Here is a 144,179-nt window from a genome sequence, read left to right as displayed (position 1 = left end):
TTCCTCACTGGAGGGACTGCTTGGTACAGGGCAGGCATTCAGTATTTGTTTATCAAATGAGGAAATGAATGATTATTTCTGACTCATACTTCTTACTACTAAATGCTAATTCTCTTATTCCAGGAATTTCAAAACAGGCATTTTTGCAAACTTTCTGTTCTCCCTCATCCTCAACAAAAGTATTGAAACATTCTTTACACATTCGGGACAATATCAGAAGGTGCCACTTTATATGCTAGAAAGATATGAGAAACTAGGCACATGCCTGGATTTCTCGGAAGTTATCCAATTTTGGTAAGGTTCTGAATTAGTTTCCTAAAGAGATTTAGCTACTTTCCTTCATGCCGTTAGGAAATAATCAACACTGTTATCTTAGAAAGGTGATGTATAGACTTGGAAATTACAAGAGAGAACTGCAAACATAAGATGGCTTTAACTAAATCTAGAAATAGGTGAGCTGAAAAATTTTTTAAAACTAGTTTTTATTTATATTCCATATGTTTACAAAAAAAAATTGGCACATATTCAACGAAATCATTGGAGAAACTTAAGAGATCAGAAGTCCACTTATTCCTCACTAATGATATAGATCAGCAGAACCAGGTCTATGGTTTGCTTAGTGGAAGCTTGGCAGAGAGTGTGATGGGTTGTCTGGCAAACTTTTGCCCTTGCAATTTGGGAAGGATAAAGTGCAGTCATTTTAAAATATAAGGTAGACTAACTTTCGGTCTAACCTATATGATTTGTATCTGACAAGCTAATTAAGAGTGAATGAATTGGATAATAATATTTTATGAATATAAGTGAGCTTAGGATGTTGTTTGGTTCCTTCTCTGGTCTCTTTTGTCTTCCCAATAGTATTGTCATTCTGGCCAAGACACATTGCTCATGCATGGAACAATCATGACTCATTTCAAACTTCTAATGGCCTTCTGGTATCCATTAAGACAGAAATCTTAGTAGAAGGCAACTGAAGAAATTAGAGAAGCCTTTTATATATCTCCTCTATCCTTATCTTGTATCTTGCCATTCCAGTCTTGTGTACCTACCCTTAGACTCAACTAATAAGTCTTGTATTCACTTTGAATCCAGTCTAATGAATCCAACTCAAAAGGCATTAATTATTTCATTGATCTTTGGCTAGTGATAAATGAAAAGTTCATCAGCTGCTTGTTGGGAAAAAAATCTTCCCAGTCTATTTTCCTGTGGTTGGAATCTTATCAGAATTATTGCCAAGATTTGTTTTCAAATCCTAAAAATGTTAATAATAATGGTCTGTATAAAATAAAATTGAGAAATATGTTGTTTGGAACTAGAACACCAAAGAATATGCATACACCTTGGAAGAGGAATATATATATTGAGACATACCAGATGGCTCTTATCAAGAGGCCAAGTTAAGAAAGACTGAATTTTTGCCACATATGAAAATTAAAAATTCATTCCTCTGAATAAAAATCAATCATCTGAGCCCATCGAAGTTACATTGTTGAGATACAGAGTTTGAATTGGGTCAGATTTGCTCGGTGTTATTTATTGGTAAGCAACAATTAACAAATTTGGCTAATATAGGAAATAAAATTTATTGGAGAGACTGAGTAGTTGAGAAAAGAGTTTGAAAGGACGGAGGATAAGGCTCAGAAATAGAATAGAACTAGGACAAGTACAGGATGGCACTGGCATTTAGTCAAAAGGAAGTGCTCAGACATCTGATATAAATTTTCTTTACTAATGGTCAAAAATGAATGCCTTTTAGCCACTTTACTCCTCCCCAACCTCTTCCATCATCATTGCAATTTGGCTAATAATTGACTACTAGAGAGAAAAAAACTCTGATTGGTCTAGTTTGGACTATATGACTCCCTCTTGTTTAGGGGAAGTCAGGGTGTCTTGCTTTAATTCCCCAACAAGAAGACACAAAATGGAATTGGCATACTATTGGAGGGGTGGTAAATGTTAAGGGACAAAAATACCAATTAATTTTATTAAAGTGTTTGATGGGTTCTTGATTTGGACTTCATTACTGAAATTGTTCAGAAATTTTTGTAAATACTTACACGGATTCAGTTTTCTTCAGTTCCTTAAAAAGGCCCAAGTCATAAAATGGCTAGAGCTACTATAAAGCATTGATTTTGAGAAAGTTTTTTTCTCCAAAATCCAAGTATATTCACAACAAATAATTTCAACACTGGAAATCTTTGCACTTAGTTTTCTATTTTTCTGTATTTTAGAAAATGGCATTTAAAATTGGTCCAACAGAAAAAAAGGAAGCTTCATTTTGTTGGAATTAATGTTTCTTGAGAAACTGATAATTAACTCCTCAGAGTTTCAAAGATAGAGTTTGTCTGGGAAGTCAATCAGGGCTCCTAACCATCCTTTATTTCTTTGTACCTGCTTGCCTAGCAAAGCCCAACCCTGAGTGAATCCAATCTCCTCCCTTCTCTGTGAACCTTCATGGAATAGCTCTCAATGTCTAAAGAACATCCAATTCCATTTATTCATATTTGAAGCTCATTAAAAGACCTTTAGATTTATAATTTAATATTGGGTTTATGAGTCAATTCTTCAATGTCTTGAGACAAACAATTCATGAGAGCCTGATCCCTACTGTCGAAATTATAAAGCCAAGATCTCTAAATTGCAGAGCTGTCGACTAGATCCTAGATCTGAAATGGTTGCCAAGATAACAACACCCTGTAAGTCTTAGCATAATACCATCAACTGGTCAACTGATCTTACCTGCTTTTGTTACCAACATTAAGCAGTGTTTCTGATTATCACTTCTAGGAATGGTTTGACTCAGAACATCAACTCTGACTTTTCAAAAGACAATACATCAAACTCCCTTTTGATTAGTACTGATTACTGCCTTTAAGGAGGGCCCAAATGTTATTTTATTTTATTCCCTTTGCTGTTTCCAGTGAAGGTGATGGATGTCTTCCCTTCAGAGTGTCATTCCAAAGTCAGAAAAAGTAGGTTGGATCAGTGAAAGTTTCAGATTCATACACATTATAGCCTTGCTGACTTGCCTTTCAGGATCTCTCACAGTAAAATCTTATTTCTCAGTTAATGCCTGATTTAAGTTCAGTGTTTCCAAAGCAGCTCTCCCAGACACCCCTAGAGTACTTGGTGCTGTACTTCCAGTAAGCACATCTCAGGAAGTATTGTAATGAATGGTATACTGCTCAGGGAAGGATGGGGACTATACTTAGCTTTCTAAAGCAGCACAATTGTAGATAAACATGTGGTTGTTAAATAAATGAATGGAGTATGATCTGACTCAGCACCGGAGACAAAGGAGTGAACAAAATGAGTTTTTGAAGTCTTTTTTATAATTATTTTAAGATAGAATTATGAATCTAAGGAACATAACTCTGGTTCTGTGTTAGAAATAAATGAAACAGCACTTTTTAAAACAAAAATACCATTAACACATGCCAATTAAAATCAGTTATTCTTTTGCTGTGATTGACATTTAGAGAGAACAGCAAGTTTTCATGTTCGTATATGCGTTTAGCTTTGACCTCTTCATCAAAAAATATAAAATGAGTCACTGAGTCTTCACAAGAAATTCCTAATCTGTGGTGGACGTTTTGTACAGGGTCAATTTAGCTAATCTGTAACTAGATTTCCCCAAATTCCTATTCTATATGGTTCCTCATGAAGGTAGGGCCACAAGGGACCTTTGCAGGAGATTTGGAAGATGAATGTGCCACAGGAGTTCCACCCTGAAAGTTAGTGGAGAGTGCCACATGCTGTTGTAACTTGCCCCTGTTGTCACGGGTGTGCTTGCTCAACTTGTCATGCTGGGGCAGCGGCCAGGCCCAAAGTTCCCCCTGCTGAATATCCTCCTCCAGTTTAACTAAGACACAGGCCCACTGCATGTGCAGCTGCATGGTGAAGAGCACTGGCTGCTTCTGCAAGCCTCTTAGGCATGGAGGTTGAAGGCTGGCATTGTCTGAATGTTTGTGTCCCCACAAAACTCGTATGTTGAAATTCTAACCCCTAAGAAATTCTGGCCGGGGATGGTGGCTCATGCCTGGAATGCCAGCACTTTGGGAGGCTGAGGTGGGAGGATCATGAGGTCAGGAGTTCCAAACCAGCCTGACCAAGGTGGAAAAATGCTGTCTCTACTAAAAATACAAAAAAAAAAATTAGCTAGGCATGGTGGCACATGCCTGTAATCCCTACTACTTGGGAGGCTGAGGTAGAGAATTGCTTGAACCCGGGAGGTAGAAGTTGCAGTGAGCCGAGATCATCCCACTGCACTCCAGCCTGAGTTACAGAACAAGACTCTGTCCCCTACAACCCCCCCAAAAAGATATTCTAACCCTAACACCCTAAGGAGATGATATTATGAATGGGGGATTAAGGAAGGAAATAGATGAAGAGGATGGAACCCTTGTGAATGGTACTAGTACCCTAATGAAAGACACCCCAGAGAACTGCTTGTTTTCTTTTACCATGTGAGTACACAGAGAAAAGGTGCCACCCCACCTATGAACAGGAGTGGGCCCCTCACCAGACACCAAATTGTTGGAACCTCGATCTGTACTTCCCAGCCTTCAGATTTGTGAGAAATATATTTCTGTTGTTTATAAGCTCCTCAGTCTATGGTATTTTGTTACAGCAGCCCAAACAGACTAAGAGCATGGTGAGAGATGGGTACAGATTCTAATTTGGCTGAAAAAGGTCTAGTTTGTCCTCACTGGTTCCAGATCTTCCTTGCTCTCCCCCACTTCATATCTAGATTTTTGTCCCCACAGCTGGCCCTGCTGGCCTGCAATGACTTTAGGCCCACACCAAATACCAAGGCAATTGTTTTCCATGCAATTCTTCACCAGCTCCCATGACTGCATGAGATCTATTCTCCATAATGAATTTCTAATTTTATATCACTCAGAGTTGTCCTATTTCCCTTATCAAACTCTAGTATGCTTGCATGAGCATTGCCTTGTCCTACTAAAGTCACTCTATTTAATACCTAAAGAATAAAACAGAAGTAGGAGATAGCCTGCAAAGAACACTCCACATTTTATCAAGATGTATTAGCTGTTTATTGTCTTCGTCTGTTTGATAGTTCACAAACAACAGAAATTTCTTTCTTTCAGTTCTCGAGTCTAAAAAGTACAAGATCAAGCTGCCAGCAGATTCAGTGGTGTCTGGGGAGGGCCTGCTTCTTAATTCATAAATGGTGTCTTCTCACTGTGTCCTCACATAGTGGGAAAAAAACAAGTCAGCTAGCTTTCTGGGGCCTTTGTTATAAGGATACTAATTCCATTCATGAGGGCTCCGCTCTCATGACTAATCACCTTCCAAAGGCCCCACCTCCAATGTCATCTCATTGGTGATTAGCTTTCAACATATAAATAATGGAGGAATGCAAACATTCAGACTAAGTCACGTATCTTTTGATAAAAGTAATTGCTAATTAGCAGTCAATAGAATCATTTACATTTTATGAAGGACTCATAGGGCTGCAGCATTTATATAAAGTAGTCATTTTCAATATGTAATGAATAATTCATCCATTCATATGGAACCTCTCTTGATTCAGTCCAGGTAGGATTTAGAGTAGTCCAGTGTAATATAGTATGTCGTCAAGAATAAAAATGTCAAATACAGTGCATATGAAGAATTTTTAAGTCATTAAAAGCAGAGGAAGTTAATTGTATAAGCCAATATATTCAAATTTTCTAAAAACAGATTCCTGGAAACTAAGTCAGGTGATGTGAACTTTGTTCTATTTTCCTATTCTAAAACCACTCAAATGTGAAAACCACCACGCAGGTAATTTTTCTTAAAATTAAAGGCAGAATAAAATAAAACCATAAGTTGTATGGTTGCCTTTGAAACTCAAGCTTAAACTGCCTTATCTCTACTTAAGAGAAACATAGTCTCAACGATGAAGAGCTCACCAATTCCTGCCTTGTGTGTCCTCACTGAGAGAGAGACCTGGTGTGCCCACCGGGCTGATCTTACCATATTAGGGTTTATTTTTAGACAATACATCTTTTGACACCTTAAGGGGCGTGTGTGTGTGTGTGTGTGTGTGTGTGTGTGTGTGCGCGCGCGCGCGCATGTGTAAGGTTTTATGTTGCTGTTATTTATTTACGAACTTCAGCTATGTTTTTATGTATTTTTCATTCTTCTATAGCTTCCTAAAAATTGATAAGTATCTGCACTGAAATATAATTTAACAGCAAAGCTAAAAAAAGAATGGAAGTTGTAAATTCCTCATATCACTCTGGTGAGGATTATTCCAGAAATTGTTGCTTATATAGCAAAGACCAAATAAATAGATTTCAGACAAAAAAATTTGGGGAAAAAATGCCATTTTTCCTTCCAACTTCCACTGTTGTTAGCCATACCTCCTCTACTTCCTTTCCTTGAGAACTGGGACTGGTTCTTATAACCTTCTGTTAACAAAGTGTCTTGAATATAGGGGGAGCTTAAAAAACAAGTTCTGTGCTAAGGAGGATGTCATGGGCCACAGCTTTACTCTCCACCCTTTATGAGGCAAATATAGCATATTAAACAAAACATGAGATTTGAGATTTCTTCTAGAACTAGCACTTCCATTTTCATGAACTTTCTCAGGGCCTCTGTTTTTTCTTCTCCCTAAGATAATTTCAAATATCCTTTACGGTTCAGAGAATAGAGTCCTCCTCTGAAATCTACTACAGTACTTTTCAACATGTAATGCAAAAGAGAGCTGATACTGGGATTTGTTTTGCCTCGATAGGTGAACACCGGCCAAGGACTAAATAGCTACCATCAGCTGAAACATTCAGAACAGTGTGGCACCACCATGAAGGCACTTCCTGGACATCAAGCCTGAGATCAGGTTCTTATCTGCTTCCTGCCTTCTTTCCCATCCAATCAGCAAGTTAGGTTTTGCCTTCAGTTAGAGACAAATAACTGCAGTAGTTGGCTCCCAAGAAGCATGTGGCTGTGTCTACCAAACATGTGCTACAGTGATTTATTCACTCTTCTAGTACATTAGGTAAGGGTTTATAAAGTTCATCACAGGCACTCTACTATTAGGCCTAAATTCTTAGGAAGAGTTGAAATAGTTTCAGAGATAAGAGACCTTTTTTGGTAGATGAGACCAACCAAAACATAGACTCCTCCAGGCTAAAGAGCACCCAAGCAATCTTAGCCTAAGTAGCTGCCAAAGAGAAATGCTGAGGAAAGTCAGTTCCAGAAAAAGGAGAGTGACTAGGGTGTTTTTGGAATAGTCCCAGATAATTTCACACGAGTATAAAGTCCTAAAATATTATTATTAATTAATCCAAACCTTTCCAGCTTGGAATTTATTTTCAAGCACAGTGATAGCACAGGGGATATTATGGCAAGAGGAGATTTTGCATGTGAGTGACAGCTGTCATCTCAGCCTTAAGGATATAAGACCAGTATGTCCAATGGATTTGCTAGTTCACCTCATCTTGGGTGGTGAAAATATTGGCAATTGTGTCCAAAAGAACTTTGAATACCAGAGCTTTATTAAAGAGATCAGTTAATTTCTCCCTGTTACTGTTTTTTCCACACATGAAAAATACCTTAGTATGTAAGTTACAAGGACCTCTGGCTGATAAGTGATTTACACTGAAAACACTGAACATAGTCAGGAGAAAGCAATTCCTGCTATTTCCCCAGCTTGAAATCTGGATCCATTCCAGACATTTTTCTCTGAATCAGGCCCAAGCAACCCCATCTGGATTACTAGCAAACTGATGAGATCTTCTGCCTCATAAAAATCCTATAGCCTTAACAAAACAAAGTAGACTTGGCTTATCTTAAAGGTCTCTGAACAAAATACTTATATTTTTTCTAATTTAGTTGAAAACTTAAGGTTTGTTTTTCACTTTCATACATTTTTAAAGTGGTACAAAGCATGTTTTCATATAGCCTCTAGCATCACACCCCATCTACTGCTGCCAGAATTTACAAGGTCTAGCTGGACTTTCTAAAATAGACTGGTGCCTTCTGATTAGATTCATGACTCATTTGAGCCATACTGGCTAATGCAATCAGCAATCTGCCTAGTAAAGCTTGCACAAAGAATACTTGCAGGATATACTATGAGGATCTGTCCATGCGTGGAAATCCAAATCAATCCCAAATACACACATCTTTGAATAATCAGGAATCAATATATTTAACCCAAAACAAAAAGAGAAAATTTACTTGTTAAATCTCACACTCCTAGTTCACATTCACAAAACTAAGCTGGAAGGTCTGATAGGTCATTTTGACCATACCTCTGTCTCTGCCAGGTCCTTCATCTAAACAGTACCAGGTCGTTGGTGATCACATTTGGATGTGAAAGGATACAGAAGAGAGAACTTTTCACTGCATCTTGGCAATGTTCTTGAACTTTCTCTCATTTCCCACAAAATGTCTTACTTTATGACCTTCCTATTCCCATTAAAACCTATTTCCTCCTTTTCTATTTTCATAAGATCTAGAGAACACTACCAAATAGAAAATATATTTTCTTTTCACTTTCTTCCTGTGGCAGAGTCTCATTCTCTGACATGTATAATAGCCTCCCTTAGTCTACTCAGGCTGCTGTAACAACATACTTTAGGCTTGTTCTTATAAACAAGAGAAATTCTTGCTTATAGTTTTGGAGACTGAGAAGTCCAACGTCAAAAAAACCAGCATATTCAGTGTCTAGTGAGGGCTTGTCCCTCATAGATGGCGTCTACTATGTGTCTCACGTGGAGGAAAGGGCGAAAAGTCTCCCTCAAGCTTCCTTTATCAGGGCACTATGCATTCACCAGGGCTCTGCAATCATGACCTAATCACCTCCAAAGACTCCACCTTTTAGCACTATCACCTTGGGGGTCAGGTTTTAACATATGGATTTTGGGGAGACACAAATATTCAGACCATAGCATGGCCAAATCAAAGAGGTAGTTCTTTCTGTTGCCTGCTCTGTGACTGAAATCAACTTGAAATTATGTATTTTATACCTCAAATTGGGACTTATTCCATCACATACACCTCAAGTTTAATATAAAATAAAGTACTAAAGATAAAGCCAGGGGCATTAGTCATTTAAAATCATAAAATATATGCAATAACTTTTGGAGCACAGGACATGACTAAGTTCAAGGGAAAAAAATAAAATGAGTGTATCTGTTGTGGAGGCTGGGAGTCCCGATTTAAAAATAATATGTGTTCATTATTGCTTAAATAAGAAAATAAAGTATATAATCATATAAAAAGTAAAAGCATTCATAATCCCACTACACAGACATAACCACTAACATCTATTTCTTCCTAGATTTTATATTTTTAACAACTTAATAATTATTTCTGCTAACTCAGCTGCTAAAAGTCATTTAATTACACAAATATTTCTATTAGTTTTAATGGTTAAAATGATATGTTCCACTCCAATCCAAGATACTAAAGGATTTTTACAGATAGCAAAATATATCATATGATTAAGTTTCTAGAAATAGCAATATTATAAATTAAATAAATACAATTTGAACATTAAAATGTGATGAAAGGTTATTATTCCTACCAAAGGAAAAAAAGAAGCTTTGATCATGCACAGGTGGTTGGAGGTAAAGGGCAAAAGAATCATTTTCTAGAAGGTGGTGAGAGTCAGTGATTGACTTTCACACAGTTAACCTTATTTGGACACCTGGTTATCTTGCACTCAAACTTCACGTTTTGATGCAGACAAACACATCCCAAATTTTAATGGTTTAAAACAAAAAACTATTTTTTTTCACAATTCTATTGGTTAGATGGGCTAGTTTTTAAAAACAGTTGGAACTGGTTGGTCTTGGACAGTGGTGGGAAAACTTTTTCTATAAAGTACAAGATGGTAAATACTTTAGGATTTTCAGGCCATGTTTTCTCTGTTGCAGCTATTCAACACTGCTGCTGTGGTGTGAAAGCAGCCATCAGTAATATGTAAACACATGGCTGTGACTGTGTGCCGTGCCTACCCCAAGTCTAGGATGGCCCCACTCATGTGTTTGGCAATTGGCAGTCTGGTTGGTCTAGAGAAGTGGTCGTCAAAGGGCTTTATGACTTCATGCTCAGACTTGAATACATATTAAGATTAGCTAGAGAGCTCCTTAAAACATAGATTACTAGGCATTACATCCAAAGCTTTCTATTCAGTAGGACTGAGGTGAGACTGGAGAATTTGCATTAGCAGCAAGTTTGCTGCTGCTAACTTGGGGATCACATTTTGAGAACCAATGGTCTAAAGAACTTCTGCTAGGATGGTTTATCACTGATTCATGTTTCTTCCTCCAGGAGGCTGGCCTGAGTTTCTTCATCCTGGTGGTGTCAGTGTTCCAAAGCAGTAGGAAAAGGCAAGCCCCAATGCACAGGTGCTTTTCAAGCCTCTGATTACGTTACATTTGCTATTTTCCCATTGGCCAAAGCAAGTCACAGAGTCAGGCTCTATCAAAGTGGAAGGAGACCACCCAAAAATATAGATAAAGCCAAGTTTGAAGAAACTGGACACCATTACTCCAACAATCTACCCATGGCATACACAGGTGAGTACACACACACAGTTATAACACAAACACATATTCAGAACAAGATAGATGCTACACAGCAGGAGGCTTTGAAACACATGGAAATAGCTCACAGGTACAGTGGTTGAGAGAATCATAGAAAATACTACCTTTTTATCCCACTCATCTTATGTATGTTTGCAAAGAAAAACACTTTGGGTTCATCCACACAGGGCAATTCAAATTTATTCCATATGATACTCTTATTAGAAACTGCTGTTATCAAGTAAGTTGGTGAATGGATCTTTGCCTGAAACATAATGTGAATACGTGACTTCTATAATGTTGATTGAGTTTTGGAGTGAAATAGTTGTATCAAGGAAAAAAATTTACTGAAAAGGGGAAACATGGTATAACCTTTCAAAAGTTGCTTTACTGAAAGGTTAACCAGCAGTTACTATGCAAGATAAATCTGTGTATGTTAAATAGTCTCAGAATTTCTAATAAAAAATAGAAGAAATAAGTTTTATATCAAACTCATAAAAACGCATGTTGTAAAGATGACGAATGAAATTCACGGTCCTGAGAAATCTTTCCAGTGGGGCCCAGGATGGGAACATGGAATATAACCCTGAGGTACCCAAAGATTGTTATGAAAAATCAGTATACAACTCACCCCTCCCAGGTGACCTTTGTAGAGTTCATAACTCCATAGATTTGTGATATCATGACTCTGATTTATAAAAGGTGTCACAAAATGGCATTAGTTTTCAGAAATCTGTCTCTAAATGAAAGACTACAAGTAAAATGAATGATGCCAAGACCAAATGGCTTACAAAATATCTAGCACTGTGTTTCTTGAGACATAGAAGTATTTATACATTTCAGTGTAAGCTGAAGCACATTGAACTTTTTTACACTTGAGTTCACTTTTTTGAGGATTAGAAAAATTGGTTTTGTTTACATGACAGTGTGGCTTCAAAATTGGTAAGAGATTCTATGAAGAGTATTCTCTCCTAAACTAAGCATAGAATTAAAATATGAATTGAAAAGTAAAATATGTTACCTATAAAGAAATTCTAAAAGAACTTCCATATAAACTGATATGCCAGTATTTATGCCTCTGAGCACTTGGTTAAATTCAAAATAGAAAAAATATGAATCCTAATCTCAAGGGGCTTACATCACAAGTGAGAGCCAGGTAGGCAAATATCACATAGGCCAATAAACAAATTATTTCAGAGACAAGAAAAGCAACAGGTTAGAAGATGAGGGGGTGACCCAAAAAGCTCTGCAGTTTCCCCCCTGGGTAAAGAAATGTAGAAAATCCCATTAACTGTGTGTAGTTATTGTGGTGGGTCTTATTAAAGTTATTACTATACCTGAAGATATCTGTTGGTTTCATAGAAAATAAAGAAATAATATGATGTCATTCCTGAACTGTAAGCACTAAATTGACCATTCTCTTCCCCCATAACTGCCATCTGCAAATTCTTTCACTGAAAGGTATGGCTATCATCTTTCATTCTTTCTGTTCCATAAGCAGCACAAACATCTATTATGGATAGAATGTTAGCACTCTTCTTCCAAAATTGAAGCCTTAACCCACAATGTAATATTTGAAAGTGGGGGCTTTGAGAGGTAATTGAGTTTAGATAAGGTCATGAGGGTGGGGACCCCATATTGAGATTAGTGCCCTTATAGAAAGATGAGAGCTCGCTCTCTTGCGCGCCCTCTCTCTCTCTCTCTCTCTCTCTCTCTCTCTCTCTCTTCCTTATGGGAAGACACAGCTAGAAAATGATTATTTGCAAGCCAGAAAGATGGTTTCACCAGGGAACAAAGTTGGTTGGCACCTTGATCTTGGTCTTCCCAGGATCCAGAACTCTGAGAAACAAATTTCTGTTGTTTATATGGTATTTTGTTATTGCAGCCTGACCTAAGATGATTCCAAACCCTTTGGAAGTTTCCAGAGAGGCTACTGAAAAAAGATTCCCAGCCAAGTTACTTTGGATTAAGCTTCTGAGTCAATGGCCAGAAAACAGCATTGGTTCACCTGTTTTCCCTCCCCTTACCAAGTGACATATATAATGTCATCCCAGCATCACTACTGTCATCTTACCTCTTCTCCTGGCTACTCCCTTCCCATAATACCTAAGGCCATCATACATGGCTCATTGTGGTCCAGCTTATCAACAAATTATATTTAATAACTGGAACACTGACCTTCTCTTTTGAAAAAAAACTGAAATGAATGTTGGTGAAAAGGGTGTTACTTTGTGAAACATAACAGATATGTCAAAGACATGCTTTCTCTTAAAAATGGATTATGATATAAGATTTAAAACAAAATGGTATTTCCTAGCAGTCGTAGATAAAAAGTATTATGTCCTAATCCTTCATTTTGATGTGCTGTGACCTTTCAGTACCTGCCTTCCACAAGTTACTCTTGCAAATTATTTATTAACAGAGGGGTATTTGGCATAGAAGGATAAATTAGGAGATGGAGCTCTACAGTGGGAATTTATGGGAGATCGGATCCTGCAGCTTGTTTTTTCACCAAGTTTAGAGACTTGTTAACTGCTTTGGGTGTCTCCAGGGTGACATCAATTAATTGAACTCTGGCCTTGCAAAAGTTGATTGATACGCAGGTGACTGAAGCAGTGGCTGTGTCTTCATATTAATTACCCTTTCTGAAAACACCAGTTTTCCCCGCTCCTCCAAAAAAATGTAGTGGTGAGAGAAATGGAGAGCCTGCTCTTTCATAGATCATGTGTTATCTACTCATCACTTGGAAGGTGGCATTTGTCAATAACAAAATGGAAAAAGGTGTTGGAAGAAAGACATTTTAATGCTGAAGCACTGTGAGAAGACATCATTAACCCCTTTCCCCACCAAGATATTGTTTTATTTAGGACAACATTTCGTTAGGGATTTAGCTGGAGCTGGTATGTGCACACATGTTGAGGTCTGAATACAATTTGGTTCATACCTTCCTTATAATAAAGGATCATCATGCATTAAGTATCTTCTGTGTGCAGGGTACATGCATATGCAGAATTTCTGTACATTTTATTTTCTTATTATTACGTATTTTTTTGAGATAAGGTATTACTCTGTCACTCAGGCTGGAGTGCAGTGGCACAATCTCGGCTTACTGCAACCTCCACTCTCATCCCACCCTGGGCTAAAGTGATCCTACCACCTCTGAAGTATCTGGGACCACAGGTGCACACCACCATACCTAGCCATATTTTTTTTATAGTTTAAGTAGAGACAGGTTCTTGGCATGTTTCCCAGGTTAGTCTCAAACTCCTGAGCTCAAACAATCCACCCCCCTGGGCCTCCCAAAGTGCTGGAATTACAGGTGTGAGCCACCGCACTCAGCCTATTTTTTAAAATATTTCTTTCAACAGCCCCTTTAGCAGACAAGTAAACTGATGTTCAGAAAGTTTCCATAGGTTTCAGAGGTAGGAAGGGCAGAGTTATGATTCAAACTTACATCTGCCTCAGTTCAAAGCCAGTGGGAAATTCTTGAAAGTTTATTTTATTGCTCCACTACCTTACCTTTAAAATATGTATGGAAAGGGGTAAGTGGAAGGGTAGAAGATGAGATGTGGGCCTTCATATATTAATTTTCATAATAAGATGGTCCCAAAGGTAAATTTTATAAAATATAGAGAAAGAAGCTCAAATGTGGGTCTGTGAGTATATATGTACAGTTCCCACACTTTTAAAATGCAAAACCTCTAAAGATAAGGAAAAAATAAATCTGGAGGAAATGGTCATTTATGTTTTTGATCCACTCTATGGGATGTACACAACTATATTATGGTCTAAACATGGAGAGGAGGAGGCACTGCTAAGACGAAAATAGAAGATTGCATTTATTTATAGAAGAAATTTTAAAACAATGATTTCAAGATTGCAAAAGTACTTTTTTATTTTAAAATATTTTACATTGCTTGAGATCTTAGCTCATGTCTTTTTCCCATGCCAAATGGCTTCTGCCCTTTGGGGGTGACACACACATTTCTTTTGTGGGGAGTGACACATATGTTTCTTTTGAGAGCTCTGGAAGTTATGAACAATAACCTCCACACCTGCTATTAGCCACTTTTAGGAACAGAGAGATGGGCTATCTATGCAGAAGCCATTCTTTGTCTGCTTCAAACTGAGACATTAGGTGCAGCCTTACAAGAGAGATGGTTGCATTTAGGCTGGCAGCCTATGTGCAGGGTGAATGAGCCTATGGCTGAGGACAGTAGTAGAGCATTTCTTTTAAGGAAACTTACTTTCCTCTAAGGAGCATTAAGAAAGTGGTGTGTAGTGGGGTGGGTGGGGATGCCAGCACTCAATGACTTCCTTGGGAGTCAGGATAAGCCATTTAATCTTTCCATGCAGGACTCCTCTTATTTATAAAAGGGAGATAATAATTAAAGAATTATTGTGAAGATGAAATAAAATATTATCTGTAAAGCATTTAAACCAGTGCCTGGCCCTCAGTAAAGGTTGACTATTACTAAAATTGATAAAATTCAAGGCATATCTATTTTTCCTTTCCATTTTTTCCCTTTTATTTCCCCCAAAGTTGTTTCATCTTTCTACTCTTTAATTATCACCCACCATGACCACATTCATCCTCATTTCCTGGATAGATGTATTTGACTATTATGATATTTTTCTATTTAGTCTTGGTCTGAAATTAAGAACAAATAATAATAACTACCAAAATATATAATGTAGAGTGTCACAATCTTTTTCTGTAAGTCAAAGCCAATTTATTTTTTTAACAAGCACATTACATCCCTCCTCTAAAGTTGGATCTATTGCTTGGGTTTGAGATATTAAACTAACATTGTTTAAGGTGCATTATCAACTGACACCTTTTACAAAACCTTTATTATTTGCTCATCCCTCAGTGCTGCTCCATATTCCAGTGACTGGCAGGACTCTGAAGAAGAAGATACTGTGAGGCACATAGCTGTATCCAGGTGATGGAAGGGTAGGTGGTGGGTAACTCAAAGTGGGGTTTACTTTTCCAAATTTGTAGTGTTCAGAGTAGACATGTGTTAAGTCATCTGTCAGAAATGTGGAATGCAGTGACAGAAATAACCAGATGCTCTGTAACAAGAAGCCACAGGGCAAACTTAGAAAAATGAAATAACAATACTTTTCTCTCCTCATGTAATAAAATACTGCTTGTAACTTGAAGTTTTACCTCCATTTGTATATGATATATTACTTTCCAAAAACACTTCAAGAATCCTAGGAAAAAAATCCCATAACATCCTCAACATTCACAAAAGACCTTAGCACTACTGAAGTCATTTTTTAGGGCATTTATAAGGAAAGGAAAAATGACTGATTAGGTAAACCTAAGAATATATATTTGAAGAAGAATAGTTCCTAGTAGCCCTGGTAACAAATAATGTTTCCTTGCCTATGGTATTGTCTGGTGGATTTTTGTTGAGAATTATTTTTTCAATCCATAACTTTAGATTAACAATTACTGTCAGGCAATGAGAAGAGTGACCTGACGAATCCAACCTGGTGAAATCATAACATACAAGGGAGAATATAAAATTGAACAATAATCAAAGTGGAAAAAACAACTCTTCTCTCAAAAATGGCAAACTTTTGAGAGGATGGTGGAGGAGAGTGTGGATAAAACAAACAAACAAACAAACAAAAAAACTACATATTGCATATTACACTAATTGCCTGGGTGACAAAATAATCTGCATACCAAACCCCCCATGACATGTAATTTGCCTAACAAACCTGCACATGTACGCCTGAAACTAAGTAAAACTAAGAATCCACATTTCATTTCATCTGTCTTGGGAATAAAACTACTCTTTCTAATCTTCCCACTATAAACTTTCTGTGACTTGAAAGCCAGTCTCATAGCCTAGTGGTTTTTTTTTGTTTTTTGTTTTTTTTTTTACTGTTTTTTCCTTTGTCTTGTCTTCCTATTAGCTATTATTTCATTACTTATCCATTCAGCAAACTATTCCTATCCTCCCATTTATCAGCACTTACACCTGAAAGCAACATGAAACAGCAGTTCAAATTCTATCTCTACCCTGATACTGGGATAGTCAGTGACCCTAAGGCTAAAGTTTCTGTTTCCTCAACAGTTAAATGAGGTTAGAAATAGTTACTATGGGAATATTATGACAATTAAATGCAGTTAGGTACTTGATACAATGTCTGGTATAAAATGTTTTTTAGTAAGTGTTAGCTACCAGTATTATTAATATGTACTATATTATATCCTTAAGTTGGTTAAGTTCATGCCCAATTCTTTTATGAAATTTTTCCCATAACTGCAGTCCTTTAGATCTCCAAATCCCAAGCACAGGAACTGCCACCCAGCTTTAATCACATGATAGCAACAATGATGATGAAACGAAGATCTAATTATATTTTGTCTTGTGTTTCAGAATTATCTCCTGAACTAGAATATAAGGTTCTTTGGGTCAAAAGCTGATTTTCATTACTTATTCATCTTTAATTTACAACATATTCTCTGCACATGAATATGCTCCTGGAACACAAAGATGACTGAGCCAACATATCCACCTTGAGAGGACTCAATCTAGTAACAGGACAAGTACTCAAAGATGAATAGAATGAAGCAACGTAGGGAGACACAAGGCAGGTTAGGTGATCCAAAGAGAAAGGAGTCCATTCTGGGATGTCTAAGGAAAGCTTGAAAGAAGAGGAGGCTTTCCTCTTTCTGTTTAAACAGTGTGGTAGGACAAGCAAGAAAGGTTGAAAGGTCTGACAAGGAGTAGAGGGTAGAGAAAAATCTCCAGAAGCCAGGGGCAACAGGACAATACAGTGTGGGCTTGGTGAAGATGGGCTCTCTCATTTGCCTGGAGGCATCCAGAGGAAAGCAGCGAGGGTGGATGGAAAGAAAGACTCGGGCTTGAGTTGGCCAAACACATCTGCAGGCTTTATTTAAAACCCAAATGAGGCCCAAAAGAGACCTCTGGAAAAAGATCTGTAGAGGTATTTCCGTGTCTGACATTTTTATTCTAAGTGGCACAGCAAAACTGCCTTTGACAAAGTTACAAAGTGTTATATTTGTCCCAGTGTTGCCATATATCTTCTCTGTGTCTTTCATCAGGGCACTGTAATATAGTTACACCCCTTCCCATTAAAAGCCACTTCCTCAAATTTGTCATTTGCATTACAGTCTAAATTAAATCCACAAAGTCCAAGAATTCTCAATTTGAATCTGGCCTTTTATGTCATCGTGAAGATATGCCTGTCAAGCTAGAAAGACAGAATATATTACATATTTGTTTATTAGTATTATACATTTTAAATATTCACGCATATGGTATGTGGGCCTCCATTGGCAGTTTTACCAAAACCTTAGAAATACTAGGGGCAATTATCCGTAGCAAACTAATGCATGAACAGAAAACCAAACACTGCAAGTTCTTACTTATAAGTGGGAGCTAAATGATGAGAACACGTGGACATGTAGAGGTGAGAAACACACACTGGGGCCTACTGGAGGGTGGAGGGTGGGAGGAGGGAAAGGATCAGGAAAAATAACTAACGGGTACTAGGCTTAATACCTGGATGATGAAATAATCTGTACAACAAACCCCCATGACACACATTTACCTATATAACAAACCTGCACATGTACCCCTAAACTTAAAATAAATGTTAAAAAAAAAAAAAAAAAAAAAAAAAAGTCAGGTCAGGCTTACCACGGTAGAAAGGTTTCCAAGTACTATTCCGGGACAAAAAGTGCCTTCCTTATGCCTCAGTCTGTTGTTCCTGGCTTGTTTCTAAAAGGCCTGCTGCTGTGTTTCAGTAGCCAAAGGATAGTACAGATTCACAGTCCCTTTGGGTTGGAGCAGAAATTAGTGCTCATTCTTAGCTCTATCAGCTCAATAGACACTGAGACCTCAACAACCTCAAATTGGGTTGTAATTATCATAGTCAAGCTGTGATCTCATTGAGCATCACAACCATGTTGGGTTTCTAACAAATGTTGGCATTGCTGATGCCTGTAAAGGTTGGAAAGAGAAGAAGTTTCTATGAGCCTTTTATCTACATATTTGCTGTTCTCAATATGTCTTGCACATACCTTTATTTTTATAGGAAAAGAATTATGTTGAAGTCATGAGTTTTATTGTACCCAATAAATGAAGTTTCTGGGATATCTCCTGGACAGCTACAAGGTGAAGTATAAGAATGCCAGTTCTTGGAAAATACTCGAATGAGTTTGGCAGCTTACTGTCTGAAAAATGGCCTCAAAATACAGAAATCACTGCCTTTCCCTCCTTACTATGAGACAGCCAAATTCATCAGGGGAAAAAAAAATGAAAGTCCAGTTCCACTACAGGGCAGGAAATGAATAGCTTTATAACAGAAATGATGTGGGGAATTCTTTATGTTGGCAACATGCAATTCCCAAAATAGATGCTGGCCAGAACCAGTTTAACTATTTGGGAATAAATATGTGGCTTTTTTTTTTTTTAAACTCACTCAGTGTGGTCAATGAAGACTTTCCAAGCCTTCAGAAAACAAATGCCAAAGAGGTCCTCTCAAGATTCTGGGGTCTGTTCAACTTGTTATTATCTAGAGACAATGTAATTGACACCAATTTGCAAAAGACTATTAGAAAAATGTCTTTTTTCAAATTATTGAAATAATAAAAAGCATGTCTTTACAGGTAGGTTTTTTTTTCTTGAATGATTTGATTATCTCAATTGTGTTCAATTCTTTGTTTTAACATTCCAGATATCTTCATGAACTTGATACACTTAATCTACTCCCTTTTTGTACTTTGTAACAGTCCTTTTCTTAATATTTACACTATGAATGTTAACCCAGAAGCTTATACTTGAAACAGAGAACCTATGGTAGTGATCAGTCTTTTCCTTTACATTTCAATCTTTAAGTGAACCAAGTTAAAAAGTAACATGCTGTCACTTTCAAAACAAGGCACATATTGAATAACACAAAAAGTTCAATAATTTAACTTATAAAGTATTATACATACACATAAACACATACCACTTTCTGAATTCTCTTGTGTCTTTGAGAGACCAAAGATCATGTCCCAGCAGTTTATGGACAAGCTAATTGCCTGAGAGGCATCTAATATGTGGCCTGACTTCACAGACACCTTGCTAGAACCACAGGCTTCACTCATCATTTACTATTGAAATCAAGAGGTTTATTCACTTATTACAAAGCGAGTGCTGGTGAAGACTAGAAACTTTAGACTCACTGAATATTCCTAATATGATTATCAAAGCTCTAACTTAGGAGAAAATGAGCTCAGTGATTCAAAGAACAGGAGGGCACTAAAAATTAAAGGTTAGAATTATGTTGATCATTCACCCTGAAAATGGTTTTGTAAGAAGCAAACTTAAAAAAGCAAGATAAAATGTCAAGTCATACAAAGTCAAAATGGTGGTGTAAGTTGCCCATTATTCTGGGCTTTGCCAAAGAATTATCATTCTTGTTACTTTTTAAAGAGGCTTTAATTCAATTATTTTAGAATCTGTAAATAATATTGCTAGCAAATGAAAACAATATAAAGTTTCCATACATATCTTTTTAATTGCAAGAAACAAAAGTGCAAACCTTGAATTGTTCTTGACTTTTAAGGATAATTTTACTCCTGATATGCCAGCATTTACCAGCTAATTTGGAAGCCTGGGAACAAATCACCCTTTGATTTTTGGTGAAATGTTCACTCCCCATTCTGTCAACAAACTTCTCACGTGATTGTACCCTTTTACTTTCAGCCCAGGTTTGTCACAGCATGGAACATCTTGCACAGCCCAGAGAGTTTTGAGGAATCCTGGGAACTGTGAGTGTCAGGTATGTTTACGTATGATGCTAAGCATAAGAGCTTTCGGTTTAGTCTCTTGTGTGGAGATAATGGTTTGCCTTAGATTGATGATATGCAGACTGAGAAGTGTATCTTGTGCAACTGCTGAAAGATAAAAATCCCATTTGCTGCATTTTATATTGGTGGTCTCTGATGTGGACAACGCAGGCCTGCATAGTCCTTCTAAATCACAGACATAATGAGGGCCAGATAGCAGCTCACTTAACTGTTGAATGAAGTAAGTGTTTCTTTACTTTAGCCTGAAGAATGGCATATTTGTTATCTAAAACCTTATGATATCAGGTTGAAAGAAGTCTCTCGTTTATACCTCTGAATGTAGAAAAGATAGCTGCATAGTTGTGTGAACATTCCTGGTGTTACATAGCAAGGTTTTAAGGGAAGATTTATTTATTTGCGTTTATTTAATTTTTATACTGATCTCCCTGAAGGGCCGTTAGTACTAAAGATGAGCTGCTTCCCAATTTCTTCCTCTCTCTGTTATGCCACCAGTCCTCTGGGCAAAGAACAAAAGCAAACTCTTAGTAGCTAATCACCAAAATTCTTAAACTGGAGACTGGGTTCTCAAATGGAAAAGCAATATAATTCCAGGAAGCAAGAACAAATCCAGACCCAGTAATCCTGCCTGAGTGGAACATAAGCCCCACGAGTAAAAACACCTTTGCTTCTAACATTTCATTAATCTCAGTTTTATAGGCAGCAGTTTATTTTATGTCTAATGGAGCTATTTCTCAGTGTTTTATAATATGATGCATTTCAATATCTACAAGATTAATAGTAATTCTAGTTTTATAAGTAGAGGAACAGCAGCATGGAGGGATTATGAGGACGTTGGTGTCAGTGTCACCAGCAGAGTTGTTTCTTATCTGTGTCATAAACACACACACACAGTGTCACACATACACAGACATATATGCACTCCTACACCCCTGTACACACATATATTCATACACACACATACACACTCTCACAGGCACACATACACATTCTCAAAGATACAGTTTCAGATACAAATGCACACATTCATACTCATACACATGTATGTACTTGCACACATACACATTCTCACAGATACAGTTTCAGATACAAATGCACACATTCATACTTATACACATGTATGTACTTGCACACATACACACTCACAAGCTTGAAGATCTAAAAGTAAAAGGCACTCTGAATTACACAGTTGGAAGAAAAGCAAGCTGACTTATGAAAACTTTATAACATAATGCTATTTAAATGTTTTCTTTTTGGACATATTCAGTAACTCTAACAGGCCAAAAGGAATCATTTACTTAATGTATTTATTGCTTGGCAGAAATACATAAGGAGTTTGTTTTAATGAAGACTGAAATGTATTTTCAATAATCATTGTAAGCACTAAAAATCCAAGAAGCAGTTTCTCAGCCAAGAGCCTGGCATATAGTACGTACTGAATAAATGTTGAATTTTACAAGTGTTTACTAGTCTCTCAAACCACAGTGCAGTAGAGTTAGAACTGAGAATGCAGAAACTAACTCAGAACCGCACAGCTTCATGGAAACTGAACAACTGGCTTTTGAATGTTGACTGGATAAACAATGAAATGAAGGCAGAAATAAAGATGTTCTTCAAAACCAACGAAAACAAAGACACAACATACCAGAATCTCTGGGACACATTTAAAGCAGTCTCTAGAGGAAAATATATAGCAATAAGTGCCCACATGAGAAGCAAGGAGTGATCTAAAACTGAAACCATAGCATCAAAATTGAAAGAGCTAGAGGAGCAAGATCAAAAAACTCAAAGCTGAGCAGAAGACGAGAAATAACTAAGATCAGAGCAGAACTGAAGGAGATAGAGACATAAAAAACCCTTCAAAAAATCAATAAATCCAGGAGTTGGTTTTTAGAAAAGATCAACAAAATAGACAGACCACTAGCCAGATTAATAAAAAAGAAAAGAGAGAATAACCAAATTGATGCAATAAAAAACTATAAAGGGGATATCACCACAGATTCCACAGAAATTCAAACCATCATCAGAGATTATTACAAACAACTCTATGCACATAAACTAGTAAACGTGGAAGAAATGGATAAACTCCTGGACACTTGCCTCCTCCCAAGCCTAAACCAGGAAGAAGTTGAAACCCTGAACAGACCAATAAGAAGGGCAGAAGTTGAGGCAGCAATTAAGAGCCTGCCACCCAAAAAAAGCGAAGGTCCAGATGGGTTCACAGTCAAATTCTACCAGATATACAAAGAGGAGCTGGTACCAGTCCTTCTGAAACTATTCCAAATAATCCAAAAAAAGGGAATCCTTCCCAAACCATTTTATGAGACAAACATCATCCTGATACCAAAATCCGGCAGAGACTCAACAAAAAAAGAAAACTTCAGGCCAATGTCCATGATGAACATAGATGCAAAAATCTTCAATAAAATACTGGCAAGCCGATTGCAACAGCACATCAAAAAGCTTATCCACCATGATCAAGTAGGCTTCATCCTGGGGATGCAAGGCTGATTGAACAAACACAAGTCCATAAACGTAATTCACCACATAAAGAGAACCAAAGACAAAAACCACATGATTATCTTGATTGATGCAGAGAAGGCCTCTGACAAAATTCAATATCCCTTTATGCTAAAAACTCTCAATAAACTAGGTATTGATGGAATGTATCTCAAAATAATAAAAACTATTTATGACAAACCAACAGCCAATATCATACTGAATGGGCAAAAACTGGAAGCATTCCCTTTGAAATCTGGCACTAGACAAGGATGCCCTCTCTCACCACTCCTATTCAGTATAGTACTGGAAGTTCTAGCCAGAGCAATCAGGCAAGAAAAAGAAATAAAGGGTATTCAAATAGGAAAGGAGGAAGTCAAATTGTCTCTATTTGCAGACGACATGATTATATATCTAGAAGACCCCATCATCTCAGCCCAAAATCTCCTGAAACTGATAAGCAACTTCAGCAAAGTCTCAGGATACAAAACTAATGTGCAAAAATCACAAGCATTCCTATACACCAATAAAAGACTTAAAGAGAGCTAAATCAAGAACGAACTGCCATTCACAGCTGCTACAAAGAGAATAAAATATCTAGAAATAGAACTAACAAGGAATGTAAAGGACCTCTTCAAGGAGAACTACAAGCCACTGCTCAATGAAATAAGAGAGGACACAAACAGATGGAGAAACATTCCATGTTCATGGTTAGGAAGAATCAATATCGTGAAAATGGCCATACTGCCCAAAGTAATTTACAGATTCAACTCTATTCTCATGAAGCTACCAATGACCTTCTTCATAGAACTAGAAAAAAAAACACCTTAAACTTCATATGGAGCCAAAGGAGAGCCCGCATAGCTAAGTCAATTCTAAGCAAAAACAACAAAGCAGGAGGCATCACACTACTGGACTTCAAACTATACTACAAGGCTACAGTAATCAAAACAGCATGGTGCTGGTACCAAAACAGAGATATAGACCAATGGAACAGAACAGAGGCCTTGGAGGCAACACAACATATCTACAACCATCAGATCTTTGACAAACCTGAAAAAAACAAGCAATGGGGAAAGGATTCCCTGTTTAATAAATGGTGTTGGGAAAACTGGCTAGCCATGTGTAGAAAGCAGAAACTGGACCCCTTCCACACCTTACACTAAAATTAACTCCAGATGGATTAAACACTTAAACATAAGACCTAACACCATAAAAACTCTAGAAGAAAATCTAGGCAAAACCATTCAGGATATAGGCGTAGGCAAGAGCTTCATGACCAAAACACCAACAGCATTGGCAACAAAAGCCAAAATAGACAAATGGGACCTAATCAAACTCCACAGCTTCTGCACGGCAACAGAAACAGTAAGTAGAGTGAATTGGCAACCAACAGAATGGGAAAAAAATTTTGCAGTCTACCCATCTGACAAGGGGCTGATATCCAGAATTTACAAAGAACTAAAACAGACCTACAAGAAAAAAACAAACAAGCCCATTAAAAAGTGGGCAAAGGATATGAACAGACACTTTACAAAAGAAGACATACATGAGGCCAACAAACATGAAAAAATGCTCATCATCACTGGTCATTAGAGAAATGCAAATCAAAACTACATTGAGATACCATCTCATGCCAGTTAGAATGGCAATCATTAAAAAAACTGGAGACAACAGATGCTGGAGAGGCTGTGGAGAAATAGGAACCCTCTTACACTGTTTTTGGGAGTGTAAATTAGCTAAACCATTGTGGAAGACACTGTGACGATTCCTCAAGGACCTAGAATAGAAATTCCATTTGACTCAGCAATCCCATTAGTGGGTATATATCCAAAGGATTATAAATCATTCTACTATAAGGATGCATGCACACAAATGTTCATTGCAGCACTGTTTACAATAGCAAAGACCTGGAACCAACCCAAATGCCCATCGATGATAGACTGGACAGGGAAAATGTGGCACATATACACCATGGAATATTATGCAGCCATCAAAAATGATGAGTTCGTGTCCTTTGTAGGAACATGGATGTACCTGGAAACCATCATTCTCAGCAAACTGACACAAGAGCAGAAAATCAAACACTGCATGTTCTCACTCATAGGCGGGTGTTGAACAATGAGAACACATGGATGCAGTGAGGGGAGCACTACTCACTGGGGTCTGTTGGGGGGAAGTGGGGGAGGGACAGCAGGGGGTGGGGAGGTGGAGAGAGATAGCATGGGGAGAAATGCCAGATGTAGGTGAAGGGGAGGAAGGCAGCAAATCACACTGCCATGTGTGTACCTATGCAACAATCTTGCATGTTCTTCATATGTACCACAAAACCTAAAATGCAATAAAAATAAATAAATAAATAAAAGTGTTTACTGAAAAAGGTTACAGACTTCAGGTTAAACATAATAGTCTGAAAACATGTTTATCTCTAATGTCCCCTGAAAGTCAATTAAAATGAGACTAGAACAAGGTAAGCAAATAAGTAATTTAAAGTATAATACAGAGAGACAAAGAAAACATTAGAGAAGATGGAAGCAAATGAAGATATCCACAAAAAATGAAGAAGGAAATTAAAAGGAAGAGTAAACACTGATTTAACAGAGTGAAGAAACCTATGTCCCTGTAGGGGAGAAGAGGGAAAGAAACTAAGACATAAGCTATTTATGTCACTAAACTGGAGAAAGGCCCAGGAATTAGAGGTCCAAGGTATCTACAAATGCAAAGTATTACCAATATCATGGTAGCCCCCAAAGATGGGATATTTCCAGTTAGGTATTGCAGAGCAAATATACGAAACCAAAAGTGAGCATCAAGCAGAGCAAGATTTATTCAATGGCCAGGGAATAGAGAAGTGGGAATGTGGCTTGCAAATCAACTTCTCAACTAGTGAAGGGTGAGGAGGTTAAAATATAGAGTCTCTGTAAATTCTGGATATCAGCCCCTTGTCAGGTGGGTAGGCTGCAAAAATTTTTTCCCATTCTGTTGGTTGCCAATTCACTCTACTGACTGTTTCTTTTGCCGTGCAGAAGCTGTGGAGTTTGATTAGGTCCCATTTGTCTATTTTGGCTTTTGTTGCCATTGCTTTTGGCGTTTTGGTCATGAAGTCCTTGCCTACACCTATGTCCTGAATGGTTTTGCCTAGATTTTCTTCTAAGGTTTTTATGGTATTAGGTCTGATGTTTAAGTCTTTAATCCATCTGGAGTTAATTTTGGTGTAAGGTGTCAGGAAGGGGTCCTGTTTCTGCTTTCTGCACATGGCTAGCCAGTTTTCCCAACACCATTTATTAAACAGGGAGTCCTTTCCCCGTTGCTTGTTTTTGTCAGGTTTGTCGAAGATCAGATGGTTGTGGGTATGTTGTATTTCCTCTGAGGCCTCTGTTCTGTTCCATTGGTCTATATCTCTGTTTTGGTACCAGTACCATGCTGTTTTGATTACTGTAGCCTTGTAGTATAGTTTGAAGTCCGGTAGTGTGATGCCTCCTGCTTTGTTCTTTTTGCTTAGAATTGACTTGGCTATGCGGGCTCTCTTTTGGTTCCATATGAAGTTTAAGGTGTTTTTTTCCAGTTCTGTGATGAAGGTCATTGGTAGCTTGATTAAAAAATCGGGAAACAACAGATGCTGGAGAGGATGTGGAGAAATAGGAACACTTTTACACTGTTGGTGGGAATGTAAATTAATTCAACCATTGTGGAAGACAGTGTGGCGATTCCTCAAGGACCTAAAAATAGAAATCCCATTTGACCCAGCAATCCCATTACTGGGTATATATCCAAAGGATTATAAATCATTCTACTACAAGGACACGTGCTCACGAATGTTCATTGCAGCACTGTTTACATTAGCAAAGACCTGGAACCAACCCAAATGCCCAACAATGATAGACTGGATAGGGAAAATGTGGTACATATACACCATGGAATATTACGCAGCCATCAAAAACGATGAGTTCACGTCCTTTGTAGGGACATGGATGAACCTGGAACCCATCATTCTCAGCAAACTGACACAAGAGCAGAAAATCAAACACCGTATATTCTCGCTCATAGGCGGGTGTTGAACAATGAGAACACATGGACACAGGGAGGGGAGCACTACACACTGGGGTCCGTTGGGGGGAAATGGGGGAGGGGCGGGTGTGTGGGGAGGTGGGAAGAGATAGCATGGGGAGAAATGACAGATACAGGTGAGGGGACGGAAGGCAGCAAACCACACTGCCATGTGTGTACCTATGCAACAATCTTGCATGTTCATCACATGTACCCCAAAACCTAAAATGCAATAAACAAAACAACAACAACAACAACAACAACAACAAAAATATATAGAGAGTCTCTTTATTGAAGAGTTTGCACAGTAAAAGTAAGGGGAGCAATATTCATGTCTTTTCCAGAATAGGGTAGTAAACTTCTCTGAACCAGTAGTGCTATCTTCCTTTTTTCCTTTTATGACTTTTTCCAGTTGTTATCATGGTGATTAACAACTGTCATGGCACTGTTGAGAGTGTGACCTAGATGGAAATGAGATTATAATAAAGCTTCGGTTCTTTTTAAGTTATTTGATTGGCTATCTTGGTTCTAACCTGTCTTAGCTGGTCTGATTACAAAGGGAACTTCTTACAGCAGGCATCCTGTTTCTTAAAGATAAGAAGAGTTAAAGAAGGTCAAAAATTAAGCTATGGCATGTAGGCGTTACATCAGGTAACAAAAAGTCAGGGGCAGAAGTATAAACAGCATGATTGGTTAAAAGTTTATATGAGGACCTTCCAAGTTCTCTTTCTTGTCCAGGAAGGTGGAAGTTTACTCTTTGGGGAAGCCTATAATATGGAAGAAAGACATCTAAACAAACAAGTTCCCTGCACAATCATTAAGAAAGATTCATATCCAGGCATATCTTCATGCAATAGTGAAATAACTAGGTATCAAGAGGAGATACTAAAAATTTCCAGAGAGAGAAAAAACTAAACAGAAAAAAATAAACAAACACAAATGAAAATGGGTTACCTACAGAAAACAGGACATGGAATGGTAAAATCCTATGTAGTCAGAAAACAACTGAAATGTTTTCAAATTCTGAGGTGAATATCTTCAATTTAGATTTATATACACAGCCTAATTATTAATCAAGTGACAGTATAGAATAAAAATAAAAGGTTTTTTTTTTTTAAAAAAAGCTACCTCCCTTATATCCTTTCTTGGGAGACTATAATGAGAATTTAAAAGAGAAACAAAAACAAAAAAACTTATAAAAATTCACTGTTTTCAGGCCTGTTGTAAGCATTTTGTATATAGTAATTCATTCTAACCTTACAGAATTCCTGTGGAACAGCTACTATTATGAAAAAGTTGAGGCATGGAGAAGTTGCAATTCTTGCCCATGGTCACCCCAGTTAGTAAGGGGAAAATGAGATATGAGCCAGGGTTCAGGGTCAGTGCTCTTATTGCTGGTTACACTGTCCCTCAGAAATGCTGAGGTAGGAAAGAGAGATTATACACCATGTAGCTGAGCTGTGAGTAACACTCACATGGGCATAATAATGGAAAACTTGAAAACAGGTTTGACAAAAGTTATATAACTATTTTGGGAGATTTGGAGAAGTGAGATAATGAGAGAGGTGTTGAGAGTAACTAGAGTCAAATTCCTACCTTTCTTAGCATCAAGTGAATAGGCACTATCTCAAATGGAAAAATCAAGCTTTAACACATAGAATGGACTCAATAAATGTCTGTAAGTGAATAAACAATGTTTTTGAGTGATATTCCAGGTCTTTATCTCATATTTTCATTTGTATATTTATATGACACTGTAATTAAAAGAGTGAAAAAAATCACTCTATCTCTGATGTGCTATGTTTGTCATGGAGAAATGTTTATGACAAATTTGAGTAAAAAATAGCAAAGCACGACACTACAATTCCTTTTTTTTTTGAGACAGGGTCTTTCTCTGTTGCCCAGGCCAGAGTATAGTGGTACAATCATAGCTTACTGCAGCCTCCAACTCCTGGGCTCAAGGGATCCTCATGCGTAAGCCTTCCAAGTAGCTGGGATTACAGGCATGTGCCACAATGCCTGGTTAATTTTATTTTTATTTTTTTAGAGACAGGGTCTTGCTATGTTGCCCAGACTGATCTCAGACTCTTGGCCTCAAGTGATCCTCCTACCTCAGCCTTTCAAAGTGTTGGGATTATAGGAATGAGTCACTACACCAGGCCCTAAAATTCCATTTTTGAAATAATGTACATATGTGTATGTATTATTTACAAATATATAGGTTTATATCTGTAGAATAAAGTTTCTGAAGGGATAAGCCCTTAAAATGCCATCAGTGAGGCGTGAGGTTGGGAAGAAGGGATTGTTTTACTTGATATGCTGTTGTCATTTCTAAAATTTTACAATGTGCATTTATTTTCATAATTAAAAACTAAAGATTTAAAATTTAAATTGTCACCATATTTTAATTAAAAACTTTTTGAAAGTCAACAGTTTTATACTTTGTATTCTTAATACCTTGAGTTTATCTTATCGTTGCTTCAGTCAACTATAGAATTTTGTCAATTCTCGACAGAATAAATTAAGGAATGGCAATTTGTTGCCATCAGGGAAACCACTCACTTATTCTGAATTGTGGGTTGAGATGGAACTGATGGGATTCTTGGCACAAAAACTAGGAAACTGGGAGGCTGCTTTGTTGGCAGCCATTGATCCAATAAAATCTTGACATACTTACATTTCCCTGGCTTCCAAGCCAATAGTAGTCAGGTAGAAGCACACCAAGCAAGAAGGGCAATAAACCCTGAATAATCTCATTGTGTGTCACTCTCTGGTGCCAGTGTCTGACATGTAAGGCAACTGAAAGGTAGCAATTTGTTTATATATTCCCATTCAAAAACTTCTCCAAAATTCCTAGACACACACTCCCAGTGCATTGTCTAAAGTCCTGGGTGGGCTTCTTTATAAAAGAAGCAATTTATAGGGAGAGAAGAGATGTGCCAATGCTCTAAACTTTTCACATCCTATATTTGTTTTCTAATGTATTTATTCTAATTTTGAGGTAGGATTTCACTCAATCCTTCCCTATCACAAAAGTTTAATGAAAGAGGGAAGGTAAAGCCAGGAAACCTGCCTCTCATATATACCTCATGTTGGTTAGGGTGAGGAGTTGTTTGGGGGTTTTGTTAAGGTGGTGTCTTAAATTAGGCATATGGTTGGTTACGTACACACAGAGCTGGGAAGTGAAAGCATCACTTATCCTTTAGTGGGAAAAGCTTCAAGTAAACAGAGTTTTTCATCCTTATTATGCCAAGAGCTGGAATAATAAATACAGATAGGAGGCAGACTCATACTTCAAATAATTTGTTGAAACTACATTCACAAACTCAGCCTGTTTTTATTTGTGCAGTTGTTAACCATAAGGACAGTCGTAACCCTTGCTGGGTCTTGGACAAGTGCCTTGCCAATCACTCCTCACATCAACCCAGGCTTGGTGACTAAAATTAGTTGACACTGCCCAAATGTTCAAACTATGATCGATTGTTTCAACTTTCAGGGCAGACCCTTGAGTTTGATTGGCAGATCAAAATGGTAACTATCTTGTTGGAAGGGCAAAGGGTGCGCTGTGTCTGTATCTTATGATATAAACAAGGCTGCAAAGAAGGGAACAAAGAAGGCAGAATAAAAATAAACTGGAAAAATACCACCACAACAAAAGTTCATTGCTTAGATTTAAGAATGTAAGCTATTTAATAAAACTGTCTTTCTGAAGCTTATGTACTAATAATTCTTCATGTATTGTTCTGGGAAAAATAATTTAGAATGCATCAAAATTATATTTTTGTCACAAGCTTTTCTTGTCAGTTCTTTTGAAAAGAATCTAAGGTGTGTGATCCAGCAGGCTGGATCTACCGATATCCAAGTTTTCTAAAAGAAGTGAAATACTGAGTAAACAAATCATGTTTAGAATACATAATCACAAAACTCCTATATAGAGACTTGTGTTAATAGCCAGGTGTTTTGAAACTAGGTGGAATAAAGTTTACGAATGTATTTTATCCATAAATATTTTTCAAAAAAATAAAATATTTTTTCTTTTCTCAGCAGAGCCAAACTTCCTCATCTCCTACCTTTCCTTAACCCATTATATTTGGAGATTTAATTCTAGCCTATCACTAAAATTGCTTTTATCAAGGTCACACATAAACTATATCTTGGGAAAGCCAACATCAGTCTGTCTTCCCTTAGCCACTAGACAGTATCAGATGCAGTTTGCCACTCCATCCTACCATAAATTTTTGGTACTATAGGCTCTATGACCCTGCAATTGCTGGGTGTTCCTCCTACCTCTCTGACCCTCCTCTTCAGTCTGTTTTGGCTGGTTTTTCCTCCCTTCTCTTAATTTTGGAATTCCCCAAAGATCTGCTTTCCCCCTTCTCTGTAATTCTTTCCCTAGGTGTTCTCATCTAGTCCGTGCCTATCAATAATATGTCTAAATTAATGATTCTCAAAATTATATGTTAAGTTTACCAAACTCTTCAGCTCTAGCTTCATGTCACCAACAACTACTTGACAGTTCTAGTTACATCATTTGTACTTAACATGGACTAAACTAAGCTTTAACTGTCATTCTTCTCCCCCAATCCACTGTCTCCGAGTCTCCATCTTAACAATGGCACCACTGTCCATTTAGTGCTCAGGCCAGAAACTAGGAGTAGTCTGGCCTGAGCACTTGATTCTTTCTTTCTTCTCACATCCTACCTCCAATCCATCAGCTAGTCTTTTTAGCCTTACTTCTAGCATGGAGCCTGATTCTGACCACATCTTACTGTCTTCACTGCTACCACCTTTGCCCAAGTTATTCCCATCTCTCAGCACAACATCCTGGTACCCAGCCTGGCCATCTCCACATTGCCCCCACTCTCCATCCTTCACATAGATGCCAGGAGAACTCCTAGAGCATAAACCAGATCTCGATATTTTCCTGTGTAAGACCTTACAAAACCTTCTATCAGAAGAAAACCCAAGTTTCTAACTGGACCCCTGCTAACTCTCAACCCCACTGTCTTTATCCCCAGCCATGCTGTTCTCTGTTTTTGCCTCTCAAGCACACCAGACTTGGTCTTGCTGCATAGGCTTGCACTTGCTATTTTTCCTGCCTGCCACGCCCTTCTTTCAGATACGGGCAACCACAGACCCCAGTGGGCTGTTAGGAGGTTCCTATGAGTTATATATGTGAAAAGCGGTTAGAATGGCACTTGGCATGTAACAGTTGATGTTTTATCTCTTCTTTAGCCTTTTAAGTCTCCAGTCAAATATCATCTCAGACTGCCTCAGTGAAAGCAGCTCCACCCCAATTGCAGATCCTCTCTGCTATATTATCGTATTTTAATGTTTTTCACGTCTGAATGTGACTTTATCTAAATGATTCTTCGCGTATGTGACCTGTCTTCTCCTACCAGAAGGTAAGCTCCATGAAGGCAGGGGTTGCTGTCTCATCACTGCCCAAAGTAGTGCTTGACATGTACAATCACCATACCTGATTGCTGTGGAAAAATATACCCTGGAACCGGTAAAATCAATCTGCCTTGTATTGTTAATTAAAAGGTAAGATTTGGGCTTGGGGGCAGTGTGTTACTCCTGTAATTCTAGAACTTTGGGAGAAGGTGGGTGGATAGCTTGAACCCAGAAGTTCAAGACCAATCTAGGTAACATGGTGAAATGACATTTCTAAAAAAATAGAAAAATTAGCCAGGCATGGTAGAACATGCCTGTAGTCCCTTGAAAGTTTGAAGCAGGAGGATCGCCTGAGCCTTGAGAAGTCATGGCTGCAGTGAGCTGTGATCACACCACTGTACTCCAGCCTGAGTGACAGAGTGAGACTCTGCCTCAAAAATAAAATAAAACAAAATAAAAGGTAAGATTTTGTTACTGTTCAACATATTAAACCCATTTTCAAAATGCATAATTTAAACTTGAGAGAGCTTTTCTCTATCTGTCCCCATTCTTAAACAGCTGCTCCAAGTGAACATTTTTCAGCACCATAAGATTGCCTTGGGTTCACCTGGCCCTTCCATGACACAAAATCAAAACTTGACTTTTATGTTTCCTAGCTGAGAAAAATTCTGAGAAACAAACACGTATCATTTAAAAACCAACTATTTTGGCTGGGCATGGTGGCTCATGCCTGTAATCCCAGCACTTTGGGAGACTGAGGTGGGTGGATCACGAGGTCAAGGGATCGAGACCATCCTGGCCAACATGGTGGAAATACATCTTTACTAAAATACAAAAAATGAGCTAGGCACAGTGACGTGTGCCTGTAGTCCCAGCTACTCGGGAGGCTGAGACAGGAGAATCACTTGAACCCCGGAGGGTTGCAGTGAACTGGGATCAGGCCACTGCACTCCAGCCTGGCAACAGAGTGAGACTCCATCTCAAAAACAAACAAACAAACAAAAAACCCCAACTATTTTATTGTTTGGGACAATGCTGCAATTTCTATATTATTATATTGTGATTTCAATTGCCACAAAAATTATAACTTTTACAAGGAAGGGAAAAGGTGGAGCAGTGTGGGTCTTACTTCTTAAGACAGCATCTTTCTTCAGAGCCAACAAACTCAAGCTGAGTTTCATCCAACTCTATGGCTCCCAGTAGGATGAGCTTTCATACTCACATACAGCCTCTCCTGAGCTAATAATAAACAATGCTACAGAAACCCCAAGGACAACGTAGTGACAGGTGACAGAGCTCTCAGATGAACACATGCTCCTAGACTCTGCCAAATAGAATGAGTATCTTAAAGCAGCTGTGTTGTCTATGCAAAAGAAATCCTCCTCAACATCTCATGACATTTAAAATAGTCATGTTCTTCAGGTAATTTTCCACGTACCACTGATCAAGCACATTAACTTTAAAGATATTATTCTCATTTAAGCTATTATTGGGGAAAATCCTATTATTAAAATTTTAGGGAAATGATTCCTACCTAACTCACCAAATACACTGAGATATGATTATGTGTAGGCCCATCTGTGATTTTTACTTTTCAGTCTTGTTTATAATGGAGAGGAGACGTCATGCCCTCTCTTCCTTACTGTTAGTAATGTTTCATACAAACAGCAGTTCTTCCAGGTGAGTCCCACACTACTCAGTGGTTCTGTTTTCTTCTCTTCTTATGCACTCTACTCACTTGAACTGATTCAGAAATGGTACATGTTGAGGGGTTGCCAAGACTCAGCCTCTTCCTATATTCCAGGGCCTTTATTTATATCTGACACATCTCAGAGGACTGATGTCTGAGTTAATTAGGACAGGCCCACAGAGGATCCTGAAGTCCTTAGATAAGCATGCTACATAATTTGGGGCATTACTATTAAAAATACTTGAGCTTGGTATTTAATTGTTCCATAGGCAGCCACAGACAAGCCCTTTCTTGAATAAAAGTTTTAATTTCCAGAAAAGAGCATTCTATACTTGTCTTTCCACGTTCAACTCTTAGAGCACAAAAAAAAATTTAAAGCGGAAAAATCTCAATCATGCTTTTTAGTAAGAAGATATAAAATAACTTCAATTTAAGAAGCTTCATTGGCTGATTGTCATATGTTAAGCATTGGGCTAGGATCTGTGAATAAAGCGAGGTCACAATTCAACACAGGTAATAAACATGCACACTGTACCTCTAGCCATAATCTGGATGATAGGTGTCAAACTAACAGTATGAAAAAACATCAAGAGACTAGTTCTGACTAGAGTGGTACAAATCAGTCTTAGAGAAGGCTATAGGCTGGGCATTCATTCAAAAATTATTGATTGGACATATACTATACCCCGAGCTGAGCTTCATAGGGAAAATGATACTTGAGTTGAGCTAGATGAGCAGAACTTGCGAGGGATATTCCCAGCAGAGTGCAGCATGTGTGATACCCAAAAGAAGCTGACATGTTCTGAGAATGTTTAATGTTCCTGTGTGGTAGAACCAAGGCTGTGGCTGGGGAAACCACAGAGATAGAGTACGAGAATTTTGGGAGGGTCCATAGAATTTTGGACCTGGAAAACCTGGCCAGAGGGTCTGGAATTAATCTAAGTACTAGAGTCATCAAAGGTGCTTTGTTTTGTTTTGTTTTTGTTTTTGTTTGTTTGTTTTAACAATGGAGTAATCTGATTAACTCTGTATTTTAAAAATCCCAGTCAGGAGTCAGGATAAAGTATGTCTTAGCAAGAACAAGACTGGAGTCAAGGAGAACAGTTAGGAAGATGCTGTAATATTTTAGACAAAGATGGTACAGACCTAAATTAGAACAACAGCTGTGAGAATGGAGAATAAGAATAGTATTAGAAAAGATGTCACAAACTGACAACACCACAAACCCAACTTTGTCTTGAATGCCTCGTTTAAAGTGTACAATATGAGTTTGTTTTTACTTGAATTCATTGACAACATTATACAATCTGAAGACTACATAAAACCTAAATTTCGATCTCCTCTTTAGAAATCTAGAGATTTGTAGTACTGAGCCACATTTCCTCATGACAATCCTTTGCCTGGCAGTAAGAAGCTTATGCTCTTTTTATACAACATACCCTCCCAGCCAGGCTCCTGAGATTATCTGAAAAAAATCAACACGTCTCTGTGGTAAATAAATAGGGGAGAGTGAGAAAAGAGGGGTATGTTCACATCCAGAGGTTGACGGCAGAAAGGGAGGAGTGAGGGAGGAGAGGCAGGTTCAGTCCCAGAGGTTGATGGGTAGAAAGGAAGGCGTGAGAGAGGAGGTGTAGGTTCAGCCCCTGAGGGTGACAGGCATAAGAGAATGAGGGAGCAGGGGCAAGTCAGTTGCAGGAGGTGACAATTTGAGTTCTAACTACCTGAGATAAGGAGCATGGGAAAAGGAACAACTTTGGTGAGTGAGATTATTAGTTCCATTTTGGACATACTGAGTCAGTCTATTATTAAATGAATCTATCTACTGGTGTGATTAAAGGAAAACTCATCTTCTCTTATAAGCCTTTAAAAACAGTCTCTCCATTAAACCAATCAAAAAAATTCTCTTTTATTCTGCCAAAAATATCTTTGACCCAAAACATACAAATATTCTGTATGCATAAAGAGATGTCATTTTTATGAAATTTACATTTAAAGTATCACAAGGAATTTTTATTCTTCCTGTCATTATTTATATAAAGTATTGCCAAAATTAAAAGCAAAGGAAATTAGCTTTTCTAGTTAATGTCATAAGACATTAAATATTTTTACTCTGCTGGAGAAAAGAATTAGAAGATTTTCAAAAACCTTTATAGAGTTAATTTAATCTTACCAGAAAGGACAGTAGATAAAGATATTAAGAAGGTGATTTTTTCCCCTAATGAGGAAAAATGATAAGATAAATGAGTTTCAGCCCTGAAATTAATTAGAAACAAATTATTTATAGAGAATTAATAGGTTATTCCACATTACAAAGTATCATCTCTCTACCTTCCTCCTATCCATTCAAAGTACTTAAAGGTTCAGCCCTAGCCACTCTAGATTCACTGTGATATCTTCCAATACATACCCATCTCCCCCTTCTCTAAACCCTTTATTTTAGTTTCTGTAATAAGAGTTCAGCACTCACTCCCTTCCCATAATGATTTCATTTGTCTTCTTTTCACCTCTCTTACAGTAAGAGGTGAATAAGTTCATTGAATAAAGACAACAACAACAAAAAAAAAAGTAGAGTTTAAGATAATGTATACATAAGGTATAAAGGAAAGAAAAATAAGTCAATACAAAAAATAAACTTACAAAACATAGCATATATATATATACATATATGTGTGTGTATGTATGTGCTAGAACCTGGAAAATAATTAATTAACCTAGAGATTAGGAAGTTCAACACATTCCTCTCAGAATCTGACAGATCAAGCAAATAAAAGATCTGAGTAGCATTATTAATAAGTTAAGCAACTAATAAACAGAAAAGCATATTGAGAATAAAACATTCACATACTTGTACAGGAAAACATGTGAAGCCTGAATAAATTATGCAAGATTGAGTTCATAAAGTTCATACCGACTATATTCTTTGACATTAATGCAACGAAATTAAAAATCAGTAACAAGACTGAAGCCATCCTTACAGGGTTAACAAGAATCACATGCCAGATTCAAGACAGACATAGAATAAGTATTAATCAGCTTGCACTTTGCCTCACTCCGTTATAGCTGTTGACTAACCGAAAGACACAGAGCACTAGATACCGACCATGTGCATGCCCATTGTTCCTATATATAGGACCTCTGACCTTAAAATAATAAAGCTTTTATGTAAGAATTTCATATGATGTTTTTCAGACCCTGAATTCCAGCAGAATGGCCAACATCAACCAGTTTCAAGACCCTCACAGAATGAGAATGCAGTTCCTTCATCTCCTCACCCCACGACTTCACTTCGCACTCTTCAACCAATCAACAGTCCCCATACCTTGGCCCATTACTCTTTCAAACCCTTTAAAATCCCTAGCCCCAAACTTCTCGGGGTGGCATATTTGGGGTTTCCTCTCTTCTCATACAGCGACTTACTGTTAAACCTCTTTCTGTATGCCTGTGTCTCAGGGTATTTACTTGCTGTACATCAGGCAACAGACCTGTTGTAACAAAAGAGTAACTAGAATAGCCCTACATATCCAGAAACTTAGAAGAAATACCAATCTTAGGTTAAAAAGGACATCACAAGGAAAATATGAAAAATGAAGAACTGAAAGACAAGAAATTACTACGTATCAAAATTTATGGGAAACATAGAAAAAAAGTTGATCATTTAAGTGCTTTTTTCATTGTTAGCAGCAGTGAATTGCATAGGTCTGCAGCAACCTCCATTTTAGCCTCCTCAGAAGAAAGAACTCGACGGAGGGCATGGGCAGAGGGAGGGACTGAGGCAAGATTTAGAGCAAGAGTGAAACTTCATTAAAAACTTTTAAAGTAGGAACAAAAGTAAAGTACGATTGGAAAAGGGCCCAGTAGCTTACCTGAGAGATTCAAGTGTGCGGTTTGACGTTTGTCTGGGGTTTTATACACTGGTGTGCTTCCGGGTTGCATAGCTTCTCTCCTGACTCCCTTGGGGTGGGCTGTCCGCTTGCACAGTGGCCTGCCAGCACTTGGGAGGCGCCACACGTGCTGGGTGTTTATGAAGTCGTGCACATCCTCACTTGAGGCGTTTTCCCCTTACTAGTTCAGCATTACTAGAGGAAGGTCAGGCACCAGTTAAACGCTGCCATTTGGCCTCTCAATGCGCATGCTTCAGCCCACTTGCCCAACTCCTTAGATCTTATTGGGAAGCTGCTAATCAGCAGTTTCAGGTGTTCACTTTTATTGGCAGACTGCCTTTCCCTGGCGCTGGCTGCAAGCAATTATTATTTTAGAGAGACAGTTTAACACTAGTCTGACCATCACCTGATGGTCATCTGACATTCCTGGTGTGTGGGGGGGCTTCTCCTGCCCTGCTCATTTCTGAACTACCAACTGTAACATCATCAAATGAGAAAAACTGAAAACAATGAGCTCAAACTTCAATATGGAAACCAGGAAAACAGCAACAAAGTAAACCATCCCCCTAAAAGCCAACCCACCAAAAAAAAAAAAAAAAAAAAAATCAAAATTATAAAAGAATGTTATAAATAACTGCATGGCAGTAAGTAGGAAAGTCCAGGGAAAATGTGATACATTTTTGAAAAAACAGTACCATAATTAGCACAAGAAGAAATTTTAAAATTGAATAGACCAATAATGTCTATGAAAGTTAATAAAATTTTCTCTCTCCACCACTAATACAGGTCCATTTAGTTTAAGATGCGTTCTGCCAAACTTTTAAGAAATACAAAATCCCCATTTTATAGAAATTATTGTAAAATATAAGAGAAAAAGGAACTCTGCCTGATTTAGTTTATGAAAGTAATACAAAATTTAAGACTACATTTTTATTCCAAAACAATATAAGGGCAAATTCAGAGGAGAAAATATAGGCCAATCTAACTTGTGAATTTAGGTATAAGAATTCTGTGATGGTTAATACTGTCAACTTCACTGGATTGTAGGATGCAAAGTGTTGTTCTGGGTGTGTCTGTGATGGTGTTGCCAAAGGAGATTAACATTTGAGTCAATGGACTGGGAGAAACAGACCCACTCTCAATCAGGGTGGGCACCATTTGATCAGCTGCCAGCGTGGTTAGGAAAAAAGCAGGCAGATGAACGTGGAAGGACTAGACTGGCTACATCCTCTGAACTGCATCTTTCTCCCGTGCTGCCTGCTTCCTGCCCTCGAACATCAGAGTCTGAGTCCTTAGGGCCCCAGGCGTCCCCAAACTACAGCCCGCAGGCCGCATGAGGCCCCCTGAGGCTATTTATCCGGCCCCCCGCCGCACTTCAGGAAGGGGCACCTCTTTCATTGGTGGTCAGTGAGAGGAGCACAGTATGTGGCGGCCCTCCAGTGGTCTGAGGGACAGTGAACTGGCCCCTGTGTAAAAAGTTTGGGGACGCCTGCGTTGGGCGTTTAGACTCTTGGACCTACACCAGTGGTCTGCCAGGGGCTTAGGGGCCTTTGGCCACAGACTGAAGGCTGCACTGCTGGCTTCCCTGCTTTTTAAGTTCTGAGACTTGGACTGGTTTCCTTCCCCTCAGCTTGTAGATGGCCTATTGTGGAACTTGATCTTGTGATTATGTGAATCAATGCTCATTAATAAACTCCCCTTAAGGTATACATCTATCCAATTAGTCCTGTCCCTAAGAGAACCCTAATATAAATTCTAAATAAAATCTTATGCAACAAATCCACCAGGCAATTACAAGGAATTCTAATAATTCAAAGATTAACATGAGAAAATCAGTCAAGATATTTGGTACATTACTGGAAAAAAGAAAAAATAATAAATTAATTGATAAATAAAATATTCAGTAAGGTTCACCGTATATTTATAGTTTAAAAAACTTTTAAAAATAGGAATAAATGGGAATGTCCTTAATGTGACAAAGGCAATCTATCCAAAGCAGTAGATCAAACAACATGAATAATAGAAATATTTCAGAAATATTGTCATTAAAGTCAAGAACAAGATAAGGGTATCTGTTATTTACTGGAAAACACAGAAACAAAAGAAGTCCTATTAAATACAATAAGAAAAGGAAAAACATATTATTCGTTTTGTAGCCCTCTCTCCAAAATCACCTAATCCAGAGTTTTGGATATAGTAGGTACTCAAAATACGCTCTGAACATTTTGAAAGGTAGAGAACAGCAATTGATTTTTACTGCATGAACCCAGTTTAGACTATAAATCTATCATATTCACCTGTCAAAGTATAAAACAAAGAGCCAATGAGCATGGAGAGTACCCATGGGTTTAGTTACATAACATTTTATTTAGAATTTGTATTAGGGTTCTTTCAAGGGACAGGACTAATTTGATAGATACATATATAAAGGGGAGTTTATTAAGGAGTGCTGACTGCTTCTAGAAAATGTGGCCTCTGGAAGAAGAATGCTTTGTCAACACAACAAAGTATGTGCAGCACATGTACATAAATAAGAATGAAATATATGCATGCTTAATTAACCAGTAAAGTTTGATAGAAAGAATAGGCTACAGAGTCCTAAATGTTTAGAGAATGTGAGAAAGCTTGAATGCAGGTGTCGGAAAACCTAGGCTCAAACCCAGTGGTACCACTTCAATTAGTATAGCCTGGGGCAGATCATAACACCTCGCTAAGGATCAGTTTCATCTTTAAAATAAGTATAAAACACATACACTCACATTTCTTTTCACCATTAGAGTCTTAAAAATCACACAGGTTAATATAATATCTAATATTTAATGTTACAGTTTGCAAAGCAATTGCATATAAATTATCTCACTTTAATCCTTAAAAATTATATGTGAGGTTGATATTATTCCTATTTTTCTACTACTTATTTTCCACTAGATTTCAAGTTTCATGGGAGCCTGAATTTTGTCTTCCTGTTCATCATTGTATTCCCAGAATTTAATGTTAATGTACCACATGAGACATTGTAGGCACTTAAAATTAAACAAAAATTTTAAACTAAGGTTCAGAGATATTGTAACTAACTGAAGCTGGGACACAAGGGAAAAGCTTTTTTTACTGGGCTTATTATAGCATAAAATAATATTATGACTAATGCCTGACATAGAAACTAGAAAGTAAAAATATCTTATTTAATGAGTCCCAAACAGATTTGGATAATCTACAACAAAACGGCAAGTAGATAGTGCTACAGGATCTATTAAAGCTCTCTCATGATATCACTTTGGGTATTATACATTGAAAAAAATAAGTTTATTCAGAGATTTTCCCCTTTCAAATATATTAAGAAGACATAGTTCTCAAGCTTAACAAAGGCTATCACTTTTAAGAGTACCTTGAAAGTTCAGAATATTATTAAAAACAAATACGTTGTACTACCTTTTGGAGAGAATGGATAGAGATGAACAGAAAGTCTGAAAGCAGAGGCTGAGTGGAGAAATCAGCATCCATGGGAAACGTCCTTAAATAAGTAATTGGAAAGCAACAGTTCTTTTAACACAACAGGGGAAAATTGCCTGAGGAGTTTTAATTTTAAAGCTAAAAGTGACCTGTGAATAATGTAAGAATAATCTGTTTGTAAATAATCTAGAGCTAGGGCTTGTTTTGTGAGGTATCTTGAGAGAAAGAGGAGGAAAGCAGTATAATAGTTAGTGGTTATTGTACTAGATGAGTAAGAGTTAACATTTTATGTTCAAATATTATTTTCAAAAATCTTAATATAGAGCTTTTTCTGCTTATTTCACCTCTTACCTACCAACATATCTAACTTATAGAAATATATTAATGAGTAGCTATATTCTTTAAAAAAAAAAAAAGTACATTTATATAGCGTGTTACCATTATTTCCCTTCTCAAGTTATACTCCTCCAGGGTTAGCCAAACTACAGCAGCGCTTTTGTCCCCCTAGTGGAAATGCCTGGAATTGCAGGAATAGTTTAAAGAGGCGCAAACCTCTAATACTTTACTTAACTGAAGAAAACCCAGATCTCCATTCATATGTTCAACAAACACTTATTAGGCAGTAAAAACCATGAGCTGCTATAACATAAAGATGAACTTCAGTGACAGCAAAGTTTCAAAATACTTAGGATTATACTATACACTGGTGTGGCAAAGGGCTCAAATGAAACTGAAGTATCTAGCAATATTTAAATTATTGAATTCAAATTATAACAATCTAATTAATGTTTGTTCTGGTTGCACATTTATTAGCACCATGATGTATTATCAGCACCATATGTATTATAACAGGATGCCAGCTCATGAGAGAATAATTTACCCTAATATATATCTCATGGAAATCATTTGTTTACTCCTTACTGTGCTAAAGTCCTGATAATTTGTTGGGCCAGTTTGAGTACCTGTTGCAACTGATAGCTGTCAAAAAAAATTTTTAAGTAAAAAAAAAAAATTATGTGTTCTGATGAGTGATTTAATACAGAATGTTCACTATTCACTTTTCTTGGATGCTGCTTAATTTCACCACACCTCAGGAGAAGAAAAACCTAAATTTCATTTTATTTTGTAACAGCATAATCTAAAACACTCTCACCTGTGAACTGAAATTCCTCCTTTAAAACCTGTTGAAAACTATGACTTTGCTGACTAGTTCAAAACAGTTGCAAAACAGTCTATAATTTAGGGCCTCAGCAAATTTAATTCTGTGGCCCAAGGCCACAGAAGTTGCTGTCATAGGCTCTGGAGGCAGGTTGTAAGGGAACTAGTGGATGCATGAAAGTCTTTTAAAAATATATGTTAACTTTTGTTTGTTTCTGTTTCACTCAGGGTTACCTAATGAGCCAAGATCCCATGCACAAAACTTCATCTCTTGATTAGACTATAAACACTTGATTCAGAGGTGCTTTTCTCTCTTTGGACTTACCTTTAGTCTTGAAATAGAAAGCACTGATGTCCATCTCTATGTGTAACCTGCTTCCTGACTTAGGAAATGAAATCCACTTTCCAACTAGTCTATTTAAACAGCTCCAGGAAAAGTCATCCATTAAGAACAGAGCTGGATGCAACAGCAAAGACCTGGAACCAACCCAAATGCCCATCAAGGATAGACTGGATAAAAAAAATCTGGTACATATGCACCACAGAATACTATGCAGCCATAAAAAAGGATGAGTTCATGTCCTTTGCAGGGACATGGATGAATCTGGAAACCATTATTCTCATTGAACTGACACAAGAACAGAAAACCAAACACTGCATGTTCTCACTCATAGGTGGATGTTGAACAATGAGAACACATGGACTCAGGGAGGGAAACGTAACACACTGGGGTCTGTTGTGGGGTGGGGGGCTAAGGGAGGGATAGCCAGGAGGTGGGGAGGTTGGGGAGGGATAACATTGGGAGAAATGCCTGGTGTAGGTGACGGGGGGATGGAGGTAACAAGCTACCATGGCATGTGTGTACCTATGCAACAATCCTTCAAGTTCTGCACATGTACCCCAGAACTTATAGTACAAAAAATAAAATAAAATTGAAAAAAAAAGAAAATAGCTGGAGATACAAAAAAGATTCAGATCCATATCAACCCATTCAGGGTTTTTAGTTTTTATTCAAACATTTACTGAGCATATTCCAGGTACCAGATCGTTGTACAGTTCTTGAAATACAATGAAGATAAAAAGTACACTCAAAGAGCTTATGGTCTAGCAGCCTAAAGACTGAACTGTATTCTTTCTGAGCTTATGAACACAGCCCTCAGATCTCTCCAGAGCTGCCCTGTGAGGCTCGCTTTCTAAGTGATACTTTGTCTGGCTTCCAAAGACCATATTTAAAAAAAGCCCTTCAACAAGTGGGAGAGGCTTGCTCTGGAGAAGGATTTTATGCATTCCATCCTATTGTAGCTCTCTCTCTAAAACAAGAAAGAAAGAGGACATATTACAAAGGAAGCATGTGAACACTTGAACAGGAAATGTCATAGAGAAAACTCACTCAGCAAGACAGACAGGGGAAGAAGGGCTTTGCTTAATTGTTCTCTCAAAGCAAAGGTATCCCACTTTCAGAACCAATTTTGTCTTTCAATGGAATACTCAGGAATATGTAATCTTAGATGAATTCATATTCCTCCTTTCCTCTATCTTTTATTTCCATTAAACATGTTTTGGAGGGATAACAACAACTTTAATAGGAATTTTTAGGAATCTCCCTTCTATATTTGCACATTTGGCTCTGAACTTTCTCTGGAACTGCCTTCTACATAACATACTCCCTATTTGTTACTTAGATGTTCTTGTTTCTTCAAACAAAACATAGAGGTAAAGAAGTTTGGTCACCAGAGCAAAGAAGCTCTTTACAAAAGGGCCAAACACCACATTATCTTGAAACTGAAAACATCCAAACCTTTTCCTAACTTTTCCTGAAGTTAACCCTCTTTTGAGCCTAAATTTCTGGAAAGTGAATGAGGACTGAAGGAATCAGGGTTGGCAAGAAAAATGTCTCTCCCTCTGAAGCTTCTGGCTGCATATTCTGAAAAGACAGGGCATTTGAAGAAAAAGCATAATCAACCCGTCAGAAACATTTTGATTTCACTTAAATACCAGGCAAACTGACAACCACTTTTCCCACAACTGAGAAGAATCTCCTAACATGAGAGGCACTTGAAGACGTGTTAAAATTTTTACAGCCATTAACACATTCCTAAGAAAAATACTGCTGGGGACACAAGAAAGCCAAGGATAACAATTTTCTCTTTCCAATGAAAATGTTTAGTCTGTTTGATTAAAGGAAGATAAATGAAAGGGCAAGGGCAAACTCACCTCACATTCTGTGCCACAGTTTGATTTGCCTTGAGACCAAATTGTCTAGCTTAGGAAAAATGTAGTCTGTCTTCAAGCCCCTGTATTCCTGGAGCAAAGAATCTGATGAGGAAGCACTTAGCATTCAGCACATCTCAGCTGGCTCTGAAGGGCCTGAATTCTCTGGCAACATTGACCTGGGATAAGTGGAAAGGAGAAGGCAGGGCATAGCCATCAATTTATGTTTCCTCCTTCTCCTTATCCCTATTATAAGAGATTCAAAGACAGCTGCAGAGAGCCCTCCAAGAACAAAATCCTCTGGCCCAGGTGACCTGGGCTCTGGTCCCAGCTCTGCAATAACTGTGACCTTGAAAATCTCTTTGTTGTCACTAAGCTTCAGTTTTCTCTTCTATTAAATTAGGGGGTTGGTCTAAAACAGTATTTTCACACTGTGAGTTGGAGCCATTTGTGGGACATAAAGTCAGTTTAGTCTGTTGCAACATGCAATGTTTGGAAAGGAAGAGGAGAAGGGATAAGGTAGGGAACAGGATGGAATAGGACGGAATGGGATGGGATGGGATGGGATGGACCACAGGATAAGATAAATGAGGACAAGCTAGGATAGAAAGTATCACATTGCTTCCTTTTTTTTAATTGGTGTTGTTCACAGAAGCCAGCATTTGTTGATGTTTTCACAACTTCCCCACGTCTGTCAGGCTTCTTGATCTCACTTCTTCTAAAAGAAAGCCCAGCCAAGGTGGTATAAGCTGTAGACAGTGCCACTCAGACAGAGGTCTACAGTCCATCATATAGGATATTGTCAGTCATCCTGCCCTTTAAGTGTACTGTGAGGTCATTGTCCACCTAAATTCATCAGGGAAGACCTGGTGTGGGTGTATGGGTACCTGATGAGAAAGGGGTCCTGGTTCTTCCTTATAGCTTATCTCCTGCCTACCCTGGCTGGGCTCTGACCCACCCAGCAGGCTGGGGTCCTCTTCTGTATGGTATATTCTTTTCTGAGACTTTGTTTCACTTAATTAGGTATGTGTATATGTTTTTGTGTGTATTCCCATCTTTGTGTGTGCATGTGTATGTCTTAAAATGTAGTTCTATGTATTGTATCTAGAGAAATATTTGATAAACACTGGATTAAATGACGTCTCAGATTTCTTCTAGCTCTAGCCATGTGGAATTTGGTAAACTATGTAGGCACCATTCTGATCAGCCTATACTCTGGGTCCATTCCAGGTCTCAGCACACTACACTACTGAATATGAATCTATCTTATGTGATTTGAAGCCATTGAAAGTTTGTGTACATTAATATTCATGTATTGATGTGCAGGCGTATTTGTGTTTTTATCTCACCTAACACACTGCCAGCACTGAAGTACAATGTGACTGACTACAGCAAAACAAAAAAGCAGTGTAGATCAATGATCTTCAACATTGAATAAATTAGTTCCCAGAGAAGCCAGGGGCTAGGTTTGAGCGCCTGGGACTAAGTCTGCTTGATGCACAAAAGGAATAAGTGAGGGGACATGTATTGCTGTAGTCTGGTACCCACAAAAAATGCTCCTTTGTGAATACACCGCTGTGAAAATAGTTGTTTATAGAACTGAGCTATGTGGTCTTGTGACTTGAAAACACTTGAAACAAGAATATAATTGCTACACAGTCTTTTCAAAATTCCTGTTTTACTCACTGTTTTATTCCTTAGGCATAGCACTGTGCCCAAGACACAGTAGACACAATAAGATAGCAGTTGGAGTCTTAACGTTACTTTGCTAACCTGGGGGAAATCTTCTATTTCTGTAGGCTGGCCCTTGGTTCCTTCTAATTAATTAAGGACAGGAACGACTATGATATTCACCCCATTAGCCAGAACCTAGTCATATTACACCAACCTAACATAAGGACGTTCATATCCATAAAATAAAGATGGATATTTAGTGAGTACTAATAGTCTCTGTTAATATGATCACTCCCTCCCTCCTTGAAACACTTTGTTAACTTACCTTTCAGAATACAGCACTTAGTTTTCCTTTGATCTCATTGGCATGTCCTTCTAGGTATCCCTTCTGATTCCTTTTGCTCTGTTCACTCTATTTCTTTGCTCAACATGAAGTTCAGTGACAGATCTTTAAAATAACAGGTTTCCCTTTGCTGAAATTATAAAGTACAGTTGTCCAATATTTTAGTTCTGCATATTTTGTAACACCATAAAATATATGGTATTATTTTATTTTATACAATGTTTAGATTTCTGTTTATCATTTACATTCTCACTGTTTTTGTATCTAGACCATCTTCTGAGATCAGTCTCCTTTTTCTTGAAATGTATGCTTCATGAGCTCCTGTGGAGTGGATTCTTTGGTAGTAAATTCTCTAGAATTTTTGTAAGTTCTCTTGCATCTGTAAAAGACTGTATTTTGCCCTCATTCTTCAAAGATATTTTTGTGTTTTGTTTTTGGGGAGGAGGAGGACAAGATTACAGTTTGACAGTTACCTATCAGCATTTTAAAAACATTGTTCCATCGTCTTTTGGCTTCCATTTTTCACTGTGGAGAACACTGCTGTCATTGTAACTGTTGTTCCTGTGTAGATGATCTACCCTTTCTCTCTGGCTACTTCCTGTATTTTCTCCTTGTCTTAATATTCTGAAAATGTATTATAATGCTTTTAAGATGAATTTCTTTTTCTTTGTCCTGCTGGAGCTCTGTTGTGCTCCTTGAAAATGTGTAGTCATATTTTTATCAGTTTTGGAAAATTAACATCTGCTATTTTGTTATATATTGCCTCTCCTCCATCTCTCAAATCTCTTTTTACAAACTTTTATTGAACATATGAAAGAGCTATTTTTATCTTCTATATCTTTCAATGTTGATACATTTTATTTCATCATCTCTGCAACATTCTATATAGATTTTTTCAGATTATTTTTCAGCTCAGTAACTTGCTTTAATTTTGTTTAATATGTTATTTTTACCTATTCATTAAGTTTTTTGAATTACAACAGTTGCAGTTCTTTATTTCTAGAAGCTCAGTTGTTTTTTTAAAACAAAAAAATGACCATATTTACTTGTCTTTTATTGTTTGGTCATCTTTTAATTGCATCCTTTATTTGGTTAAATGTTTCAAACTTACCAGTTCATAGAGGCTCAAATCTATTGTTTATTCTTTCTATTGACTGTCCTTCACATGGCCTACCTTCTAGTGTAGTTAGTAATTTCTGTATATGAACTCATGGCTTGATATTTTTTTGTGAAAGTCCTAGAGCCTTAAATTGAGGAAACACTCCTCCAAAGTTTTCTTCTGCCGCTGCTGGTGATCAGTGGGTACTCATAACCCATATCTACTTCAGTCCTCCAGAAGAGTTTAACCAAAGACCCAGAGTCAACTTCCTCTCACTAATAGTTCCAATGCTTACTATCTTCATAACAGTGTTCTATAGTAACACAGCCCAAAAGCTATGAGAATTTATCCCTCCAGCCTACCTGCAGGATCTGGTATACTCCCTACTGCTCTTTTGCCCTACTGCTCCAGCTCTCCTATTGTTCTGGCCTTATTCTCTCACCTCTGCTTCCTTGATCGCAGCCACCCAATGTCAGCCTGACTCCACTTGAGGTTACGGGCTGCCCTAAACCAAACATAGGGGTGCTCAGGCCATGTGCTTCAGGGGAGGCAAACAAAGTAGAACACAAGGAAAAATGCATTGAATTGGACAAAGAGCAACTTCCTCTGCCTGAAATATTCTCCATCCCCATTCCATTTCTGACTCTTATCTATTTGGAAAGCACTCAGCTGTCTTTTAAAATACAACTTAAACATCACTTCTAGGAGGCCTCTGATGACCATGTCCTACTTATACCCCTACTTGCCACAATAGGCTTTAAGACTGACTCTGACTCCCTCCTTGCTCCTAGGTGATTATTATTTCTTCTGCTGCTGCTGCTTCTGCTTCCCCCTCCTCCTCTTCTTCTCCTCCTCCTACTCCTCCTCTTTCTTCTTCCTCCTCCTTCTTCTTCTTCTCCTTCTTTTTCTTTTAATTATTTCTAATTCTTGGAAACAGTAAAGAAAAATGCCTAAATACTAATAACAAATTTTTGATACTGTTCTCATGTGCAACAAAATTGCCAATATTATATTGAAAAGCAATAATCGGGAAGGTTTATTTCTGATCAATTCATTATTTCACTGAATATGCACTCACTTTTTTAAAGTTAACAAGACTTTTTTCCAGCTTTATTGGGATATAATTGACAAGTAGAAATTGTATATATTTAAGTTGTACAACTTGATGTTTTTATACACACACACACACACACACACACATAAGGTGAAATGATAAATGATGACAAAAATCAAACTAGTTTGATTTATATTCAACAAAATTGTTTTTAACCCAATTACCACTTACTCCTTTGTGAGCCCACTGGGTTCTACATGTGTTTTTATATAGCTTCTTCGAAATTTTATTTCTGTACTGTTTCCTAGACTACCAAACTGTCAGTTTCTTGGAGGTAGTAACCACTTACTTCTCTTCCTAGCAGACAGAGGAATACCTCATATTTATTATTCACTTAATATGGTTAAAGTAATGAATGAAAAGCAACTAGAAAAATATTAATAACATTTAGTCTAAGTAAAGTATGCTAGCTTCTGTCTTTGTAAGCAAGTAGGTATATGTTTTGTATACAACCGTTTATGGTTTTTTAAAATCGGGTGCATCTGTTAATGTTGGATAATTGCTTGTATATAAAAGTTCTTTGGTCTGTTGCAAAAATGATGATTATGAAATCTAAAAGCATAATTGTATGTATAGCTCACAGTTTTTACAAAAGAGAGGACTCAAGGGAAAAAAATAGTTGGTTTCTACTTCATTCAGTTTGCCCTCTCTGGAATCACATTCCACATTTGGTTTGCCCCCAAACTCTACCAAAGAGCCTAGAGAACTTCATTTCAATTTTTTATGTCTAATGCCACCCAAACTTTTTAACAGAAATCCCACTGGTCAGTGGGTATACTTAACGTAGTGATGCTGTGCTATGTAAGATATGTAAGTGCTGATTATGTGCCAGGCACCATTGTAAGTGCTTTACATTTATGAGATGATTTAACCTTACAATATCTCTACAAAGTAGGTACTATTATTATCCTCTTTTTACAGATAAGGAAACTGAGGCTTAGAGGAGTTGTGAAACTGCCCACAGTTTCACAGCTAAAATGTATAAGGACCTGGACTTTCAAATTTGGCACAAAGTCCTTCTTATAAGAAGGCCATAAAATGACCAAATAATTTTTTATATGCCTATAGAACCAAAAGAACTATTTCAGAATATCAGCTGAAAACCACAATATTCCAGACAGGTAAGAAAGTGAAATCTCAGGAGAATTAAAGTTCTGTGGACTATCAACTTTCCTCAATTTTACTTCTCTTCTGAGGGCTTCTTTAGTCCTAGTATAGAAAAGCTGGAAGAATCCACAGGAAGTTCAAGACAAAGTCAACATCTCCTGTTGAAAGTCAGGGTGAAATCACATATCTTACATATTATTAATTCTTCCCACAGAGGTATTTTAGAATAAGTCCTGTGTGATTGCATGGTGAATAGCACCTTGTTTACCCCAATGGGAAATGAGTTGGAGCATCCAACCCTCACACCCACAGTTTAAATTCTTTGTCTTCATAAAGTCATAAAACATGTGCTATGGTTTGAATCTGCCCAGAAGCTGTCTATATGCTGTACATGTGCGTTTGTGGCTAACTTCCTCTTGTTAACTTTTTAAAATCATAAGTAGTAGTTTCATTGTGCATAGTGCAATAGCCATTAACATAATTGCAGATATGCTTCAGGATTTTCAAGATGAACTGCTCTATTTTCATTCAATTGGACAATAGCTTCCGCATTCTGGATAACACTCTGCCTCACAATAGATTTGTGTGAAAGGAAAGAGAAAAGAGGCAGGGTAGAGATAGGAACACTTTCAGGGTATTCAAATACCATTGATGTATGCTGTGTGTGTACACAGTATTCAAATACCATTGATGTACGTTGTGTACATATAGATATACCTATATGCATACATACACTAAGTTTGCATTTAACTAAATACAATCATTGTAATTGCTATCATTATATTGTCTTGTCCCCTTCTTTCCTCAACTAGTATAAACATAAAATGCTTGATATCTATCAGGTTGATTGGAAAGGGCTCTATGGTTGACAACACATATTCATGCACTTTCATATGCTGTGGACTTACTCTATTGAATAATCAATTTTGGAATATAATAGTATAAAAATCAACACATAACAACAAGTGTGAAAAACGCCTGGTAATAGCCTGTGTTGCTGAATTTCTGTCTTGGCCAAAATTTATAGTCAAAATGAAGAGGCCATAAAAGAAATGTTTTTGGATCTCAGACACACATCATGAGAGAGGGAGGAAGAGCAAGCAGTCTTTAGACAAGACAAAAAGTAATGAAAAAATATCTCTAGTTCAACAGTATTTGGGGGAGTTAAGCCTGAGAAACATTTCTGATGGACTAGCAGTTGGGATGCCAAGCAATCAACAAGGGGTAATCTGGGGAGGCCGTTTTATCCTTCATTCCATTGGAGGCAAATCGTGTTGATGTATAAATGTACCTCCTGGTTTCCAATTGTTCTCACTCAGCAATGAGGCATGAAGCCTGAGAAACCACAGATATTTGGATAGAAGAAGGTATTTTATTTCCCCTCTCCAGGGCTGTGGAGTGGAAAATACACAAGGGCACTTTATCTTAGTTCTGTGTGTTCTCATAAACCTATAACCCTCTCCCTCTGAGCTTCATGCTCTTTAACTTGATCTGTACATAATTCTATTACCTAAAGTGCCCCAGTATACACATCCTAGACCAGGTGGAAGATGGGGTCTCTTTCTTCCTCACAGATTGCAAACATTTCCCTTCTAGCCTTTGAGGTGCCAAAAACAGACTATCTTAAAGTGAAGCAGCAGTGTAGTTAGACTTTAGCCTCCGTATACTTTAATTTTCTTATTGAAAAGGAGAAAAATGGTTCTTCCCTTGACACACAAACACACACACCCACACACACACACCTTTTTCCCCAAAATCTCCATATCATTTTAATTCCTTAATTCCCAAGACTGAATCAATCCCAATCTCTTCCATCAGGGAAAAAGCAAGAGAGCAATGAATTCAGGGCTTCCTGGAGTGGTTTTTACTTTCCCAAATCCTTAGAGACTTCCCTCTACAATTTTTTTCCAGGCTGTACTTGGAAGCTGTAACAGATCCAGAGGCCATTTTAGAACCTCATTTATATTGTCCTGACACTTAGGAATCCAGTTTCTGTTATAAGGATGTCATCAAAGTTGGTGGGCTCAAAATATGACCTACTTTTAAAAACCCATCTGTTAGGAGCCTATAGATTTTCTTGGTTTGTTTCTGACTGTCTACAGAAAGGGCAACAGCATCATTCTCATTTTCCAAGCCTACCTCCCAAATAGCAATAAACTAAATGCTCACCAGGAAGGAGCTGAACGCCTTTCAAATAGGCAGCAGGCAAAAAGCAAGCAAACAAACAAATAAACAACAGTGATACTCCTTAATCCAGAGAAAGAAGGATGGGAGCAGAAAGTACTGCTCAGTTTAATTTATGCACATCTATGCTATTTTCCTTTAAAAATCTTACTCTTGACAAAACAGAACCAGTTAGCTTGCCACACCTTTGCCGCTGTGGGGTCATGATGTTATGATTCTGTATAACAATGAGGCTCCTTATACTACACATCTAACAAAGAGGGATTTGGGAACTGCAAGTTGAAGCTCATAAACTCTTTAATATAAATCACTATTGCCTTTGGATTGGTAAACTGATCTTCAATGTACCTAGATTAGAATAAGGCTGCAAATAGGGAGGGTGGAAAGAGAGAGAAAGGAAGGAGAGAAATGGTGGGCAACAGGGAAAGTGGAAAAGAAGAATAAGAATATATACTAGCTATTCGGCCAAATTATTTATCTACCTAAAATTCACATTGAACATTTTTTATCATTTAATTTTACATCATGCTGAGTCCAACCAAGTTTTGGTTACTGAGTGACTGATTCAGAAGTATATTGTAATATGATTCAGGATCCTATTTTAGGGTCTTTTAATTAAAGCCCAGTCTCCTCATGTCCATGCCCCTCACCTCCAATTCTGTAAAGAATCTTCTTTCCCTATTACTGACCCTGCACTTCACTCTACTCTTGACAACTTTATGCTCAAAACCTGTCAGTGGCTCTGCCTGGCCTACTGGAAAAGTTCTGAGTTCATAGTCTGATATATAAGGCCCTCTACCATCTGACTCATAGTCTGATATATAAGGCCCTCTACCATCTGACTCAAATCTTTAATTTTAAACTTAGATTTACTATGCCTTGACTTGAATGTTCATAAAATAGCTCTTCTACTTCCAGAATTATAGCTGTAATTTAAATGAAAAGAATAAAACAGGAGAGGAATAAGAAGTAAAAGGTAGATTCTGTACTAGGAAAGCAAACATTTTTCAACAAATCCCTAAAACACACTAATTTATATCTTATTGGCCTGAAGTGTTCACATAGTAACACATAGCTGCAAGGAAGTGGGAACAAATAATTTCCCAAAGAAAACTGAGGTTCTCATAGTAAGAAAGAAAGGAAGAATGGTTATTGGGTAAAGAAACTGCAATGTGTACCCAAAAACCCAAAGCCAGTAGTGAAAAGAGGTTACAAGATATTTCGGTAACATAAATTAGACAAATACATCTGTTGTGCAGGGCTAAGCTCTACATAGCAGCCTATTAATTTACACAGGCTTTGGTTATAACAAGTCAACTCTAGCAGATGGGATATAAAATATCCCAAATTATTACATCTGTATATAAATATTTTTATAATTATTTTGCTCTCCTTTCTGAGTTCTGAGACCAAGCCATGAATTGCTAACAAACAGAATGTGATGCAACAAGTCAATTATTACAACATTGACAACTTAACTATTATTTTGAATTAAAAGATCTTAGTCCCAGGATAATAATAAATATAAAATTATCCAATATTTTAGCAAACAGCTTGAGCACAGACACATTAAGGTGGCTGATATTTTTGTGCTGAATCAAGCAAAAATTACATAAATATTTACACAGCCTCATAGCCGGAAGGGAATGAATCATGATTAAAATAAATCAGTCTCTTGGCCAGGCATGGTGGCTTATGTCTGTAATCCCAGCACTTTGGGAGGTTGAGGCAGGTGGATCTTCTGAGGTCAGGAATTTGAGACCAGCCTGGCCAACATGATGAAGTCCCATCTCTACTAAAAATACAAAATTTAGCAGGGCATAATGGCGGGTACCTGTAATCCCAGCTACCAGGGAGGCTGAGGCAGAAGAATTGCTTGAACCCAAGAGTCAGAGGTTGCAGTGACCCAAGATTATGTCACTGCACTCCAGCCTGGGTGATAGCATAAGATTCTGTCTCAAAAGAAATAAATAAAATTTTTTTAAAAAATTAAAAACAGTCTCTATAAGAGAATTTGCATTACAATTGAAAATAAGTGCAAGAATGACACATATACTTGTGCTATACACACATGCAAGTATGTTAATTACTTTAAGATAGGTCAAGTCTAGAAGTGAGGATGGGCAAGAGTAATTATCTTTGTGATCTAGCCTGTAAGCCTGTAGTGAGCCACATTCTTTATGTTTAAGAACTTTGACTGGTACATAATGCTGAACTGTTGGCTAGAAAATAAAATGGAGTTGTATCATAACCACACTGAACTATGGTGGAAGTCTTCCTTAAAGGAACCATGGAGAAGTCACTCCTGGGCTTTGCACCAACAGAGAAACTTCCTATCCTTCTTCCACTATGTTACCAGTGTCTGCTGATTCGGGTTGGTCTTCTCACTTTTTGATACTCTTTTTGGCTTCCACACTATCTTTGCTTTTAAAATGCATCCTCCTAAAGGTCTGTGTTCTCTGCTTTAATTTCAGCAAGCTTCTAAGCCAACAACTAAGTGTTCCATTCCCAAATCTGAAAAAACCCAGGCACAGTCCAAGAACTTAGCCTTCCAAGGTATACTTTGCAATTGACTCGCTGTGTAGGCGTCAGGCAATTAATCTCTCTCCTTCTATTCATTCATTTCTGAATAGTAATAATAGCCATCCTCACAGCACTGTTTTCTTTGTCATTAAATATTTACTAAGCATCCACTGCATAACACAAACTTGGAGCTATACAGGCTAAACCAGTTAGATGGTGTTCTTGGCTTCAAAGAGCTTTTATGATACAAAAGACAGGCAGAGGCTGGGCACATAAGTACAGGTTAAGAACATGCAAACTTATGTGTGTGCATGTGTGTGTGTGCCAAAGAACAAAGGCTGGAACCGAAGCCCATTTGCTATTTTTTTGACTACATGTGTTTGCCTTGATTTTAGGTTATCTTTGGCCATGAATAAATGGAAATATATTTGAATTTCAAAAACACTGAACTTCATACTAGAGAATAACCAGATTCTGCTTCTTTTTCTGTTTTTACAAAGGGCGTACACCAGCATATGCCTAAAGGTACTCACATAGCAGGTACACAATATGACCCCCACAGAAGAATTATGAGCAATCAAAATTCATAGTACCAATGAGACTGGCCAATGAGATCACAGCATGCAATGGGACAGGCTGGAGTTAATTAAGTGCATAATATTACTACAACATTATTCTTTATGATAGAGGTCAACATAAGGCTGAATTGCAATGTTTATTTCTGTTAAGAAAATACTTTCTCTGGACAGAAGAGGGCATTTAAAGAAATGGGAACCAAGAAGGTATAGAATGGAAATTATGCTGCGTTAATATGTCTCCAGCTATGAAGCCCCAGCAGTTCCCATTAACCTTGTGTCAATCTGTATTATTAAGAGACAGTCAATTATGCGAGGTACATTATAATTTTTTTAAGCCAGCAATAGTTGGAGGTTGTCATCTGGGACCTAGCTGTGTTTCCCTTGTTTGCTTAATCTAGGCTTTCGGTCTTTCTGAAAGATGAAAGTCTGCCATTTTAGCCTCAATGCCTCATAGTACGTATGTTAAACTCAACACTGCCTCATTATTTATTAATGTCAATTTATTATACTTCAGTAGAGGATGGAGGCCGAAGCCACAACAGTGACAGATGTTCCAGAAGATCAGCTTATATAATGAGAAGTTGGGCCAAATCTGTTGAAAGCAGTGTTTTTTAAAAAAACACACTGACTTCAAAGAAATGAGTTGTGGCATCTGTAACATCTACAGGAGCAGCGCCAATGGAGGCAAGCGGGTTTGCAGAGGAGCAGCTCAAGTCATGCGATTATTGGAGCTTGCAGCAAAATGACTGGAACAACATCTGGGCTGCAGCAAGCTGGCCAGGACATTTTAAAAGAGCTCCTGTGGTGCCTCCAACTTTGATTTTACAGAGCTGCAGGGAAAGAAACAGGCTGTGTTCAAGAGCTCATGTGTTTTGGCTCACATGTTTTGTCCTTGGTCAGCGTGAAGGGCCTCACTCAGCTGGGGACTCTGAGGGACACTCTTGAACAGTCACTCTCTGTCTACTCTGCTATCTCTGTAGGTTTGTGCTAGGGTCTGGGCAGGCAATCCCTGCAAAGGGTATAAAATAAGAAATATCTCTCACCAATCCTTGAAATTTACACTTATTCTTTCTCAGCAAGAAACTCTCATGGGATGCATTTGTGCAAGAACTTGACACTGATCAGTTAGTTAGTTTGGGATAATATACCAGTTGGAAACTAAATAGGGTGTGTGTGTGTGTGTGTGTGTGTGTGTGCGTGTGTGTGTGTGTGTATGCATGGTGAGGTGAGGAAATCATGTCCTACAACTGAGAATTAAGAATATTCATTCCCAGTACCCCAGTATGACTCTCAGTATCACAGTGTTTAAAAACACTTTTTCCCTGTCCTCTCTAGAATATCCATTTAATTAACAAATATTATTGTGAAACTACCATGTATATGACATATAGTAGAGAGGATCCTGGACAGGGGGCACCTGGGACTGAATCCCAGCCTTGTAGCCCACCAGTTTCATGAGCTTCTAATACTGAGATGCTTTGGAAAACTTTTATAAGGTGCTTTGGAAACCCTGAAGTTCCATAACATAGCACAGCTGGTCGGACAGCAGAATGATGAAAAGCATGGTACCTGGAGCCAGAATCCTTGGGTGCAAATCTTGACTTTGACAATTACAGGCTGAGCGATCTTGGTTACATTATTTAATCTCTCTTTATTACTCAGTGTCCATGTCTGTAAGATGGGGTGATAATAAGAGCATATATTGCAGAGTCTTGTTAGGAGCAAATGTGTTAATATATAAGATACTTTTAGAATTTTACTTTGCACATGCGAAACATTATTAAGTATTTGCTCCTTTAAAACTCTCTCTCTCTCTCTCTCTCTCTCCCCCTCTCCTGCCCCCATTCCTTCCCCAAAAGCCCATAGTGGCACATGTGTCAGAGCCCTTAGTGGAGGCCTTAGTCAACTCACAACCTCAGATCAGATATAGGGAGGGATATGGGAGCAGAAATGGCCTAAGCCAGCAAGAAGGAGAATAAGAAAACTCAGTTCTTTCTTTTTCCTCATTTCAAGTTATAGATGCTCAATGGCATTTGCAAATGCCTACCCAAATATTCCAACAACAAAAGGAATTTAAAAATAATTTTAATATGATTATAATCTTCATGAGATACTGCATTTAATTCCATCTCCAAAAGTGACACTCATGCTGATAAAATATTTTAGTTTCATGTGCCTCAAGAACTAACAGAATCATCTCAATGTAGAGGCCCCATAAATTATCACTTTGGGAAAATAATTTTTTTTCTTTTTATAAATTCAGTAACAGCAGAAACAGATCATAGTCTCTAGAAGCCACAGCAATAATCTTTCTTATCCAACCTATTTTCACTTTAGGATGAAAAATGGTGATGGGGCCCTGCAGATTTTTCTTGAAGTTTATGATAGGTCAGCTACATAGACAAGAAGTCCAGCCTCCTCTTTGATATCTCCCTTATCCCCCTTATCTAAGCCAATTCAGTGTTACTTTTTATTGGATTTCCATTACTTCAGTGTTTCTCATGGAGCCTCAGTTCCTGTAACTATTGCAGCTGATGGTAGTTTAGTACTTTGAACATCATTAATTAAATCACCGCATCATGCAGGCCAGACATATTTCCATCAAAAGTTGCTATCTTGTCTTCCAGCTTAGATACTTTGGCATGGGGCCTTCCTGGAAAGCTGGATTGCATCTAAAACCCTGTGGCAGAGGGAGAAACCACAGACAAGCCATCCTGAGAAAACTCAGGCTGGGACTAAAGCTCTGCTCTCCAGGGACAAAGTAGCAGGAGACCAGCCATGCTTAGAGACACTCCACTAGCCAGTGCAACATTGTTCTGAGCAATTTCACTTGCTTCCACATGACCTGCCCCACTAACACTTCTATTATAGTGGCAAATAAATCCATACCCAATTTCAACTGCACCTTCTTTCCAAAAGCTATAATGCTAACACACCTGGTGTATTTACTGCTTATTATTAACCAATAATCATTTCCATGGAGTATGAAAGAAATTCCTCTTTTCTCCAACAATCCTCTAAAGGTTGTCTTCATGTGAGAACATATCCTGAGTCACAACCATCAACCATCTATAAAGATAGACTTGTTTTTTTTCTTTGACTGATGAAGTACTATATGGCTACTAAAATGGAGATAAAGAAACAAGTAAAGGATAGGAGCACTTACTCAACACCTATTATGTATCAGTCCTATTCTGTGACTTCTAAGATCTTAACATTCATGTTGTTAACCTAAGGCTAACAAGCTCATAATAGTGGCTGCCGCTTTTAAAGCACTTCAAATGATCCTGCGTTCAATCTCTATATGCTTCTCTTTTCAGTCCTTACCTTCTAAAGCAAAGACACCCTTTCAATTCCAAGTTCCACACAGGTACCAGATATCCCAATGCTCCTACTTCTCATTTTTCTGATAATTCCTAAGTAAGACTACATTTGCTAAAGTATTCAACAGAATAACATTAAGTTCTTCAGTCATAGAGCTATTTCTCTCACTGATACTTCAGAACTATGCTGTCCAGCATGGCAGCCACCAGACACATGGCTACTGAGCACTTGAAGCATGGCTAATGTAGCTGCAGAACTAGAGTTTTTACATTTCACTCAATCTTAATTAACATAAGTTTAAATTTTAAATCGAAAGCAATGTAGAAGATTTTTCTATTAAACACAACTTTATCATTTTGGAAGGCTACACTGAAAATTCACTTACTGTTAGTGTGAAATAGAAACTAGAGCTCAAAGACTAACTACAAAAACAGTAAAATCTTACAAAAATAAGTTTTATGTCAGTTACATATTTGAATAATAATATTTAAGATACATTGGGTTAAATTGATAATTAAAATTAATTTCACTGTTTCTTTTTTTAACGTGACGAGTAAAAATTTTAGATTACATATGTGGCTCATTTTCTATTTCTCTTGGGCAATGATGCTCCAGAAAGAGAATTACAAAGAGAATAGAAAGAGTATTTTCTATAACTAGAATGCAGAGGGTAAATATTAGAGGGGGAAATAATGAAAAAGTACTAATTTAACTCATCTAACTACATTAAAGAAAAATAATTTTATCTGAGACTAAATCATGGAATTAAAATTAACCCTATGAGGGTTAATTTTCCTCATTAAATTAAAAAAATTACATAGCTGCAGACCTTTGAAATATAGTACATTATAAATTATTTAAAATATTTTACAGAATATGTATGCAAAGGCTATCTGATGGAAAGTGAAATGGAAATGAAATCATGTGATATCTAATCTCAGTTTACTTGCTCCATGCTCCACCTCCACTTTGCCTCTCAAACTCAACAAGTCTTTTCTTCCCTAAGAAAAGAGTGGCTTTGCAGATACAGTATCTGCAAAGCCACAGATACAGTATTTGCAGATGGAGAACACATTTAATGTGTTCCTCATTAAATCTGACCTTGAAAAATCCTTCACTGGCCACTTCTGGGTGGTAAGATTGCCCTGTGTGAAGCTGACTACTCAATGTCTGGACACAACACACTGCTTGCCCCTTTAGTAATCCAAAAGAAGGGTACAGAAGATATAATTTTATTCATTCATTCATGCATTTATGTCTACATGATCTGAGATTCACGTTTTTGGATAGCACAATCTGGCATGAAAATATAATAAATAATTGAGTTTCAAACATTTTTTAAAATACTTAAATGGTATACTAAGCACACAGCTTACAGAAATAGCTTTATGTCCCATATGTGATATTTTTGTGGGGTGGGTGCTTAATGAGATGAAAGAATTACAGAAAACGTTTTTGTCAAAATGATTCTGTGAAGTGAGACTGTAGATCAAAGTTCACCACTGTCAAATATACAACTTGAGAACAAACTAAAGTGTGGCTATTAATCATGGTTTCTGGGGATTTGATGACACAGATTAAACTGCTGTAAAGAATACTGCTGTGCATCATGTTCTTGCAACTGTCATCAGCATTTCTGCCAAGTGTCCACAGATCATGAAGAAAAGCTGCTTAGCCTCTACTGGAGGTATCTCTCTCACTGAGCTTAGTCAAGAATACGAATAGCAGGTTTAAGCTCATGACACTACCCCAAAGATACTGTATCTGCAAAGCCACTGTTTTCTTAAGGAAGAAAAGACTTGTTGAGTTTGAGAGGCAAAGTGGAGGTGGAGCATGGAGCAAGTAAACTGAGATTAGATATCACATGATTTCATTTCCATTTCACTTTCCATCAGATAGCCTTTGCATATTCTGTAAAATATTTTAAATAATTCATAATGTACTATATTTCAAAGGTCTGAGGCTATGTAATTTTTTTTTTTTTGGAGATGGAGTCTCATTCTGTTGCCCAGGCTGGAGTTCGATGGCATGGTTCACTGCAACCTTCGTCTCCGGGGTTCAAGCAATTTTCCTGCCTTAGCTTCCCAAGTAGCTGGGACTACAGGCACATGCCACTACGCCCAGTTAATTTTTTGTATTTTAGTAGAGACAAGGTTTCACCATATTGCCCAAGCTGGTCTTGAACTCCTGAGCTCAGGCAATTTGCCCACCTCAGCCTCCCAAAATGCTAGGATTCCAAGCATGAGCCACCACACCCAGCCTCAGAGTATGTAATTTTAAAAATAATTTCAAGAATCTTTCAGACAGGAATTCTTTTTAGAGTTGATAACATCTTACAATCACTATAGGGCAGGCAGCATGCTCATTTAATTTTTATCACTTTCACTGAGTTCTTCGAACTGTTGGTACAACAAAGATTAAGTTTACGAAATAAAATGTCTTCAACAAGGCTACATTACAAAACAGACTACTGTGCACATAAGGCTTAGAAAGAAAAAGGTGAGGCATAAACTTGACATTAATGGAGGTCACAGAAGGAATGGTGTCAATTCCACATTTTCTTACAAAGCAACAACCAAGCACTTTATGGAACCAAACTAGTAGAAATCAACTTAAGTTTGAGACATATGCAAAAGGATAGACTATTACATGCCAAACAATGCAATGGAAAGCAGAAGATTTCATTCCTTTTAAGGCTGAATAATATTCTAATAATAATACAATGGAAAGCAGAAGTAATGAGGGACTGGTATGACTGATTACATGTTGCACAGGACTATGGAAAAGGCACTGTATCAAGCTTAATTGGCATCATATTTTCTTCATGGTTCAAAAACTAATGACAGATTTCAAAAAATTAAATATATAAGCAAATAGGAAAATGAAGAATTGTGAAAAAGCTTGTGCCTTCAGTTTTTTTTGGGGGGGGGGCTTCAGCGACCCATTTATAAGGGACTTCCTTTTCTTTTGGCAAATAAATTGTCCCTGTTCTCCTTTCTAACATACAGAGTGTTTGGATAAAGTTTACATACCTCCTTATATACTTTTTCAAATGATTAAGATATGTACCCCCATATCAAAAAAGCTGAAATTACATATATATACATACATACACATATATATGTGTGTGTGTGTGTGTATATATATATATATATATGTAATTTCATCTCTTATAGGTGAGCAACATTTAAGTACAGAAATGATGGAATTTTCCTGTGTCCTCTTACCTATACATAAAATCAAATGACTCCCCTTTCTTTCTTACTTACGATCTAACAGAAATGACTATAGAGATTTACTAAAGAATGTTAATAGACTGTTTTGATTGCCAGGAGAATTAAATGCTACTTAGGTGAGGATCAAATACATACCACTTGCATTTGTGTATCAGGCTTCTGTTTTTAACATCATACTTTGACAGTCACACAAGGAACACTTCTCATGCTTTCTTGGTAAAGCAATGTCACAAATATACTTGGCTTGCAGCAATGAGGGACTCAAGAAAATACTGCTACTCATATTATATTAGGGGCAGCAATACAGTGTGTCCAGGACACAAGTGTACATTTTTATGTCTTGTTTAGAATCAAGAACTAGAAAGTGTTTCTTCCATCAATCACATTCTCCCGAGCTTTTGTTCTCATAGCACCATCAATGCCATTTTCATGGTAAACACTTATACTATGGTAATTATATATTTATTTGAGTTATTATTTGATTACGATCTGTTTCTGTCACTAGATGTGTGTAGAGAAGTTCTATGTCTTGTCCACCACAAAATTCCTGATGTCTAGAATAATACCTGATTCATAGTTGATGTTCAATGAATATTTGTTAAAGATTGGAAACATTAATAGACAATTGTGCGACTTACTTTCTGAAAGCCATGAAGATTATTTTAAGTCTCTCTTACTAAAATTAACACAGTGCTGATTGTACCAGCATTTTAACCATTTTAAGTGTACAGTGCTATTGAATTAAGTGCTTTCACATTGATATGCAGCTATCACCACCAACCATCTCCAGAACTTTCTCATCTTCCCAAACTGAAACTTTGTACTCATTAAACACTTACTCCCAGTTCCCCTCTCCTTCCAATCCCTGGCAACCACCATTCTACTTCGCATCTTTGTGAATTTGACTACTGTAGGTATATGGAAGAGGAATTATACAATGTGTGTCATTTTGTGCCTGACTTATTTCACTTAGCATAATGTTTTCAAAGCATATTTATGTAGTAATATGCCAGAATTTCATTCCTCTTAATGCTGAGTAATATTCTAAGGTATGTACAGCCATCACTCAGTGTCCCTGGGGGACTGGTTCCAGGACCCTCCTTGAATACCAAAATCCACAGATACTCAAGTCCCTTAGAAAAAAATGGTGTGGTATTTGCATAGAACCTATACACATTCTCCCACATACTTTAAATCATATCTAGTTTACATATAATACTTAATACAATGTATGTAAATTGTTGTTACACTGTACGGTTTAGGGAATAATGATAAGGGAAAAGGTCTACATGTTTAGTACAGATGCTAACATCCTTTTTTTTTTCCAAATATTTTTGATCCATGGTTAGTTGAATCCATGGACGAAGAATTTGTAGATATGAATACTGCATTTTGTTTACTCACACATGCATTGATGGACACTTCAGTCTCTTCAAATTCTGGCTATTGAGAATAATGTTACTATAAACGTGAATGTACAAATACTGATTCAAGTTCCTGCTTTGAATGCTTCTGAGTGTATACTCAGAAATAAAATTGCTGGATCATATAGTAATTTTATTTTTCATTTATTAAAATACCATATCATTTTTCCATAGTGGCTGCATCATTTAACATTCCCAGCAGCAATGCAAAATAGTTCTAATTTTTCCACATCCTCATCAAAAGTTCTTATTTTCTAGGTTGTTTGCATTTCTATTAATCATCCCAATGGGTATAAAGTGGTATCTCATTGTGATTTTGATCTGCATTTCCCCAATGATTAGTGATGGTGAGCATTTTTTTATATGCTTACCAGCCATTTGTATAGCTTCTTTGGAGAAATGTCTATCCAAGTCCTTTTCCTATTTTTACATAGGGTTGTTCATTTTTTTGATGTTATTCAGTTGCAGTTCTTAATATATTCTAGATATTCATTTCATATCATTTATATAATTTTCAAGTATTTTCTCCCATTCTGTGGGTTACCTTTTCACTTTGTTAACAGTGTCCTTTGATGCACTGAAGATTTTAAATTCGAAATCCAGTTTATCTGATTTTTCTTTTGTTAGCTAGTATCGTGTTTTGCAACACAGTGAAAGCAAGTCTGGGATCAGATGGACTTGAATTCAAATCCTGATTTTGCTCCTTTCTAGTTGTGTAGCCCCTGGTAGGTCAGTCCCTTATTTTTGTTTTAATCACATATTTATAAAGTCATACTAAACAATACCATCCTTATTTAGGTTTTGGGAATTAAAGCATATTAAGGAGGGTCACAATTCATGTTATAAGAACATTAGTCAATGATGTCAACAATCATAAGATTAACCTCCTAGAAATACATTTATATTATTATCTTTATCTTTACTATCTCAACATATTTTAAAAATATGTTTAAATGCCATCTCTACAAAAACTAGCCAGGCACAGTGGTTTGCGCTGGTACTCCCAGCTATTTGGGAGGCTGAGGTAGGAAGACAGCTTGAGCCCAGGAGGTGGAAGCTGCAGTGGGCCATGATTGTGTCACTATACTCCAGCCTTGGTGAGAGAGCAAGAGCCTATCTCAAATAAGCAAATAAATAAATAAAACAAAACACAATGAAATACTAATGTTTACAGAGGCCTGGTAAAAAGAATTTTTTTCTGAAGACTTCACCATTAGAAATAATTTGCCATAGCATTTTGAAGTTTTATACATGTATCTCTTGGGGAACTAACATCATACGAGCAAAAGCTGACACTCATTTCCTCCAATTCCTAAAGGCAAACTCTTAAAAAATCACCAAGACTTTCCCACTGGCTACACTCCAGCTCTGAATTCCTCAGCTCCCCATTCGTGGTAGGGTGTTGTTCACTGGATGGAAGTAAGGGGCTAGAGAAGGGGAAGTTTTATTGAAGGATATGCTTTGGTGATTGCTTCTGCCAATCAATGCTTTCCCAGATAGGAACTTCACCCCTAAGATGGCAGCCACTAGCTGCTGGGTCAACAGCCATCCACATAGTTTTTCTCAAAGCAAAGAAGAGTTTCTCCAAAGTGTCTTGGATCTCCATCAAGATAGAAAAAATTAGCAAGAAGAACTTTTATTCTCTCTCCTCTTTCCTTCCCTTCTCTTCACCCTCCTTCTCTCCCAGTCAGAATTATTTCCCTAACAATTATTATTGCCTTAATCTACTTCCTTCCATGCTTACAGATACCATTTAGGCATCAGAAGACTTATGCTGAGTCCCATAAAACAGAGCTATGGTACCCATAAAACAGAGCTATAGTAAAATCTGGGGTAAAGAACTCTTGAAGGCCTCCTTCCTACTCTATACCTCCTCTTCTCAGTCTATGCCTATTTCATCCCCAATCTCTTAGGGGCTCTTACCACAAGAACCTGAGGAAATACTAAGCCAAACTAGTACCATATGTTTCAAAGAAATGGGAATGAGGCAGAAGCAAGAATGAGCCTGCATGCCCCAATATGGCGTGCCTTGCTCATCTAAAGGACTTACCCTCACATAGTCCCAGTTTCTGGGTCCACAACCACCCGTGTGTTTTTTTTCTCAGAAGAGAGGTTTTCTCCGAAGTGTCTTGGATTCCTCCCTAAGGGGAAAAAATGTTTTGCCTGACACAGCACCACTAATCTATGAGGTATTAGAGGGCTCTCTAGATACTCTTATATAATATTATTATTCTATATTAGAAAACAAGCACATTTTTCTAGATGAAATACTTACTGCAATATCAACCCACTTGCAGAGATAACCTAGAAGTAACTATGTTAGTAACCTAATACATCAATCCTTTCAGAGATCCTAGCCCATAACTACCAGGATATAATATGCCCATCTCTTGTGAAGCTTGGACTTCTTGATCACATTAACAATCTCACTGCTATCAACAACACATCTGTGGTGAGCTGGATGCCCTGGGACATAAGCCTCACTTTCCTGACATTATTCCTAAACTAGATTCTAGCGGGTATCTGCAACAGAAACCATCAATTCCTGAAACTAAGCTAAAGTTCTCCCTAGATGGAATGACCTCTAAGATTCATATAGAAAACTACCTTCTTCCCTTAGGAGTAGTTCTCTGTTAGATTCACATGACATCCTAATGGCTTTGGAAGACATTGATGATAAAATATCTACAATTTTAGGAGGATTATCTTATTTAGATGTCAACCACAACCCTCTGTTAATAAGAATCTTCTCAAGCAGGGGGAAAAAAAAGAAGCATTTCCTTTTCTGCCTTTTTGTGAGGAAACTACAGTCCTCTTTGTCTCTTCAGATATGGCAAATGGGCAGCTGACCAAGCAAAACCTCCAGACCTCCCAATTTGATGTCTGTTTCCAAAGCCTACAAAATGCATTGTTTTACTCATTTATTCACATATTTATGTATTCCCTCTTTTATTAGTCATTTTATCTTTGCTAGGTCCTGTCCTGTGGTAAATACGTAAATGAGATACAGCTTCTGCCCCAGAGGATTCCCATTATAGCTGGGCTGGTTGATATAAACGAAAAGGAGACATTTAGGAATGTTCTTCAAGTGGGCACAGAGTGCTGTGACAATATTTTAGATGGAGAGCTTATTTCTCTTGGAGAAAGGCAGAATGAAATAGAAATTGGGAAAGTCTTCACTGAGGACAGAAGTCCTTCCGTAAGCCCTTGAAAATGAGAAGGTAGGTAAGAAAGGACATCTGGGACTAAGGAAAAAAAAAAGTGAAGACAAGGAAGCTTGAAAGTGCTTTATGGGGCCTGCCAAGGGAACTGTCAGTGAAGTTGCAGGAGCTTGTAGATGGGTCACAATGGTTACCTCTGAAGGTCACATAGGTCTCCACACAACTCTCTCCCACTTCGTTTATAAGTATCTTCCAGTTCTATATTTTTACGTTTTTGTCTGTCTTCTTAGTATCCTCAGGGTAAAACTGAGTAGAGAGCAAATATTTAAACATATACAATTTCTAGTTCCTTTCTTCCCCATATGCCAAGGTCATCAAACTTAGAAAGACAAAATGAGCAAGAGCTACAAGGGGTCCACCATGATGTTCATTCATTTTTGGCGAAACTTCTCCAAGGCAATGGACAATTAGGGCTTTGTAATATTACTTGACAAAAGTACTTAAGATTTTCTTTATTATTACTGAGTGAGAGCTTCGATTTTGTTTGAAAAACATATGGTTCAATAAATTTTCCCCTGAAATTCATTTAGGCAAATTAAGAAATAGGAATCTGCAAATCTCTGCAATTCATTTCACCAAATACCTTTAAGAAAAATTTGCAGGAGTTTTCCAAAACCCTAAACAAGCACAGTTTTCCCTTCCTGCTAGTAATAGAGAAATATCTTATTACAGTCCTGTAGACACAGCCAAATTGAAAAAAATAAATTTTAAATGATGTTAGGGTTTCCAAAGAAAACCACAAAACAAACTCAGAGTTAAGGCGATAATGCATCCCTGTTGTACCTTGGCACAGGAGCAAGCATTTTGCAGTGACCATCTGGGATATGTAACATAGTAATAAGGGTGAGGGCACCAACTCTTAGAAAAGCCAAGAGTCAATACTTTTTTTTTTCTGCCAACTGTGATGTACTACAGTATTAAAAAAAAATAAATAAATAAATAAATATATATATATATATATATATATATATATATATATATTCATATTTTTTGGCCAGGAAATACCAACATTTCAGCTTTGACAAGATGTTTGGTTATACCAACAGTGTTTTTCACTGTTGTATCCCCAATGACTAAAATGTTGCCAAGGAAATAGTCAATACTTCATATTTATTAATTTAATAAATATTGAAATTGCCAACCATTTATTATGGTAATAAAAAGGTCGTGATGCTTTGGGATCCTTCTGTCTTCCTTTAAAATACTGAAGGAATCATTTATTTCTCCAAGAATACTCAAGTGTGTTGGGAAAAGGAGTAGTTTATCAACTACTATTAAGTTTATACACCTGAAAAACACTTTCAAAATACAGTTATATTACTACTACTATGACTACCAATGTCAAAAGGCTGATAGAGCCATCAAAATGCTTTGGTCCTCACAGCAAAACCATAAACAACAAAATTTTTTTTTAAAAATAGATAAATTGGACCTCTTCAAAATTAAAACCTTCTGTGCTGCAAAAGATCATCGTGACAACTAAAAGACAGCCCAAAGAATGGGAGAAAACATTTTCAAATCATATATCTGATAAGAAGCTTGTATCTAGACTATATAAAGAATTATTACACTTCAATAATAAGAAGACAATTCGATTAAAGAATGGTCAGAGGCTCTGTATAAACATTTCTCCAAAGAAGATATACAAATGGCCAATAAAGCACAGAAAAATATGTCCAATGTCATTAGTCATCAGGGAAATGCAAATAACAATGCCAATGAGACATCACACCCACTAGGCAGGCTATAATAAAAAAGACTGATAATAACAACTGTCAGTGCAGATGTGGAAAAATTAGAACCCTCACATATTGCTGGTAAGCATGGGAAATGGTACAACTGCTTTGGAAAACAGTCTGGCAGCTCCTCAAAAGGCAACCTCAGAACCTTGCAATTCCACTCCTAGATATATAACCAAGAGAAACGAAAGCATATGTATGTCTACACAATACCGTGAACAGAAATGTTTATAGCAGCATTATTCGTAACAGCTAAAAAGTGCAAACAACCCAAGTGTCTATCAACTGATGAAGAGATAAACAAATTTTGGCATGTTGGTACAACAAAATATTATTCAGCATTAAAAAGGAATAAAATATCCTTTTGCCACAACATGGATAAACCTTGAAAACATTATGCTAAGTGAAAGAAGTCAGTCCCAAAGACCACATGTTGCGTAATTCCCTTGACATAGATGTTCAGAACAGGCAGATCTACAAAGACAGAAAGCAGATCAGTGGTTGTCTAGGACTTGGTGATAAGGAAGGAGTGGAGAGAAAAGGAAGGTGACTGTTAATTTTTTTTTTTTTTTTTTTTTTGCAGAGTGATAAAAATGGAGTTTTTGCAGAGTGATAAAAATGCTCTAAAATTGATTGTGGTGATAGTTATACAACTCTGTGAATATATTTAAACCATTGAATTGTTCAATTTAAATAGATGAACTATATGGCATGCGAATTGTATCTCGATATAGGTGTTGTTTAGAAAAAATGTCTTGGTCTTTTTACTAATTTTAGTGACCTAATTAATATGATTTAAAAATATGGACATAGGATGTATGTGTTGATTCAGCCTTGTATAAACTCAATGAACTGCAAAGTAATAAACTGCCTCATATTATTGTATCTGAGTCTCAGTGTGAATAAAATCCTTCAAAAAGACAAGTTCAAGAGTTTTCTTGAGGATTTAAATGTATTTTGAATGATCTCCATATATTATAAAAGACTGCTATCCTTATTTCAAAACAAAATAATTTAATGTCATGCAACTAAGAGCATCATGAAAAGGAAATTTTATTAGTATCTTTTACTATTCATTATAAAGTAGCAAATACATTACTAAGTGTAGCTACCTTCTAATATTAAAATAGTAAAATTTATCTTATATAACTAAAGCACAGTTCCATTTAAAGGACAAATTTCCCATCATTCAACAAATGGAAAATAACACTGGTAGTTTTATGTTCTTTGTAGAGCCATAGATACAGTATATACATCCAAAAATAAACAGAATATATTCCAAAAAATATAATAGTTTTATAAAACTAGTTCCCAAATATTAAGCTAAATATTTATACACTAGGATCATATGAATTGGAAACTAAAAGGAATAGCAACAATTCTCATTCCAGCCATTCCTTTCACACATACCAAAACTGAGACATAAAGCGGCTAATTTTTTACCCAAAATCATGATTGAGAAATCCATAGTTTGAAACTAAGTTCTTTAATTCCCAAGGCAATGATGTTCTTGTCATACCAAAGTTCAATGAGAAGAAAGCACATTATTGAAAATCTATCAGCACATAAGGGATACTAAGTTTATGTATCTGTTGAATGTTTCTATACTTGAATGTATTTGTCCATTTCTATCACTGATAATTTTTAAGCTTTGAGCTCCTAGAATACTGTAATCATGTATGAGTACTTCACTGCTCACATGTTTAACATTACTCTCAACTTACCTGAGCACTTCTTTTTAGAAAGGATGAACAATGAGAGTAAAACACAACATAGTAATAATTTAATAAAATTAATTCCTAAGGGAAAGCTTAGAAAAACCTTCATGTAGATGAGCCAATACATTTCTCATGAGGAAATCCAACACTGTGTTACATTTTGCAACAAAGGATTCTTTACAAACCTCTCTAATTAGAGACAGCATCAGGGTAGCATCCACCAGCTCTATCAAGGCTCCTGAAAGAAGTTACGAAATTATTTTTAAAGGCCCTATACCAGGACTTCATGAGATACTGCAGAATTTAGTTAGGGATCTCTTTTCTTATACCTTCTCCTTCTCATGCAAAACTTTCCAGAATTGTCCTGCTACAAAAATTACTCCTTTTTTCCCCTCCAAATCAAACCTCCAGCTATCTCCAAAGCTGCTGTTTATTGATTTCACACTAAGGTGTGAGTTACTGGTAGGATTAAGTCTGGAGGGGTGATGAAGAGCTATTTACATTTTAAAAGTGAGGTTCCTTTTCCTCAAGATTTTGCTAATTGATGTAGAGTGAGTATGATCCTTCCTTATATAGGTTACACTGTGCCCCAACCACCTCTGGAGGCCACCAAGGTTTCCTGACCCCCTACATTCCAGAAATCAAGGGTCAGCAATTGGTTGCCTCACTTGTGAAAAGCTGTTGACCTCTGGAAGGGAGCCTGTAAGGAAGCAAGTGTTAATTTTCAAAATGTGACTGGTCTTGATAGCGGCAACCTCATCCCATCACGATGTCTCTTGGAATGTTTACTAGTCAAGGGGCCTAGAAGTAATCTGTCATCACTAGTCAGTGGTGCAAGCCACTCATTCTTGTAACCTTGCCTTTCTCCCCTCGACCCAAAACAAAACATACCACCCCATCCCTTCCCTCTCACATTCAAATTTTCATGTGTTCAACATTTGTCAGGGCCTTCACCTTCAATAACATGGTCAACACACCAAGAAATTATATTTAACACATTAAAAATGAACAGCAGGCCCATTTCTTTCTGCCATGTAATTGAGAGCTACAGAACTTGTGTTTGGGGTATGCATATGTATACTTATTCTTGGAACAATATTTTTAGACACTCAAATGATTACCCTCCAAAATCATAAAAGGGTTTAATGACACACTTTAATATAATTTTAAGTACTTTTTAATAAAATACAGATATATAATTATCAATGTATGTCATTTAATTCAGCAATAAAAGGCTGGTCTCTGAAGTGACAGGGTGATTAATATTTACAGTAAAAACTAAAAGAAATAGCATTTGTACAATATTGCTAAAATTTTACCAGAAAAAAAGATTAATAAAAAATTATGATCATATTGTGGAATCATCTGAAATTATCGACAACAAAAAGGAAAATGCTCTTATTAGTACATATGGGCACAGAGCATTACTTTCCATGTTTTCTCAAGATGGAAAACTCTCCATTCTTGAATTATATATCAAGCACTATGGCTGAGATGGATTCATTCTTAATGCCTTTTCCCAAATCTTTGTCAAGCTATTAATGCCATACACAAAAATCTTATATAGATCTACCTATTTCAAATATTTCATGTCCCTTCAAGCTAATTTTTAAATTTAAAAATGACTACTAATTTGATGAACTGCTAAGGAATCCATAAGGAAATGTGTTAATATGTATAAACAGAGTCATATCCTGTGTAAATTCAATAGTATATCCCCCTAAATATCTAACAAACTGTGCTGTTTCAAGGTGAAACAGCAAATCAGGAGCTGTAACAGTTCCAGGGATGAGTTAAAGCAATTTTGTTTAGCAATGAGAGGAAATCATGTTCTTGCACTTATGATACATGAAATGTAATGTGTCAATGCACAGACATTGTATTTTGCTTTCTCCTCAGAAGGGGAATGTGCCTCATCAAATATTCTTAGCCTTTTAAATTTATCTTATAATGTGCTATTAAAGTTACTTGTTTTTAACTCTTCAACCATGCATATATTATTTTAGGAATTAAAAAATGTAATGCTGATTTTAATTTCTCCAGTTCTGAGGTTACAAATTCTATTGAGGTTCATGGTTTTATAGTTCCTTTATCATAATTAGTATCTTCCTCCCTAGTCCTCCAAGAGGGCCTTTATAGTAATGGGCCTTGGCCTTTGCACCACAGCTCGAAAAAGACAGATTGCTGGAGATAACCCCCTGAAATTCCTTACCAAGTTATTTAACACCATACAGGCCTAGGAACTATCTGTTTTGGGAAAGAGGCAGGCAGAGGGACAAAGTTAAGGAGGGGAAAAGGATTCAATGTGTAGCAATTACAAGATATAAATAACTAGAATAAATGCATTTTTCTTTACTTATATACCATGGGTCAGGAAGCTCAAAGCAAAATGGGAAAAAAAATCTAAGTTTAAAAACAAACTATACAAAAACATAAGGTATAGTTAACAATATTATTACTATTGATTTAAAAGATAGACATGTCTCATTGGAATCAATAAATTTGAGGTGGATTTATTTTCCTTTTGCCATTCCACTCATATCACATATTCCTCCCCTGGTGAAAACTGGAATTTAGAAATGTTTGTAGAACATTCTTTAATGGTCTATTTGATAAGTAAAACAAGCAAAAAATCCAAAATCCTAGAAATTTGTTCTCTCCAGATGAGTAAGAACCTCTTATGTGCCCAATGGAAAGTGCAAAACAAAAAAATCACAAGCCTCTCCTTTACTTTACTTAAAATAGTAATTGTTATGGGTTACGATTTTTTATAGACCCACGGTCATACAGTATCTGTGGTAAATAAGAGTAAGTAGGAATGAAAAAGCTGATCCTTCATAATTACAAATACCTCAGAACTAAACTAAGATTTCAACTCACACTGTGTCCAAAAATAACAGAAATCACAAGACTCTACATTCTGGTTATTGCTGGTTATCAACACTGAAGTATGAAACCATTTATCGGAAAAATTAAGTTATAAGTGTTCATCTGGATAGTATTATTGCCAAGTTTTAAGTTTACCATCTTGTTTTTAAAAGAGTCCGAGAACTTAAACCTACTACATTCATGCCAATACTCTGTGCAACTGGATGAAGCAGGGGGAACAACAGGGGCTGTGATATGCTATGTATATACAGCATACATATATACCATAGATAATTACAATCTCACCGTGAGAAAGTAAAAAAAACCCATTGAGCCTTCGTTTTCTATTATATGTACATTTCATAAGCTACAGAGAGTTTCTTTCCACATTGCTTTTAAAAAAGAAAAAGAAAGAAAATACATTAGACAGATTCAAATGTTGTTTAACTTAAAGGCTTCATCAGACCATATGTGCAGATACTTGAGATGATGACAGAGTTAAGCTTCCTAGGGTCCTAGAGTCAAAGAAACTCTGCTGACCCCCACTGCTAAGCAGGTGCACTCCTTCCACAGGGGGCAACATCTGCCGATCAGTCATGGTCCCACTTGGTGAGGACCCCAAGAAACTTCCTTGGGAAGAAACAATTTTCTCAGGACTGGCAGCCAGTTTGGGGGATGTGGAGAAGTTATATCCATACAATGCACAGGGACTGTGTAATCTGAAAGTGTTATAGGAACCCTGATGGGTCTGGTTAGTGGCAAAAGCATTGCTGGAGGGTGATGGCATGATATACTGGAGCTGGGGGGACATTCCTGAAATCTGCATGGATAAGCTGGTCTGCGGACAGCTGAAGGTGTCCCCGTCAGTGCCACCCATGGACATGTTCACGGAGGTGCTGCTGCTCACGCCCACATAAGAGGGAGTCCTGGGTGGAGCGAAGGTCTCGCCAGCCTGGTTGGTGAGCCTGTTGTACGTCTCGGCCAAGGATGTACTGTATCGGTTGAGAGTGAGGCCCGAGCGGGCACAGGCAGAATAGTCAGCAGGGGCCAGACTACACAGCTGGCTGGTGTTGGGCCCCAGATGGAAGGCAGGAGAGGAGCAAGAGGAGCCAGACAAAAGGTGAGGGTGAGTGGCAGGAACGCCATTCCCAGTGCCTTGGAGCAAGGTGGAGGAACTTGAATTGCCTACAAAAGAAGTTGAAATGTAAAGAACGACTCCATAGTCATCCTTTCCTTTCAATTTTGTAAATATGAGCTAGACACTGCTTGTTACAAGGCAAAGGTTGGGGGAATGCTACAAAGACGAAAAGAAGATGGTCTCAGCTTTCAAGGAATTATCTGGTTGGAAAATCTCATTTCCAATTAGAAAACAGGTTGTTGAATCACATGCTAACACAACTGCAGAGATCCAACAAATAAACAGTCCTGTGAAACTTAGAGACAGTAGTTAACCCTGTGTCCGTCCGACCAATGGTGGAGATGGTGCCCTCTGGATCTGCTGGAAGATTGATGTTTGTAAACTTGACAGAAATTAAGGGGAGAAAAGAATTCCAAAGGGCTGGACAGGTTGTAAAACCTACATTGCTCTAGTGATGGTGTTTTATATAGTGCCTCAAAATAATCTAAAAGCCCAGTCCAACCAATGGTAATTGTCTGAATTCCAGCATGGTAAATTCTCACTGGAAGCTGGGCAGGATAGTGGTAAAAAGCCTGAATGTAGGTGTGAGTTCAGAGTGTTATCTATGCAGCAGACCAGAGAGGAAGCAACATCTCTTTCCATGCAGCTCCCTCTGAGAAGAAACCAGCCTTGGGCTGCTGAGAAATATTCAGAGATGAGCCCAGGGAGGTCTGTCTGAATGTGCCTGACCTTCTCATCATTAACCCAACAGGAGAACCCTGCCCAGAGGCAATTGTGCTGAAGAAAGAAAATAAACAAGACGTGAAGAAAGGGTGAACTGGGGCCACCATCAACAATTTCTTGTGAAGTACACCTGGCATCAGGGCTCACTAGTCCACCTCTAATGTTAATATGAGATTTAAGGATGAGGTAAAGGTCATGAAATATATAAACAGTCTAAGATGTCTAAGATTTAATTTGTGACCATGACAGCCATTTTTTTCCTAATCCATCTCCATACCATGCAGAAGACAGATGGAATCTGTACAACAATGTTGGTGATGAGGTCATTATTATAAGTATAAATAATGACTTGTACACTTTTACTGCCTGAGCTTCTAGGCAGGAATAGGCTGTCTATATGACCCAGGAGACTTTGTAAGTTACCTTGCTTGGGAATTCCGGGAATATCTTCAAAGGTGAGAGTCCGTAGTGAAGGTCGCCAGAATGCATATGATTCCACCAAGGCTTCCAAACCCATTCTAAATGGAAGGGTTAGGATAAAGGTGGACAAAAGAAGTCTAGTTAGGAACATTTGGAGCTTTCACCAGCAGCAAGCATCTCAAAACAGTGGCACTGACAGTACTCCCCACACTGTCAGGTTAGGAGTTTGCCACGAGCAAGAAGAAATGCTTCAGCAATGGGCTAACATTCTGTCACCAGCAGCAGGACAGACTTGAAACTACCCACAGAAGATGACTGTTAACATTCTCAGGAAAACTCAGCTGACCTGAGGGGTGAAAAGCTGTTCCCTTGGGCTAAGGAGCTGACATCCTGGCTGCTGTGAGTCCAAGGCTCTGCTGTGATCTGGAATACACCCTCTCTCCCTGTCCAGCTACTTCTCCTTCTAAGTGAGGAAGGCACTGCCACAAAAGCACATTCCTGGAAAACCAGCTCTTCTCCAAGAGGCATTACTGCTCATCATTTGGTGCCTCAGCAGCCAGCTCAGGGGAGCACTCATCCAAAGAAGACTGACTTCTTTCTCAGAAGCACAATCTCCACCACACACAGTACAGCCAGGCTGGGCTCCTACCAGCAACAGGAGGGCCACGAAGAGATGGCACTGGCCTCTCCCTGCAGTGTGTGGGAGGAGAACAGGAAGGTGACCTAACAGGGCTATCTGGTATATGGGATTACTATTAACATCACAAATTATTTTAAAGTCCTGAAAAACACTTAATGAATGGATACTTAAAGAGACAGGATAAGTTTGACACGTGACATACGTATATTTTAAAACAAGGCCAACTACTCTAAATGCATATATCAACCACCTCCTACCATGAATGATTCAGACTTCCCCCTTGTATAGCAAGCTAAGTCCTCTGAGTTCTGGGAATGAGGCCCTTCACTCAACTAGACCATTCTCAAGAGAGCCACACCTGAGACCTCATCACTCTTCCTTCAACCACCTCAGCCCTAAGCAATTTGTTGTTCTAGATAACACTGCTTTTCATAAAATCTGTGGCTCCACTGTAGAAAATACTTGCATCCTGGGATTTCCAATGATATTCAGCTATCTCCTGTGTGGTTTCAGGTATTTTTAATAGCTTGACTGAAGGTGCTACCTCCTCTGAATTCCCTGCACCCCAAGTCATAACCTGCAAACTAGGACTAGAGGAAACCACCCCAGGGAGTCACACCACACACACAATATGATGAAAGCTCTCTAAACACCAGAGGTAAGTGATTTGTGAAGAAAAAACTATCTTACACTACTTATCCATCTATTTCAAGGCTTCACACACAGAATTTGCTTCCTTAGAGTGTTCAGGGTATAATGTCTGCTAATTGACTTCTGTACTCACTCTGGAGGAATATACCTACTCCATCTTAGTGACAGAATGTGTAGCTCTACATGTGTGGAGGGGAGATGTGTATACATGCGCAGGGTTGCATGCATGAACACACCTCATGAGGCTGCACATAAACCTGACTCATCTCTAAGTCAGGTTTAGAGGTGAGTGTCAGGCTCTGGGGGTGCAGCTCTGGGAGCACTTCAGAGAGACGTCTGTAGCCCCACAGAGGGGAGAGGGAAGGGCTGCCAAAGAGCAGAGCAGAGCACAGAGGGGACCTGCACCTGCTCCACCTGGGCTACCCTGAGAGAGAACAGAATCTGGCTTCTGATGTAATCAATGTGCACAGAGAGAATTATTTAGTGGTAAGGACACTAGATTGGGGTCAGAAGGACTAGGCTGGCACTGCAACTCACTAAAACTCATTGCCTGACCTTAAGTAAATTTGCTAATCTCCCTGGACTTCAGTTTCTTGCAAAGAGAGGATGAGATTACCCCTATTAGTCCTAACATTGTTTCATTCTAAGTGATTTTTTCCCAAACAAGTCATTATATCTATGGCCAAACTACAAGCCAAATCCAAGTTCATGCCACTCGATAAAATTTTCTGTACTGGTGTATTGATTTCTGGGCAGTTTGGCAGACGTGGTCAGTTCCAAACCTCATGTTGCCTATGGGTGTATTTAACATTGGACTATTGAGCTCTGGGTGATGTTTAGCTGATTACCCTCTACTCAGTTTATACCAATACTAAATTTTGTGACTTTCTAGAAATAAGATTATTTTAAATGCAAAAGATTGTTAAGACACAGCTTAATATAAAACAGCTTTTTACTACCACACAGATGAGTTTGAAAAGTTGCTGTTTTAAATATCAAAGGTACTAAGGTGATTATAGAGCGGTCTTGAAGGGAGTTTACTAAGATAATTAACAAGCATCCACTGGACTTAGAAACTGATTGACTATAGAGATGTATCTTACTGCATCATTTGCTTTGGCAGTATAAACTTTATTATGATTCAAATACAAATCCATAAACTAAATTCTTAGAGAGAAGTTATTGATCATCATAAATATATAACCCTAAGCTTTAAAGAGATGCTCTGAAGGTGACATAGCTACAAGTGATCTGATATGGAGCAATCAATATTTTTTCTGAGGCTGCTGTTTCACACTGCAAGTTCCAGAAAGGATTTCAGATATTTTGCAGGAAACAGTTATAAAATATTTATTAGCTGAATCTGGACATTTTTTTAAAAGCCTTCATTTTCTCCAGTAATGGAGACCTTTCCCAGCTAGTTAAAGAAAAGATAAAAGGCACCTCCTGCAGGAGTGCAGCCAAGGCGATAATTTATACAAGATGCCTTTGAACAATTTCCACATTTTATCACCACCCTAATTTATGCTATCAAATGGCCAAGTTTATTTAGTTAAATGGTTATGTTTTTCCTGAAGTATTTAAAGAGAAGAAATTTTTGTACCTTCCTGAGTAAAAAATTTTATAGGGTTAAACCTAAGGCCTAACTGAAGAATGAAACTATTCTCAGCACATAAATTCTCTCTCACATAGCAAATGTCTTGCAGGAGAGCTTTAAAGGGCCGAAGCTACTGATTCCTGTAAAATAGGCTGTGGAGCCATAAATAGCCAGAAAAAGGATAATTTTTAATTAAGGCAAATTGTTTTATAAAGTTTAAACAATCACAAGTCTATGTTTATTTCTTGTCCTGGTCAATTTGCATTATTTCATGTACAGGGCAGGGGAAATAAAAACAGAATTTGTTTTAAAAAACACTAACAACATCACAATAGAACCAGGAGTATGTTAAACTTTTTTCATAGTCTTACTTCTCTACTAATATATTTGAAAAATCATGCCCCTCCATGCCCATGCTCCCCAAACCACTGTGCCCTCCGCAAAGTCTTACATATAACTCGGTCTTTTAAAAGGAAACTAATATATAAGTTGGAAATGTTCACAGGTGACTGAATTATCTCTTCTCCAAATGTGTGTTCTGCATATGTCAATGGGAAATGTTACAATCAGATTTTTAAATAGAGGAATAATAATTTATAGATATTTAGCATTCCAAAGTGAGAAGTGTTAGTAAATAGCTTATCTATAATAAGCAAGAGAGTTTCAGCAAGGAAAAAAGTTGAAACGTATAGGCTCAACATGCTTTTCATGTACTATAATATTGTTTAAACACTTGGAAAAAATAAAAATTTTAAATTTTAACAAAATTTAAAAAGGATTAAAACATAATTCACTGTCTTCTATATGTTCCTCCAAAACTTTTAAAGCTTTAGAGTCAGGAAAGAAATAGTAACAAGCACCATGGATGTCATGCCTACATACTCCTGAAATAGCCAAAGAGATAGTAAAATCCATACCAAAGCTAGCATTTTGACCTCACCATATCAAACAACAGGCCTAGTATTTTATATTCAACAATACCACTGTCTTTTTCACTGACCAAATTTAAATAACCAAATGTATTTTCCTCATGCTGAATATCTAGAATTCTTCCTGAAAACTTGTCATATGCATCTATCATCCCACTTCTTGTGTACAATATGCCTTTGAACAACTTCCCCTGCACTATATTGTTGTGCTGAACTCTACTGAAGTAGAGTCATATCAATAAATTCATTCACTATTATTTGTTCAAAATATACTTTTAAAAGTATTTTAAATTTATCCTTTCAAAAATGGACTGACTGTACACAAGCATGTGACCCCTGAGTCTGTAGCAGTGAAGTCTTTGCTAGAGCAATTGATAGCTTGGATATAGTTTTTGGTTATATATTCTTCAAGCCTGAGTATTTCTCTCCTGGAATTTCAGTGTTTTAATAAATTCCTTTTCTACTTAAGAAAAAAGAATGGAAAGTAATACAAGACTCTTAAATGGACAAATACTATTCTGCTATAACAAAAATCACAAAATAATTCCATCAAAGCATTTGCCAAGGTAGAATAGGGGTCATCCCAAAGGTTCTCTTCAGTCACCTCACTACGTGGCCATCTCCAGTCACTAAATGACGGTTCAATTTGCATCTAATTTTCAGAAACACCTCTGTTAACAAGTTTAATCAGGGCTAATGTAACAAAACAAAAGCCAAATAATTGTTTTTCTCTACACTGAAACAGACATCTAAAAAACACAACAATTTCAATACAGCAGACAATTTTTATGTGTTAGGAATATCTACAAAGTTTCCTACAGAGTGAAAAATTTCAGAGGAAATCCTTGCTATTAGTCTTCCTGATTTACTTGCACTAAATGAAGGCTACTCTTAGTACATTTAAACTGCATTTCAGTACTCATGTTGCATGGTGTTTCAATGATACCACCGCATATGAAAATGGCATCATGTCTCTGCAAGCCCTTGAGTGTATTCTGAGACAAACTCTGTCCCCAATCTTGTCTAATTAATCAACTGAAAAAACTAAGAATCTGGATTGTTTTCCCTCTAAAATTTCAAGTGAAACTGTTTCTAAAATAATTGGGGATTTTCAATGATTATTAGAATAATTTCAGGAGTAAAGTCATAAAGATTGTTAAAACACTATTTTTTAAAAAATAAGCTGCTTTTAAACACGTTTAAGTAGAAGCATTACTCTAAAAAGGCACTTGCAGAATTGTAGTCTATCATTACTTTCTCTTACTATTTACTAACAGTTATTTTAGAAAATGTTGTATTGAACTATATTGGAGTAGAGTCATATCAATAAATTCAAAAACCCTTTGGCAAATAGATTAGGTGATCTACTTTTTGATAATAGAGTAGAATTCATCATTGTCTACCACTTAGTACAAACACCAAAAAATGTGAAACAGAAAAAATAAAAAGTGTGTGGCTGTCGGCAAAGCCAAGACAAATTTGAAAACTAAAAAACATCAGATCTCTTGGCAATGGAGAGTAGTTTCATATTCCAGCTGGATATATTACTTAATGAAAGACCCTATCATACTCCACAGACAATATAGATAGTTGCAATCATCACCAAAGAAATTCTAAACCAACAGTAGAGGCAAAGAGGATATTTAATTGGGATACTGAAGCCTCTGTGCCTGTAAGAGCAGGCTTCTTCAAGGCCCCCTTCAGAAACAGCATGTAGTATACACCATGAGAGCCTCCATTTTCAGCTCAGTATCACACATGAACATTCACCTTAGGATAGGTCACACCATTACACTACAAAAATAAGTTACCTTCAAGGCACAATGGTTCTCATCAGAAATGATTTCATTATCAAATTAGTAAATTTAGCCATTTACTTTGTAATAGAAAATTCATAATATAACATCAAACATATTTATCACAACCAGAATGGTCTTCACTAAGGCCCACCTGTTGCGCCCAGAGTCTCGGAAGCCTTTAGCAAATGGATTCCTATCTATCTTCAGGCGAGTAATCTGCAGAGTAGGAAAAAAAAAGTCAAATCTTACATAAATGTCAAGTAAGGTTCTTTCTTGATTGCAGAACTACAATAACTCAAAAATTAACTGTTAGAGGACTCTATTGTATGCCCCTCTTTCATTCCTCAAGTTTTTAAAGATCCTAGCAGTAAAGCAAAAGAAAATTTCAGAAATCATCTAGAACATTCATCTGCTATAAAAAAGATACTTCATTCTTTTTCAATCTGCATTAATAGATATAAATTTGTTTTGTTTTTAATATTCCTGGAAAAGGAGATTCTGAATCACCCTTTGGTAACTTGCCCTATATTTGACAATGCCCTGTGAACTGAAGTTCTTCCCTTTAACTCTGAGACATGGTTTAATCCTGTTTATCTCTCAATAAAGGTAATCAGGAGTAACTCCTTTTCAACTTCTATTCAACAGCCATTTAAATGTTAAGCTCCTACACTGCTTTCTCTTCTTCAAAATTAGGTAATAATATACACACCCCTTTAATTTTCTGCCTCTGTGTTTTTCTTTGTCTCTCCTTTAATATTCTTTGTGGCTCTTATATGAAAGTCTTATTCTTTTATCTGTGGAGTCCTACCCTAGTCAGAGCACTACAGTGAATGTCCAACCAGAGGTAACCACTACTTGAAGGTTCTAATGATATCAAATCTCATACTACATGGAATAAAAATAAATTATGCTTTAATTTTATTTTTAACTTTCCTTCAAAATAAACTGTATTGTGTTATATTGAGGTATACAACATACTATGAGATATGTAGGTAGTGAAATGGTTCCTATATTTGATGCTTTAGTTTTAACAGGAGTTCTAATTTGTTGACTGATAACCAGCTTTTCGCCCACTAAGACACCAAGAGTTAGGGGGAAATTTTTTACAAATGATTTAATCATCTCCATTAATAGTTTTTTTGTTTGTTAGTTGTTTTTTTAGTTATGCCATCCTGAATTCGACACTAATAAATAACATCCCATCTGTTTACATATACCAGATCTATATGTTGCTCACAGGAATTTACAGCCTATTTTCTAAGAGATACATCATGTTTTGCCTTCTAAATTCCTGGGCTTAATGAACTCTACAAAGTTAATGAACATACTTCTAATTGCACCATCTTGGCTAAGGACGAAAACTGTTGGATAAAAGACATCTGCAGTTCCCCTGCATTGCCTGTGCACACTCTCCAATCGGCCACGCAACACTTAAGACACATGTGTTCCATATGATGTTATCTTAGTATGTGGATAAAACTACATTATAAATGATATAATGAAAGGGTTTGCTAATTAAGTCATCATGTCTGCCACTCTGTCATTGAAGGAATTCTTCTTTACAGGTCAATACAGCTCAATTTTCTGTTTATAAAAATAATGTTTAAGAAACATTAAGCAGTGTAAATGTTCATTTAAAATATTGTTTTTAAAAAAGTACAGATTTATATAATTATGCCTTGTCAAAACAAAGATATAACACAATTACTATCATTATTTGTATTACTAACATATGTATTGAGTGCATAAAATGTACACTGTGCTAAGTTTTATGCATACTACTCATTTAATTACTAGAGCAACTCATATATAGCTATTGTCTCAGTTCTGTGTTTTATTTTAAACTGAAGCTTAAGTAACCCAAACCCACAGGCTGCAGAGCTCATGCTATTAACCACTCATCTGCTTACGACGTTCCATAAGTTCTTAAAAACAGTTGCCAGGAAACTAAAAAGTAAATATGATTGCATTTTACCATTATCAATTTCCCCTCTAATCTGCTCACCATCTTAATCAACTCCTCAATGTTCACTAATTAGTGTTAGTCACAACATATGCCAAAAGCTGAATGCATTGCACTTACTGTACCACAGAGGATGGAAGAAAATACACAAAGAGCACAGTTAATTCTTGTGTGACAGTGAGACAAAAAGAGGAGATGGAAAAAGAGAGAGACGATGAATTGAGATTGTTAAAAGGATACTAAGCGCCTCTGCTATTTTCTCCTCATGCATTGCTTTTTCTCCCCAAAAATCATTCTCTGCTCCTAATATGTTTAAACATATTAAATATATAATTATAATATATTTAATATAATTATATTTAATGTATTACATATTATATAGCATATTATACAATTTATATATTTGTAATATTTGTAATTTTAACATATTTAATATAAAATTGTAAATATATTATATTAAATATATAATTATAAATATATCATACATTAAGTATATTAAATATATTGTGCTCACTTTGGCACAATATACTATATTGTGCACATATACTAAACTGGAACAACACAGAGAAGATTAGCGTGGCCCCTGCACAAGGATGACACATAAATTCATGAAGCATTCCATAAATATATATATAACATTAAATATATTTCAATATATTGTTAAATATATTAAACATATTTTACATAGCATTAAAAATATTAATATATTTGGTAATATATTAATAAATATACATTAAATATATTTTAATATATTATTAAATATATATTAATATATTTTAATATATTATTAAATATATTATCTCTGGACCTTCTAAAACTTACATTTCCTGTTCCTTCCTAAAAGTTTATAAAAGAGTGGCAACATAAGTGTGAGAGGACAGAACAGCTTCAGTTGTGGGACTGATGTCTCCATACCGATGAGTTATTGAGCCTCTCGGCCCAAAGAACACGTGGGCTAGGATCCAAATTTTCTAAGAAGCTTTATAACAACAGAAACCACAATAGAGAGATTAAAAAGCTTTAAATTTGTAATTGAAATGTATATAAATGTAAAGAGAAATGGAGACCTAAAACAATTCTGCTGACCACTGAAATAATAATAATTTTTAAAAATCTACCACAGACCACATTGGCTTACATTACATGGATATTTCTTGAAACTGGCTGGAATTCCACCATGGATTATATATTGCCTCTGATTCAATTCTCCACCTAACTGACACATATAGACATAGCCTTAGATAAATATATATGTTTACCCACATAGAAAAGAAACATTTCCCTTCTCAAATTATTTCTAACTTTATGAAATGCTTATTCTACCATTGCTGATCTCTCATACTACAAGCATGTTTGTCATCCTCTATCACAATTAAAGCCTATCTTGAAAGAAACAGCCCTTTTGTATATGTACCAAAATGACTCTAGAGGTTGAATTCTTCTGAAATATTTTTAGACTGTGGTTTTGAAATAAAGTGACTTATCAAGTCTTATGCTCTATTATACAATTCATTTTTAATGTTTTACATGTCTATTTTCTAGGCAATACAAACACATTGTAATTTTAGTTATGATATCATAATTTCATAGCTCAAAATAGAAAGTAAACCTACACTGTCAGTCACAAGACATGGTTTGTTGTCATCATTAGAGTGGCCTTACTTGGGGAATCATGGATAAAGAACTGTTGTTCATATATATATATATATATATATATATATATATATATACACACACACACACACACACACACACACACACACACACACACATTGAATGGCATATATGGCAAATGCTTTATTCATAACATTGAGAATGAGAATGACAGCTAACTTCCTTTCTTCCCCTGAAATGAAAGTCTACAAAGATACCAATTCTGAGAATAATACCTGCTGATTCTGATAGGCAGTGACAGTTGTGAAGACAGTTTCTGGAAAGGAGAATGCCTTTACTCCCTCCCCAGATGGAACAGGCTTGATGGGAGAAAGATCGTCTCCACAGTCTTTACGGATGACGTGCACTCGCGGTTGGTATTTGTGCATAGAATGAAGAATAATCTATATCAAATAAGGAAAAGGCAAATTTATCAGGAGCCTCTGCCCAATCTCAACACCATGACTAAATATTTAATGTGTACAATCAATTCTGATTGGTAATTATTTCCAAGGATGCAGAGGTATCAATTTAGTAAGATACATCAGAACTAGAGAGGAAAGGCTAAGAAGTTATTTGTAAAATGTACATAAGAATACAAAATAAAAAGGCCGGGCGCCGTGGCTCACGCCTATAATCCCAGCACTTTGGGAGGCCGAGGCGGGTGGATCACAAGGTCACGAGATCAAGACCATCCTGGTCAACATGGTAAAACCCCGTCTCTACTAAAAATACAAAAATTAGCTGGGCATGGTGGCGGATGCCTGTAGTCCCAGTTACTCGGGAGGCTGAGGCAGGAGAATTGCTTGAACCCAGGAGGCGGAGGTTGCGGTGAGCCGAGATCGCGCCATTGCACTCCAGCCTGGGTAACAAGAGCGAAACTCCGTCTCAAAAAAAAAAAAAAAAAAGAATATAAAAAGCACTATTTTAGTGAAACTCTCTGTGCAACCATGTGAACTCAACAACAAATTTTCTATTGCTAAAGCCACAGGAATAAATTAATACACATTTTATTTATAATGAGCCCAACGGAACACCAGAGTCCAAACCAATAAAACTACAAATGAGACTGAAATCATTATTTAAATTGCACCACACCCATCCCCTAAAAAACAAGCATTCGCAGACAAGGTTTTTTTCAGTGGAAATTTTTTTCCCAATTCGTGACTACATATGTCTATTCAAGGGCAAAGAGAATTTTAAGGACACTCCAGCATCTGTTTTTTTGTATGGCTCACAAAGTCTCTGGTTTGCTGGGAGTGCCTAATGTCTGTGCCTCCATCACAATGAGGCTTTCATCACTCAGACTTCAAAGAACAGAAAAGCTGGCCCTCTCAGATGCTGTTGGGGAAATCTGATAATATGGTTCAACTACCTTCTACCCAATGATTCCACATCTGAGAATTTATCCTAAGAAAATATTATAAATTCAGAAAAGCTTTTCATGTACAAAGATGGGCATCACATTATTTTTAACAGTAGAAATCTATAAACCACTTACATATCCAACATGAGTAACTCAGGTGAATGAAATCCACACAATGAAATACAGCACTATTTTTTTTTTTAACCATATAATGAAATGATACTTTTAAAATCTTAAATTTTAAAAATAACCTAAATTGTTTGTAAACTTGTCACAACTACATAAAAATAGAGTAAAAAGGACCCATACAAAGATACAAACAGTGATTGCCTCTAGATGGTGGAATTGTGAGTGAACTTTTTCTTCTTTATATGCTCTATGCTTTAAAGGCTGATGGTGTAGGGTGAAGAAATAGCTTCAACCAGTGGGATTTTCTACTGGCCGCTGGGATTCCATATTCAGGTATTCATTAAGGAGTTTTCTTAAGAAACCTGCATTTTTCCTGGGCTGTAAGATTTGAATTCAGTTTCTGGGACATCATGAATTTGGAAAACAAATGTTTAGAGAAAGGTCTTAGAAAAATGCAGTGGATGGCCTGCCTTGTGTTTAGAATGTAGGCAGTTTAAAAAGACACATTCAGAATATTTGGTCACCCCAAACACAGACTGTCCTATATCTGGAAAGTATATTTGCTGCCACAAGAAGATTCTTTACCTTCCGGCAGCAAATAGCACTGTGCCCAAGATTTTTTTCACCCTACAGTTTTCCTTCTAACAGTGGAAGAAATGCCTGGATAGCACATCTAATGATCATGCCAACCAGACATACTAGGAGAGGAAGCATGAATACGAGGAAAGGACAAGAGGGGAAACCAGCCCTCATTATCACCTGGGGATGCATGCAAATCTTCAACCTCAGGAAAATTCTCTTTCCAGAAATTCTGGAAATTTCTCTTTGCTCTATGTAAAGGGCAGAATTTTAATGACCCAGGAGTGATTCACCAAATCAACATAAAGGGTTGCAACCAGAAATTTTTTTAATAAGTAGAAAATAAAATGCATTATCTTGCTGTTAGGTAGAAGATTTGAAAAACACAGAAGCATCATTTAATGATACTAATGATACTAATGATCAGCACACTCTAAACAGATTTTTAGTGAATATAGAATATTTTTATTCCCATTACTTTTGTATATTACCTGAGTAATATGCTCACTAATCCTCATTTAAAAAGGTATAATCTAAATCTAAGTTTATATTCTTGGAAGCACAGTATCTCCGCAGGGTCGAAAGGTATCTTGTAGACATTCGGACCCAGTAGTTACTCTTTTTCAGAACTCTATTAGGAAAAAGGAGTAGGCGAAATGGATTCTAAGGTCTGTTTGCTGCCCTCCAATTAGAGCTGCTTCCCTTCCCTGCTTGATAGGCAGAGTTCTGTGTGACATTACGTTAGACATAGTTAAGTCTGAAAAAACTGATATTAATACTCCAACTTATAGATGGGAAGCTAAGTTCTATATAAGCAAGAGAATTCTGAATCCTCAAGGCTGAACCTGGAAGCTGGTTCTCATGGCCCATGGCTCATCCTTCCACCACCACATTCATGTGGATTCAGTATGAATTCATATTTTGTGGGCAGGCATCATCACAGGGCAAGGCCCAACAAAAGAAACACAAAAAAAGGGTCTCAACCTATAGAAGCAGTTAACTAAGTCCCATCTGGTGTCTCATCAGTTAACATATTCTTTAACATGCTCTTTTTATATAAACATAAAACAGCATACAATCAATCATATCATAGCAACTGTTAAGGTTAACTCTGCTTTTCCCCCTCCCTATTTCTTAATTAATTTCTCTCATTAGAAAGTAATATTCACTTGATATCTTGGGGCATATGGGAGTTTAAAGGAGAGCTCTTCCTCTTCTCCAAGTTAAGAAACAAAATGCCACTGGTAAGCAAACAACAAGGGACGAAACAATGAAATTTAAACTCCCAGGGAGAACTAGTACATCTTTTAGAAACAAATTTCTCAGCAGAAAAAAAACTGGAGAAAACCTACTTTACATTAAACAAAATAAATGCATAGCCAATTTCAGAAGATTGGATTGAGTTGTAATGAAAGAAACAAAGATTCATTTGTGTTTCTTTTTACTAGTCAATGAAAAGCGGGTTCTTGTTTTATGAAGATTGTTTTCTCAAGCTGATTTCTCCATATAGTCATATATATTTTAAGGTTACTTTTTTAAATATCCTTACCTTCCAAAAAAAGACTTCAAATGGGGTATATGGGAGAGGGTACAGAAATGGCTGATGTATATCTTTGTTTGCATGTTAAGAAACAATTATCGATAATCTGAAGATTGCTCAAGAAAAACAATATATATTCAGTATTATCTACAAGAATTTCATGTATCCCTGGATTTTTGGGGGGACTGAGAAGCCTCAGTTCTTCTTTGTAAGCAGCATTATGTGCTTTTTAATGTCTAGTATGGTCCTAGGTTCAGTCAAATCACTGCAAGGATTTGATTCCTGCAATCATTTTGTGTTAAATGAATAAAAGTCCCAGGTCTCCACGGAGTTCTCAAGTCACTATGCTGCACACTTGGAGAGATCTGGCAGAGTAAAACTAGGAACTGAGAAGAGAAAAAAAGGAATTTAGAAAGCAAGCTAGAAAATAACCTCTCATTTGAGTCTATAGCTTTACTAAGTACAGATCAGTGTTAACTTCTTTTGGAATTGGGGGCTCTGAGGTGGACAGGGGCAGAAGTGGTGAACAATTTGATTATTAACTATCAAACTTATAATCATGAATCCTCAATAAAATTTTGCTTATTTAATGGAGCAAATAGAACCAGGAGAACCAATGGCCTTATAAACAAGAAGACACAATATGATGTCCACCTCCAAAATACAAATAATTCTATGTGATATACAATGTTCAATGTTCTCTGATCTGTTCACAGGATTATTTTTTGAGGTTCAGCTAGTAGCATAGTCACACCAAGTCCGTAAATACAGACTGTTTTTGCAGGTACAGGCTAATACTTTGTGAGTCAAAAACAAAAAGCACAGCATTGTTTATTTCTGATCTGATGAGTGGAAAGAGTTTAAGATCTGACAGGCAGGCAAACTGCCTCTAGTCTAGAGGATTGCTCAGTAAGAAAACATTTCCTGATGACTGGAAATTTTCCAGGTGACCTAAATTCTCGTGATGAAATTAGTCAATCAAGGGTCCAACAAGAAACAGATAACAAAAACCTGGCTCCCTACATTTTTTGGTAACACCACATACTGACTCACTTTAAGTGGTGGGAGTCAGGGCTGTAACAATTAATCACAAACTCCATAGCAAGGTAGCCTTCTAAATTTTGTTTAATGTATGATGCTGTACACGATGGGCTCTTTACAAACATGTACTTTTGAGTTCATCAGCTCATTTGGTTCACTCTGAGTTCTCTGATTCCAATATAATCCATGAGAAAATCAAGCTTGGAGTGAAAGTGGCTTGCCCACAAACACAAATGTGTCATACTTCTAAGCAACTGTAAGGTCCTTCCACCAGGGAAACCCCTGCAACCTCCCCTATAACATATTGCTTCCACACCTGCTTCTTATGGAGAAACGAGGAAGAGTCAAGGTCAGTACCACAGAGTCCTCAGCAGCTGGGAGTACAGGTCCCCCCACAGGCCCCACTGTGGCTGTCTGGCCATGCTTCCTTCCAAAGCCCCACAGCACCGTGGGTATAAATCCTTCTGCGGCTTAAGGTACACCACTACCTGTTAAATGTCTTCTAATTTTTAATGAAAATGCTTATCTAAATGTTTTCCTTCAGTTGGAAAATTCCAGAGGAATTGGGAAACATGTACATGATGAGAGGAATTATGCTACTCAAGCATGTTAACCCCTCTGCACATGGGTAGCTCAAGGACCAGTCTTGGTTTGTATAAAAGCCAGCATAAAGTTCCCTATGGATTCACCAAGGATCAAGAAGAGATTAAGTTCTTCAAAACATTCAAAGATTAACTGTGGAGTGGTGGAACACTTCCACTCTGGAATTTCACCACTCTACCTCTCCAAATAATTCCTTGTATTTGAACAACTGAAAAGTCACTTTGTGGAAAACCTCAATGTCACATCATCTCATGTCTCATGTGTACCTATGCCCAGTCAAAGCACTCTGAGGATTCTTGCAGTTATTCTGTGTTAAATTAATAAAAGTCCCAGGTCTCCCTGGAGTTCTTAAGACACTATGCTGCACACTTGCACAGTTTTGGCAAAGTAAAACTAGAAACTGAGAAGAGAAAAAAAAGCAATTTAGAAAGCAAGCTAGAAAATCACCTCTCATTTGAGACTACAGGTTTAGTAATTAGATTAGAGATCAACGCTACTTCTTTTGGAATTAAGGCCTGGGGGTAAGCAGGGGTAGAAGGGATAAACCTCAACTATCTAAGGGTACAGGCGTAAGTTCCCAAGAGGTCTCTGCATCTGCAAAAGGCCTATTGAATTAGATAGTCCTACCATGACAATATCATTGTCTTCTTATACCCTGAATCACAATCAATAATAGAATTAGAAACAAATTCCTAATGTCTAATCTAGCCTCATTTAGGGTTACTAAGCTGAGTAAACAGGTTCTTTTCTTAAAAAGTCTTTCCAATCTTTCCTGACTGGAAGACAGTGACGCTGGCATCTGTACCTCTCTGAGCTGGCAGGATGACAATCTGTGTGCATGGCTTCTTCTCTCCCCACCTAGACTAGAAACTCACAGAAAGCAGAGATCATGGCTTTGGTATCTTATTTTTTTTTTATTTTTTGAGACAGAGTCTCACTCTGTCACCTGGGCTGGAGCACAATGGCACGATCTCAGCTCACTACAACCTCTGCCTCCTGGGTTCAAGTGATTCTCCTGCTTCGGCCTCCCGAGTAGCTGGAACTACAGGTAAGCACCATCATGCCTGGCTAGTTTTTGTATTTTTGGTAGAGACGAGGTTTCACCATGTTGGCCAGGATGGTCTCGAACTCCTGACCTCAGGTGTTCCACCTGACTCAGCCTCCCAAAGTGCTGGGATTACAGGCGTAAGCCACCATGCTTAGCCCAAGCAACCGTGCCTACCCGTAGGTACATTTTTATCATTCCCAAAGGCAGTTTGCTTGCTTCCAAACTGCACAGATACATCTATCTCCCTGCTCCCCACATGTCAAAGTATCTCTATTTATTCAACTAGAACATTCTTCCACAAACTTAAAGGAAAAATTTCAGCAGTTAGACAACATACTTCTTTATATTTTGATTATTTTCTGCTATGTTATTTATTCCCTTAATAGTTTAAGTAACTGAATTTCAATTTGCAATGTATTATTTTGCATTTTAAACAAATGCTGTGTGACACTTAATCTTATGTGGCAAATTGGCTATGCCACAGTACCCAGATATTTTGTCAAACACCAGTCTAGATGTTGCTGCCACTGTATTAAAAAATATGAGGTCAACATTTAAATCAGCAAATTTTGAGAAAAGTGGACTACTCTTCATAATGTGGGTAGGCTTCATCCAATCAGTTGAAGACAGTAAGAGAAAAAAGACTGAGATGCCTGAAGGAAGGGGGAATTCTGTCAGAAAACTACCTTCAGACTCAAGCTGCAAAATCACTTCTTCCCTAGGTCTCTAGCCAGCTGTGCAAATTTTGGACTTGTCAGGCCCCAAAATTTCCTGGGTAAGTTTCCTAAAATAAGTTATCTCTATCTCTATCTGTCTTTCTCTTTTTCTCTCTCTCTACACACACACACACACACACACACACACACACACACACACATCCTATTTTCAGAAGAATGTTGTTTTACATAAAGTCTATTGAAATCACAAAGTTAATATCATACAGGTTGAAAACTTACTAGATCTATATTTAATATCTGTTAGATATTAGATAGAAAGCCAGTAATTTGCATGGAAAAAATTAGAACTGTAAAATGGTTATACTGATTTAAATTATTAAGAAGTTTATAACTTATACATGAGGGTATACAGTTTTTAACCCCACTTATCTCTTTAGACCATATATTATTTAAACTGTAGAACTCACAAAAAAAAATGTACTGTACTTAAGGTTTTGATAATAACTAACAGTAAGAACATTAAGTCTAAAATTTTATATTCCAAAAACAAATTCTTTTAATGAATTTGCTGATCATATTTCACAGTCAGCTGCTTAATGACACCGAAGAAATCAGTGTTCTTTTCCTGAATTCCTGTGAAAAATAATTGTTACAACTTGACTGTGTTAAATTGTAAAAATAAGGAATAAAAATAAGAAAAGTAAGGAAGTAAGGCACTAAAATGTAGGACATGGGCAGGGTGTGGTGGTGGCTCATGCCTGTAAACCCAGTACTTTGGGAGGCCTAGGTGGGAGGATCCCGAGGTCAGGAGGTTGAGATCATCCTGGCCAACATGGTAAAATCCTGTCTCTACTAAAAATACAAAAAAATTAGCCAGGTGTGGTGGTGTGCATCTATAGTCCCAGCTACTCAGGAGGCTGAGGCAGGGGAATCACTTGAACCTGGAAGATGGAGACTGCAGTGAGCCGAGATTACGCCACTGCACTCCAGCCTGGTGACAGAGGGAGACTCCTTCTCAATACATAAACAAACAAATAAATAATTAATATAGGACATCAAGTTGGGTGCAGAAAATAAATCTACTATGCTATTTTTTATTTCTGTTTGAAGTCATAAAAGGCAATAATCAAAAAACAAAAACAATGGCAGTATAAGATTTTTCTAGTTGTATCTTAAAAATCCACCTACTGCATTTGTATCACACTGAAATTTGTACTGGAATGTTTTCATTCAGGTCAATTTCTTAAGATATTGTTTAGCAACTTCCAAACCGTATCTTGTTATCACAATATTACTAGTTTATGGCATTTTGTTTTAAAAGATATTCTCATAAATATGCTATCTTTATATCACGCCTTCAAGAAATAAACAAGTTGGTATTTCTTTTATGCATAATACATTCTTCAAAAGGCATTTTAATCCTTCCTCAATCAAAACTTTCTTCAACAACAGAAACCTAATTTTAAAAATGCAAGCGTTAAACAGAAATCAGAATGTATCCAGTTACTTATTTACTAAAATAATGTAGAAATCTTGCCTGGGAACAAAACTGCATAAAAATTAATAAGGTGTTAAAAATGACTGCATTATTGAAATGGCTGAACTCTGACTTATGTATCATGTTTCAGCAGTTTTAAGAATAAAAGGAATGATTGTTGTAACATTTTGACACATTAGATGTCATTATGAAACAACTGGGGACTTGCAGATGGAACACACAAACAGCATAAGCCTGGGGAATTACTGAGAAGCAATGAGCCTCAGCTGAAAAAGAGCTGGATGTAGGCAGGGCACAATAAATCATTATCCTTATTAACCCAACTCCAAAGTGTTCATATTAACAGTATAATAATTATCACCTCATGGGATTTCACACAAATGTTTTACCTAAGAACATCTCTGCTTCCAGTACTTTCATTCCAAAACAAATGCAGTATTTAGTTTTAACCTATTAAATGCCTCATAGGGTAACTCTGGCAACAGGCACATTCTGTGCAAATATACACTTGATTTTGAGAACATTATGTACATACTGATCAATCAGGCAATGAATATTATGAGCTTAGAAGCGTCCATTTCCTTCAGTCAGGCACAGTGTAGATTTGGCTGTGCCACCTACAGATGCATTAGAGAGGCCATCTACTCACATGGCCTTGGTCATCCAGTTCATTGTTGGTGAGCTTCAGCTTGTCGAAGCTGATCACTTGTCTCATCCAAGTCTCCCCCGAGGCAGGCGAGTCTGGATGAATGTACACCCGGGGTGGCACAGGGGAGTCAGCATTACCTGCCACCATCCATTTAGAGCTGTGGTAAACATACCTAGAAGGCAATGAACAGGTGTTCAGTATACTGTCTATTTGTATCTTGGAACTTCCATCTCAGTAGAATCAGACAAAATATGTTCCTATTTTGTTTCAGGTTTAAACAGATCGATTTCCTCTTTACACTCAAAATAAGATTTCAAGCACTTTTCAAAACCTTTTTAAGGCAGCAGTGGCCTACTGACAATTCAGACTAAGTGGCGTGTTAAGAGCTTAGTGAAAAATATGCACACCATCACCACCATAAATGTAAGTATTTTCATTCTTATGAAGGACATTTATTCACCTTAGGCAGCCATCTCTATTCTGATATTTTCCATTTTTCTTCTGAGTATTCCATCAGCATGAAAAAACAAATAGCTTTTCAAGCTCATCTTTAAGTAACTCTCAAAAACACTTGAGAACTATTGCTCCGCTTCCTTCAAGATTACTTCCCATGTTAGACTATGTACAGGCTTATGGAACAGACAGTGGAAAAGCAAGAGGAAATTGTCAGAATTTCTAGGAACTTTTATTTTAATAGGAAAAAAGTTTCATCTGTTATCATTTGGAACTTTTTTTAAAAATACTATGACACTGTATTTTGAGGATATTCAAAATTGAAAAACTCAATTTTTCAATTGAGTTTAATTGAAAAATGTTGCATCATAAAATGTAGGTCCTTATTCATCTCCTATATTTCTTTCTTGATCCTTATAAAACATCATTTCAAATCATTTTCAAATATTACTAATCAAAAAATAAGTCAAACTTTGAAAATGGTATGTGTAATATTACTTTTTAAATTAGGAAACAAAACATCCTATTCTATTTCCTTTAAAAGTCGAATATATTGACTCAGTAAGAATACATTTAAATAACAATGCTTCAAGACAGAAATATTAATATTTAACTATATTAAGATTATGATTTATTAATTTAAAATAAGCTAATTAAAAACTAGAAACTAGTATAACAATGAAGAAAATATTATAAAATTATATACTTAGATATTTTCCTACCATGTGTGTTAAAATATAGCATACAATTTAAAGCCATAATTTGCAAATAGTCTTAGAAAATTCTACCTGTGTTATATACATATTTCTTTTTATAAGAGCATAAAATATTTTCAGAACACCTCTGATGAGGCCCTTTGCTTCAACTCTTTGTCATATATTGCATTTGGGGCTCAATATGCCTTCTAGTCTTTCACTCCTTTTCTTAAGAAAAAATATACAAACATAAAATTTGGAATACTCTTTTAGAAACCTTCCTTTAATTGATATGATTTAATTTCAGTAAGTTCCTAATTGTGGAGTTTTGTGAATATTAATTTTACATTCTAATAAGTGACAATAAGTTGACCAAATACCACTCTAACATCAGAAAATTAGCCAAAAATTTTTTTTCCTAATATTGCTGAAAACGTTGGAAAATGAAATGAAAATCTTAGAAATTCAAGAAAAATTGCACTGTGGAAATGATTTGAGTTACTACCAACTCAGATAGAATAATATGCTCTATCAAAACCTTGAAAAAGTATGCATTTTGAATAGTCAAAACTCCACACCAACTGACACAATAAATGCTACAAGTTACACATTCTTTGTAAAACATTCTAAATACAAATTTCTTCTTGGGCATCAAGAAAAGTGAAAACAAATTTATGTTTTACTATTTGATTTTTTAAAAGCTGGCATCTTAATACCAATTTCTCAAAATTCCTTAATTTCTATGAGAGTAAATTTGAATCAATTAAGTAAAACCAACCGAAATGTAGGGAAGATACTGGGAAAATAAATAGGAGACAAATTTAGAAGAGAAAGGAATAATTATTAAGGTTATTAAGAATTATGTTATCTCCCTCAGCACAAAACCCCATTTAGAATATGAGTTTTAAATCAAATATATTTAAAGGATGAACTTTAATGTCTTCTAGCTTCTGTTGTGTGATAGATCATTTTATCAAAACTCCCTAATGACTTATTTAAGTAAAATAATATAATTTATACACAAAACAAATAATAAGACTGTCTTTTTATTAGCCCTTTTTGTAGTATTCCATATGTGCAGGTACTAATTAAAATCTGTGTTCTTTTTATACCAGAAGGCTGTTTCAAAAAAGCTACTCCCTAAATTGCTAAGTGATACAAACCAAATCTGATTTCATTTAAAAACCTACTGAAAGCTGTGTTCCAAACAACAGCAATGGAAAAAAAAAACAGAGAAAGAAATGAAGACAAGCAAAATTTAAAACAGTATCTTCTTTTCTTCCAAACACACAAAACATCCTTATTTAAATGTCAATGTTTTTAACTCTTCAGAAAAATATAAAGCATCGTCACTGAAAATTGCTGATTTGTTTTCTTGCAGAATAAAAGAGTAAAGATTGGATTGAAACTGAAGAATGTGTTTATTTTCAAAATTTACTTGATCTTTACATAAATATGTTCTCTTTCAAAATCCAAATATTATAAAGCTTTTTAAAAATTATTATTACACTAACCAAAAAAAAAAAAAAAAAAACAGAAAGGTAAAAATTTGTTACCAGTTTAATGACGTCTTAGTATCACATAAATTATAAGATTTTTATTTTTCTTACTTGTAGCAAACCTTAAATAATTTTCTGAAATTAAACAAAAAAGCCTACAAATATTTATGGTTTTGCATGTAAAAGGGAATTCATATGACAAAAAGATCAGAAAGAAATTATAACATTTCATTTAATATAATTTATATCTATAAACATTATATAACATTTCCTCTCAAAATTTGAATTGAAATAAAAGTCAAAATAAAAGACACATTTACTCTAGCAACACCAAACTATCCCCCTTTAAAAGTTCTTAATGTCTGAAAACATTTCTGCATCTACTCAAAACAAAACAAAACAAAACAAAAATTAGTTTCCACAGTTGCTGCAAGAGAAGGCACACCATCTGGGCCGCTGGAACTCATGGGCGTTGGGAGTATGGATCTGGAAATTCTATAGGGTTCTGGAAACAAAGATCACAGTCCTCACAGATCAAACAGGCACTAGCCTGCAAAATCCTAGTGTTTTCTTATCGTTCAGTATCTAATCACTGTACCTGTATCTTTTGTTGTCCACTGGCACAATATCCATGGCAATGTAATATTGCTGGTGAGGATCTAATCCAGAGATTTTCACTCTCATTGCTGGAAACATGCGCCTATTTAAAAAGGAGAAGAGAAAGAGGGTTTGGGGGTTTTGTTTGTGATTAAGGATGGAAAATAAATAAGCAAAGAAACCTCTTGAATCTCCATTTTTAGTATGAACAAATATATAGTATTCACTTTGCCAATGTAATTCAAAGAGTCAGGACACAGAACAACTCCAAACTGAAATTTTTTAATGCAATTTGTAATGCCCTGTGTACATGTGTTCTGTGTTTACTGAAATGTCAGTATAGCTAAAAGTAAAACAATTGTACACTGAGGGAGTAATGGCACAAAAGAAAGCACCTTAGTCTTTAAACAAAATCGATAAGCATATTTACTTTAGTAATACAAATAATAAGATGTAACAAATGGTAGAAATACAAAATTTAGATCTCTGAAAGTGATAAAACACATTATAATGTGAAATTTTTAAAGGGTTATAAAAAACCACAAGGAGCCAATGTGCCATGCTATAACCAAACAATATGTTCTTTATTGAGACAGGACTTCCTGTCTGCAGCATGGTAAAGGTGAAGTGCAAAAGTTGCTCTAAATTTGAAAGGTATAGTAAAACTTCTTTATTGAAAGCAGAAACTAAACACGATGTATATTTACCAAATCATTTCTTCCCCCGACATACTATGAAAATGTCTTCTTACTTAACCACACTTACTTAAAATTTTGCTAATTAAAACAGATGAAAATTTGCATTCATCCTGGCTTCCCAAAGATGTATATCGAAGGAGATGCTAGTAGATGCACCCATCCTTTTAAAAAGGCACAGCAGCAAAGAATACAACAGTAAGTTATTGTATATAAAAAACAAATACAGCAGTTTGAATTTTTAAAAATCATCTCATGACTTACATCTAAGTCCCTTTCAGGAAATCTAATTTTTGTTAATTTAACCTTATAACAGAAATTTTAGTACTGCTATTTACCAATTTTTTTTTCTAACAATAATACCATGAAAGACTACTTCCAGAAAAAAATAAAGTCTAATACTTCTAACTAGGTATGAGAACGGTTTATTATGCTGGCTGTTTTAGTGTTATTTCAGTGCACCTGTAAGATAAAGAGTAAAGGTCTTTAACTACATCCTTTATAAGACAACTATTGCTTTGTGTTGGTGAAGACTGAATTTGGATCATTAATAAAAGCTCTGTGAAAATGTAGAAGGTAGCATATGGATTCAATAAAATATGTTTTTTTGTAATTTCTAATAAGTTTGGATACTTTTATGCTATCCAGGTTTTTACCATGTGTACTCCCTGAAAGAGTTGTGTGTGTTTTAAAAGTTACTGTTAAGAAAGCATATTCATAGATTTCACTGCACTAAATGAACTGAAAACTTTAAAATGCAAATATTCCTGTGCCTACCTCAAATTAATATGATCTGCCCAACAAATCCATTTATTTTACTAACCAATGGGTGAGCAAATTTCAGTTTTAAAAACCGATGAAACTTCTTATAAAAAAATTTCAAGTATTCCTCAGCAAATTCAGCCTAATGTGTTGGATTCCACTTTGAACAAAAAAATAACCAGGTACTCTAAATCTATAAACAGAATGGTTTTTAAAAATCAGGGTAATTATTCTTGCACCTATAAATGATTAAACATATATTGTGGGTGAGTCCAGTGACTTTTCCTCCTAGTTTAATATGAAATGGCAGGAGAGATCATGTTCTCATATCGCCAGGAAATCTTCTGATAAAGAATCAACCTGCTTAGGAATATCAAATCTGAAAAAAGCAAATCACAGTTTACTAGAGTGAACTGTTGCTTAAAAAATAAAAGAGAAAAGGAAAAAAAAAGAATTTGTTTCCTAGTTCCAGAACTGACAACGAGTCTAAATAAATCCCTGGAAAAGAGTAAACATGACCTCAAATTTATAACCACCCTGCACGCAGAACAACTGCGACAGCTGTGGCATTAGGGGCAACAGTAATTTTCTCCCTTGGCATTCAACCAGAGGGCAGTTGGGCTGTGCACCGACTGCACTCGTGGTGGTGAGCGGCCAAAGTCAGCCTCCAAAGTGAACCACGGTCTGGGGCCTTCTCCCGTGTGTTCGAAAATGCTAACCAGAACTCACACTGCACTGCAGGCCCTTCTACCTAACTGAGAGAGAGGTGGGTGAAGACAGGGCCTGGGGTGGGGAGGGGCGTCCACGCCAGCTTGCCCTTTACCTGCCCGCCTTGGTGATGATCATCTCAGTGCCTATCTCATGAAAGCGTTTCCAGAGCTCGGCTCCCTGCAGATCCACCCGCGGGGTCTGCGGCGAGGGCAGAGGGGTCCCGGGCCGGGCCAGGGTGGGTGCCGGGGACCCCTTCGGGGAGCCTCCCGGTGACGCCAGCGGGGAAGCTCCCTGCTGGAAGCCGTCCTCACAGCCGCCTGGACAGCAAAAGACAGCGAGAGGGAACCTGTTAGGAAAACAGAGGGGAAGCCAGCCGCGGAGACAGGCCCGCCGGGGAGCTGAGAAACGGAAAAGGACCGGGAGAAAAGGGGAAGCTTTGGTGCCATCAAGTTCTCCTAAAGAACATGCCAAATCGATAGACACCCACTCTCTGCCTGTCGAAGGGGCGCATTCTGAGCTGCAGTATGGCTTACTTGGTCCCCAAGTCCCGAGCCCGGGAAAGGCGCGCAGACCGCGTCTACCCCACCAGCTGGGCCTCCGCAAGGCCAAGGCCCCAGAAGTAAGGTTTCACGCCGCCGCCGGGGTCTGGGACGCGTGCCCGACCGGGTCTGAGAGGAGCTCCCGAGTCCAGAGTCCCCAGTGCAAACCCCGACGCCACCCGAGCCTCGAAGCACACGCAGCAAAAGCGCCGGACTCCGGTACCAAGAGCCTGGGCCTCCTAAAGCCAGAGGCGTCCACTACGCGGTATTCTGGGCCGGGCCGGAGTCATCTTCTAGAAGGCTCTTCAGACCCCGCTTCCGCCAAACTCCCGGCCGCCATGCGCTTCCAGCCCGGCAGAGGAGAGTGTGAAAAGCAAACCCGCGGTCGCCGTCGGCCGTGGCAGAGAAATAGAGAAGGGAAGAGAACCGTTCAACTACCCTCCGGGAAACCACGTTTGCAAATACGCCGCCCTCTTCCTGGTTTGCACAAACGGTTTAGGGCATTCGTTCCGGTTTCGGGGTGGGGTATGCCGTCGCTCCCCTCCTCCCCGCCTTGTGCTTTTAAAAGTTAGGAAAGAAAAAAGAGCACCCATTGGCTGGAACCCCAAGGGAGGCAAGATGCTGAAGCGCAGAGCTGCCCCGCCAGGCGCCGCAAACAGCCGTGGCCGAAGGCGCGGGTCGCCGAGTCGGCGGCGGCCGCCCGCGAGGCGAGGCTGGAAGCGGCATCGTAACCGTCTGGAGGGTGCCCAGCTTGCGCGGCGAGCTTTCCTCCCGACGCGGCCAACGCGCTCGTGGCTGAGTGGCCTTGGCCACGTAGGGACGCGGCGCGCAGGCACAGCCGCTGACTCGCAGAAGTTCAGGTTCGCGCCGGGGAGAAGTCAGGCAGGAAAGGGCCAACTCACCCGCGGCTCCGCGCTCCAGGTCTGCGCCACTCCGGGCGGGCCCGGACGCCGCCCCGGTCGGCGGAGGGAGCGCAGCGCCCTCGTCTCCCTTAGCAGAGCCCTTTTCGCCCGCGCCGCCGCCGCGGCTGCAGTCTCCGTCTTCTACGGCCGCCGCCGCCTCTTCGGCGCCCAGTTTTCGCCGTTTCTTCTGAAGCTGTTGCTGCTTCTCGGCGCCTATCAGCGCCTCCACGGAGAAGGCGTGCGCCTTGAGGCTTAGCATGCTGCACGGCGAGCCCCTTCGCTTCTCGGCCATCCCCCCCGCCCCGCGCCCGCCCGCCCCTCTCTCATATACACTCACTCGGGCACACGCGCGCTCTCGCTCTTCCCCCACCAAAAACTAAAAAGCTCTCGGGGCCTCCCGAGATCTGCCCCCTTCCCCACTGCGGGCAAAAACAGATTTGGGCGTTTCCTCTTTCTCGCTTGTGTCGGGATCCGAGGAACCGGCGACGAGCCGGCCAAGTCTTCCCTGGGTCTCTCGCACGCTCTCTCTCACTGATGCACTCCTTTGCTCCCACCCCTTCCACCTCCAGCTGCTCCGAGGTCTGCCTCAACTGATGCGCCAGAGAGGACTAACAGGGGTAAAAAACACTCTGTGGACACAAATTAGGGATTGTAATTGAAATTTGTTGCCTTGATCTGTCAGCACTTCCAGGCAGGAGAGCGGTGGGAAGAACTTGCTCATTAGTGTCAATAAAGCGGCGGGGGTGGAGCCTGGGACTCTGTCCATCACCCGGACGGACGGCCAATCGCGAAGGGCCGACTCCGTGCAGTCCGCGCCCACTTCCTTACAAGGTCGCGAAAAACCAGGAGTGAAAAGCGCCGCCGTCTGGCTTGGATGTGTCAGCCCCACGCGCGCTGAACTCGATCTGTCTTCCTAACGTCCGTAGCTCAGTCCTGCCCCGTAGTCCCCAGCTTTCCTCATCAGGACCTGGAAAAGCAGAGCTCCTGGCTTTAAACTAGATGTTCAGCAAGTTAGAATATTAAGAATCTTTCAAGGTTCGGTAAATTGCCGTCCCACTTCCGTATCACTTAATGTTGCTACAACTCAGAATATTGGAAAGGTGAGAAGAATTCGCAGGCCCCTCATTTTTCATTTAAACGTTCCTGCGTTTGGTAGCACCCACTCTGCGCCAGATATGGCTTACGCTTATTTTTTACTCCGTGATTTTTTTTTTTCTTGAGGGATACCAGGTTAAGGAACATGTAAATTCTTTAGGAGTGCGAAATGTTACCTTAACGCTCAGTCCCTCGTATAAATGCCAGAAAAAAAGCACGCCCTTTCCGGAGCCCCCCCTTTTCTTTCAAAGAGTGGTAGTTATTTAAAAACGTAGGTCATGGAATTTTCATTCTGTATGTCTTTAACGATATGGACAACTTTAAAACTCCTTAAAACTTTGCAAAATTAAGTAAGTATAAAGACGCAATAAAATTCCTCATTTGAAAAACTTCTCTGTGATTTAACATAGCTTTATATTTGTCCTGCTTTTGACAATTTGCCATCGTTATTTTAGGCTTTTAAAGAGTCCGCTGATTTCTTTAAAACAAATTTAATAAAATCAACGCTTTTTAATTAAATGACACCAAACATATATATGTACTATTTGTTTTGTAGTTTCAACTCTACTTTTTGCTAGGATTAACCCCCAAAAGTTTGGTATAAATAAAGCAAATCTCTAGTGGAATGAAATTAATCAATCATGCATATTACTCAATCTTTAGTATAAAATACACGGCAGGCCGGGAGAGGTGGCTCACGCCTGTAATCCCAACATTTTGGGAGGCCAAGGCGGGTGGATCACGAGGTCAAGAGATTGAGACCATCCTGGCCAACAAGGTGAAACCCCGTCTTTACTTAAAAATAATAATACTAATAATACAAAAATTAGCTGGAAGTGGTGGCTCGCGCCAGTAGTCCCAGCTACCGGGTAGGCTGAAGCCGGAGAGTCGCTCGAACCCGGGAGGAGGAGATTGCAGTGAGCCGAGATTGCGCCACTGCACTCCAGCCTGGCGACACAGCGAGACTCTATCTCAAAAATTAAAAAAAAAAAAATACACGACAAAGTCAATCTCCGCAACCTTTGGCTGCCCTTTTATCTCTGATTTCTCTGCAAGCATTCGGTGGAGTAGCATTTGGAAGTAGATTCACCACTGAGATTGTTCCTTTTACTGTAGAAGGGCACGCGCGTTCCCTGGAGGCCGGGACACCCCAGCAGGAGCAGGAACCTGGCAGGCCATGAGCAAGCCGCCCAGCCAAACCTGGCAGCCTTGAGGTCAAAAATGATTTTGTAATATCCTTGCGGAGGAAGCCTCTTCTAGACGCCTGAGAAACAAACTCAACTGGGAGGAGGTGTTCTGCATTTACAAAATGAAGGCTTTGGGACCGGTTTAGAGCTGATTCCTGATGGATCTCCAAGCTCCAGGGTACCCTAGGCCGGTATTATATCCTTTAAAGGAAGCGCAAATCCGGTTTCTGACGCTTAGCCCAAGGCGGGCGCCCGTGGGGAGAGCTGAGAGACCGTCTGGAAGGCTTGGGCCGGGAGGGGGAGTGAGACAGGACGGGAGCCAAAGTAGCAGGAGTAGACGCCCGAAGATCCGTTCAGCTAAGGTGCCTGAAGCTGGTACCAGCCACCTGCGAGGACAGAGCGCCACGCCCCAAGCCCAGGCTCTCGGGTACCCCAAGAAGGCAGAGACCCACTGCTTCTCCGAGCCATCCTTACAGCTTTGGAGACTCATAAACGCTGTGGCCCAGGGGTGGAGTCGTCGTGGGAGCCTTCGGGCCTGCTCGGGTTCAGCGATCCGGGTAGGGGGAGCCGGAGAAACCGCCAGGAACCAAACACTGTTTGCCGACGCAAAGCCTATTCCGTAAAGGAGTTCTCCCTGTGTATGTCCTGCAGCGCAAGCTGATTTAGAAAGGGCTACACAGGCCTGCAAGGCCCTCTCAGAATCATACAGCCCCACGCCCTCCTCTTTTCCTCTGCCGTTTCTTTCTCTTTCGCCTTCACCCTTGGCAGCAGACTCCAGAAGGCACGAACACCCGAGGATTGGTGTCTGCTTAGGCGAAAGGCTGGAAAGCAGGGCCTCATAGACATTCGCGATGTCAGCTAGTACTTTGGCCCTACAAACAATTCGAGTGTGAGTAGGGCGCCGGGACAGGACAAGGCGTTTGCCCTCTAGTCCTGGTACTGGCTACGGAGAACTACAGCGGTAGAGCCGCACCACTGCTCCCCGCCTCCGACTTGCGTTAAATTCGGTTCAGGCTACTGGATTGACCAGGACCAGCTAATCCAGGTCCCGAGGGGCAGTGTGTCACAGACTGCAGCCCACTTCGACTTTGGCTCCTGGAGAAGGGGCGTCGAACCTCTCCTGGGCAATGGAACGATATTCCTAGTTGGTTGATGGGCCAAGTGGCATCCTTGAGTGAAGAGTGAAGGCAAAGCGTCGCCCTAGCAAGGCCTTTTACCAACAGCGCGGCATGCCCTTGCCAGGATAGCTCCAGGCCCTTGAGCTTTACAAGTCAAGAGAGCAAAGAAAGTGGGGACAGGGCGCATAATCCCGGGAAAAGTCGGCAATGTGCGGTTGCACGTGTGCACGTGTCTGTGTGTGCATGTGTTCGTGAGCATGTGCACCTGCTCAAGTGTCAATGGGTCTGTTGGCAGTTGGGGTCTATATCCCTGAGAGTGTATGTCTTCTGATCCTTTAGAAGACAAAATGTCATTCCCAGTATGAGCTACATTGAGGAAACAAAACTAAAACTGTCAGGCCTCTCTCCAGCTCAGCCGGATTCTATGTTAAATATAATTCAGCCAGAGGAGAATATTATCAGAATGAATCAGTCTCAGGAACTTGAGGAGAGAGGGAAGGGCAAAAGATCCTTGAGCTCCAAGATCTAGGACAATGGTATACAATGGAATCTATGTCCTGCCAGACAGAAACGCTAACTGGTGGGAGGGGGCCTGCAGGAGCAGGAGATGAACCTTTAAAAAGCACATCCAGTCTCTTCTTTATTTTCCTGGGTACAGTTTAAAATGGATAGTTCCGAATAGTATTAAAAACAAAAACAAACAACCCTCATTCTCTGTCAGCTTCCACTGTGCTTTTTTAGCCTGGAGCAGTTGTGTATACTTTGCTATTTCATCTTACCTGATTTATAAAATACTTACATTTTATTCATAAACAATTATTTCTTTTTAAGTTGTAAATGTTAAAGCTCTGTGCGTCCGGTCTTCATTCTCTGGAAAGACTCATTTTTTTTTTCTTTTTTCTTTTAGATTCGCCGTATTTAACCCCTATATTTGTTTTCTCAGGCTCGAAAAGGTAAGCCAGAAGTCTGTCAGACAAAAGCCTGTTCTTGGCCCCTGATCTCGGGGCACATTAAATAGGCCCCGAGTCTCCAGGTAATCTGGACCCACACTTCCTTGCCACGGCATAAAAAGAAGTTTATTATTAGTAAAAGATTAAGTGAGATAGAAGCAGAAATGGGAGGGAGAGTAGGCGTGGACAAGGGCTAAATCCAAACACCAAGAGGGGTACTTATTTGGCTGTGTTCCTCTATAGTTTAATCTGGGAAGGAGCCATAGCCTAATTAGGGACCCTGAACATCAGCCTCCGCTTGGAGTCACCAAGCAGCGCTGCACGTCGGGGCTAGGGCTTCCCCTCTCCATTCCTGCCACTACTGTTTCCCACTCTTTATTCTGCTTGCTTCTCGCCTCTCCCTCTGATCTGGGTTAATGAAAATATTATAACTCGTACAAGTTTACAAAGGCTACAGGAGTAAATTCAGGGGTCCGAGGTCGCAACAACTGCACTCTTGTGGATTTCTCTGCCGGGTCTGGAGCTGCAGCTGGAAACTCGGGCCCGGTGAAGAAAGCGATCCAGAGCTGCAGTTCCCCCGCGCCCCGCTCCCCCCTCCCCTCGACTGCTGTCACCGACTTGCACACACAGACCTGGCCTCCCCACTTGTTGGCGACGGTTTTCCATCCTTCTCTCTGAACAATTCGTCCTCAATTCCGACTAGCTAAGGCTGAGGTCCTCTACAAAGGACCTGTGCAGCTCACGAAACAATTCTGCAGTTCTCAGGTCGAAGAATCAGAAACAGGTCTGAGCTCTCGGAGTTTCTCTTTAAGCGTTAATTTTTTTTTTCAATCAATGATCATTTCTCATTGAGGCTCAAAGGAGGTGCACGGTTTCTGGAGTGTCAAATGAGAGTATACTCCCAGGGTAAGCTTGCCTTCATTCCTCTCTTCCCCCACCCCCAGTTTTCCAACTTGAAGAAAGAAAAAGGAGAAGCGCGCTTCTGGTCCACCGAGGGGAGGGACATTGAGGAAGTAATGAATCGTGATGGTGTACAGAAGAAAATTCATCTTCTGGGAGAATGAGCTTCCTGATGCATGCATGGTGTATCTCCAGTAGTATCTGCTCTACCGCCATACAATACTGCAATTATTTTTTTCACCTCGTGGGTGAAAAACCGCTGTCCTATCTCCCTCATTCATTAACTCACACTTCTCCCACAATACTACAGTGTTGAAGGATCAGTAATAGAAATGTTCAAGAAGGCACACTTGTCTCTGTCACTAATATGTGATATACAGGAGGGCTTGAAGGAGGTACTGAAATTAAGACCCAGATGTAAATGAATACCCAAAGATGCCTAACTGGATATTGCTGATACCAACGCTGCAACAGAAAGATTTGGACATAAAGCACACTGCTGAATGGGAAACTAATATTCTCTAATTAGTTATAATAAGCATTTTAATAGTCTATGCTATATAAAATCTTATTTAAATTGATATTCGAAATACAAAGCTTCCTATTCTTTAAATTAAATATTTAATGTTATTTTTTTCTTATAGACAGAAAGTTACCTTGAGTCTGCTGGTTTTACAAAACTAATTGAAAATGGAACTAAATTTTCCTGTTTAGGCCCTATTTAAGGGTCACTAGATTTAGTGTTTAGCTTTTAATAAAAATTATAACACCCTCTAATTGGCTGTAAATTAAATCTTGTTCTCATATTTTACATCTGTAGATAACGACAGTCTTAAACAGTGGAAATTTTGTGCACATTCATATAATCTGCTGATAGTATGAACAATGAAAAACATAGCTGGAATTTATTCATAGTTTTGTATTGACAGATGAGGCATTTCAGTTTCAGCTGAATGAAAGGACTTTTAACAGATTAATTTAAAGCCAGCACTGGAATTGTGCAAAAAGAAATAAGCTATGGAAAAACAGTATTAGCATTGGGAATGAACTCTGCATTTAAACACATGAGCAAAAGTTTGACAAGAAGTTATGACTTTTCAGCATGACTTTTGGTTTGGTTTTGTCTGCACTTTTAGTTGTGTAAAGTCTTCTGTCTTTTAAAAAGTGTATCATAAACAATTAAGAAAAAATGAAAATAAATGAAAGATCTTAGGATTTTTTTTTCTACTTCAATGTAGAATTCTCAAAACTTATTTCAAATACAATTATCATACTGGAATATATTTCCAAGCTGAATTTTCAGAAAGAGTCAAATGAGAATCTTCAAGTAAAAGGCTAAAGAATAGTAGTAAAAAAACTCTACCAAAACACTTACATGTTTTGGAATTTCCAACTTCAGTCACAGGAAGAGAAGGGAATGAAAAAAACAAACAAAAAAACTATCTCAGGCCATGCATAACAGGTGATGTAAATTTAGAATAACTAGTATTTCTAGAAAGTCTTGTGCTTTTTAATGTTCACCTCTAGTTTTCAGTGTGGGTTCCTTCTCAAATTACATAAAATGTACTTTAAGAAGCACTCACTACCTGCTACAGATGTCCAGGAAAACTGAATTATGGAAGTCGGAAACATATGGCAGTTGCCTATTGAACAAGGAAGGTACATATGAAAGTTATAAATTTCTTTCTTTAAGTCAGCATTGTAAACGCATTTTATAGGGTTCACAGTATGTATTACATCTGTAGATTTAATTTTTGAAATATATGTTTTGGAGATATTTGTGGTTTGAGATTCTAAGATAAAGAACTCATCTTGTATTAAAAAAAATATATATCAAGGAAAAACCCCTAACAAATAAAAGTAAATATGTGGAGAGGCAAACATTTTTCTTTTATTTCCTAGCTGATTATACTGAAAAGGACATCATGCCATCTATTGGCAAAGAATTACTCACAACACAGGAGGTACACGTCAGCAGGACATGCTGTATTTATTGAGTACCCTAGCCAAAGAAGCAGAGATATCAATTGAGAAAAGCCAGCTTGGGGCTGATATAAAAACCATCAGATTGGACCATGCAAATGTCAAAAACACACCAATTAAACTTGCTTTTGAGAAAAAATTCCAAGTACTTGCTGATTTTTTTCCTTCAAAATACTCCATTTAATTATTTCATTTGCCACATTTGAAACCACATTTTGATTGTAATAATAAGGTAATATTACATATTCAGTATTATCAATGGATATCAAGTACTATCAACCACCAAGATAGCTTCCTTTCACCTTCAAAGTGATTTTAAAATAATCACTCCAATTTTCTACCTGAACTGCCCTGTGTTATCTTTAAATTTACATTTAATTTTGTAGATTTTAAGAGTCAGAGCTCTCTTGTTTTAGTTTATTTGGGAAAATGTTTGAATTATCTGAATGGTCTAGGTAAAAAATGGGTTCAACCAAATATATACCTGCTTAAATATCTTGAAAGCTAGTGTCTACAGGTAAGTTCGCTGAGTTCACTTCAAGAAAATCATCTTTAGATTTCCCGTGGAGGCAAAGGGAAACACGTAAGATTGGTCTACGCTTCGCTGTAGAAAGATGAAATGGATTTGCGGGAAGAACAATGCAAAATTACAGCAGATGCTCCCTACCCATGCAAAAGTTTTATTTGGTTGTGTTTTGAATTTCCCCTTTGCCATCAATTGTTAAGTGGTCGACTGTATTGGTTTTCTCTTTTTTCTCAGTTCTTGCCTTGCCCAGGGCTCCTGGCTCCTGTGAGTCAGTGAGGAATAGAGCATTTAATACTGTGGGCTTCCAGAAAGATGAGGGAGATGAATGAGGTGTAGAAAAACCTATCAGTTTCTGTTTCATTTGTCTACGGAAAGGTGGAAACAAGGAGGGCGCTGCAGAAATTTCGCATTTCCTTATTTTCCAAGTTTTTGTTGCTTCTTGAGCTCCCATTCAGCCCTGTCTGGGCCACTCCGCTTCCCTTGTTTCCATTTATAATTAGAACTTTGTAAGGGGACCCCAACCTGACTCCATCCAAGAGTAGCTTAGTTCGGGATTATTAATATTTTTTATGTAGCACTTATTACTTGATATTATTTAATAACAAAACTCACAATAAAGTAAAAAAGAAAGAAGTAGGTACAGTTTCCGGGGACACCCTAAAATCACTGGAGCATTTCCCACTTGTAAAATACTAAGGATTCATATTTCTGACGAAGTTCCACATCCGAAATTAAAATCCAGTCTGCGTTTCTGAAATTCATATTGCTTTGGGTAATATCTGCCTTTTCTTTCATTTAGTTTTCGTTCTTTCTGGTTTTGGTGTCTTTTTTTTTTTTTTTTTTTTTTTTTTTTTTTTTTTTTACATTGCCGAAGACAATCTGATTTACAGTTTGACTGAGAGTTGCATTTCTGTTTAGAAGGTGAAATGTCCAAATCGGTTAGCCAAATTATTCCCCGACGACTCCAATATTGCGCCAAAGTCCCAGAGTCAGTTATTTTTATGTCTGACTGTATTTCATATGTGCAGGGTGATAAATAAAATCCTTCTCAAGCTGCAAACTATCTGAGTGTGATGAGGAACAATCGACAAAAATTAACCCAGCCAAAGCGTTGGGGTTCCAGCGAGCGACCAGACTGTAAATCAGCGTCCCATTTGCGTAGGAAAGCTGAGCGCTCAGTAGCCTCTGCGTTCGCCCTGCCTGAGCTAGCGGGGCTTCATCGATGGGGACCGGGCAGGAAGTGGACTCGGCCAGGGGTTCGGAGTCATCTGGGGAAAAGGCGTGTTGGGAGAGAAAGGCAAGACCGCGCCGGAGAGACCTCCTAATTAATTCATCATCGATAATTCTCCAGTAGGGCGTGTGTATATGTAAAATCAAAAAAGACCTGGGAGGCAAACTTGGGTGGGGAGCGTTAAGGAAGGCGCAACAATTCGCCATTTATCTGGATCCCAGAGGAGTCCACTGATTGCTCAAGTCACTAGAAAAGGAGATTCCTCTCAGATATTAACAATGATGCCCTTTTAAGTGAGATCAAAGAAGGCGCCTAGGGAAGCTCTCCACCAACGCGGGGTAGCTTCTTGGAGTTCTGAGGCCGCCTGCGCATTCACTTCCCAGTGTACGGCCCCCACCCCCAAATCCCGGCTCCAGCCCAGCCTGCGCCTCCTTCCCTTGAAAGACATGGCCGGCCGAGCCCCCGAAGCCCCGAGGCGTGGGTGTCAGGCTAAGCGGGGCTCGTCCGACCGGTCGCCTCCAGCTCCCGCCACCTGTTGGAAGGCCCAGGCCCAAGAACCGCGCCTACGGCGGCGGCGCGTCACTCTGCTGCCACCGGGAGTCAGGGGCTTCGGAACGCGGGTTTCTGTTGATAAGTGCAAAGCACAGCCCTCTCGGTGCTAAGTGCACAGTAAGTGCGAAGAATAAATACATCATCTCCCGGGGCAGCCGTCTTGAAAAGGCCTCTCAGCCGCCCTGCGTTTCAGAGCCAGTCAAAGTTACAGATTAGTGCTGGCGCTCCGCGCCTGCGGCTCCCAGCACCCGCCCAGAAGGGCGCGCAGCCCCGGCCACCACACGCCACTAGCCCCGCAAGGCTGTCAGCTCCGCTGAGGGGAGCTCGTAATGCTCACCAAAAGCCTCAGAAATCCTGGAACTCGTAAGAGCGCACTACAGCGCAAACGGCGTCCCGGCTGCGCTTCCACCCTGCACCCGCAGCCTGGGAGGCGAGGCCAACCCGCAGGCTGCGCGCGGCAGGCGGGCTTGCGCGCTGGGGCTCGCCTCAGGCAGTCTATGTCAAGTACCCGGGCAGCTGCGGCAGGAGTGGTGTAGGGGAGAGGGAGCTGTCACTGTCTTCTAGATATGTGAATAAAAAATTGCTTTTAAAAAATAGGTTCAGTGAGTGAAAACTTAGAAGTCCCCGCGAGGAGCGCGTTCCCGGGCGGCGCGGTCCCGGCTTTCCTGCCGGTAGCGCTCTGGCACTGAGCGCCCGCCGTTTGGCTGTGGAGGTCCAGTGGCCGCATCCCAGGACGCCTGGGCCTCCTTGCGGCTCCGAGGCTTCGCGTTTCCTGCACCCCGACTCTCTCTGGACTCGACTGTCTCCCGGCCTTCACTGACTTCTCCAGCCGCACCGCCCACCGCCTTCCCCAGCAGACGTAAACCCGAATGTGTCCCGGCTTCGGGCCTCGGCCTCGCGCTGGCCGGCAGCCCGCCCGGCTCCAGAGGATTCGGGGGCGGGGCAGGCCGGCAGAGCTCAGCTCGCGACGCGGTTCCACATGTTTTTATTTCGTGACCCTGACCGCGTCCCGACCGTAACCTCCTCTCCGTTACCACGGGGATAATAATCCTTGCCCGGCTGGCCTGCCGGGTGGTGGCGGGACGCTACATCCCGGTGGGGGAAGGACCGGGCTTGGCAGAGACACAACTATCCCGCTGTGTGGCTGTTCACAACCCACCCAGACTTAGGGGTGGGGTGGGGGGTATTCAGGCCGCGGCCGGCGCCCCATCTCCCCACCCCGCAGAAAGGCGTTCGTGGGCAATTAGGTTCCGCCGGACGCCGCGGGCTGCGGGCGGGTGAGCGCCTCCGGGCACCGAGCGCGGGGCACGTGGCGCCCTCTGGGGACGGTCCGCCGCACTGCCCAGCGTCCGGTCTGGGAAGGCGCAGCGTCTTCGGGCACCTCTGGCAGCCTCAGGCTCGGCGCGGCGCTCGGTACCTGGCTCAGCGCTGTCCCCTCCACCTGGCTGAAGGCGGCAGCCGTGGGAGACTCCGGTACTCGGAGCCGGAGCAGGAGCTGCGCCCCGTGGGAACCCACACGCAAACGGAAGCCTTGTCGGTGGCGCACTGCTGCGGACTCGAGGAAGGCCGTCTCCAGTCGCTCAGAAGCGACCTAACGAAGGCACTGGCCTCCATGTGCCAAACCTCCGCGAGACAGGCTCTAAGTCTCCCAACCGTTCACAAAAATACGAAGCCGTCTGGAAAAGGGAGCATCCACATTGATGGAGGGAAACAATGAAAAATAAAGGTAATTAGGAGGAAGGACCCGAAAGGAACATTAACGTACATGTTCTTTGCGCTTGAGTGTGAGGTAACCCCAGATATTATTTTATGATGAAGAGGTCTTTCTAAACCCCATAATTTTAATGGAACAAACGAAGCAACCGACAAACAAAAATGCCAAGTATCCCCAAGCCCTGGCCAGCTAAGGGATATTTCCCAGTCAAGTTCCCACGACTTGTTACTGTTATCATCGCCGCACGCAGTGTGTGATGAATGAACAACTCCATTGCATTTCCACTTAAAATCCCAGGGCACACCACCTATAACTTTCTTCGACTTCTCTCATTAGTGTAGTTATTTTTGCCTCCTCTTTTTTTTTCTTCAGCAAGGTATATTTCACAAGTTTATAGAGCCACTATTTCAAACGGCCCTCATCTTGAATGACAGCTGACCCTAAATAAATAAATGCAAAGTAACGGTATATAGGGTGGTGATCTAAAGACCTTACAGACTCTCAGTTGCATAGTTATTTCTAAGACTTCATTTTTTTACAAAACGAAACATTTCGAGGCAGTTACAGTTACACTAGTACATGTTGTGGAAATAAGCTTGCATTTAGAGAAAAATTATTAGAAACAGCTGCGATGTTAATGATTCAAAACCCAAAGTACTCAGTATGCTCAGTATCTACTTTTCATCATATTTTTTTCGTGTGCATCCACATAATGCATACTCTCTGTGTGTAATACAAGACACTTGTTTAATAAAGCAAATGATTGTCTGTGTCAGGGAGATTTCATCCTCTCTCCCTCTCCCAATCCATGTGCAGAACAGATCAAAGACCCGAATTACCTCTGTCTTTCTAAAGGCAGCCAGATGGTGTCTTGATTTTTCTTCAGATTTTTTTTAACAATAGAATTCAAAGGTTAAAGAATTTGTGTGATGCTACAGATGAAAGCCCTACCCAGGTAAATTACTTTTCTTTTTAATCTCATGCATACCTTACCTTATTCCACAAAGGTTTTGAGAAGTCCCTGGAGAATACATATAATAAATATGTAAATGGTGAGTAAAAGATTAAAACCAGGTAAAACTGAAATCACAATCCAGAGTCAAGATTAGAAGAAAATAAGAACTCTGATATGCATGGAAATACCAGACAGTTGTTAAAGAGGAACTTTAAATTTGTCTCAGAGCTTCCTAGCAGCAAAAGTAAAAAGCAAAACATGACCTTATCAAAAGGCAAGAAGAAATCATATCAGTTACTTACAGAAAGCAATATATTCCCTAAGGTGGTGGTGATGATGATGATGATGATGATGATGATGACATTTGCTGCAGTAGCAATAGTATGTTTAACATTCCGCTCTATTTGGGAAACCAACTGTCCCTGCCTCACCTCAACACACACAGCTATTCTTCCTGGGCTAATTTTACTTTGTTACACATAGATTAAAGCTGCCTCTCTACAGAGAGGCAGTTTGGTAATCAAACTTTGGAATCAGACAGATCTGGACGGAGTGCCAGCTTCCACTTAGTGCTCTGCTCTAACCCTTGACAAGGCACTTAGTATCTCTGAGACCCAGTTTTCTTTTTTTAATAAAAAGGAGAAAATATATCCTATAAGCTTAAGGAGAGACGATTCTATAGCCTGACATGTCAGAAATTTTTATAAGTGTTAGGCTATTATTTTTGCTTTAATTGCCATCAATTTACCCAAAATGTTAGTTTCTTTCCTACTTTTCCACAATTTCATAGCATTCAAGGGCATTTCTTCTGAGCCTTGGAGCAAAGGAGAATGCCAAAATTTGAACTACAAGACGTGTCAGTACGGTCAGATGAGCAAGATCTCTGAGCTCCCTCACCCTCCCTGCATGTCTATAGTGGTTAAAGAGTGGAGCCAGTTTCTGAGAGAGAGAAGTATGTGCTGGTTAAATGAGTCTTGGATTGGCAAGTACAGAAGTGAGCCAGTCCCTGGCTGCTCTCTGTAGCAGTCCCACTCCTAGTCACCAGTGGGGGTCGAAGCTGGCTGGATCACCTTAATATTGGGATAAGTCATGACATAAATCAGTTCCCAAAAAAGATAAGTATATCTAAAAGGAGATAAAGAATATTATTTTGGAGGGGGAGGTTTTGCAGGTCACTGCAGAAAGTCAGTACTCTTTTAAAGTATTAAGTACTGGGGATTTGGGCAGCCTAAAAATGGTCACACTCTCTTCCCTGTATCTCTCCTTGTCCTGGCATGTCCTGTGCAGTGTTTTTAAACTGATTATCTGCAAAGACCCTAGCAGTGGTGCTAGGTTTTATGATGACAAGTTCTCTGTTCTAGATACACCACCTAAGACTATCCAGACAATTGGCCTCCAGAGAGGTCTTATGTTTTTGTTCCTCTTCTGTCTTTCCTTCTTTCACCTGCTAAGCACTAGATTCTTACCCTTCTCTTCCTGCTAAAACCTGTAGGTTGATAATGGATTAAATATCAATCTATTGTATCTAAGACCCTATATTCTATTTCCCAAGGTCAGCTGTATCTTAGAAAAGTATGAAGTATACATGCATGTTTGTTGTATTCTACTAGATTGTAAGCTTCCTGCGGTCAGAAACCTCATGATGTTTATTTACTGACTGGCCAAATCTAGAACAGCAGACAATTTGTTTCAGCTTGATGCAGCCCCATGACTAAACTGCCAAGAAGCCACATGACATAGCAGAGAGGGCAAGGACTTAGAGTCAGAAGAGGGTGCCCAAGACTTGTTGGCTCTATCACTGGCTCTATGAACTTGAGTAACTACTCAACATCCTGAGCTTCTACCTGAAGTATTTAGACAAGATGATTCCAATGATGACACATAGCACCAACATTTTATTATCCAGAATCTACCTTATAGCTGAAAGTAACTTCATCTTTCTCTGAATTAACTGCCATAGCATTTTATGTCTTCTTCTTTTAAGAGATACAGCACTCCTACCTTGTATTAAAGTGACTGCAAACTATTTCTTATCTTCTCCATTAGCCATAAGCCCCATGAGTTCAAGACAGGTGTCTATATCAGTGTTTCCAAAAGAGCTAGCTCCGTGTTTTGCACAACTGTGCTCAGTAAATACTTTTGAGTGAATAAAATCTGACCCTTTATTTATAACATAAACTAATTTGGTATAAAAGGAGACTGGCTGGGCACAGTGGCTCTCACCTGTAATCCTAGCACTTTGGGACCCTGAGGCAGGAAGATTGCTTCAGTCCAGGAGTTGGAGATCAGCCTGGGCTATACAGTGAGACCCTGTCTCTGTTTTTTTTGTTTGTTTGTTTGTTTTTTTTGTTTTTGTTTTTTTTTTAAATAGCTGGTTGTGGTGGCACACATTTGTAGTTCCACCTACTCAGAGGGCTGAGTGGGAGGATCACTTGAGCCCAGGAAGTTGAGGCTGCAGTGAACTGTGATTGCACCACTGCACTTCATCCTGGGTGACAGAACAAGACCCTGCTTCAAAAAAATAAAAACAAATAGAGGGCAAGCTAGCTCTCTCCCATTGTTTGGCAGACTGCTAGACTTTGGGGCATTGGTACCTAAGCTCCTTCTCTGTCAAGTCTTACTGTCTTGTTTTCATGTCAGCCGGGCTACATCCAAGTAATGCTTGTGCTTATTATTTTTGTTTGAAGGGTACAGGCTGAATGTTCCAGAACAAACATTCAGCTCTTGCCCTTAGCTAATGTATAGAATGTGGCAGAAAAGAGGCAGGCTTTATGATGGTAGAAAGGAGAAAGGCACATAGGGGTGGGGAATTTTTTCCTATTTGATGAAGATAGATAGTGAGTGCTGAGTTATGTCTTCTAGTCTCCAGTATGGCCAGAGAGGCTTGCCTTCTCCTGTCATGGTTTCCTTGGCCATATTTGCCAACTCTGTAAAACTCTCCTCTGGAAATGGAAATTTTTAAAAAAGGAGTGAGAAGACTCTAGATTCATCTTCTGTAACAGATTCCAGAATAGGGATATAGGCAGAACCAGTAGACTGCTCTCTAGAGTAATCCTGCTGAGAGAAGGATACAATAAATCCCTATAAAGAGTCTTTTTTTTCTGCTTCTACCAGTGAGGTCTTTGGGACTGCAGCCCTATCTCCTCCATCAGGCCCCTGTGCTCACCTTAAACTGAAGTCCCTCCAAGCAGCCTTTTATGCTGTGGCCAACTCAAGGCATCAGCCTAGGCCAGCTGGCCCAGAATTCACACTTTTTCCCTAGAAGACTGATGCTTCTGGGGCTTCTGCTTCTACTGCTGAATGCCACCAAGTTGCTAAACTTTGCTGTTGCCTCTGTTACTGTTGCTATCTCCATGGTCAACCCAATTTCCCATTGCTGAGCCTGGGTAGAAGCTAGAATCTTGCATGTTGGAGACCCTGCTGAAGTGGTTCAATTTTCTTGCCTTCTCCTTCTGCTCTGGGTTCCCCTGCTTCTTCCTTCCCACCCCCATCCCCAAACGGCAGTGAAAGTCCTTGCCAGTGAGCTAACATACTCTGGCTATTCCTGCTGAAGATGTTTCCTTTACTGCCAGGTCCAAGGGTGTGGTGGTGGAGGGGGGATGTGAAATAGTCCTTCCTTTGTACCTCTCCTTGTAGCGGTAGGAGTCCCCATGTATCCACACATGAAAGCTGATCTCTGTTTCCCTTCAGGCCAGTTAGGTTTCCTTGAGTTCAATAGGATGTATATTTATTCCCATCCATGAATCATCTAATCTTTATATGGTAGATTTTCAGTACGTTAATCTTGAAAACCTTAGAATTATTTATTTTAGAAACTATCTACATTCTAGCAGTTATTAGTCATGAAAATTAATGCTAACTGCAATATAACACAATCCCTGAATAACTTTCAAATAACTCAGTAGTTTTCTTGTCATGTAAGAGCCTTGAGTGGATCAGGTGGTTCTTCTGTCCATTATTGTTTTAACTGGTGACTCAGGGACCCAGAAGTTAACTCCTTTTTGTAGCTATGCTATTTGGAACTTGACTTCCATGTTTGCAGTGGAAAGGGAGGAGAGAGTACAGAGAAAGCACACCTTTTCTTAATTACCTCAGCCTGGAAGTGACACTGTTCCTTCTGTTCACATTCTACTGGCAACACATCATCCACAAAGCTCCATGTACCTGCAGAAGAATCTGGGGAAATGTAGCATTTCTTTGTTCCCAGAAAAAAGGAAATAAAACAATTTGATGACTACCTAGCTTTCTCTCTGTCATGAGTTTTGAAGGGAAACTTTTTTTCTGTGCTGGAGAAACACCAAGGCCAGTATGCCCCTGGACTCAAATGACAGAGAAAGTAGAATCTACTGTTTAATCAGGTGTAAAAACTAGGTTGAATACTATAGGCCATTATTTGGTTTTGCACTTATGGAACTGGTTCAAGGACAAAGTTCTCTTTGAGGTCAGGAAGAATTGTATTTCATGAAATTGAAACAAGGTGTCTGCAGGAAGATGAGGATGTGAAAAACCAAGGGATACCCATTTATTGTGGTAACAGCCATATCAGTGTTAAAAGCCCCAAAGCCATTCTATTACAGATTTCCATAGTCTTTTTATGACCACAGTAGTTGCCAGTGACTTGAAACTTGGGAATGTTTTGCCAAAAAGCTGTAGTGATATTGCAAAATCCAGGATTTGATCACCTCTTCTCTGGTCTTTTACTTTGTTCTAATATATGCCATCAGCACCCTCCCTTCATACTGTGTCTCGGTTAACACTTTATGTGTATCTTTAATGATTTAACAGATGTCAAATCTTGTCATTTGTTTGACAAGGGCTGACATTGCTCTAATGTCTTTGCTCAGGTCTGGTTAATTTATGAGAGGATAACAGACCACTGATGTTATTTTCATGTGCTTTGATGGAAGTTTTAGTGTCCCAACTACCCTGTGGAAGGAGTTTTACACTTCTAAAGTGGTTTCAGTGTTCTTGTTAAGTTTTTTTTTTTTTTTTTATCACAATCTTGCATTTTACCTTCTTACTGAACAGTATATTGTAATACCATTTAGGATAGTTGGTTCAACACCAGTACCATAAAATTTTCCAGATGATAAGTATAGCAGAGAAAAAAACTAGAAATCTTTCTATTCTAGGAGAGACAATGGACATTGCAGGCTAATCTGTTTTGGGTCACAGAGACTAGAAAAACATCTGCGTTGTCTGTTCTTAGAACAATTGCATTTATTGTTTAAAATAGCTTAATATTATTCTCATTTCTGAACTTGTATGGGAGTCTTAGAAGTCCTCCAGAATATTAGAAACTGTTTGACTGGCTAATCTCCACTGGCCATATTGAAAGTACCCAAGGAAGCCTCTAGCCAAATAAAATTATGTAATGGCTATACACTGAGTGACAGGAGATATATGCTACAAACTCTGACCACAGAGAAGATGTGGATGTGCCCTTGGCCTTCAGGAGTTTATAGCCAAGTAAACTATGTGGCAAATCAAAAATCAATTAGCTCTACTAATAAGGCAAGGAAAGCATAGTCAGAGGCAATCAATGATAATATCTAAAAGAAATGGAGGTAAAAATATTTGGCTAATATTCTTTTAAGCAAAAATGTCAAAAACCGTCCAACTAGGAGCCAGGATAAAGCAAAGCATAGGAATTGAGAGGTTGTTTCTGATACAGATTCTCTCACTTACTGCCTTAATTACTTGGGTAAGTTCTTTAACTTTTATGAGCCTCCGTTTCCTCAAATGAAAAATGAAGAGTATTGTGGGCCCTGGCAAATGTATTAACTGATTGTGCAGGTTGGATGACACTATTTATTTGAAAGTGCTTTAGGATGGTAAAGTGCCACATAAAGTCAAGTCAAAGAGAGGTCTTACTCTTGCACTCCCTCTTCTCATTCGCTCCTCTCTGCTTTCTCCTTTCTCCCCTCCACACCCCCACTTCCACACACAAACTGCCGTGACCCTTCATTTCAGCACATGGAAAGAAGCCAACAGGAAGCAATACATTTTGAAGAGGTAGGATGGCGGTGGGAATTTTTTGATATGCTATTTGGCATCCTGAGTATATGTAAAAACAGTAATTTTGGTGAATAATTTTTCCACCAAACATTTGCTTCCAGCTGTTGAAAACATTTGCTTTGTGAATAAAGGTGTAATTTAACTATGAGAGGAGGTAGCCCTTGGTGGTGGCTCCAGATCAGTTGTCTGAAAATCAATTTGCCAAATCACCAGTTGTAGGATAACCGTCCAGCAAATACCTTCTACCAGAAAGAGGAGAGTTTTAAAAGCTTTCTCACTAGCAGAAGCAGAGGTAGGGATGGAGCATATGCCACTGAGAGCAGAGAAGGCAGTAAAATGTATAAAGGAAAGTTTGTCTGCTCATATTTTAAATGTTAAATCCTGGAAAAATGCTTCAGCGTCTGAAATGTGAATTACATGGGATATTGACAATGAATTGAGCAGACCTGTGAAATCATTTGTGAAAACTACTGATGTGAATAATCACTAAAACTAACATTTTGAAAAAATCAATAACAATTCAGTGAATTAGTTATTTAACAACTCGGTCAGACCAGTAAAGGTGACTATTGATTCAAATGAGAGTGGGTTATGTCTAAACTGCTTTTTTCACGTGTGTGTGTGTGTGTGTGTGTGTGTGTGTGTGTGTTAGAAAAGGGGGCATACTGCAGTGATGTTATTTAGGCAGTGGAGATTTTTAAAACTGGTTAAAAGTTAGTCATAGTTTTCTATAATTTATGCAATTTGGAAAAGGATCTACAATGGTGTTGAAGGTAAGAGATAGGAACGAAGGAAAATGCTGGGGAATGTATCTCATAGAATGCAGGTGTACAAGACCCATCCCAGGAATACTGAAGTCTGGATATAAAGAAGCCAATCAGATTTCAGAAGTACCCACAGTAGGTTTAGGGCTTTAATAAGGAATGGCTCTGGAGCCCCCCAGGTGGTCAGATATGTGGATTGGTGGCAACAGTGCCAATATTTGAGGAGTTAAGAAACCTGATAGCTAATGCTGGGCCAGAAGTCAGAAACGCCATGTTCTGGCTCCAGAGCTCCCCTTAAATTGGTGTAGATCCATGCTTCTCAAACTCTCTGTTAAGGGCTAATTTAAAAATTTCCAATTCTCTTCGGACTGATACGTGGTCCTAGTGCACATGACTTACCCATAGCTTGTGCCACATGATTTACCTAGAGAATTAGATTACACTCAAACTGGTCTTTATTCAGTGAAGTAAGCATATTGATCATGTAAGATGTTACATAACTATAAATTTTCTGTGATTTTTAAGTGTTTATTCCGAACTTTTGGTCTTTTCTCTGTATGGACTAGTAACAAAGTGCTCATAGACTATCACTGGAGATGATCTCTAAGGTATTTTCTTCTCTGACACTAACATTCTGATGTGGGAGGGGCACTTATCTTTCAAATACAGAAATGCTTCCTTTATGTATTGTTGTTGGAGAATGAGACTGAGACTGTGTATTAGGGAATTTCTCCAAGAATGGAAGCTTGAAACATGGGGAAGAGGATGCTGATGGTCTTGCAGCTTTTATCCCTCCTTCTTCCTTAGTATTGGAACCCATAATCTTTTGCTAGACTCAAAACTCCTGGAATACAAACTACATTTCTCAGATTCCTTGCAGTGGTGCAGCTATGCGCTAAATTCTAGACAACAGGATGTAAGCAGAAGTGGCGTTTTCAATGGGCTGGTTCAGGTTCTTGACTGCACCACACGAAATTTGACAGCCAGTCCAAAGTGAAGATAGGTAAAGAAGTTTATTGCAAAGTCAAAATACACTCTGATAGCTGGGTTGGAGCAGACTGTTCTAGAATGAGAGAATACCATCTGGCACTGAGGATACTTCCTTTATGGTAATCTTGCATGATTATTCATAAAGGGATGAGGATGGGTATTGTTGTTAAGTATATAGTGGGTGGTCTCCTGGATGTGCATGCACTATTGCCGTACATATATCACATGTCTCATTAACATTTTATTCTCCACCCATGGGTGTGTTTTTTTATTATTATAATGAACATAGGTCAGTCCAAGGACACCATGGGTTTCTGCACTTGCGTGAATATGAGGATTTCCCTCTGCTCTTTTACTTTCTTGTTGCAGGAAGTTCTAGCCATAAACCCTGGGTGCAATTTGTGTACTGTTGAGCAGTTTGTTCTCTCCGTCAATATGGCAAGCTTGTGCCCCTTTAAGGGAGGCTATGACTACCCACTCTAGGCTACCTCAGTGTGACAACTTCTGGGAAGCCTCCTGAAAGGAAAATAACTGAAATGTGGACATTCCAGCTTTATATGGTTAGCTGTCTTGAGAATGGAGGCCATGTAAAGCACAGCAACAGGATATATGGAACCTTGATGCCTTCCACCACAGTCCAGCGTGTATGTGGGAAAGCAGTAAGTTTCCATATTTTTAAAGCCAATGTTAATTTGGTATTTCATTTATTTGCTAAACCTGATCCTAAGTGAAATAAAGACCAATTTTAAAATCCTGATACTTCAATTAATATTTATTTGACTAAACATGGTTTATTTCCCTAATCCTTAAATGAGATGAAAATGCAGTTTAATCTTTTTATGCTTAACAGGCCTCACCATGAGGAGTTATAATTATATAGTGTCTTCATCCTAGTGACCTGAGTATACTGTGGCATAAAAGGCTGGCTTCCCCACAGCTACCTGCTTCTGAGGACTGTGCCTTCTAGGTTCTGTTTTCTGTGTCAGCTCTACCTTTTCCTGCTTTCAGTGTGCCTGTGTCTAAAAGGTATCCTTAAAATTTTTTCTACTTCCAGATGGCTGCAATCCGGAAACCAAACATATTTAAACTGGGATAAATCAATACAAGCTCTATTTACTAAACACCTACTAATGTGCCAAGCACTGAGCTAGCTGCCAGGGGTACACAGGTAAATTAATGCAATCCTTGCCCTCAAGTTGTGTATAATCCAGCGAGGTATTGTTAGTGACATCAATAACACAATCTGGGAGCATGAAAGAGGAGCTATTAACTTTTGTCTGCTATTGGAGCATCATTATTAGGAGAGGTGGAAAAGGTTTCACAGAAAAGATGACTTTGGTGGTGGGTCCTGATGTGGGATATTGCCAGAAGTGTTGATGAAGTCACTTCACACAGGGACAGAACGGAGCTTAGGAGAGCCATGGGGGAGTGAAAGTGCATGGCATATTAGGGCACCAAGAAGTAGCCCAGGGAGGCTTGGACGCATGGTTGGAAAGGAAAGGAGAATTTAAAGCTACATTTAGAACTTTAAGGGTTTCACTTATGAATTTTGTCTTTGTGGGCACTTTGGAGCATTAAAGTGTTTCATTTGTTTATTTGGGTGTTTTTAAGCAGAGTAATGATGTGACTTTAAATATTAGAAATTTAAATATGAGAAATATATCAGACAACACAGTGAAAGATACATTAGATAGCGAAAAGAATGGAAAAACAGGTAATAATCTCCTGCAGTCTATTATATACTAGAATCTACTACAGCATCGATGAGAATGGGACACAAGATATCAGCCATGAGAAAGGGAGATGCATGTGAGACATGTTATTACAGAAAAGAGGAGACTTTGGTATTGGGCAGGTATGTGGGATAAAGGAAAATGAGGAGACAGATACTTTCAAGGTAGATGATGGTACTTTTAATTGATACTGGACTCAAAAAGCAAATAAAGTTTAGGAAGAAAGGTGATTTTAGTAAGTTGGGGAATGCTGAGATAATGCCCATAAAACATGAAGGTTTAATGTCATACAAGTGTTTTGTAAATTTCTCTTATCTGCTCCTAATGGCATGTTTATTTTTTTTCCCTGCAGTGTCCCTAACAAATGGTGTTAATGACAAAATAATTTACTAATTGAAAGTTCTGGGGAGGAGATGAGACTTGGAAGTCAGTCATATATGTATGATGCTTAGAGCTGCGAGAGCTGGTGAAATGAACAATTAAAATCATGAGCAGAGGTACAAAGAAAATTTAGGAACCTTAGGAAATTTCATTTAGGAATTAACAGGAAAACTAGTGAGAGGATGTTTCAGAAGTGGGGACCAGACAAAAACGTTTTCAAGAAAACAGAATTTCAAGAAAGAGATGTTGGTGAATTATATTAAATGCCACCAAAGAGTAAAGTTTTATAGAAACTAAGGTCAATGAATTTGGAATTGAGTTTGACAGTGATCATTTGGAGAGCAATTTCTATAGAGTGGTGATTCTCACACTTTGGAATCATCTGGAGGACTTGTTTAACACAGAATACTGGGCCATACTTACCTTCCATCCTCCTATTCTGATTCAGTAAGCCTGGGAAATTTGCACTTTTTTTGAGGCAGAGTCTCACGCTGTCACCAGGCTTGAGTACAGTGGCACAATCTTGCCTCTCTGCAACCTCCACCTCCTGGGTTCAAGCAAATTCTCCTGCCTCAGCCTCCAGAGTAGCTGGGACTACAGGCTCACACCACTGCACCTAGCTAATTTTCGTATTTTTAGTAGAGATGGGGTTTTACCATGTTGGCCAGCATGGTCTTTATCTCTTGACCTTGTGATCCATCTGCCTCAGCCTCCTAAAGTGCTGGGATTACAGGCATGTGCCACCGCCCTGGACAAATTTGCATTTTTAACAAGGTCCCAGGTAATCCTGCTGTTGTTGGTCCAGAACTATACTTGAAGAATCACTGTTACAGAGCACCAAGGATAGAAGAGTCATTGGACAAAAAAGAAAAAAAGAAGGAAGGGAGGGAAAAACCCACTCTACTCACAAATTAAGACCATCACCTACTCCTGATGCAAGCAACAGAGTAGATTTTCCTTAAATATTTGAAACTGAAGAACTTTTGCCAAGACATACAACTCTTTTAACTTCTGTTTTCTATTCTATATAAATAGAGGTAATAATAAAACTTGCCTCTAGAGCAAGACTCCATCTCAAAACAAAAAACAAAACAAAACAAATCTTGCCTCCACTCATTGCTCTTAGGAGTAATGATAATATACCAGGGATGTGATAGCATTCACTTCAGTGTTTGGTTCTCAAATAATTGAGGAATATGACCATATACATTACTTATCCAAAGATGAAATAGCCCTTATACAAATTAATGTGTTTGGTTATAATAACTGCCTATACAAACTGTCTGCAGTCCTCGAAAATATGTCTTTGTAATTGACACTCTAATGTCATCTATAAATTACAAATTCAGCAAATTCAAAAGGCTTGATGACTGTTTTCAGAGAAAATGGAGTTTTATAGTACATGCCACAAAACTTTTTCCTTCTTTCTAACATGTGCTGCTTAATAAATTCTGTCTTCTGAAATATTCTCCTTTGGTCATATTAAAAATAAACATTTTAATTAATTGCTTTTCATTTATTTTGTTAATGTGATGACTGAACGTAAATCACTAAAACATGTTTGAGGAAAGGCTATGAAAATCTATTTAAAAAGTGAATGTTTGCTAAAGAATTTAACTGGTTATCAAAATAAACACTCAACATTTTTTGTTAAACAAATGAAGTATATATTTAAGTCATACTGGGCTTAAATAATTAAACTCCACAAGAATAGGTAAACCAGGATTTTGAAAAATTAAATTTAAATAATTTTTAAAATATTCTAAACCAGTAATTGTCTTTAGCTGGAGAGTGGTTGATGAATGTGTTTTTTAATGGATATAGAACAAGAATATTTTTAAAGAGTTCCTGAATTTTAAGGGAAGGAAAATATTATCTATGATAATATTGGTTTTATACAATTTTCTGAGGGTTTAAATTAGATAATATAGACAAACAGAACACTTGGAACAGAGTACACATTGTAATAACAACAATAATAAACATAATAGCAATTACTATTTTTGTCTGAAATTGCAGCTAAATCATTATTCCATCAGCCTAATTTAATCACTAGTAAATCACCATATAGTAGATATTATCACTAGACTCATTTTTTTCCCCTGTGAAATTATTTTATTATTATTAGTAGTAGTAGTATTATACTTTAAGTTCTGGGGTACATGTGTAGGACATGCAGGTTTGTTACATAGGTATACACGTGCCATGGTGGTTTGTCACACCCATCTGCCCATCATCTACATTAGGTATTTATCCTAATGCTATCCCTCCCCCAGTCCCCCACCACTGACAGGCCCCAGTGTGTGATGTTCCCCTCCCTGTGTCCATGTGTTCTCATCATTCAACCCACCACTTATGAGTGAGAACATGCAATGTTTGGTTTTCTGTCCCTATGTTAGTTTGCTGAGAATGATGATTTCCAGCTTATCCAGGTCCCTGCAAATTACATGAACTCATCCTTTTTTATGACTGCATAGTATTCTATGGTGTACATATGCCACATTTTCTTTATCCAGTCTATCATTGATGGACATTTGGGTTGATTCCAAGTCTTTGCTATTGTTAACAGCGCCATGCAATAAACATAGGTGTGCGTGTGTCTTTATAGCAGAATGATTATGAGAACTTCATGAAGAATACACAAGTATCAGTAGATGAATAGATAAAGTGGAAAAAAGGATAACAGAGATTAAAGATCAACCCAACGAAATAAAGAAGACGAGATTAGAGAAGGAAGGGTGAAAAGAAATGATCAAAGTCTCCAAGAAATATGGAACTATGTGAAAAGACGAAATCTATGTTTGATTGGTGTACCTGAAAGTGACAAGGAGAATGGAACCAAGTTGAAAACACTCTTCATGTTATTATTCAGGAGAACTTCCCCAACTTAGCAAGGCAGGTCAACATTCAAACTCAGGAAATACAGATAACACCACAAAGATATTCCTCTAGAAGGGCAACCCCAAGACACATAATCATCAGATTCACCATGGCTGAAATGAAGGAAAAAACATTAAGGGCAGCCACATAGAAAGGTTGGGTTAGCACGAAGGGAAACCATTAGACTAAAATTAGGTCTCGCGGCAGAAACCCCACAAGCCAGAAGACAGTGGGAGCCAATATTCAAAATTCTTAAAGAAAAGAATTTTCAACCCAGAATTTCATATCCAGCCAAACTAACCTTCATGGGTGAAGGAGAAATAAAATCCTTTACAGAGAAGCAAATGCTAAGAGATTTGGTCACCACCAGGCCTGCTTTACAAGAACTCCAGAAGGAAACACTAAACATGGAAAGGAACAACCGATACCAGCCACTGTAAAAACATACCAAATTGTAAAGACCATCAACATTATGAAGAAACTGCATCAACTAATGGGTAAAATAACCAGCTAGGATCATAAAGATAGGATCAAATTCACACATAACAATATTAACCTTAAGTGTAAATGGGGTAACTGCCCCAATTAAAAGATACAGACTGGCAAACTGGAAAAAGGGTCAAGACCCATCACTGTGTTGTATTCAGGAGAGCCATCTCACATGCAAAGACACAAATATGCTCAAAATAAAGGGATGGAGGAAGATTTGCCAAGCAAATGGAAAGCAAAAAAAAAAAAAAAAAAAAAAGCAAGTGTTGCAATCCTAGTCTCTGATAAAACCAGACTTTGAAACAACAAAGACAAAAAGAGACAAAGAAGGGCATTGCATAATGGTAAAGGGATCAATGCAATAAGATGAGCTAATTAACCTAAATATATATGCATCTAATATGGGAGCACCCAGATTCATGAATCAAGATCTTAGAGACCTACAAAGAGTCTTAGACTGCCATACAATAAGAGTGGGAGAGTTTAACACCCCACTGTCAATATTAACAGATCAACAAGACAGAATATTAACAAGGATATCCTGTACTTGAACTCAGCTCTGGCTCAAGTGTACCTAATAGACATCCACAGAATTCTCCACCTCAAATCAACAGAAAATACATTCTTCTCAGCACCACATCACACTTATTCTAAAATTGACCACATAATTGGAAGTAAAACACTCCTCAGCAAATGAAAAAAAATGGAAATCATAACAGTTTCTCACACCACAGTGCAATCAAATTAGAACTCAGGATTCAGAAACTCTCTAAAAACTGCACAACTACATGGAAACTGAACAACCTGCTCCTTAATGACTACTGGATAAATAAAAAAATTAAGGCAGAAATAAAGACATTCTTTGAAATCAATGAGAACAAATACACAATGTACCAGAATTTCTGGTACACATTTAAAGCAGTGTGTAGAGGGAAATTTATAGCACTAAATACCCACAAGAGAAAACAGGAAAGGTCTAAAATTGACACACAAACATCACAATGAAAAGAACTAAAGAAGCAAGTCTAAACAAATTCAACAGCTAGCAGAAGACAAGAAATAACTAAGATCAGAGCAGAACTGAAGGAGATAGAGCACAAAAATCCTTAAAAAAAAAAATGAATGAATCCAGGAGTAAAGAAGAAAGGAGGGAAGAATCAAATAGATGCAATAAAAAATGATAAAGGGGATATCACCACCAATCTGAATGGGCAAAAACTGAAAGCATTCCCTTTGAAAGCTGGCACAAGACAAGGATATTATCTCTCACCATTCCTGTTCAACATAGTATCAGAAGTTCTGGCCATGGCAATCAGGCAAGAGAAAGAAATAAAGTTTATTCAAATACGAAAAGAGAAAATCAAATTGTCTCTGTTTGCAGGTGACATGATTGTATATTTAGAAAACCCCATTGTCTCAACCCAAAAACTCCTTAAGCTGATACGCAACTTCAGCAAACTCTCAGAATACAAAATCAATGTGCAAAATTCACAAACATTCCTATGCACCAATAACAGACAAACAGAGAGCCAAATCATAAGTGAACTCCAATTTACAATTGCTGCAAAGAGAATAAAATACTAGGAATACAACTTACAAGGGATGTGGAGGACTTCTTCAAGGAGAACTACAAACCACCGCTCAAGGGAATAAGAGAGGACATAAACAAATGGAAAAACATTCCATGCTCATGGATAGGAAAAATCAATATTTTTAAAATGGCCATACTCCTGAAAGTAATTTATACATTCATGCTATCCCCATCAAACTACCACTGACTTTCTTCACAGAATTGAAAAAAAGCTACTTTAAATTTCATATGGAACCAAAAAAGAGTCCTCATAGCCAAGACAATCCTAAGCAAAAAGAGCAAAGCTGAAGGCATCATACTACCTGACTTCAAACTATGCTACAGTAACAAAAACAGCATGGTACTGGTACCAAAACAGATATAGACTAATGGAACAGAACAGAAACCTGAGAAATAACACCACACATCTACAATCATCTGACCTTTGACAAACCTGACAAGAACAAGCAATGCGGAAAGGATTTCCTATTTAATAAATGGTGTTGGGAAAACTGGCTAGCCATATGTAGAAAGCTGAAACTGAACCCCTTCTTTACACCTTATACAAAAATTACCTCAAGATAGATTAAAGACTTTAAACATAAGACCTAAGACCATAAAAACCCTAAAAGAAAACCTAAGCAATACTCTTCAAGACATAGGCATGGGCAAAGACTTCATGACTAAAATACCAAAACAATGGCAACAAAAGCCACAACTGACAAATGGGATCTAATTAAACTAAAGAGCTTCTGCACAGCAAAAGAAAATATCAGAGCGAACAGGCAACCTACAGAATGGGAAAAAAAATTTGCAATGTATCCATCTGACAAAGGGCTAATATCTAGAATCTACAGATAACTTACAAATTTACAAGACAAAACAAACCACCCCATCAAAAAGTGGGTGAAGGATATGAACAAATATTTCTCAAAAGAAGACATTTATGCAGCCAACAAACGTGAAAAAATGATCATCATCAGTTGTCATTAGAGAAACGCAAATCGAAACCAAAATGAGATACCATCTCATGCCAGTTAAAATGACGACCATTAAAAAGTCAGGAAACAACAGATGTTGGAGAGGATATGGAGACATAGGAACACCTTTACACTGTTGGTGGGAGTGTAAATTAGTTCAACCATTGTGGAAGATAGTGTGGCAATTCCTCATGGATCTAGAACTAGAAATATCATTTGCCCCAGCAATGCCATTACTGGGCATATACCCAAAGGATTATAAATCATTCTACTATATTACTATATTCATTTTACCAATGAGGAAATTAAGCCTTAGAAAAGTGAAGCAACATTCTAAACAACACAGCTAATATGTAGTGAAGCCTGTGATAGAACCTAGGCTCTCTTGCTACTCAGCACCTCCTCCCTATGTAACCATTACAGTATACATGTTTCGACCTCCATGTGTTGATGTGTACAGTATGTATGACTCCAGTAGAACTGTTAATGAGGGGAAGGAAAATACTGAATATGTATCCAATGCATCTATTTTTAATTCTAAGGGTTTTAGTACAAAGCATGCTGAAGTTAACTTGAATACAGGAAATGTGTCTAAATGGTAATTGTGGTCATCAAGAGAGTTGCCAAAACATACCAAATAAATTCTACACGTTTTTCCACATTTTGCAATTGCGAATTGTGCTGCTATAAACTTGCATGTACAAGTATCTTTTTCATATAATGACGTCTTTCCCTCTGGGTAGTTACCTGGTAGTAGTATTGCTGGATCAAATGACAGTTCTACTTTTAGATCTTTAAGGAATCTCCACACTGTTTTCCATAGAGGGCGTACTAGTTCACATTCCCACCACCAGTGTAGAAGTCTTCCCTGTTCAAATCCATGCCAACATCTATTATTTTTTAATTTTTTTAATTACTGCCATTCTTGTAGGAGTAAGATGGTATCACATTGTGGTTTTGATTTGCATTTCCCTGACCATTAGTGATGTTGAGCATTTTTTCCTATGTTTGTTGGTCATTTGTATATCTTCTTTTGAAAATGTCTATTTATGGCCTTAGCCCACTTTGTGGTAGGACTGTTTGATTTTTTTCTTGCTAATTTGTTTGAGTTCATTGTAGATTCTGGATATTAGTCCCCTGTCACAACTGCAAAAATGTGGAACCAACCCAAATGCCCATCAATCACCAAGTGGATAAAGAAACAGTGAGATATATATATATATATACACACACACACACACACACACACACACACACACACACGATGGAATACTACTCAGCCATGAAAAAGAATAAACTAATGATATTGACAGCAACCTGGATGGGATTGGAGACTATTACTGTAAGTGAAGTAATACAGGAATGTAAAACCAAACATCATATGTGCTTACTCATAAGTGGGACCAAAACTATGAGGATGCAGACATAAGAATGATACAATAGACTTTGGGGACTCATGGGGAAAGGGTGGGAAGGAGGTGAGGGATAAAAGACTACAAATTGGGTTTAGTGTATACTGCTTTGGTGATGGGTGCACCAAATCTCATAAATAACTACTAAGGAACTTACTCATATAGCCAATTACCATCTGTTCTCCCAAAAAAACTATGGAAGTAAAAACAAAATTCTACACGTATTTTTCAAATAATATTTCTGATAAAGGTCTTGTATCTAAAATATATAAACACCTCTTACAACTGAATAATAAAAAGACAAATAACCCAATTTAAAACTGGGCAAAATATCTGAATAGACATTTCTCCAAAGAGGATACACAAATAGCCAATAATCACATGAAAAGATGTTTGACATCATTAGCCACTAGGGAAATATAAATCAAAACTGAAATGACATAACACTTTATACCACTAGGATGACTATGATCAAAAAGTCAGATAGTAACAAGTATTAGCGATGTGAAGAAACTGAAACTCTCATGCATTGCTGGTGGGAATATAAAAGTAGGTGTGATCATGTTAGAAAACAGTCTGGCAGTTCCTTAAATGATTAAACATAGAGTTGCCTTATGATCCTGCAAGTCCACTTCTAAATATATACTCAAGAAAGATGAAAACATATGTTCACCCTGAAACATAGGTAAATTTTACAGCAGCATTATTCATAATAGCCAAAAGGTGAACCCAAATACCAACTGATGAATGGATGAATAAATGTGGTATATCCACACAATGGAATATTATTTGGCGATAAAAAGGAATAAAGTACTTATTATACATTAATAAAGTATATGATAATATACACACACTGGTAAAATATTTTCAGAACTTCAGTGTTTTAAAATGTATTTGTTTTACTCCTGAATTTGACTGATAGTTCTGCTGATAATTTAATTTCAGGTTAAAATCAATTTTCCTCCAAATATATTATATCAATTTTTAAAGTCATTATATCCATATTTGTATTCATTTTCCTTTAGCTTCCATGTTGCTTTAAATAAATCTGATTTTCTGATTCTTGATCCTTTGGATGTAATATGTATAACATATTATTATATATATACTTATTATTATACTTGAAAACCATTATGCTAAGAGAAAGAAGCCAGTCACAAAATATCACATATTACATGCTTCTATTTTTATGCAATGTCCAGAACAGGGATATCTATAGAAACAGAAAGCAGATTAGTGGTTACCTATGGTTGGAAGAGGTTGCAGGAAGGTGGGCAGAGATGATAGCTAAGGAATATAGGGTTTCTTTTTGGGGTGGTTAAAATGTCCTAAAATTGACTGTAATGATACTCACATGTATCTGTGACTATGTTAAAAACATTCAATTCACTTTGGATGATTAAATTGTATGTTATATGAACTGTATCTCAGTAAAGTTGTTTTAAAAATAAAGTGTGTGTGCATGCACATGTGTGTGTGTGTCAGCAGGGTGTTTGTGGGCATACTTAAAAATAGGATTAATGAAGAGGAATGGGTCCTTATGGTAACAAACACTTCATAGCAACATAATTAAAACATGAAATTATGTTAACAATATACTTTTTTACATATAAACCATGCCAATAAGATTCTTAATTTTTCACTTTAAGGCATTATACTGAATTTCAACACAGAAGGGGAGAAATTAGTTCTTTCTCACACCTTTTCTTGCACACTTCCCATCTTCCCTCCTTGAATATAGTTATATCACAATTTTACTTAGATCTATATAAGTATTTACATTATTATGATTATGTAAATGGTATTGCAGTTGAGCTTATTTGATAACTAAATGTCAAATCCGCTCCTTAAGATATTCAGACACATTACAGTTTCTACTAGGTTTGCACCTGACTCTTTTGACCTATTCTAATCTGTCCCAATTACTCATTAAGCACAGCTTTGGCCCTGGGATCTAAGGGAATCCTGGGGAGTTTCTTTTTCTCTCTATGTTCTTGGATCTCCTATTATCTGGACTCAGTGTTCCGTACTTGTTGGTGTACTACTTTGATTTGGTGGAACTCCTTTTTCCATAGCTTCCGGATAAAGCACATACACTGAGTGAAAATTTTCAGAGCTTGAATGTTTTAAAATGTATTTGTTTTACTCCTGCTTTTGACTGATAGTTTTGCTGATATTGAATTCCAGGTGAAAATCAATTTCCCTCCAAATTTATTATATCAGTTTTTAAAGTCATTATATCCATTGTTTGTATCCATTTTCCTGTAGCTTCCATGTTGCTGTAGATAAATCTGATTTTCTGATCCTTGATAACTTGTTGTTTTGTGCTGGAAGTCCTATAATTTCTTCATTCCCAATGTTTTAAGATTTCATGGTGATGTACCTTGGTGTATAACTTTTTAAAATATATTATGCTGAACATTAGATGGGCCCTTTTCAATCTAGAAACTAAGTCCTTCAGATATAAAAAGTTTTCTGAAATTGCTTTGTAGATTGTCCGCTTAGCTTTTATCTTTTTTTCTTCTTTTTCTAAAACTTATTTTGTTTAATTGTTGGACTTCCTGAACTGATCTTTAATTTTTATTTTTTTACTTTTTCTTTCATATTTTATTTAGTCCTTATGCTCTACAGTCTTGAAAATTTCTTCAAATTTACTGCCATCCCTTCTATATAATTTTCATTTCTGCTATCATTTTTATTTGTGAAGGGTTCTTCCCTTTTTCTCTAAATGCTTCTTTAAACATCTTTCTGTTTTGCCTTATAAATGCACTATCTTTTATCTTTTATTTCATAGTAGACTGATAGCTTTCATATTTCAAGGTTAGATCATACAACATTGCAGGAAAGAGACAGACATACGTTAGTATAGAAGATACATGACTAAATTGAAGTTTCAACCAAAACATTTAGCACTTTCTGTAAACAATAAGCAATATATTTTCACTTATCTTCTCTGCAACTATTAATAGTTTTTTTTTAAAGCTTGCGTTTCACTATACTGTTTATTCTAAGATGCTCTTCTTCTAGATTTGCTTTGGTTAACATACTTTATAACAGAGACCTTCTGGGCGTCTGAGTAATCCTTAATGATCCAGTAGCCAGGTATGGTCTCATAGGACCCAAAGAAACTCTGGCTTCTGGGGTGGCCATGTGCAGGCACCAGGTAGTACACCCAAAAGTGCAGGGAAACTAATGCCTCTTGTAGCAGTATTTGACCAATAAATAGGAACCAGAAATGAGCCAGCACATAAATTGCTCACTTCCTCTAGTTCCCTCCCAGCAACAGACTCTCCCAAACTGCTATGATTACATGTGGTCTTCCTGAAGAAATACCATGTGACCAATTATTCAGCCTGTGATTTCCCAAGGAGGTATGGTGAATTGACAATGCATTTGCTTTTCTTTTTCTCTGCCTCAGTTCTCCCTTTCTCTAATTTCACTGGGATAGTACTGTCCAAAAAGTGGCAGCATATAAACTTTGTTTCAGAATCTGTTTTCTAGAGCAAACCTCCTCACATGTTAATGTTTATAAAAATTACCTGGGTAATTCAATGAAGTAGAGTCTGACTCAATACTCTTGGGCTGGGGCCTGAGATTCTGTTTCTAACAAGCTCCCAAGTGATGGCAATGCAGCCGGTCTGTGGGTCAAATTTTGAGTTAAAAAGCTGTAGAAAACACAGTGTAAGGCAATTGGTAAAAAAAAAAAAATGTATACTAATCCCTCCTATGCTTTATTAACATGTTGTTAAAGCTGTTACATGTGAACAGACTTAAAGAGAGCCAAATCAAGAACGAACTGCCATTCACAATTGCTACAAAGAGAATAAAATACCTAGGAATACAACTAACAAGGAAAGTAAAGGACCTCTTCAAGGAGAACTACAAGCCATTGCTCAACGAAATAAGAGAGGACACAAACAGATGGAGAAACATTCCATGTTCATGGTTAGGAAGAACCAACATCGTGAAAATGGCCATACTGCTCAAAGTAATTTACAGATTCAATGCTATTCCCATCAAGCTACCAATGACCTTCTTCACAGAACTGGAAAAAAACACCTTAAACTTCATATGGAACCAAAAGAGAGCCCGCATAGCCAAGTCAATTCTAAGCAAAAACAACAAAGCAGGAGGCATCACACTACCGGACTTCAAACTATACTACAAGGCTACAGTAATCAAAACAGCATGGTACTGGTACCAAAACAGAGATATAGACCAATGGAACAGAACAGAGGCCTCAGAGGTAATACAACATAAAGCAATGGCAACAAAAGCCAAAATAGACAAATGGGACCTAATCAAACTCCACAGCTTCTGCACGGCAAAAGAAACAGTCAATAGAGTGAATCGGCAACCAACAGAATGGGAAAAAAAATTTTGCAGTCTACCCATCTGACAAGGGGCTGATATCCAGAATCTACAATGAACTAAAACAGATCTACAAGGAAAAAACAAACAAGCCCATTCAAAAATGGGTGAAGGATATGAACAGATACTTTACAAAAGAAGACATACAGGAGGCCAACAAACATGAAAAAATGCTCATCACTGGTCGTTAGAGAAATGCAAATCAAAACCACATTGAGATACCATCTCACACCAGTTAGAATGGCGATCATTAAAAAATCTGGAGACAACAGATGCTGGAGAGGATGTGGAGAAATAGGAACACTTTTACACTGTTGGTGGGAATGTAAATTAATTCACCCATTGTGGAAGACAGTGTGGCGATTCCTCAAGGACCTAAAAATAGAAATCCCATTTGACCCAGCAATCCCATTACTGGGTATATATCCAAAGGATTATAAATCATTCTACTATAAGGACAAGTGCACACGAATGTTCATTGCAGCACTGTTTACAATAGCAAAGAGCTGGAACCAACCCAAATGCCCAACGATGATAGACTGGATAGGGAAAATGTGGTACATATACATCATGGAATATTACGCAGCCATCAAAAACGATGAGTTCACGTCCTTTGTAGGGACATGGATGAACCTGGAAACCATCATTCTCAGCAAACTGACACAAGAGCAGAAAATCAAACACCACATATTCTCACTCATAGGTGGGTGTTGAACAATGAGAACACATGGGCACAGGGAGGGGAGCACTACACACTGGGGTCTGTTGTGGGGAAATGCGGGAGGGATGGGGGAGTGGGGAGGTGGGAAGAGATAGCATGGGGAGAAATGAGATACAGGTGAGGGGACGGAAGGCAGCAAACCACACTGCCATGTGTGTACTTATGCAACAATCTTGCATGTTTTTCACATGTACCCCAAAACCTAAAATGCAATTAAAAAAAAGCTGTTACATGTGGTTAATTTGGCTGAGGTACAGGAGGGTGACATAGTATTAGAACATGGTATCTCCTGTGCTTGAACATTATCAGAGAATAAATAATTATAAGGATTGCAGTGTTGGATGGCTGCTTCTGACATCAATAGAAGCCTTGCAAAAAAAATATATATATATATGGGCTCAAGATAGCTAACTGATAACCTATGTCATGCTGTGACAGTCAGAGGACCTTATGATAACTTTAACAAAACTTTCATCTCCTGCAACTGCATGACTGACTGGGCTTAAGTTCAGTCCTTCTATTGGTTTATAAGATGGCAAGTCTGAGGAAAAAAATAAAACGAAATGTGTAGACTCAGTAGTTCCTCTGTGTCTAAATGACAGTTCTGATAAGGAAAAAAGTTCTGAAAATTGAGATAGGAACACTTGGGTGAATATGCCTGAGAGCCATTAACCCCCAATTTTCCTGAATTCCTTGGCCATTGGAAACAAGTCCTTGCCAGAGGCCAAGGAGAGTATGTGTAACCCTTTGTCAGGCCTTGGAGAGTATATGATTACCTCAACTTAAGTCAATGCCTCAGAAGATGATATTCACTGTCATTAAGATCTGTCCCTACCATATTTCATTGTTTCCAGAAAATAACCATGGTCAATCCCAGCACAGCCTAAGCAGGGAAGTTCAAGACTGATTCAGAAGAAACAATTACATACCAACAGAATGGTAGAAACAGGAGAAACACACACACACACACACACACACACACACACCACACACACACACACACACAGAGCCAGCAGGAACATGGGAATACATGCAGCACGGTATCTTGAGGGGTTTAACTGGGGTGAGGTGCAGCATTTGGGTTGGGTAAGAGATAATTCGTAGAGATTTCACACAATTCAGTGTTCTGACGAGTATGTCTATAGCTAGCCTTAATAATTTGTTGCGATAACTCCTTGAAACTTGGATATGCAGTGGCCTACAGTAAGTAAGGTAGTAATGCCAGAACTTTTTTTGGCAGAGTATTGAAGAAAGGTCATAAGGCTCAGTATGGTGGAAATCTTAGAAATAAATTAGCACATGGGACTCCTGACTATGTTCCTGAGAGGCAAGAGGGAAAAATCCCTTCTCTAAAGCAATAAGGAATGCACTGGTGAAGGAAACCCACAATATCTTTGAGACCTTTGGCTGTGGTTTTCCTCTAACGGCCACAGAACTTGGATCCCAATATCAATGGGGATGGCAGTATTGTATAACTGAGGCTGGTAGCAGCATTAATTATCAGAGGTAAAAGGGACATGATTGCTGTAATGGGCAGTAAGACAAGAGTGGCAATCAGTGAGCCTTGACACAGATAGCAAGATAGTGGGGAAATTGACTTGAGTGTTGCTTGATTTGAATAACAAAAATAATTGATATCTAAAAAGCAGATAGCTGACATCAGTTGCAGCCATGGAAAAATCATCACTTTACCTGGTTTCCAGACCGGGTATAGTTCACAGCACCAGAGTCTAGTGAAAAAGAGACTATTTCCCTTGGAAAAACAACCTGAAGTGTCAACTCAGATACATATGATACATGTGATAAATATATACAAGTCTTTTCCTCAAAGACCCTGTGACCAGGGTAATTTTGCTCTGGGAAAAAATGGAACATCCAGACTTTTTGAAGACTGCAAGATATGGTGGCAGAGCTGATACTTATAAAAGGAGATCTGATCCATGCTGGTTCACTGGGTAGAGTGAAGATTTATGGAATTCAGATAGTATATGGACTTTTAGTCCAATGTTTTCTCATTGTGGGTCCAAGCAGTTTGCAGATCCACTCCATGGTTATACTTCAGATATACACTTAGCAGATGATAGACTCCTTACAAAGAAGGGCCAGTTACAAGCTCCTAGGGCTAACCTCCACTCTCTTGACCAGGATAAGTGTACCAAAAGCAATATAGCATCCTAAGAAGTATTGAAATGAGCACTGCTATCAAACACTTAGAAGATGTAAAGTGATCTCCATCATGTCTCCATTCAGTTTACCTGCCAGACCTCTGCAAAAACCAGATAGATCATGGTTGATGTAAGAGGACTACTGGAAATGTAGTATGGGTCTCTCTCTCTCTCTCTCTCTCTCTCTCTCTCTCTCTCTCCTTCTCTCTCTCTCTCTGTGTGTGTGTGTGTGTGTGTGTGTGTGTGTGTGTGGTGGGGGGATAGGTAGTGGTGATGGGTATTGGTAGCTTCATTTTTGGCTATTATATCAAGATACTTGGTATGCAGCTATTAATTTGGGGAAGGCTTCCCTTTGATCTGTAGCAGTAGGAAGAAATAAAAGCAATTTCATTTACATAGCAAAGGTAGCATTTCACCTTCCCTACTTCCTTTCACAGGTATCAGACCTAAATTGCAGTCTCTCACTGCCTATTCCTGTTCCTCTTCCTTTTATTCACCACAAGCATCTTTATTCATAAATACATTGAACAAATAATACCATCTTGGAGTGGTAGAAAGTATTTCTTAAATGATGATGCAAATTAATACAAGGTAGAAGTAAGATTTATCCATTCCCAGTAGGCCATTTATGGAATTTCTGCTTCCCTGACCTGCATCTTTAGGCTCTGCTAGGTTGGAGTTCCTGGGTCATAGATGGTACTGACTTCTTCTAGGAGATAAAGTCAGATCCACTGCACCGAAAGCTATAATTACCACCTGGCCATTTTGTATTAAGTATAACTAGACCAACAAAGCTTAAGATAATTAATCTTGATTATCATTAGGACCTTGGGTTGTGACTCCAAATTTGGGGGCATGGAATAAGTATATCTGATAGCCAAAGGACCCATTGGGTTGTCTGCTGTGTGCTTCTGTGGCCAGTGATAAGGGGGAATGGGCAACTCCATCAACCATGCAGCATAATTGAAGGCTTTGACTCCTCAGGAACGATTGTCTAATTCCACTAAGTCAGCACAATGCCAGCCAAGGATGAGGAAAGTCTAGAATGAGGTAGAGTAGGGAGCTAACTATTAACTATGCCTCCATGAGCAACTGCAGCATTAAGGATCAAAGCTTAGCTCAGCATTGAGGATTAAGTATCCACGGTAACGGCCAGTGAAATTTCCTAAAGAGACAAATTCTACTGGTCTATTTACCACTGGCCACTATATCTGAGGTGCAACTCAGACATTTTAGGTGTTCAATAAATGCTTGTTGAAGAATAAAAGATATAAAATCAGCAAATTGCTTCTACTCATGATGGGAGCCCCCAAGTATGCTTTCCTAACAGCTTTCCTGTCATTAGTGTAAATGATATCCTGCACTTCTAATAGTAAATCATTAATTTGGGTTTTTGCTATAGATCACTGTCATGATCTTCACCTGTGTAAGTTTTCCAAAATGCTGATCATAAGAGAAGTTGTTTGATCACTGATGTTCCAACTTGAAGCTTTGACAGATCAAATATATTAGAATATAAAGGCTGTCTGAACATCTTTTGTCTCCTTTAGGTCTTCTCTAAGTTTGAGAGAGCCTGGGCTGTTTTTGATGCTTGCAGTGTATTAGATAATAAATATTACATTGAGTCAAAATAACTGTAGTATATTTTGAATGTTTACAAGTAATAAAATAATGTTTTTAACTCTCAAAGTAAATTTATTATAATTATAATTCCCTTTTTATCATAGGCTGTCAAAAGTCTGATTATGAGGCTCATCATGAATGTGGGACTGGGACAAATGGATCTCGAGGTTCCACTCCACTGAGCTTGACCCCGCTCAACTCAAGATTTTTAACTTGTTGGCATTTTAAAGCATTTTTCAATGACTCTTTTATGCTTCTGAAAAATAGTTCTGCACTTCCACAAAGTGCATCTGGAAATATTGGTACATTTTGGATAATAGCTTTCATATTTCAAAATTAGATCTGATAACTTACTCTATGGAACAATGAGAAAAACAGATGCTCAGCTAGAATAATTGTATAACATGCAGTTTATGTTGCTATACTTAAAACTATGCACAGGTAATAAGTGATATCATACCACTTGGGGGATATTTTTGGACATAAATACTATTCCTTTTATTAAGTTTAAATAAATGTTACATACATAGGTAGCAGAAAAAGTATACATCAGTGGGATATATACTTTTTAAGTGTCGGTTGGTGATATGGTTTGGCTGTGTCTCCACCCAAATCTCATCTTGAATTCCCATATGTTGTGGTAGGGACCCAGTGGGAGATAACTGAATCATGGGAGGAAGTCTTTCCTGCATTGTTCTCATGACAGTGAATAAGTCTCAAGAGATCTGATGGTTTTAAAAATGGGAGCTTCCCTGCAAGAGCACTCTCTCTCTTTGCCTGCTGCCATTCACGTAAGACATGCCTTTCTCCTCCTTGTCTTCTGCCATGATTGTGAGGCCTCCTCAGCCACGTGGAATTGTAAGTCCATTAAACCTCTTTCTTTTGTAAATTGCCCAGTCTTGGGCAGTTGGTGTCAATCATCCTTGGGATCTTCTGGAACTAAAATGTTTTGCAATAATCTTTGAGTGTGCCCATGATCACAAAATTGAGTAATATAGATATGGAGACCACAGGCACAGAATCTTGTTGTAGACATGGGATCAGGATATGGCAAGGCTGAGTATCTTTCTTGTGAGTATAAACAGTTAAATGTCTTTCTGCCTGTCAGATTTAATATCCTACCAACAACTATTTGTAGAGCAGAATATTGTGGCAGGCACTGCTGTGAATGTTGACTTAAGACTCCTCATGAGTGGTTACTCATTCTCATTTATTACTGTATCCATAATGCTGAAGACACAGTAAAAGCTTAACAATTATTAATGGAATGTTTTTACATGAATGTGCTATCACATTTGATCCTCACACTGACCCTGTGAGATATGTATTATAAACAATTCTATAGGCGAGAAGCTGAGGACAAGTAGCTAGTTAGTAGTAGATTTCCTAGCTATTGAATCTTAACTTGTAGGTAGATTCAATTTGGGATCAATTACGCTGAGATGTCTGGAGGGCAGAGTGTTATGGTACAGGCATTTGGCATTTGCTTGATGGCCTCTATTTGCATATAAAAAAATACATTACATAGACAAGTCATATAAACACTTATCTGGAGTCAGAACTATGACTAAGTGGGTAGCTCTGATCCTGTATTCATGATATTGATACTCCATATTATCTATTCTATATAAGGCTCTGGGAGAGGCATTTGCTTATATATTGTTTTTAATTTGACTGCATGTTCTATTTTCCTAGAAACCTAAGCCAATAATTTTCTGAGTAACTGAAAAATATTTAAATTGTATTTTACTTATTTGTTTTTCTGTCCCTTTTTTCTCGTTTAGAACCTATATTTGAGGCCAAAGATCATATCTTGTAATGAGAATCAGTGTAAGATGGAAGCAGCTGAATGAATAAAACTGAGATGAAATAATTTGTCCAAAGTTGCACATTCGGTAAGTGGTGGAGCCTGGATAAGAATCCAGGTTAGTATATTTCAAAAGATGGTAATAGTCCCACTTCCTTCCCTCAGGTACATGAACAATCATAAAACATCTAAGTATGTGAAGTTGTTTGGTCCTAACATATAGTTGGATCCTTTCTGCTCTGGTAGAGACCTTATATCTGAACTTATTGATGTCTCATATTTTTATACTTGAACCTAGGAAAAACAAATCAGGCAGTGGAAACAGTTATAAAAGAGTAACCAACATATTATTAGCTGCTGTTGTCAGATGTTTAAACAGTTAATAATTTATGCTAATTGTGCTGTAATTCTTTTCCGTTTGTGGCATGTGCAGATCTTGGTGGTAGCTTTGACTGCAGCAGGTTCTTCTAGATGGTAAAATCCAGCTTGTTTGGCTTGAGAATTAATACAAGATATGACCTAAGATAAATACCAGATTTGCAACTGACCAAAATGCCATGAGAGAACTTTCTCACTGGACACATAACAGACAGTTCTGTGGAGCCTGGTAAAGTGATGCTTTAAGTTGGGAGTAAAAAGTAGCATTACCTAAAGGGACTCTTGACAGCTGAAGCAGGTGTGAGGTTCCAGCAGTACCCCAGACCCTCAGGGAACACACTAAGTCCTGCAAGTTAATCAATAATTCTGCTGTTGATAACTCTTCTGACCTTCTCTGGACACATCTGTGAAGATAATGTGTGCCAAGAAGTCCACCTGGAATCGACTGAAGGCCAGTGTTTCAGTCTGGGTGTAGAGTGGTGAGCACAGAAACTGGTCCTTGCTGGGTGGTCTGGAATGGGATGTTGTTCCAGTTCAAAAGAATGAGTTGGAAAATTGCCTACATACACATTCATGAAACAGTCTAATGTGTTCTGGAGGAAATTGCTCATAAAGTACTGCATTCTAAGGATCTGGTACACAATCCAAACATCACAATAGAACATTTAAATTTATTTTATTATTTATGTCTTTATTTAACAAGTGTTTGTAGACCACCAAGCATGTGTCAGGCACTATCCTAAACCACTAAGGCTCAAAGATGAATATAACAGAGTTTCTGCCCTCAGTGAGCTCTCAGTTGAAGGGGGTGACAGATATATCAAAATTTGGTTATATAATAAGTGCAATATTATTGGCAATTTTTTAACTGCAGAGGATTTAATGGAGCACGAATAAAGGACAACTAAACTAATGTGGTGTGTAGATGAAGTTTCAGGGAGGTGTCCCAGTCAAGGTAGCTCTTGTGTTAGGTCTTAAAATAGAAGCTGTAGTATATCTGAAAAAATACAGGGAAAAAAACAGTCCATGCAGAGGAACTTGGGGAAGCAAAACACCAAATAGCAAAGTGCCACTTTGGAGAATGTCATGAATTATCTTGTTGATTGAGTGTAGTCAAAATGAATAGAATGTAATCTTCCCTGTCCAAAAGCATAGCCAGATTGTTTTTTTCGCGAGTTCTTTAAAAAAAAAAAAGAAAAAGAAAACCAAAAATGCAAATAACGCTACAAAAAAATGAAAGAGTCCTGATTTGGTGTGATTTGCAAGTATCCATAATTTGAGTAATAAATCAGAGTTCAAGTGATGAAATTTCCATGTGCAATAATCATGACAACAGAATAACTCTCTGCTCTGTTTCTAGATAAAGAAGCTTAAGTCTTGGAAAGAAGTACCTGCTTTCTGCAGGGAGAAGACTGCCAAATTGAATAGAAATGTAACCAGGACCGGTTGTTTTTGGATGCTGGGAAGATGGCCGCCTAAGAACAGCTCAGGATTTACCTCCCAGTGAAAGTGCAGAGGGTCAGTGGATGCCGCATTTCCAGATGAATTTTTATTGTCCACAGACCAGGAGATACCCAGGCAGAGGGGTTGCCAGCGCCACAGTCCCAGCCGGCGCGGCTGTTTTGGTCCCCATGGGGCTGATTCGGCCCGCGCAGCTGCTGTGACCACGCCCTGTTGCAGCGGTTCTCCATACAAAAGCCACTGGTCTGGGAGCCCTCTTAGCTGGCTATCGGAGCCCTGAGACGGCAGAGTTGCCCATTCATCTGAAATAGCGAGCCAGGCCAGGAGATTCCTAGGCAAAAAATCCGCCAGGAGCCGGCTCCGCTGTTTGAGCCGACTCAGTGAGTCGCAGCACGGGAGACCCCGGCGCCTTTTCAACAAGTGACCGGAACGCGGGGTCGTTCAACTTAAAAGAAAAGACTCTGAGTCAGGGAGCCAGGTGATCAGGCTCGGTTGGTCCCAGCCCCCCACCCGAAACAACAATGAAAACAAAAACAGTAATTGGAAACCCTCTGGGTTGAGCCCTTCAAACCAAGCACAGCTGAACCCAGGACCGTCTGGCTCGGTGGGGGTGGGGCATCCGCCATTACTGAGACTCTCCAACACTACGGAGGCGGAGGCGGGCCGCCGTCGCCACTGCAACCCGCCATTGCTGAGGCAACCTGCCACAACAGAAAGAGTCCGCCATAACAGAGGCAGGGCCACCATTGCCGAGACAGTTCTAACTACGCCCATATAAACAGGACTGCAGGGAAGAGCACAGGGCAGCTGGGCAGAGTCCACAGCAACTCAGCAAAGCCTCTGCAGGCAGGCAGTGGCTAGGCATGCTGCTATCTAGATGGTTCAGACCTGAAAGAAAAATCAAAAAAGGCAGTAGCGCAACAGAAACTCATAAAGCCCCAACTGCCTGGGACAGAGCACCTGGGAACAAAAAGTGCTTTATGAGTTCAGCTTCAGCAGACCTAAACGTACCTGCCCAGCAGCTCTGAATGAAGAATGGAGCTCACAGCTCAGGACTTAAGCCCCAATAAAAGATAGACTGTCTCCACAAGTAGCTCCCTGACCCCCATAGATCCAAAGACTCGCCTCATAAAGGAGAGAATGGACTGACAGTAGGCGAGCATCCTTCTGGGACAAAGATAGCGGAAAAGGAAACTGGTAGCAACGCTTACTGTTCTGCAGCTGCTGCAGGTGATCCCCAGGCAAGCAGGGCCCGGAGAGGACCTCAGCAGTCCTACAGCAGAGGAGCCAGACTGTTAGAAGGAAAGCTTAAAAAAAAAAAAAAAAAAGAAGAAGTAACTTCCACATCCACGAACTAGAAGCTCACTCAGAGACCCAATCTGAAAGACAGCAACAACAAAGACACCAGGTGGATAAACCCACAAAAATGGGAAGAAACCAGCGCAAAAAGGATGAAAACTCCCAAAACCAGAACACCTCTCCTCCTAAAAGGGATCACAACTCCTCACCAGCAAGGGAACCAGACTGGATGGAGAAGGAAGGTGATGAAATGACAGAATCAGACTTCAGAAGGTGGGTAGTAAGAAACTACAGTGAGCTAAAAGAACATGTTCTAACCCAATGCAAAGAAACTAGGAACCTTGAAAAAAGATTGGACGAAATGCTAACGAGAATGGATAGCATAGAGAGGAATATAAGTGAATTGATGGAGCTGAAAAACACAACACGAGAACTTCGTGAAGCATGCACAAGCTTCAACAGCCGAATTGACCAAGTAGAAGAAAGGATATCAGAGGTCGAAGATCAACTCAATGAAATAAAAAGAGAAGGCAAGAACAGAGAAAAAAGCGCAAAAA

At 38.3% G+C, this 144,179-nt stretch overlaps 1 protein-coding gene, 1 long non-coding RNA gene and 1 other non-coding gene across 4 annotated transcripts; 2 read left to right on the top strand and 1 right to left on the bottom strand.

The window, feature by feature from the left end:
- Positions 1-45,598: 45,598 nt before the first annotated feature.
- Positions 45,599-58,236, top strand: LOC101035325 (uncharacterized). The gene is made up of 3 exons (XR_164501.1): positions 45,599-45,707; positions 49,873-50,072; positions 57,971-58,236. It is a non-coding gene; the product is annotated as an uncharacterized LOC101035325 (long non-coding RNA).
- TBX18 (T-box transcription factor 18) lies at positions 46,725-101,073 on the bottom strand. Of its 2 annotated transcripts, none has more exons than XM_074397725.1 (8): positions 100,370-100,653; positions 99,041-99,245; positions 96,762-96,863; positions 93,517-93,688; positions 84,623-84,790; positions 80,922-80,986; positions 75,158-75,252; positions 46,725-46,868 (listed from the first exon to the last, which is right to left on the bottom strand). In XM_074397725.1, the coding sequence occupies exons 1-8, from the start codon at positions 100,626-100,628 to the stop codon at positions 46,846-46,848; spliced, it is 1,089 nt and encodes a 362-aa protein (XP_074253826.1). In that variant the 5' UTR covers positions 100,629-100,653; the 3' UTR covers positions 46,725-46,845. The 2 variants fall into 2 exon arrangements, with proteins under 2 accessions (XP_074253826.1, XP_003923010.1); XM_003922961.4 differs by lacking the exon at positions 46,725-46,868 and adding an exon at positions 73,251-74,058 and having other exon boundaries at positions 100,370-101,073.
- On the top strand, positions 83,252-83,361 carry LOC120363412 (U6 spliceosomal RNA). The gene has a single exon (XR_005578968.1). It is a non-coding gene; the product is annotated as a U6 spliceosomal RNA (small nuclear RNA).
- Positions 101,074-144,179: the final 43,106 nt, after the last annotated feature.

This window comes from Saimiri boliviensis, chromosome 4 (assembly GCF_048565385.1).
Source record: "Saimiri boliviensis isolate mSaiBol1 chromosome 4, mSaiBol1.pri, whole genome shotgun sequence".
NCBI classification, from domain to species: domain Eukaryota; kingdom Metazoa; phylum Chordata; class Mammalia; order Primates; family Cebidae; genus Saimiri; species Saimiri boliviensis.
Note: the sequence above shows the minus strand (reverse complement) of the source record. Positions and strands in the feature narration are given on the sequence as shown.

Excerpts from the sequence above, each read along its gene's own strand:
- TBX18 (XM_003922961.4), bottom strand. The coding sequence starts at position 100,661 with ATGGCCGAGAAGCGAAGGGGCTCGCCGTGCAGCATGCTAAGCCTCAAG. Across the intron at positions 96,864-99,040 it reads ATCATCACCAAGGCGGGCAG|GCGCATGTTTCCAGCAATGA; the intron begins GTAAAGGGCAAG and ends CTTTTTAAATAG. Across the intron at positions 75,253-80,921 it reads CGAGACTCTGGGCGCAACAG|AATGGGTTTGGAAGCCTTGG; the intron begins GTGGGCCTTAGT and ends CCTTCCATTTAG.